Genomic DNA, 144,179 nt, shown 5'->3' on the forward strand with positions numbered 1-144,179 from the left:
GATAATCGGGATTAAAGTTGGTTTACAAAATAAAGTGGATGTACGTCTAAGGTCAGCTGTACCTGCTGTTGTTGGAACATTCAAATTTTTCAATATTTTTGATCATGGGACCACTTCCTTTACAAAAAACAGATGTAATGACAGAAAATCTGATTCACATTAATGAATATGAAATGTACAGACTCACTATATGAGAATATTAAAGCACTAGTCAAAAGTTTGAGTACATATGAACATCCTTGGGAGTACCTGTATGGAACGAACTGGACAGAAGAGTTAAAGGAGTTGAGAAGACATGGTTTAACACCAAATGCACTCAAACGTTTGACTGGCACTGTACGTCTGAAAATGCAGTATCGCTTTCTACAATAATGTCCACTGTCAATTTCGTGTCTGACACTTGCATCTGAATTCATTACAGTTCTCCTTAAAATGGCTAAAGCTGTGATAATACTGAGCACAACATTGTGCTAGACAGGGTCAATCTGGAAAGTGCAAGTGCATCTACTAAATGTCCAATGCCTGGGTGCTTTTTTGCTTCCCTAATTAGACTCTCAAAACTGGTCTGGTGATGCACTCTCTTAAAAATAGAGGAGGAAAAAATGTAAATTATATCTGATGATTTTTGTTCTCCCCTTTTCTTTTACAGCTTTGATAATGGGACTGCGTATGCCAGTGTGCCACCATTAACTCCTCCTGCTACTTTGCGGGTCACTAATTTTTCCTACGATGAGTACATTCTGCCTAGACCGACATGCTGTCTTTTTAATGAGGTTATTTCTGGGTTATTACCTCGCCCATGATACGATACCTGATGCGAGGGGCCTAATTGATGCAAATCAAATACATTTAGCATCGACCAATCAGACTCCTGCTCTTTACTGTAAATTTGCATTGCATCCAACAAAGGCTTGTTTTCCCTTTGTATGAAAAAGGTGATTTTTTTTTTTCCTTCAGAATGTCCTACCTACAGCACAATGAATGGAAGACATTTACAGTATAGCTTTTGAACTAATGCTAGGTTTTTATTGAAGAAGCTGAGGGTATGTGTTAAAGAGTAGGTGAGTTTTAGGTGAAAGGGGGTTGCCATGTAATAGGAATCTCCCAAACCCTGGTGTTCATCGAGGCTCCTGCCAGAGCTTCTTAGCATTCATGTGTCTGCAACATGTGGTAAGCATTTCTCAGGCAGCAGAGGGACAGGGGCAGCCATAAGCCTCCTGGACTTAGGTGAGTGGTAATGAGTGGCTCATTCTCTATGCGACAGATAAACCCAGCTGTACAGAATCTAATCTGTCTCGGTGCCTTTCAGGCTTCCAATATCCACATTCTCATAATCGTATAGCACACACACTCATTTGTATATAAAACACACACACACACACACACACACACACACACACACACACACACACACACACACACACACACACACACACACACACACACATTTTCAGAACCGCTTGTCCCATACAGGGTCACGGGGAACCGGAGCCTACCCAGCAACACAGGGCATAAGGCCAGAGGGGGAAGGGGACACACCCAGGACGGGACGCCAGTCCGTCACAAGGCACCCCAAGCGGGACTCGAACCCCAGACCCACCGGAGAGTAGGACTGCGGCCCAACCCACTGCGCCACCGCACCCCCGTATATAAAACATTCAACAGTAAATTTTTTGACATCATCTGCGATGTGGTGTCCGTAACTTTTACCACATCTCCATCAAAAGAACATTTCCTTCCCCTCAAAATTCATCGTCTCTTTTCCATACATTTGATTCCACATTTCAGGAGTCTCTTGACCATTTTTCCCTGAACACAAAATTCAGCTGTAGGTCTTTGCTGCACAACTGAAGAAACATTGCAAAATAGGGGCTAAACTATTGGAATTGCAACTCATGGATTTAACAAAAAAGGGACCTGCTACTAGTGTACAGTCACAAGGCCTTGACCACCCTAACCACCCTGATCACTGTGCATCCGCAGCACACAAGGGTTATGTGTGTAACCACAAAAAACATTTAGTAATGTTTATCATTTTTTTAAAATAGATATAATAGAGATACTTTTTGATTTACCCTGTTTAGTTTTTAATAAAAATAGTAATTATGTATTGTACATATATGGTACAAAAATGTTCATTATAACGGAAGCAGCAGCACATTGCATTTAGAATGGTTGTCTTTCCCGTACACACTCCGCGTTAAAGTTTTCCATTTCCATGATTTTTTTTCCCCGAAATCTGTAAGAAATTATGTTTTGTCTTGCAAGTGCCACTGCTACTGCAACAGATACGTGCATTACGGAAAACATCTCTGGAAGCAGTAACCCCCCACATGTGAACAGGCGTTGATACATGCAGTAAAGAGCAGCTTTGAGTCATTACTTCACCTGTCTGCCTTTGGATTTGACACTGCGATGTCCGTGATTGGCAACAGCGGCAGATTGCACTTGTGCAAGAGCAGTCGTTTAAGCCGGATCAGAGCACATTTTCCCCTCGTGAAATGTAATCAGGGGGCCCGTGTGCTCGACACCATCCCAATCCCCCATCAAAGACGCCCTGTCTGTCTGTCAGGGGACGCTTATTGCCACTGTAGCAAATGAGTTGCGGCAGAGTGATGCTCTGCGTGCTGGTGGAGAGGGGTGTCAGAGCCGGTGTGGCAGCAGGAGGGGCAGCGCGTCCCTCACTCCAGCAGATCAGGCCCATTGAGCTGCCAGTCCACGCCTCTCCATTCCTAACTGGGTGGCTGCAGTTGATGGGTTCAGATTTACTCTGGCATGTGCAACAAAGGTGTGTAAAAGATAGATAAGCAAAGAGCACTCCAAACTCTCTCCGTCCCACATCTGTTTGGCGTTTGTCTCCTCTTATGGCTGGAACTGTTAAGACATCATAGTTTTTTTAAGAGACACTGGATCATACTTTCATGTTCACCATGTTGTAATATAGACATTACATAATATAAATGGTAATGTAGATATAAAATATTACAGTAGAGAGCAAAAGTGAATCGCAGTGTCTGTAAAACGAATTAACGTGATAAATACTGGGTGTCAAAATTTTCTGCGTTCAAGAAATATTGGTGAAAAAGTAATAGTGTGTGTAAAATTGTTACTTCTTTCGAAAATGAAAATACTTCTGCTAAAGGCTGCATCTTATTATGTGTGAGGCATTGAAATTCATTGAACAAAGGTATTGGACTGATGAGGAGGAAAATCATTTCAAGTTTCACATATCCAGGTTATGAACAGGAAGAAGTACCGCTTGACTCACTCATATTTTGTGCATGTTTACTTTCTTGACTGGATTATTAGATTTTAACAACAATAAATGGATTATGTTCCATTTTATTTTGCAATAGTACATAAAAAAATAATAGTAATTGAACATTTTTAAAGGTATTTTTTAAATTCTACCTTTCTTGCTGCAGACTGTCCAATTGTCTTGATGCTGTTTGCCAATGGTTATTTTGACAGGACCCACCAAATGCTGGATCCCGACCGCCTGGATGAAGGTTTGAGTTCTTTTTCCCAAAGCAAACTCATAGAACACAAAACTACCACTCACAGTGACACAGGGTAATGGGGGGAATCAGGTCAAAGCAAATACAAATGCACATTACAAGTGTGCATGTCCATGTTGATGTCTGCTGACTTGATATACAGTAAAAGTGGATAAGTGGTAAAAGAATTTTAATTGTTACAACTAAACTGAAGGGAATATATATATATATATATATATATATATATATATATATATATATATACACCATATTATATTGTATATGACATATAATATATGACAATATATTATGCAGCTCAGTTTCTAAACACAGTTGAGCTTATGTTCAGATGATTCCCTTAATTGATAGTCACTTGGGACCCTTTAATAAGAATTCTAACCCCTCAACTCTCAGTGCCTCTCATACATGCACTTAAACCATATACCCCGAGCAGTCATGATGTTGTTGTTGAAGTAAATACTCCCAAGTTTATCCAACTTTACTCTTCAGTCATTTTATTAAAATAGTTATTATAATTAGACTTTAACTGGTGTCAGCTCTGCACCCATTTGCAGGCCATTCGGTTCTGCTTGTCTTGATTATCACAATTTGGGAGGAGAAAGTAAATTATAATGAAGGACTATATAGCCCAATTACTGATAAAAGCAGCCAAGTGAACTGCCGTAATTAGATTCCACTACCTCTTCCTCATCCACATGGATGGCACATCCAAGGGATTACTAATAGCCATTTTTTATTATTTTTAAACTGTTGGTCAAATATCTAACCAGAAAGAATGGACAAATCCTTCATCCTGTCAATGATAACTGTACCTGTGAAGTGAAAATAGTTAGATGTGGTTTTGGGAGATGGAAGGGCGGGATAAAAAAGGGAAAAGCTAACTTCTTCATATGGTGGAGGGTGGGGTGGTTAGGAAACACATGCTTTTAATGGGTCTGTATTAGAGAATATGTAGTAATTATTTGGAATAACATGTCTGCCTCTTGTACATGACTTAAAGTGCTTTGCTGAAGCACCTACAAGGCAGTCAGGTAATTAAACCACAGGATCATCCGGGGTTTTCTGCCACTGCTGTCAGGTGCGATACCACGCTTCGAGAACCCCAGAAGAATCCTGATGGCAGAAACAGTAAATTAAGGACTGCGGGATGGGACAAGCAGGGAGAGCAAATCAATTTAGTGATGTTTTAAGGTACATACTCAATAGCTTTGTTGCAGACGTAAGTGTACCATAACATAGAGGTGCAGCTGTGGACAGGCTCTCGGAGCCAGATTTTGGTGTTTGTGTTCCTGGGCACTTTCACTCAGAAATGTGGAAAAAGAGGAAAAACATCAATTGAATTACAATGATAGACATATTGCACTTTGAGCTATTTAAATGCTTAAGCACATGATTTCTTTGGAAAAGTCAAAAAAAAAAAAAATTTAGGAAAAGCCCAGAAATTCTGGAATTGCGTTGTTCAAAATATAATTTTGAAGATTTAGTTCCATTAAATTCCTTAGTCTTTTTTTTTTTTACTTATTTTTCTCCTTATTTTTTCTGCTTTTTCAAATCTTTCCCTTCTTTGTAGGCGCTGAAAATTTCATGGGCCTTTGGCACTGTGACTGAAGCACCCAATGAGAACTGCAGCACAGCATGCTCTGGTAACAAACAAGAGAGAAAGGTAAATGATGGCGAGTGATTAAGGAAATTTCAGTGCATACGCACACAAAGGTAATAATAAAAAAAAAACCAAACAAACAAACTCAAATTGAACACTTGCTTTAAAAGTGCCGTCTTTTTTTGTGGAAGGGAATCAAGTCTTTGCTTGGGCAGAAAGTCAGACACTACAGTGCTACCAATTCTAACTGGACTTTATGGGATTGCAAAAGCTCATGTAGCAGGAGTTACACTGCTATAAATAACTACTGTTTCAAACAGCTACAGGTGCAGTTAAAGTTAAGACTTATTTTTATTGTTGTTTCTGAGGAAAGAATAATGTAATAAATAATTTTAAATAATTTGCCCCAATGTTGTCTATCTTCTGCTTTTACATTTAAGCAATCACAGCACCCAAACATTGTATTCCTCAGTTTTTGGGGATGGCCAATGCATTAAATGATAAATGAATGATTTATTAGCCACTGCTGTCATGCTATTTAGATGAATTGCTACATGAGCCCCGTGACCCCACTTACCAGAGTCTTCGTCGCCATTTGCCTGAGCTGCTCGAGGAAGTAGGGTTGCTGGGATGGGGGGTGCACGAAGTGGAGGAGGGGTCAGACGGTCCGCTGGCCAGCTGTGATCTGGTGACAGCACACCGCTGCTTGATCAATGGCTCAATGAAAAGGCCGCATTATTGGAGGCTGTGCACTCCAAGCAAGGTGCCTGTGATGGCTTTGACTGATGGCACAAGACCTACATTTGGAGACAACAAAAAACAAAATGAAGTTCCAATGGCCAATAATAATAATAATAATAATAATAATAATAATAATAATAATAATAATAATAATTGTCCTCATCAACAACAACAACAACAATAATAATAATAATAATAATAATAATAATAATAGTTTGGGGGAAGTAAATTAATTTCTATAAATTGATTTAAAAAAATCACTATTATGCTGTCTGATTTAATGGCTGGGATTACTTCCAACAGGAATGAATAACAACATATAATATAAGTATGAGACATGAAATTTTTATCATAAAGGTCTATCAAATGAGAACAAAATCTTGACTCAAAACTGAAAGCCATGTGTGAGGATAAAAGTCCGGTGTACACTTGAGAACTGGACATTATGCTGCATCTCTGTGTTATCTGTTGCATGCTTTATTTTCACAATTATGAAAAATAAGTAACTAGTCATTTGAGCTGCATTTGTTTAAGGTGCCCAGGAAAACAAGATGTGAGTCAGGCCTTACTAATGTTACTTTATTTACTATATCTGTGATATACGGTTTAAGCCTCTTATCTTTCTCACACATTATTATTTTTAATTTTTGCATTTCAGAGTGATTTAAAGATTAGGAAAAAAAAAAAAAAAAGCTCTGATCAGAAAAACTGAAGAGGAAACCCCATCAAAACTTGTATAATGTATATTTCCCATTTCATCCGGCTTCTCTATGTCTGTTTACATAAATAATGCCAAAAAATAAAGTGTTTAAAGCAGCAGTCCTCGACTTAAGTCTTTACACCACACAAAGATTGTTTTTTGTCCTGCCAAGTCGCAGTCATTTTATTTTCTTTTTTCAGGGACACATTTTTTAATAAGTGCAATCAAATTACAAAATTGATGACATAGCTATCTTTGTAACATAAGTAAAAGCCTTTAAAAGACTACGTTAATGTCAGGTCAATATCACAAATCATGCTCAACCAAATATAGGCAATCTTCTGTAGTGAATGTAAAAAGAAAAAAGTTATCACAAGGTGGTGTTTTCAAATTAGGTCTGAAACTGTCTTGGCTGTACAAATGAGGCAGCTTTTAAAGCAAGCCAGCTCCCATCAGAAGGTCCCCTTTAGGGAATGGGGGGAAGCTCACCTCAGGCACTACCAGTGAGGAAAAGGCTAATCAGAGCAGCCGCATAATCTAATGCCCCTCTTCCGGGCCCACTGCTGCAGAAGATCGCCACCCTTTCCTGGTTAGTGGTACTGGAACGGTTAATAATATTTGCAGGGACGGCAGTCAAGTGGTGGAGGATGAATATACTCATTTTTTAGTGGTGGCAACAGCAGGAGGGTGTGGAGCAGGGTGGAGGTGGAAATGTCACATGGAAATGTACCTGAGATATTACCACCCGAATTTTTATTCCATGGAGAACATCATCGAAAAACCCAATTACACTAACTACACACACACACACACACACACTGTCTAAAACTGCTGGTCCCAAGCGTTACACTAACTATTTATTATTTATTATTACTGGGTATTATGGGTCTTTACATAAACTACTTGGGGCCAGGGCTGGAAGCGTCTGTGTAGAAGTTGGGTCTGCATGAGGGTAGTGAATGTGGAGGTGTGGGGCGTTGGGACGACGATGACAGAGAGCGAGCCTGCCCCATAGTCGGGGCCCTCGCCATCTCAAACGGATAATTCTGGTGATGCCTATGACAGGGCATGGTTTAGATTTTGATTTATGTTCTTCTAAAGCTAAAATCAAAGATTCCATCTTGTGCTATTTTATGGCAGCTGAGATGATGAATGGCGCAGTCTCCGAGCCAAACGAAGCTGCTGTGTCTTTGCCCTGGATTTTAATTGCTAAAGTAGCCAGTCATTGCTCAGGATTCAACGGGGAGAGAGAAAAAAAAAAGGAAAAAAAAGCTCCCGACTCTTTCTCCAAAGTGCGGAGGAGATGGCGGCTTTGAAAGAAATTGAATTTAGTTTACACTAACTTGCTGTTAAATCATTCATACTGTGGCCACAGGGAGTTTGTATAGCATGTACAGCTAATGAATCGTAATAGGCGGAACTTTGAGATGCAGATCTAACACGTATACTAAATTCGAGGAAAAATAACACATTTTAAGTTAATTGAAAATGACTGCGCCTTGCTGATTTGAAAATTGATTAATGAGTGACAGAATTTTGCACCATGCGTACATGTTAACAGTGTATTTAATCTAGTTAGACTTTGATGTAAATAGGAATGATAAATAATAACAGCATTACAAGAATCATGATCTGAGAGAAGCTCTCCACTCGCTGATAACAAGACAAACATATGTAAATAAAGTCCACTTTCCATTTGTCATATATCTTATAAGACAGCAACCGTGATCCTGCTGCTTACATCCCATAGCACTTTTCCAGACTATAAAAAGAAAAATGTATGATTCAAATTTTTTTAAAAAAAGGCAGATAATAAATTATTTTCAGGTCTGCAGACCCAATGGGAATATGTAACAATTTTTAATAAAGCCTGATTGTAGTTTATATCGATGAATAATTAAATCAAATGGAGATTAGGTGGAAAAAATAATAATGTTTGATATTGCCTGTGTCATATGTGTGTGTGTGTGTGTGTGTGTGTGTGTGTGTGTGTGCGTGTGTGTGTGCGTGTGCGCGTGCGCGCATCTGAGGGCAGGCATGCTTAAAGCAGTCTACACTGTACATCAGGGGTATCATGGTATACAAATTGCCTTGTTAGATCATTCCTGGGGATGATAGTAACATCATCCTATGGAACAAAAAAAAATAAATAAATAAATAAACATATGAAAAAGTGAAAGAAGCTGCCTCAGGTGAAACAAACCACTGGCAGTAATTTATAACAATGACACTAGAGCGACATTTCTCTAAATGAGGCATTCAGATAACCAAACCAGCCATTTATTGTGCTGATTAATACAAATGATATTGGTAATAATAAATATAGTGGCCCAGCGAGGCCTGGTGCTGAGGTGGTTTGATGTAGAAACAACACAATGGAGGCCCTGAGCAGTCATGGTTGGTATCTATGTCTTGCAAACAGTGGAAGACTTTTGGAGATGTTGGAAGGTGACAGCTGAAGACAACAGAGGACGGATGAAGATGGTGGAAGATGATGGTTGAAGACAGCAGAAGATGGCTGAAGATGGTGGAAGATGATGGTTGAAGGCAATAGAAGACAGCCGAAAATGGTTGAAGACACAGGTTGAAGACAGTAGAAGATGGGTGAAGATGATGGAATATGATGATTGAAAACAATGGAAGGCAGCTGAAGATGGTGGAAGATTAATGGAAAAAGAGGACTCTGAGTTCGATAGGAACCCTCTCTTGACCGTTGCGTTTGCAGATGGCATACGACGTGTGTATTTTCCCTTGGTTTTTGCCCTATTATGATAACGCCCTGTGGAGAACTATCGTAATGAGTGCACGTAAAGCAGCGCCATCGCCGCTTTAAACAAATGAAGCTATCACAGAAACATAAAGCTCCAGAGAAAAAATTACCCAGCTAGACATGGCGCTTATGCTTTTTTCTCTTTCTCCCCTCCTTTTTTCCCTTGTTCCTGGCACATAACCACGACACTAATTTGGACAAGCGCTGCTTATTTAATGGTCAGAATTATTTTTTATCACACTATATTCACAGTTGCGCAGTCCTGCAATGAGCACCCCACCACCCCCCTCCTCGCCCCACCCCCCGGTCCCTCTCAGCCCATTCTAACTGTACAGTCACAACGTGATTAAGCTGTGTCCGGGTTCAAACGCCCTCGGTGTTCGTCCACTACAGCCTACCGGCTCAACCCATGACAATGGAGCACTGTTTTTTTCCCCTCTAAATTAAGTATTCCACACCTCCAGCAATTCTCCATAATATACTGCCTCATACACTGATGGGGAAAAAAGGAAGAAATTATACATCTGAGAATCAACATAAAAAGTCACTTTATTTCAGGGGAGAAGTGTGTTGATGTCAGCCTCTGATAAAGTTTATGTCTTCCTGCCATTTTTTAAAAGTAAACATGCTCTACACTACATGACATTACTAAGTAGGTTAAGTATAGCCACGGGCAATCATCCATCATTACAGAATGTAGCATATTCTGCTCTCTGAAAGGTAAAAGTTTTCCACTGTACCGAGATGACATTTAATTTTTCATATCTCCTTCGGAGTGGTGGAATGAATTTTGGCAGACCTGATGCAATTTAGCAGCTTGGCAGTTTAAAATTGGGCAATGAATCACGCGGATTCAATGGGAATGAGTCGCTGCATAATATTTTCTCTGTGTCAGGAGAAAGAGAGAGGTGCTGAGTCTTTGGACAGGGCGTCCCTCCCCTCCCGGCGCCGGCTTCCTCGGATGCAATCCGCCACATGTGCCAGTTGCCTCACTAACCCATAAAAAGGTGTGCGGTTCATTCACGTGCCCGACACAGACGGGCTTGCTGTGCACAGATTCCCCTTGCATTTTTTAACCATCGTTCCTGATTTGTTACATTTATAAATATCTCCCACGTTGGTCTGTGTTATATTATTTCTAATAATGCATCTGGTGGATAAACCGAAGCTTAATAACTGAAAATTCACACATTTATCCCCTGGGCTGTGTTAGAGATGCCTTCCTATTTTTGGTGTTCGTGTCCAAAATTTGTCCCATCATAACTGTTTGCAATGCAACTCTAAAACGCGGATGATCATGTGATGTGTTTTTTTAACACCTTTTTCAAACCAATTTTTTTCCTAGTTGCTATCGCAAGTTCTATACTTCTTTTTGAAATTTATGGTCTCCTGTGCATTTGTGTGTGTGTGTGTGAGTGTGGGTAAACTTCTAAATCTGGCTTTGCTCTTTATTGTAGTCGAACCCATTCATTTCCCACAGCTGCCCAGATGTGACCATAGACACCACAAATATGCGAATTCTGAATATTGGTGCTCGTTAACTTTATGCGTTCAGTCACCTGGCACGGGGGATGTCATGAAGCCTTATGGCAATCAGATGAAAGACACCGTATTTATAACAGATAAAAGTTTCGCTTTGCTCAAATTTGACCGAACAAATCCTGAGGGTTTAACAGATACGTAGAACATAGGCAAATTACGCAGCTGACACTGGAGTATGTCTAAAGCTGTGCATAATCCCAAGTCAAGAAATATGAGGGCAAACCACAAATAATTTGTCAAAAAAAGTGTTGCAGTACATACTTCCAAGCTCAGCTGACTGCAAAGCCACCCAGTAATAATACTGAGGACCAAAGAGCCCCGCACTTCATACGAAGCTCTATTTATTTGCCCTAAAGGGTGACGAGGCCTACCGGGTCCTCACTTTGACTCTTTTTTTTTGACAGAGAGCACAAAGGATAGAAATCAATAACGCTGGTTGGGCCCAGTCGCAGTGCCCGGCGCCACTGAACAAGCTCAGCTCCGTCTCCGCTGCTGCCGAGATGAACCCAAACAAGCAAAGAATGGACTGACAACACTTTTGACATGAGCTGTTTATTAGCTGCGGCACCGTGAGGGAGAGCGCCTTGCCGTCTGGCCGCCCTGCCGTTGACCACACTTTAAGGAGTGCGCCGCGCAGCCATTTTTCAGGGTCACGCTCAGGAAAATTAGTGTTTATTCTTGTAGAAAAGCGAGTGATGAATTGGTTTATTTATATGCTAAAAGATTTGCGCCCTCTCTTTCGCTCACTGCGTACAGTAATTTCTCCCTCATCCAGGTTGTACTGCATGGTCTGAGTACAGTATTTTAAAGGGGGCAATATGTAAACATGACATATTGTAATGCAAGCAATTAACAACAGCAGACACTTTCAGGAAACTTAGGAATAAACCATTTTGTCAGCTATAAAGTACGGTCACCTATTAATATTACTTTTTGAGTTAACATCTTTAAAATAAACATTCAACAAAACCATCTTTGTTTCTTCATAATAATAATCATAATATATATATATATATTTTTTTTTTAACACAGATCACTTAATTTGTTATCTGTATCTGAGCTGTTTTTCGAAGAATTGCTTCCTATAGTTTAAGATTAAAAAATTCTTGAGACAGGTATGAAATTAAAGTGGATGCCAACCTGAACCAGTACAGCTGTTTCAAATCACTACTTCAGACATTGCTCTGGTTTTACTGCGATGTACCATGTACACAGCACACAGAAATAAACTTTGGAGTATTCCACTGTTATTATTAGGGCAACAAAAGCTCCACCCCCACAGAAGGAAGCTCCAGTTGTCAGAAACGTATCCTTTTCAGCAGAGTTAATGGGTAAAACCGGTGTCTCTGCAATCCATGAGGGAACTGATATTATAGAAATCAATACAAATGGATCCCTGCTACACTGTGAGTGTAGCTCACTGTAACTGTTATAAAAAGATACAGTCAGTGAGGAGGATCCATTTTTTGCTAAAGGTTTGATGTTAAAATGTTGAAAAAATGTTAACAGTGCACAAATAGTTGTAAAGGTAAGGACAATAGTGTTAAAATATTAAGACATGATTCCTTTTCTCCTTGTTTTGGTTGATCTCCACATTTTTCAGAGTTTCTCTGTAGGATAGAGTTCTTAATAAAATAGTCATTTAGAAAGGAAGCTGTGAAATGACTGTAACTGTTAGTACGCAAATAGAATGTGCTGAAGTGCAAATGTTTTATTGTCAAATTAACAGTTAATATAAATGAGCAAAATTTATAAAACATACCTCGCTAATTAAGCTGGTGGTTATTCATCCTGACAGTGCATTAAAACTTTAGCAATCCACGTATCTTGAAAATTTAATTAAGTGCTAACAAACAGCTTTCAACAGTTTCAAATATTTTTTCATTTGTTGATAACTTGTTACCAAACTCTATGACTTGATAACACAACAAAATAACAAACAGAACTGCAGAAAGATGAAGGCTCCACTTTAACACGAGTATGATATTGACATATTTGCATATTTAAAAAGCCAAACAAATACACACTCTCAACAACCCATTTAACTGGTCAAAACTATAGGTATAGTTTAATACTTTTTATCCTTTCAGCAGAGGCCACAGAAATCCACTCACTTATTCACCTCTGGCAGCTATGCTCTGTCTTGCATCATTTTCCTACTACAGGTGTGAGTTTAGGGTCAATGAGCAGACTGAGATGGGCATCAAGCACAAGTTGGAGGGAACTCAAGAATGGGTCATTGCCTTGAAGGTTTGAAGGATCACCTCTGGTATTAGTGCCGCCATCTGATTGGTATCTTTCACTTCATAACAAACATAGGTGACAGAAATGAACCATGGAACTCGCAGTGCAGCTTTGTACAAACCCACGGGATCAACGTAGCTTTTTAGTTCTTGCTGCTCTCATATGCTTCAAGGGCCTGCTAATAATATACTTTTTCAATAGAAACATGGTGAGCCAAATACAGGTTACAGAATGGTTACAGAAGTTTTTTCCATTGTTGAGGACTGAAAATATTCATGCAGAAATCATATTTTTCTTTATTCTCTTGAATTAAGAGGCATTTCTCAGTCACTTTAAGAGGGGAGGAAAAGGGGGAGCTGAGTCCTTATTGCAGTGATTCGAGGAGTGTTGTTGATATGCGTGACTCACTTACACTCGGCTAAAGTGCCAATCATGGATCTCACGCAGTGGATGTTGTCAGAGTGCGTTGGATTGTCAGACTGCAATTGAGTTCAGTGATTCTACATTGTGGCGAGTGCCTCCGCGTTCCACTTTGTAAAATCACATTATACTAATGAGAATGCAAATGAAAGGATCGCGCCGTGGAAGGCTATAGATGAGTTGCTTGTCAAAACTGTTTAAGTTTGGGGGAGTTGGGGAGGCGGTGGGGGCTGCTTGCTCAACAGGGCCATACTTGTATATTCCATAGATGGAGTTATCCTTCGTGCTGCGGGCACATGGCCAACGATGATTCCGTTGTGTCCCCATTGATGTGTCATTTAGCTTCTTGTCATAATATTGTCCAATTCCAATTTAAATAAATAAATAAATAAATAAATAAAGATGCAATCCTCTGACAAATACTACATTTGATTCCTTTAAAGCAACTACTGCGCTTTTTGCTTCGTTTCAAAGACAATATTGTTCGGCTGCGGTGCAGACTGTGCATAATTGGCAAAGTGAAATATTTTTGACATTTTTTATGGATGCAATTTGTAGCGCATTATAAACATTGTACCAGGAGAAGCCATCATGGGCATATTCGTAATTAAGATTTTATTAAAGGGAAGATGAGACTTCATGTCAGCATCATTATTTCAATCATTAGGTTCTGGATTGTGTTTTTGTTTATAGTGCAGTTAAAAATATAATTGATTTAACACAAGCACTTGTCAGTTGATAGTGTTATAACATGAAGTTTGTTCTTTTTTTGTCTGCAAAAAAATACAAATAAATAGAAGCAGTTTACTGCTTACAGCTGTCAGCTGTCCCTTATTTAGTCTTCTTTAGGCATTTTGTTTGTATATTGCAACATTTACAAAAAGAAATAAGTCAAAAAAATCACAAGCACTATGAAAATTAAAAACATTTGCAAACATCAAAAATATTTACTTGAAACTAGTAAACATTTAAGCAAGCTTTGCTTTCAGTGCTCTTCTCTTCCCTTCTGAATTGATCTTTAAACTTCTGACATGAATAAAAGAAGTACACAATATGCAGAATTTATTTACATTTCAGAATTATTAAAGGTTGCAGAGAAAAAAGTGGAATCTCACAGGGATGCATGAACAAAAACAGTGTCACTGTATTTAGCTGTCACTCCCTGTGTATATTTTTTTCAAGAACATTTCAGATCAGATACTTCCCTATGTAGCCATATCATAGAGCTTATCTAAATATTCCTCTAGGCCTGCGGGGGTAGGAGGTCATGCCACTTACAGCTACAGACATCAGTCTGGATGAGAAATTTCCACAAACATCATTACTGTAGCCAAAGGGTGTAAAACAGGGAAAACAGAGTTGCTTTATCACCTTGAACAACCTGTTTGTGGAGAAGTGAATTCAGTTATTCAGTACGGATTATTGAGACAAGATGATTTTAATCAAGCAGTGAGTCAACGCTGTACCTGAAGACATGTACCAGGGTGTGTTCACTTTTACTTTGATCCTATTGAATGCATTTCTATACACAGCTGTACGGTCATACCTTACTGATACTGCATAGGATCAGCCACATGCGCACTTTTGAAGGCTTTTGGACCCTCCCCCATAGCTATAGGGACTTCTGCGGTTGTCAGAGTGATGTGAAACAAGCTTGACTTTGTAGAGATCTGGTTTACCACAGGGGCTCTGCAGTGAGAGTCCATCGTGCTTTGCTGAGTGGTTGTCCAGCAGCCCGAGTGCAGCGGCTCATCGCTGGAGACGCTGTATGCGCAAATGCAACGTGATGCATGGGTTGTGCTGGAGGACAATGCAGCATACTACTCATCAGACTTGTGCAGCATACACTTACAGTCGGTTTTAAAAAAATCACACCATCAAAAGTAATAAGCCTTAATTTTCATAACAGGTACAACAAAGGGCGCCCTTCCCACGATTATTGGGAAATGCAGAATATTTGTCAATTATTCATGAAACTCCCATTTATTTTGGCACACGCAGAATTTATAATGGCACCTATGCTGTATGTCTACAATGCACATTGCTTTTAAGAACACTATTAATAAGGCACATAATGTACTATTCATATTGAGGAGCCATCATTACAAATTGTGTAGAACGTTACTCTGGACCCAGGGAGACACAAAGTATATGCTCGGTTGGCTTATTAAGCCTGAGAGAGACAGACTGGACAAATAATAAGGCACTGGCCACAGAAGTAGAAATTTCAGAGCCTGGGGTGAAACGGTGCCGCTAATGCACTGATCGGAATGACTGACTTCCGCGGCACTCGTGCCCGCATTGTCAAAGCCTATCAGCAAGAGCCCCTTGTGCGAATAATCAAATGTACTCACAATCACGGCCTTGTTTTTCACTAAAAGGTCACTCATAAAATATTCTCTGTGCTCCTCGAATACGCCCAAATAGGATGGGTGCATTCAACCTGACAGCTCGCACATTGGTGAACGCGAATGTATGACTGTTCTGAAACAGCTGTACAAAAAAAAAAAAAACTGATGAGTTCATTATGTGCAGTGATAACCATCCATTGGTCGATAGGTATGAGTGCTGTCTTGCAATCGGATTTGGGAACTATATTTTGATATTTTCTAGGGAGGGTTTGGGAACGATATTTTGATATTTTCTGGGGAGGGTTTTTAAGAACTTTGAAGTGTGCTTCAATTATTTATAGCAAGGCTAGCTTTATGCACTGTGGCCTTTTGGTAAAATGCCACAAAGACATTAACCTATATATCTCGATGATGAGATTTGGAGACACCAATTTCTACTAAAATCAAGAGACCTTTATTCTGTTCCGTTGTGAAGCCAAATGTTACCTTTGCATGTAAATGAAAGTCCACTTCACATAGAGGGGGTTGTGAATTATTACTATGAACTTGTTATTGCAAAAGAGAAAGTTCTCATAGATGTAGAAGAAGATTGTTCATCCATTGTGGGTACCTGTAAATTTGGCTGACTTAGCCAGTTGTAGTTAAGGATAACTTGAACCTCCCGTACTTTTCTTTTACATTCTTTCCTCAGGTTTAGTCATTTAATATCGTGACTTCTCTTATCAACTCTATGCAGACCATGCCCAGATCTTCATCTAACTTCCTATCTTCAGTCCTCAGGTCTCAGCTAGATATCAAATTGTCTGTCGGCCATCTTCTCAAGCACAAATGACCATCACCTCAAACTTGACCATTAAAAATCTGATATTCTGTACCTACCCTCTGCCGCACATTTCAGAGATCTTCGTCTGAAAACTCACTCTGGAAAATGTCACTCTCACTCTAACCGTAGGGGGACAAATATGACCCTATATGTCTCATTACAGAGTGACGTGAAACCATGTCTCTCTATCCTGGACTCTAGTACTACCTCTTCATTGACCCACCAATGTCTTTTTCTATAACATTCTTAAAATCCATTCCTTCCTCACAAACTATGCTACTCAACTTCTTGTTCAGGGTCTCATTCTTTTGATGATGTTGGACTTCTGCAGCTCCCTATTGGCCCTCAATTTGTCCAGAATCTGGTGCCTGTCTTTCCAGTGTTATACCTGTACTTCTCCTTCATTGTAGTGTCTCCATTGGTGCTTCATTCCTGTTAGGATGCAGTTCAACACTCCTGTCCTAATCTTCAAGTTCTGGCATGGCTATACCCCACACTACCTCTATATCCATCATCCTTGAAAACCAACCACTTCATACAACTATTTGGGGCTATTTACCCAGGGCTCTATTGTGACATTCAAAGGCATTGACCTACACACCTATAATACTGCTGTTATCTATTCAGCAGTTGCCTGAAATAATAATTTCATCATTAATTTGATTGATTATTGTGTTACACACAATAATGTAAAGATTGTTTTCAATTCTTGAAAATGTGCCAGTGTTCACGCCGTAAACGCTTTCCATTGTCAGAAACTGCTTGCCCCAAGTGCAGTCGTGGCAAGCCAGAGCCTCACCCAACAATAAAGGGCACAAGGCTGAAAGTGGAGGGGACAGCAGTCTGTTGCAAGGCACCCCAAGCAGGGCTTGAAACCTAGACCCACAACACAGCAGACACTGGCTGAACCTGCTGAGCCACCATGTCCACGTTGTAAGTTGCCTTTGACAAAGAAATCAATAATAATAATAATAATAATAATAATAATAATAATAATAATATCTACAAGGAAATTCTGTGTCAATTTGTGCAGAGATGTGGCTCAAGAATGGTTCTGCTAAACATTATTTCTAATATGTTAACATCAACTGTGAGTGAGGAGTGAAAAACTCCTCAGTGACATCTCTGAAAAAAAGGGGGGTTTCTAAGGCCTTAAGCCATAACATGGTGAGAACTCCTAACAGCCAGAAAGAGCAACACAAGCAATTTGCATAATCACACATCAAACAAAGGAATCAATACATTAAAATATATACTAGCTGTATCCTGGTTCCAGAGCAACTTTGATGGCTACTGAGACAAAAGCAGAATGGGTAAAAGAAACCCTACTAAGCACAAAAGCACAATAGCACAATATGAACAATACATTTGTGGTACTATACAAATAATAGATTCAGCATCAGATCACCATGTAGGACCAAGTACTAAAAAAACACACACACACTTTCAGAACCGCTCGTCCCATACAGGGTCACGGGGAACCGGAGCCTACCCGGCAACACAGGGCGTAAGGCCGGAGGGGGAGAGGACACACCCAGGACGGGACGCCAGTCCGTCGCAAGGCACCCCAAGCGGGACTCGAACCCCAGACGCACCGGAGAGCAGGACTGTGGTCCAACCCACTGCGCCACCGCACCCCTTCCTCATACTAAAAACAGTCATCCTCAATTAATTAAAAAACTAATTATTCATATATTTCCTCATATATGTCTTGATTAATATATGTGATCAAGTATTTAAAGCATTGCATCTCTTTATTTAATATTGTTGTGCAACTGAAAGGCATCACTAACTAACAAGACAAATAAAATGCAGTTTGATTCTATTGAAGATAATTGGATGAATTTCATTTTTTTTAAATCAGCCAAACCTCTGTCTAACCTTTTTGTTTTTCAGTGATAAACATTAATAGATTCAGTAAAAAAAACACATCTGCAAGTGACCTTGAGAAAAGTGCTATAAATGAGAAGGGCAGAAAAGGAAGGGAACAGGAAAGACTCATTGCGCTGCAGTCGCTCAGACGACACTGCTTTTAAACAATACATCCATATTGCCTGGAGCCATTGTCACAGATATCGCCTCTCATGGCAAGAGGAATTAGAGCTCTCTTTGTAACTGTAATTGATCCCTCTTTTATATGTTTTCTTTTCCCTTCTTTACTTAAAAAAATGCAGTTGTCTCCTGGCTTACTTACCGTATCTATGGGAAGAGGAGTTATATCGGCTGGGTGGATTGGCTTTTTTAGAAATAATCGAAAACGACTCCCAGGACAAACAGGAGCACGATGTGATAAAAAGAGAACATCCCAAAAAAGATAAAAGAAAAGAGCTGAAAATAAAAGAAGAGTTCATAAAAATGTGTCAGAAGCCAGAAACGGCTAATCATTCAAAGGGAAGATTGACAATTAAATGTGCTCTCTAAATGGCCTCAACATCGACAGTATTAGGGGTTCCTTTGAGTGCCTTTCTGGCAGAGCTTTGAAGCTGATAAGCTCACTATATATATGAACAATTTCCAAATAGGTCAGATTGCAGTACTGTCAGAACATCTGATTTCCTTCTTATTTATACTGAGTGCAATGCACTGAATTATTCTTAGAAATTGTGTCCTTCCATCTAAATGTATGTGCCATAACGTGCCTCAAACTTTTACAGATTTATGTCAGTTTCGAAGCCACAAATAAACATCTCAAAGACAAAGCAGGCACTCATCTTGTACTGTCATACCATCTCACAGTACTTTAGCTTAAACTGAAGCCTATGGCCTGTGCCTTAATCCAATGTTTTGTGGTAGAGATGCAATGTTTTGGATAGCCAGCTGACTGGCATCACTGTCATTAGTATTAGATTTACATTAACTTATTTTTGGATGTTTTCCTGCAAAACAACTTAACGGTTTACACATTTATACTGCAAGGTAATTTCTACTGGAGCAATTTAGAATGAGTACCTTGCTCAAGCGTAATACAGCAGCAGGTGGGATACGAAACCTGGGTCCTTAAGCAGGTTTAACCACTTTGCCACCTGCTACCCACCTCTACTAGGTGTTTAATATGGTCTGATTCATTTAGAGCTGATGCAGGGCTACAGGTCACACCAAGGATAGGCGTCACACCAATAGGTTTGAGCAATTGTCAGTGTTCACCATCACTGTCATGATCAGTTAGCAGTGAGTTTGTTTAGGGCTGTTGTTTTATCCAAAAGGGAAATTGGTGGTCCAAAGGGAAAGAAATAACCCAGAAGTAGAATTAATAAAGAGGATGAGTTTCAGACGTGTCGGACTCAAATTGTGTCCACTCATTGACTGACAGGACAGTAGTTCTCATGCTGATTTTATTTACACTCACACTCCAGTCCTTCTTTCCCCTTTTTCTTTCCCCTCTGGTGTTTAGGGCATCGGTTTATCAGTGTATCACTCACATTCTTAATTTAAAGGGCACCTGGCAGGCTGGGTTCTGGAGACAGACATATGTTAGCAGGGCAGACAAGTGTTGTTGTCCTTAGGACCTGTCCATCTCCCTGATTATGAATCGGAGGCATAGGAGCCAAGCTTATCGGTCCAGCCCTCCGCTGGTGAATTCGCCAGCCTCCTATGCGATAAAGCCGGAGAGCTCCGCAGGGGACGAGGCCGTGACAGTCGGCTGTCTTGCGCTTTGCTGGATGCCAGTCACTCCTACTGGCTAGTGGCAGTCTTTATTTATGCTTCAGTACCACATTTGTCCTCTGGGTCCTTGACAGAAGGGAACTGTCGGTAAGTGTTCTGGTTAAGGTGTTCAGAACAGAGTCTATGTTGGGAAGTAAAGGGGGAGGACAAGCATACTGGGAAGATGTGCATTTTTTAAAATGCTCCTCTGCATTTTTTTTTTTTTTTGGAGCTGTCAGCTTACCGAAGGGAAGGCGCATTTGTGACTTCAAAGTGCTGTTTGAACTACGTCTAAAAAGCCTTTGTTATCTTTGTTATGAACATTGCAATTACTTGTAGCTAATCTCCTCAAAATGGGTTTATTAAATCACTGCACACATTTGTATTCCAAGCATTGTCAACAGAGTTTAAAAACAAATGAATGAAAAGACTTGCTGGTTTAGACACTGACTTACTCGTTCCATATGTCATATTAGCACACTTCTGTATAACAAGACTAATCATCATCTCGCATTGGCATGAAAGTATGCTAATTTTACTTCGAAAAAAGAAATGCAGTTTACTGCTTGAAAGCTTGTGGAAAACTGAACTATACTTTTAAATATCTTTATACATTTATTCATTTGTTGAGATTTTGAATAGCCTGATGGAATATTGGGTTGTAAAAACTTGTTTTGTTTCATTTCTAGCCAAGCTTTTTATTGTTTCAGTACAGTCATACCAGGAGGGACATCACTGTGGTTATGATAATTTGACTTAAACAAGCACTTCATTTAATATCCCTACTTACCAGACATCTCTTTGTATTTAAGAGGAAAGGATTTGGATTCTTCACACTTCACAACAGCAGAGTAGTGTAAGACCAAAGGCATAGTTTGGTTTGTGCTTCATTAAATTCTGAAGCTCCATCAGCTCTTGTTTACTAGTTTCATCTGTTATAATCTCAGTGATCATGGCCCTGGTTGGACTATATAAGCCATGCTAACTTGTTGGTGAATTGAGTGTGAATTTTTAAAAATTGTTTTCATGGATTTCTTTAATCTTTCCTCTGCTTTTTAACATGAAAACTTGAATTAATACATAGAATTTGAGTACCACCTGCATGCATGTTTCGTTTGTGAGGTTTTGTTAAGTTTACAGTTCGTAACAGCTATGAAAAAGCTCAAAGAGGGTAGACAGTCATAAGGTATTAATCATGCAGTATTATTTAGTAACTGAGGAAGGAAAACTACATTGTTACATTGTGTTGTGATAACTAGTGGTAACGATTAAGTAATTGTAGGTAATTGTGTAAATTTTATTTGGATTTTGTGAAATTCCAGTATAAATGAGTATCAGTTTTGGGATTCTGAAAAGCCTAAACATTTTCACCAATAAGACTAATGGTTATTGCATCCTCATTTCTTAAGAATTCACCTTATGAGGGTTTTTGGAGGACTAAATTACCTTCTTAAGGTAGGAGAAAACTGTATATGCTAAAAATGAGAGGAAAAAATAGAAAATCACTGAGTGCAATTCACTGACCACTCTATTACGCCTGTCTACAGTAGCAATCACAGAGCTAGAAAAGAGGGCTGGAACTTCTATTAAGTACCTGCAGCCTCTATTTCCCAAATTTCACTTTTCATCATGAGAGCATCCTGGAGGAGCACATGTGCTCTATCCGAGAGCACACTGCCTTCCTCAGAACCAGAGCTCAGATGGTTTTCCTCCTCCAAATCAGAGCGGAATGAAGTCAGCTTCGATTCTCCAAGACGTCGACGGATTCTTCCGAGTAAATCAGCTCAGTCGGCCTGATGTGCCGCTGTCACCTCGCGGTGACATGATATAATATGAAATGATATTGAACAACACGAGTTTGGCAATAAATTGTTAGCAGTGCTTTAGCTCTGACAGCAGCCAGTTTATCGCTTTAATCCCAAGGTCTTTTAACCCTCCTTGATGTAAATTGAGGTTGGCTTTTTTTTTTTTTTTTTTTTTTGAAGAAAGCGAAAACTGCATTCTGTCTTGCTCCCCTTTTTCTTTACCTAAAACTGCTTTCAACAATTTATGTTTGCACATCAGCTATGCAGTTTGACAGGCACCCACTAAGAAAGGTCTATTACGAGATATTACAGAGGAAAAGAATGGTTAGTGCAAAAGCGCAATATACCTTTATTTATTTATTTTTTGCTGTTGTTTAGGTACAGGTTGTGAATATAGTGCCGTTGTATAAACAAAGAAAGGAGATATTTGTCCTTACTTTCAAGCAGCTCTTCTTAAAACTGCAGAGATTATGATAAATTGTGTTTACCATTGGTTAAAAGCAGGAAAAACACATCTATACACTGTTAATCGGAGATGGCAGCTTATTGGCATCAATTTGATTTATAAATAGGATAAACAACCAAACCATCAGAGGGCTGGATTAATGAAGGGCTATGAACAAGATATCAGAGGAAGGATCGGAGTTTAATCTGTTGGGAGCATCTTGACCTGTTCTGAATCTTAAATTTATTTGATTTGATTAATTTTTGCTGTTTGATTTTCCCACATAGACTTCAGATCCCAAGCACATGTAATTCTCTATAATTAAATAGGCGTGCTCGGCGCTCAGAAATGGTTGGTTTCCAATTATGCAAAACAGGATCTGCATTGAGTTGAATTGCTATTAGTCTGGATGAGTGCTAGCTCCTCCTTGGAAGAGGAGAACAGTCCATCCAATCCTCTGGATTCCCTCAGTAAGTACTTTCCATCAGACATGTTTGCAGTAGGAAGTAAAAAAAGACATACATTGAGTGGTCGACATACTGTATATTTGCCAGTTCAGGTTAGACTGTGCAAGTCGGAGATTTGTCTGTGATTAACTTTAACCAAGAGTCTCTGTAAAATTGGAAAAAGTCACTTCTGCCAAAGGAAGGACTGATTTACTGAGGCGTCTCGGCTTACTGTCATTTTGTACGTTCTGTGATCTGCAGGCACCTATGAGTTCCTGGTTGCCATGAATTAGTGACACGATAGTGTTCAGGTTGAATTGCGGCTCTCGTCCACAGTGCTCTGTAATGCTGAGAAGCACCATACGATTTGTTTAAACATACAGACCTGGGTATATATTTAAATTTAAGTAATCACCTCCTGGTTTCAAAAATGTTACAAAAACAGAATCTGAACTGAGTCACCCAGGGTGAAGTACTCGTTCATTCGCTCTCACTCACTCACTCACTCACTCACTCACTCACTCACTATCATTAAAAGCTTATTGAAATCAGGATCACAGTGGTTCAGAGCCTACCCTGGAATCACAGGTGCAAGGTCAGTCAAAACTACACCCTGGATTGCTGGACTGGATGACAGTCCATTGCAAGAGGAGATGGATGGGCATTAATTTAGAGAGTGGAGATGATACCTAAACACACAAATTCAACAAAAAAAAAAAAAAACCACAGTCATCTTTAACATAATTCAACCAGAAAGGAAACCACAGTTCTCTGCTGAACCACTTTGTGTTGATACATTTTGTGTGAAAGAATTGTTTCTTGCACATGGTCAATAAAAATGATTGATAGCTAGAGAGATTGTGACAAGGGTGGGTGTTCAGTGGAGCACAGATTATTTTATTATTTTCTTCGGTGGGCTTACATGGGAATTAAATTTGCCCAACATGCAGTCCTGACAGAGTCACTTCCAAGAAACTCAAACAAATCTACTATAATACTTGCTGTAATATTTTCACAGTCTACCCCTCTAAGATCAACAACCCCCTTTTCTTCACCCCTCTTTTATTAATTTATACTGCAATTTCATGATATTGTTAGTGCAACTTTGCGTACAAGGGTAAGTGTGTATCGATTCAGATTTGATTAAAGTCAGACTAATTTGGTCTGAATGAGCAGACGTTTAATCAAATGAAAATCAATAGAGGCCCTTGTGCATCCAAGGAGTAAGAGAATACAGTTAATATGTTATAAATTATGGGCTGAGGGAGCTGGTGTGGTAATGCTCCTTGGGAGCAAAGAGGGTGTTATCTAGGATCCTCTACTCCCACACCTCTAGAGAGAGATAAATGTGTGTTGCAGGTGGAACATGTAAACTTCTTCTCAAAATTCTCAGGAATATAATGAAAAACCTTGAATGATCCATTGTTAAGGTTAATGTGGGCACTTTAGGATGTCTGCAAAGTTCACAGTGATGTAGATGGCCATGATTCTCATGGTATTTTACCATTAGCAGGAAATTTTGGGCATATTCATGCCTTTTTGTTAATCAATACATTTGTGTGGACATTTGAACATCTTTGTCTTCATGTCCTTTTTAAAATTCACCCTTCATACAGCATTAGAACCCATATAAATGATTTGCAGGTCTATAACTGAACTGTATTGCTCGCTATAAACAAACTTAAAAATAAGAAACGGCACCAGAGGTGATGGCATTCCTTCCTCATGACCTAAACTGTCCTCTCTGTAAATCCAGCCACGTCTATGACACAGCATCTTTGGAGAGCACCATCTTTAGATTAATGAATAGAAGTAAAAAAAAATAAAGAAATGAACATATACACTTCATTAAAATAAAATCACATAAAAATTATACTTTTTTTTTTTTTCTGTGTACTGTACTTTGCAGTATAGACACAATTATTGGATTTTCATGGCAGTTCCTAGGACAGCTGCTAGCATAGTGGATAGAACAACTGCCTTTAGACCCAAAGGTTGCAGGTTTGAACCTCGTCTCTGGCTATAGTACCCTTAAGCAAGGTACTTACCCTGAATTGCTCTAGTAGAATTACCCACCTGTATAAATGGGTAAATAATTGTAAGTTCCTCTAGCAAAAATGAATAAATATTCATGGTATCTTTTATTTTGGGAATACTTAGCATTGTGACCTCACTCCAAAACATACAGTCATTTTTCCAAAACTTTCAATATATTTTCAACACATTTCAAAATGAAACATATTCTGAAGGACTGAGCTCTGGGACTGGGCTACACCTTGTCTGCATTATATGTGCACACCATAATAAACAAACTGATTGTTCACAAACTGTTAATGTAGAGGTAATGCATCAACACCAGCTGAGCTAATACTCCCTTCTAATGTGATGACCTATTGTCACCTCTGAATCACAGAGTAGGGGACACGTGGTGTATGTCACTTGTATCACTTCATTTGTCTTCATTTCTCTACCTCTGAACTCTGACCCTTAGCCCAGCTGAGACATCTAGTCTTCTCCCCTTATTTTCTGCTTCTTGTGTCTGTTAATGTGGACCGCTGAACATGATAAACATATTATTACATGCCCTTTTTTATACCTATATACACAGAAAACACATATGTTTATTTAATCATTTAGTTGACTTGCAATATTGAAATACGATGATTTACTCATGTAAACAGCTGAGTCATTTTTACTGTAGCAGTTTGGGAAAACATACCTTGATCAAGGGCTTTGCAGCAGGAGGTGGGGTTCAAATCTGGATCCTTCACATGGGAGGCAGTGGATCTAAACACTTTGCCACTTGCTGTCATGATTGTCTCTGGTCTGTCTGTGTAAAGATTTATATTGTTAAACTATACAGCTCAAGACAGCGCAGTCATTAAAACTGCCCTCTTTGAGTACAAGGATTGCGAGTTTAAATCCATCCCATGGCTATAGTACTCTTGACCAAGGAATGTAGCCTGAGTTATATTTACATTTATTCATTTAGCAGACGCTTTTGTCCAAAGCGACATACATCTGAGCAAAAGTACAATTTATGCATTACATACATACATTTATTCATTTAGCTGACATTTTTCTCTAATGCAGCTTACAGTATTAAAGCACCTACAGTTATTACTGGTATTGTAGTGATTAGGGTTGCTGCCTTTGGATCCAAAGGTGGTACGTTTGATCCCCACCTCTGGCTGTGGTACCCTTGAACATACTTATCCTGAATTGCTCCAGTACAAATTACCCAACTGTATGAATGGGTAAAAATAATTGTAAGCCTGTGACTGTAATAACTGTGACCTTAACATTGTAAGTTGCTTTGGAGAAAAACATCAGTGAAAGGAATAAATGCATATACCCATTTATAGAGCTTGGTAATTCTACACAAGCAATTTTAGGGTAAATACTGTCATGTATATAGGGGTGTGGTGGCGCAGTGGGTTGGACCACAGTCCTGCTCTCTGGTGGGTCTGGGGTTTGAGTCCCGCTTGGGGAGCCTTGCGATGGACTGGCGTCCTGTGCTGGGTGTGTCCCCTCCCCCTCCCGCCTTATGCCCTGTGTTACCGGGTTAGGCTCCAGTTCCCTGCAACCCCGTACGGGACAAGTGGTTCAAGAAATGTGTGTGTGTGTGTGTGTGTGTGTGTGTATGTGTATACACACACTGTTGTGTACTGAGTGTTGTATAAACTCAGGGGTAAGTGTTAGTGGGCCACCCTTAAGAGTAATGTGGGTTAGAGTTTAGTTGGCCAGTGGTATGTACCAAAAAGAATGGGAGTTCTTGCTTCCACGTGGTTCAGTAAAAACAAAGAAGAAAACATGATCCATCGTGTCTCATCTTTATTCGTGTTTGTATACATTTGATATACAAGCAAAACACAACAAATACCATGCTCAAGGGTATTACAGATGGAAGGGGGATTCAAAACTGTCACCTTTGGGTCAAAAGGCATCAGCTCTAGCCACTATGCAGTCTTCATTAGGGCATATGAAGCACAGCAAGTTGTTGGTCAAGGTCTGTTGTTTTGACAATGGATGTTTTGCCATCTGTGTGACAGGATTAAGGTGAAATCATTTTTATTTTGCTCAGATCAAAAAGTGGCCAATGCATCTGCTTAGCTGTGACAATGGCAGAATTCATAAAGGTGATGAATAAGCCCACAGGTACTCAGTAAACATTTGAGAATAAACCGAGACAAAAGAAAGAAAAAAATTGCACTAAACATGAAACAAACCAAAATTATTCACAGTTTAAACATTGCAGCTACAACAGACTTATTGAGATCTTATTAAACAGGCAGGTTTAGTGTGGTCCATTCTATTATAATAAAGTAATAATTCCAGTCTTGTGCTTTCTTGGTACAGATCGATGATGCACAAAATTCTTAAGAGTTCCAAATCCATCATATGAAATAACAGAAACAGATAAACAGGCAACAAATTGCAATAAAAGAACATTCGCCCATCTGGCAAAAATGACTTTTTGGACTCCATTCTGCCTAATTGTCTAAAAATAGGATGAAGACAAATGATTATCATTTGCAAAAGCCCATGGCAATAATGATGAATGCACAGTTTTTTTAGTTTGCCCTCGCTGGAGTCATTGCTTTAGGCGGTCTCTGAGGGATCAACAATGTTACACCGGGAAACTCGTCTAGTCCACGCTGGGCTAGGCCTCAGCACCATCTGTGTGAAACCGTCTGAAGACCGCAGTCTCCCCGGCGGGGCTTGATGCTCAATGTCCAACCGGTGACCGCTTTACAGAGAAACATGATGGCTGAAGCTCTACAACAAAGACAGTAGAGTAAAGTTCAGTTAATGAGTTGTAACTTACAAGAAAAGGTAGGGTGTCTCCCTCACTGGGCCAATACCTCTTTTTGATAAATAATGTTCATAATATAGTGTTTTAAGGTCACATTTGCCTGCATAATGCATTACCTTCCCCTCCCCATTTTCTCGACAATATATAACAGTCCCTTGAAGTCAAGACTATGATAAACAAATTACTGATATGATGTGCGGTAGTGTCACTGATGGGAGTCATAGTAATTTTCTTTTGCACATAAGTGCTTACAGATGCAAATGAAGGAAAAATGATGTTTTCTCATGACAAAACACAAAAACTTCAAAACTTGTCATTGGATAACCAGGTCTGTGTTGTTCTTCCTGTGTCCCGTGACATTATCCTCTGTGGGACTCGGGTGTGTGGGTGGACGTGGGGTGAGTGGAGGCGGAGGATGGTTTAGAGCCAATTCAGCACAATAACCTGACAAATTATTTGTGGAATTGTTGCATTCACACTCGCTTAAATGCGAACATGTCAGTGGTGATGAGGGAAGCGAAGAAACTGGTTCTCGCACCCACACCTCCTTCCATACACACACAGAGCTCCTCACATGCTCTCCATCCGCTGTGATGGATCGGTCCTGATGCAAATTTATGGCCAATTCACAAGCGCAGGCCTCCCCTCTTCCTGACCAAACATAGCTCATCACACTTTAAGATGTCTGTCTTGACACACTGTGGAACACGTGCTATCACTGCTTTAACCTCAATTTTGCATTTTCAGATCTCAGCAGAACGAAGAGCAGTGACTAGGCCTGCTCATGTTCTCATGCAATGCACTCCAGTACATATCAAATGAGACACAGGGGATCTAATAGGGCAAACAGTGACCAATACTAGTGTAAAAATGGGTTAGTAATGGAATACCTTAGCATTATAAGTTGTTTTGGAGAAAAATGTCAGTTAAATGTATACATATAAATGTTGTATTTATTCTGAGAATGGAATAGGACACATGCTCACTGAAACAGGGTTCACTGATTCATTCAGACATTTAACAAGAAGTTTGATTTGTAACCCCTCTATTTTTTGTTTAAAAACAGTCCATTTTTTCGTGAAGTTGGGGATTACAGCTCATTTTTCTTCCATACTTGGTAAGAGAATGTATTTTACTGTTATGGTTCACACCTGAAGTTCCCTCTAAATATGAGGATGACCAATGTGTTTCCTCCACTAGAAAAAGAAAAAAAAAACAATGCGTATGACAATTCAAATGTCTGAACACCCTTCTGGAACTTATTAGACAGATATGTGATCATACGTATGAAATACTGTAACCTTTTGAACTTCTGCTCTTTTTTATGTCTGCAGATGTATTTGCACATTCTCAGCGTACTGTCTTGGTCTCTGTGCTACTGTGATCCGATACTGTTCTTAAAACTAATTAAAAAAAAAAAAAAATCTGTGGTTGCATATAACAGATTATAGGTGGGCATGTGCACTCAATAACTGCATAATTACACATTTAAAACATTCCAGAACAAGTCGGAAAAAAAATCAAGAGGTCAAACGTATTTTTTTTTTGCAGTAGTTAAACAGCACCATTAAAGATGAAATTATAATTATATCACTCAGTAACTTGTGAAAAAGTTATATTTTATTTTAGTGGACTGTCTAGGAATCCTTCATAAAACTATATTGGCCCCCTGAAATAAAGGTTGTTTTTCACCCTATCAGTTCGAAAAAAAGGCAATGTTGTGCCCTTGTAATTGAGCTGGTACCTCATCGATCAGCCATGCCAGCTTGGATAATAAATAAAGAGTACAGGGAAGCTCCACTGAGATATGAAGGGGATTAAAAAAAGAAAGAACATGCTCTTCATATAAGGCTGGAGCTTTCTATGGAAAGTGCAAAGAGTGAAATTGAAACATCGAAGGTACCTGTGTATGGATGTGTTACAGAAGACATGCAGGCAAGGAGAGCAGTTCATCAGATTCTCCCACAGTATAGAATGAACAGCATCATCTTTGCAAGGCCAAGATAGGAATTTGTTCTAGATCAGAAAAGGCCAGTTTGTCCCATTTCAGGAAACACAAAGGGCATATTTACACTATTCTACAATTTACAGAAATGTTTCAGTACATTTCAATGCTTAACAAAACAGGTTACATTTACATAGGCACTTGCCCGCACCTATCTTAGAAAGTGTAGGTACCTTTGAATTTTCAGTTAATTTTTCCCCACAGATTATACAAAACATATTGCGCAAATATCTTAATACATGTGGGGTCACATTTTAATAATAACATAAGTAATAACAAAGGATTGACCTCCACAATTTAATACCTGAAATTAGGTGGATTGGGCCTGAGAAGCTCAGCATCCTCATAATCTGGGCAAAATTAGCGAGGAACCATCCTCGAGGATTCTGTTTCTTCCCAGAATGGAAATCTGCATGGCTTTGGGTTCATGCCTTAGTTCTTTAAAGCAGTAGAACTGCAGCAAGATAATCGGCACAGTTACAGGCAGCAGTTTGCTGGAATAATCCCACTTCATCTTCAATGCCAGTCACAGGTGGTACAATGGATGAGTGGTCTTTAGCAGGTTTGCTATGCCATATTTCTATTTATATAGGAAAAAATGTCTTTTTTTAATGGCAAAACAGAGACTTACTGAGGAAACTAGAAAAATGTGGCATAATTGCATCTACTTTTGAATTTGAGACCTTGCACACAATCGGAAGTACTTGAATTAAAGGGAAAAGGAAGCAAAGGCATATGGGTAATAGTAAAACTTAAGTGTTTTTGCTGGTGTTCTCTTTACTGTGGATAGGTTGCTTTGTTTTCTAAAATACCACTGTTTTACATACCGTGCAATCCTCTTTCCTCTGGAAAAGCCCGTATCTCTGTTTCAGCTGAGCCACAGCAGGGCTTCTTCTCTGAGCCCCCCCATGGTTCCACTTACTCCAGGTATCAGGTGAAATTATGGCATCATTGATAGCCTACAGGGTGAGAGCATTTTGCAAATAGAGCTCTAATAGACAAGCTGTTTGATCACATGGCCACACATTAAATACCATCAGAATAAAAACGTTTACAGATCTACTGCAGTCACACCATCTGAGGAAGGTAAAAGAATAGAAGGGTTGAATATGAACATTCCAAAATGTTGTAAGCAATAAACTTCCATGATTCTGGGTAACAGGAACATTCCCCACACATTGCAGCACCATTGTGTGTCATCCCACGCTCGTATCCCACATTAGGCCTAATAGCATGGTTATGAATGGGCATATTTTTCTGCAATATTTTTATAATTCTAAATAACAGAGTACTTCCAGCTTGACTCTCAACTCAGAAAATATGCAAAATATTGAGTAGCATGTGTATGCTGTAGTACATAGTCATACTTGGGGAAAAAAAAATGCAAGCTCTAAAATGAATCAAAAAAATCTTTAAATATAAATGATCTCTCACGGAAACAATGTCATTTAAAATTTTTCACTTGATCTTAAGTGGCCCTGTGAGGCGTAATGATGCCAACAGTAGATGGGTTTGTTAGGGTGTCACATAAATATCTTATTAGCTACTGATCTTATCATCATAGTGCCCATATATGGTTATGGGATTATGCAAAAGTCTTCATTTACACAGTTATGCCTGTTACATTGGCCAACTGCGTGAAGTCCCAACTACATGCAGTATTAAACTCTCAAATACCACCACAGTTCCTTTATCTGAGAATTTTAGATTTGTTTTACATGCCATTTCATTACTGCTCTTACATTTCTTATGAAAGGTATAATAAACACGAATATGCAAAAAAAGAACTGATGACCTGAAAGAATTTTTTTTTTTTTTTATCTCAGTAAAGAAGCACACAGTTCAGTATTATGGATTAGAACTGAGAAAAAAGCTAAAGTATTATGTATATGTGTAAAGGCATGTTGTGTTTGGGTGATTTGGTGCAATTCATCTCAATGTTGTTATTTCCAGCTCTATAATGTTGTGAGAAAGTACTTTCAGTGTTACATTATTACTTATTTTCTTCATCAGAATGAAAATATTTGATTCATACTCTTACAGAAAGGCCGTCAGAGAGGTTCTCCCCTACAGCCCCTGTTGACAAAACAGGAGACGAGATCACAGAAGATGCCAATAAGTATGAATGTCAATTATTATTTTTAAATTGTCTAAAAGTAGAGTGCACTAATTAAAGCTTGAATATCTTGCAATGCCAAAGGCAAAATTAATTATTCATTTTTTTATTAACATTCACAAGTAGCACTGGGAATATATTAAACTGATTTTGTGGTTTTAACTGTGATCTTGCTTGCTTGTATATTTTCACTTTGATTCTGTTTCAGTTAAATTAATCACAACCCAACCCCCCGCTCCACACACACACTCAAACACACACAAACACACACACAGACTCCCTCAAACCACAAACTTCTCTTCGCCCTCCACTTACTGTACTCACTCTCACACACACACACACACACACACACACACACACACAGCACAGAGAGAAATATTCTCTCAAACTGAATAAAAGAGCAGTATCTTCTAAAAAGTTTTATATCTTTCTATCAGTTTTTTGTATCGTTGTTTTGGCTTTTACTGAGCTCCCCATTTTTCTCCACTTGCAGTAGATACGACACATTTATTTATTTGTTTACTCCATAATAACAATTTTGAAAACTTGTGTCTTGGAGTAACTAAAAAAGTCATTTGTCACATGTCTCACAATCCAGAATTATCAGTAAATTGAATATTTATTTACTCAGGCAACACAAAAATCATTAAAATAATTCTTATGCAATTACAGAGGGTTTCCTTCTGAAAGAGTAAGAGGTATTTAGTAATTTTAATAAGAATCTTCAATAGTATTGAGTTGGTTTCTTTGTTCATATCACAAGATTAATTATGCTGTCAGGCACCTCCAAGGCCTGCTTTGCAAAGATCCCGTGATATAATTGTCTGCTTTGCTGTGTTTTATTTTTTCCTTCCTGCACAGCAATCACAATCAGCGTAAGAGAATTCCAAATACCCAAAGAGCTAAGCTCCCTTTTAATTTAAAAACGAATTTTGTCAGATAGACGGGAAGCCATCACTCCTTTAGTTTCTTTTTGCCCGATCCTCGCAGCATCGCCTGCCGCTCAGTGCCGTAATGCGTACTATTTAGCGATGTTCTTCCTTCAAGGGCAGCTGGAACGTGCAAAGATAATCGGACGACGCACGAGGTTTGAACAGTCGTTTCGTTCACGCCTTATTTTTTCTCACACACCGAGACTTCAGCTTCCACACGCTGTCTGAAGAGCAATGCCCTGGATGCCGGAGAATGAATAATATCCATCTATTTCTAAGACGAGGTCTAATTTGATGCCGAGTCCATCTCAAGCAATCTGTTTGTACAAATGTTTTGAAATTAATTGGTACAACACAAGAGAACATTAGGCCTGGCCTTTAAAACACTAATAAAGAAATACAGCTGTTTAAAACAGTAAGTAATATCAGTAATACATTGCCAAATAACTGTCCACTCTTATATTCCTTTTTTCAAGGATTATGTTTTCCTGCAATGCAATGCATAGAAAACACATGCTGGTTGATTTTAAACATATTTCAAGTTCCTCGTGTATTTCCAGTGGTGATTTCAGCTTTGTCTGCAACATAATGGACCTAAAGGTTTGATTGCTCATATATCTTCAGGCAGCTAAGAATAGGAAACTGGTCTACGTGTGTTCACACATGTATGTGCTTTGTGAGAGTGTGTGCTTGCACGGCTGTACGGACGTGTTTCCGGGCTCCTGACAAGAGAGAAAGCTGGGAAGAACGCTGACCCCCCAGGAGACCACCCCGCATACTCGCTGGAGCAGAACCCGTCAGGGAGAATAACAGGGTCAGGTGACAATACTAATGAAGTTATAGCAACTGGGGCCTGAGAGCCAATCAGAAGAGGCGATAATCTGTAAATAGGGTTATAATTAGCAGATGAAGGACGGAAGGGAGACGGATGCTAAGGGTTTGGCTTTGGAGAGCAGAGGCGGTAATGACAGGCATTACTGGACAACTGTGAGGGGAATTAATGCAGACGTCCGGCAGCAGAGATACACGTCTCATTAGCAACAGGCGACTCTGTGCACGCTTTTGTAGGGCGATAAAATGGAGGTATGAGGAGCCAGTCAGAAATGATACAGCTCAAGCATTGAAACTAACTCTTCACTCGTCAACCAAGTCAGTGCCAGAGGTTGGCAGGGAGCTGACTGAGCTGGGAAACACTGTACTATGCTACCCGATTCCGTGAATGTCTTTAACAGCCTCCTGCTCCGCACCACGTGGTAGGCAATACAATAAAAAAGAAACAAAAAACTTAAACTTGAGCTTTTAGTAAGAAATAGCCTGCACTTATTTACAAGATACAAGTACTGTAAATATACTATAAAGGTGGTCTTCCACTTCCAGTGGGGTCCTGTTCCAAAGACCAAGCTGTAAATTGATTTTTTCGTTTGTGGAAAATCCCCTTAAACTGTAAAATATGATCCATAGGAATATAAAAGCAACACATTTTTCATTAATGTTACATTGTGGCATAAGGCTTTGCTATAACTTTATTTAATTTCTCAAATTTTTCTCTGCTTTAACAGTTCAGATTTTTAATGTTAAAATTATACTAATTTGGGGGATAATAATAATAATAATAATAATAATAATAATAATAATAATAAGTACAGTAATCATTTCTGTATACTGTACAGTAATTATTAACAAATAACAAATACTCACTTTTTTGCTTGCTAACCATTTTAAATAAAAAAAATAACTTGGGGAATTGCAAACAAAAAGTTTTCTGAAGAAAACGCAGCAGTGCTAGACACCCAAACACTGACTAAGACCCAAACAGAAGGAAATATGGGTGCTTGGGTTTGAGTAAGCCAGTGTAATCATACAGCAGATGGAGCGGTCATTGTTAGATGTTACGACCAAATATCGGCATTCAAAAATAACATGATAAGGTTAAAGGGCAGCCATACATCTGGGTGGTAGTAAATCACATAAATTGTAAATGAAGGACCATCTGTAAATAATGCATATGAACAGTTTTTTTTTTTTTTGAAAAAACAGTGCATATAATACAAATATATCTAATACATATTGAATCAATTATTTAAATAAGTCATTACTACAGTAAGCCGCCTGTTAACCTCTTATTAAATATTGACAATATGTACAATAAGCATACTTTTTGTGTTTTGTCACCTATGTGCATCTGTGACATGTTTTAAAATCAGTATTTTGACACCATGGAACTTCAGTAAAATCCTTTGAATGTATAAAATCTTAAAACTTGCAAGTAGAAGGTTTTAAAAGGGACCCGGCAGTTCATGGGAAACACGCATCTGTTAAAACATGACGCTCAGGGCAGCACAGCCTCTTGTCTGTTGTCCTTGGCACATGTGCACAATGCTGATCCCCTGAAATCTTTTATCAAATTACAGGGGATAAGACTTTCAGGAATTTTAAACTAAACCAAATGGTTCCCAACTGAATGTTTCACCAAATGGAGTCCAGCGACACTTTTGCAAGTGCTCAATGTACATTCCTGTTTGAATTTAACCTTCTGTAACCCGCAGGTCCTGATTGACTTACAGGTGGTCACAGTGGCTAAAGTATTATTGCAAGCTTATTAACTATATTGCTCTTTTTCTACAATTCTTGTGCTACCGTTGCAGAATACTGTATTTAGCTGCCCGACATTGTTTTTTTTTTTTTTTTAAGATAAAATGTAGTACACGGGGTGCTGTTATGTGCCATTTACACAGCTGGGCATTCTAGTGAAGGTATTTAGAAGAATTATTGTGATGAAAGCCAAAACGTGGGCCTCTTAGTGACAGGCCCTGTCTTGTGTTATGCTAGTTTTAAGATATGCCATCAACAGGTTTAGTGTGATAAGCTTCAGCATTCAAGTCAATCAGCCATGTTAAGTAATAACAACTAAATAACATAACTGGAATAAGCTGAAAATGAAACAGTGAAGTGTTTATAAGTTCAGAACAGTGTCCTAATCAAAGAAAGTAGCATTGATGAACTTGCTATGTGTTCTTCACGATCATGCGTCATGAATGCCAAGACATGCGTCCATGTTTTCCACATGTATTCCGGCTCATGTGCCATTTTCAAAGTCTCAACATGTAAATCAAAAGCAGTTTGCAACTTAATGAGTCTGCTTTGGCACGTAAATCGAGACAGCTCCCTGAATGCCACACCAAACGGCGGGCATGTCCGTGGGATGATGTCTACAATAATGGGGAGAGGCAGTCTAATTTTGCAGAGGCACGGGGGCAAAGCTGCATTTCCAGGCCTGCCGACACTTGCGAGGACAGGTAAAGTAGAAAACAACAATAACTTCACACGCAGGATGCCTTGGAGACGCACCTCAAACACACATCAGGAGCAATTTCACCCGAGTGGACTGCTTGACAAAATCTGGAAACATCCATCCTCTAAGTGTGTTTTTTGTCTAATTATATTTATACCCAGCATGTGTCAGTGCCACAGTGAGACATTAATACCAATTTCAATTTTCTCTTGAATTCTCTATATTTGATTAACTGTACAAACCTGCTTTTCTCTTAATAATTATTTTCTGACTTTTCTCTCCAAGCCAGCTTACAGTGGTACTTTTTCTGTACTAAATTGCTTTACAATTATTTATACAACACAAACATTTCAGACAACAGGGTCATTTATACCACAGTAATTCAAATTAAGTACTTTGGTCAATGACATATTACAGAAAAGGAGATTCAAATTAAAGTGCTTTGAGTGGAAAGCCAGGACTCCAACCACTACGCCTCATGTTGGCTAGGCTTGTGCTTGGTTGGAACCCTGTCTCAGAAGTGTTGTTTTATAGTATTTATCCACGTTGCCATGGTGACTCCATTAGCTCACAAGCTGTTTTGGTTTCTGTCAGACAAAACAATCAGATGGATGTCATAGGAATGACGACTACATAAAAAAAAAAAAAAAAATACAGTTCAGACAAAACAAAATGGATATGAACCATTTCACCTTTTGTTAAATGCACTTTGAAGCAAAGAAGATGTTCTTCGATACTCTGGATTACAGAAAAAGTCAAAGGGAAGGGCTCTCTTTTCCTTCTGTTAGATCAACCCTGTACCCTGGGCCTAATCTTAATATTACCACAGATTTTTACTCCCAAAGGAACCAGATCCCAAAAAGACTAAAAAATGCAGAATGTTATTGGTGGATCTTTTTTAATGTTACATCTGTTTTAATCTCCCTATTCTGCAGGTCTCATCATTGCCACCATCAGTTCCACGCGCAGTTAAAAAGTAGAGAACGGGACTTTTGTTCCACAAAGCTGCACTAAATTCCGCTGACAGGAAAGTTTGAAAAGGTTAATTGGACTGTTATCGGTCTGTAGATTTTGAGGAATTTATGGACATTCGGTGGACATCTTTTTTCCTTGCCTATGAAAAGAAAAAAAAAGAACTCACTCTCTGCATGTGTGACACAGTGGTTGAGGTCTGAAATTCTGGCTTTCAGATAAAAATTGAAAATCAAGGTTTAAGTTTCTAGGTATTTGTTCTCGTTTTATTCTGTCACTTCTCCAGCCCGTGGGCCTCTACCGAAGGTTGCAGAGCTTTATGTTTTTTGCAGTGCTCCTTCAACTCCAGCTGATGTTATGCTTTAACAGTCCTCTCCCTGCTGTACAACCTTTGAAAAAATAAACTTGCTTTAAGAGTAGTAAATCATTGGATATATCTTAGAATAATGCTTTCCTGAAAAAGTTAAAACCCCTTACACACATTACTTCAGTCCAAATAACAAGGCAGATGGTTGAAACAGAGACAGGTGGTAATGTAGTGGTAAGAGCTGCTGCCTTTGGGCCCACAGGTTCAAATCCCACCTCTTGTTACAGTATCCCTAGGTTTGCTTACTTTTTTAATTAATTGTTATTTTTTTGTTTAAATTTCTGGTTAAATTACTTCACAGATTAAAATCAGCTTGGATACACCTAAAAACCAGTGACTTTTTTGATTGAGCAACAAGCGTCAGAAGTCTGCGTAATGCATTGTACTGCATGTAATACTTATTAAGGAACATATTTGCACATTGCCGGGCCATATGAAAAATGGGAATAGGAGCATGCGCAAAAATGCAATGTCTCAAAAATGAGGAAGGGGGAATTCAGACAAAGGTGAGAAGAAGGCACCAAAGTTCACATAAGCAAGCGCAAGGGAAAGAGCGAGTGCTGATTGCGGGCCACTTATTTGTTACACACTCGGGCAAATCAGCAGCAATTCACATGACAAATAAGAGGAAAAAATTAACAGCTGTCACCGCGTGATGTTTTAATTTCCTGACAGTCTCAGCACTGAAACCAATTACTGATTTAAGGGCAAGGAGAAACAGCCCCTCTGCAGCGACTAATTAGGTTCCTTCAAGACTGAAAGGATAAGAAGAAAAACAAGTAAAAGAGGAAGTGGGCAGGTAGTGAAAGGGGCTTCATGAAATAGACCACTTCCCTGTTCTCTGTGTGCCTTTTCTCTCTATACAGGTAAAGGTTAGACATAAAAAGAGTGGATCGGTTTCAGAGTGCAGATAATTTCTGCCACATTGTCTTACTTCCGGGACCAAAGCTGTGCACCATGCAGTGCAGCGGTTACAGTTGCTACCTTAGGACTCGAAAGATCCAGGTTTGACTACCATTTCCTGTTGTAGGGTCCTTGAGCAAGGTACTTACCCTGATTTGACACAGTAAAAATTCACCAGTTGTATAAATGGGTATGCTGAAAGGAACATGTCATTGGAAGTGGCTTTGGAGGGTAGAAAAGTTTTAGCTTACTGAATAACTATTAATGCTTACCATACCCATCGATGTTTAACTCTTTGGTCAGTTGGAATTGCTCGATCGATGAAACCCTCAACCAGTCGGGTCAGCATCGTGCTATTAGAACAAAACTGCAATCAAAATAACAGGCCCGACTTTCTTGTCGAGGTCGAGATGCAAAGAAATGTTGCGAAAACGCTATGAGCATCTCAGACATGTTCTGCATCCCGCAAACTGTTGGACGAATGACAGTGTCATTGAGGAGTCTTGTTTGTACCCTGTGAAGGGTGTTAATTGGACAAAGAACTCTGCACAAATCCCTTACATGACAAACACGCATTATCCTTCCTTGTATAGTCTACGCAGATCAAGCTACTCACGAAAATCAACAAGTACATTCGCTTTTAATTTAGCAGTGGAGGAAAATATAATTTGGTCACTTGTTATTTTGTGGATCTTTAGTGTAATATGTATGATTCCCATTTTTATTGTGAAGTAAATAGTGAAACTAACTTTCCTGATGAATATGAGAATTTTTTGTTTATAAATAGATAATTAGTGTCTATTTCTTAAGATCAAATGCACAGCCTGTCTCAGGAGATGTCCTCAGATGGTTGTTTAAACCTGTTTGTGTAACTGTTTTTACGTACTGTGATGAAGGCTCTGCGTTGCCCTTCTTTAAGGATATGCAAAATCGCTGCTTTGAAGTGTAAAATTATCTTGTGCCCCACTGACGCTTTTGAAAGACAATGATTAAAATATATCCGCTTAAGTTATGTTGCACTGCATTGTATCACATGGATTTTCAGGTAATTCATTCATCTAAATGGCCTTTTTCATGTATCACTTTTATTTATTTCATGCAATGCAAAAATTATTATCCTGTCATCCAGTGTCTAAGCTATGTTCAAATATGGTTTTATTTGAATTGTTTATTATTTAATTGTAGTGTTTTCATTGTTCTCAGAAAATATTTCTTTACGTTTATATACATAATATTTCTAGATACAATAACACAAAGTGCAAACTATCATGGGGAAAATATTACATCTGTTCTCATTAAAAACGCATGACAATATTGTACACTGCTAATCTTTCTATGAGAACAAGTCAAAAAGTGTCAAATTTCATTTGGCAACATTTTTTTCAATGTTATGGATACTTTTTGACTTATGTTGCTATTCATATGTATTGTTTCTGATTGCCAGACTTGCTGGTGTTCAGTGAAAACCAAAAATCCTAAAGATGCACAGTGCAAGAAGTTGCAAAGATGTACACACAAGATAGTTATTACATTAATTTCTTCTTTCCTCTTATATACTCCACCAAACTCACACACACACACACACACACACACACACACATACACACACATGTGCTGATGCTGTTATCAATTCAATCTGATTCTTGTTGACTGGAGAGACACTGAGACGTGCCTCTCATCGTCTGCTAATCAAATCGTCTCAATCACCACTATTCATTCCCACCAGCCCATGACCCAACGATGCTGATCTCAAATCAGTCTTTTTTAACCTTTATGCCGCCAGCTCATTAGCCCAACTCATCTTGTATTCCTCCATGCCTCACACCTGTGTGTTCAGCTGTGGTTGGCCTCCTCTATTTTAATTTGTACTCTCTCGTGGGTGCTGTTGCCTCCTCTTATCAAGAACATGCAGTTAATCTGCTTTTCTGCAGTTGACCCCGTATGTCTGCCATGTGATCAGTCGGATACCCTGTATAACTGACTTCCGAATGCATTTAGTATATGATCTGATGATACACTTCATTATGTCCTTTGGAACTATGCACGTCTGAGCGCTCTATTTTGCAGAGAAATTGGACTATAATTGCAACATTTAAAAATTTTTCAAGAAAATATTTAAACATGACAACAACAACGGCAACAACAAGAACAATAATAATTTTAGCCTCAATACACTATTATTTTGCCTTGCAGGATTCAATAGGCAATAAAGGCAGCAATAACAGGTGGTGTCATATTAGACATGCTGCCTTCTACTCTAAGGACTCAGGTTCAGATGTCATTTGCTGCTGTAGTAGCACTGAAAACTGTACTTGTTTTTCTGAATGGGTCAATTATTGTAAGTCATTTTATTTAATGTAAATGTTCTCAAGGCCTAGTCAATCCTTTAGAAGTTTAGTTTTGTTATTTATATCAATTACATGATTTCTCCACCTCAGAAAGCCTGTAACATATGCAGTGATCACATGTTAAGTATTACCTTTAAATGTTTTAAGTGAAAATGACAAATTATGCAAGAGATTTAGAGCTCTGTGTTCAAAAAATCTGTCATACGACAATGCCAGTTAAAACTGTGGGAAGGGGGTGTGGTGTCCTGTTCTTTTGCATGGGAATTACCAGTACAAGTTTTCCATGGAACGTACAAGGCCTGGGGAAACTAGTTCAGTATTTCATTTACATTTACATTTATTCATTTAGTGCACACTTTTCTAAAATGTGATAAACAGCTCACAGCAAACAAAATTTCATTTCACCAGCTGATGAAGAGTTCTGGGGTTAACAAAGGTGGTTGTGGCAGTTGATGTGATGAAAGTTTATGGAGCAGATAAGAGAAGAAGACAGAAGTGGCTCTGAAAGGGGTATGTTTTGAGACCCCTCTGGAATGCTGAAAGACATCGAACAGCTCTGAGGGACAGAGGGAGCCCAATCCACCACATTGGAATGAAAACCAAAGAAGCTTTGCTTTGAGACTTCTTGTGAGGCGACCACCAAGTGGCCACAGGTGGAGAACTGCAGTGGCTTAGCTGGGGTGTGAGGAGGCATCAGGACATGTAGGTATAGGGGTGGAAATACTTTTACCGTCTTGTTGGTTGTAACCAGAGTCTTGAACTTGAAATGGGTAGCAACATAAAGCTACATTTCACTGTACTTCAATTACCACAAAAGGACATTGGTTTCCAGTTAACAGAAAGGTTTCCATCCACAACAGAGGCACAATGAGATTACTTTAGTGTTATAATATTGACTGTTGTGAGCTAACACCCCTAACAATGTTGGAACTTAAGTTCTGTGGTGGTGCGGGGGGGATTGAAGGAGCACGTAGGAGACTAATTCACTGCCCAGGCAGTTTATCGCGAGTGGCTCTCGTCCCGTTTGGAAAGGGTTCCGGCCGGGCGACTCCTAAAACATGGGTAAAACGTGAAGATTAATTTCATTTTTTTTAACCTTCCCTAATGCATCTGGTCCCCGTGGACCGCAGACAGCCGATCATCGCGTGATTTATAGTACTGACCGCTGCCTGCATCTCTTGGGCTAATGACACATACACTAAAGTCATTGATTTGTATGAGTAGCCTCCTCTCTTCATCTATCACAATTTAATGTAAGAGTTTGCAATGCAGAAAGGGGGGAGGACTCACAGGGGAGGCGGGAAGCAGAGAGCCCCCAATGCCATCCAGTCATGAGTCATTTGCTGCTTCTTTAATGTATAGACTCCTCTTTTTATGTAAATGGCCCACAAAAATGAACACAGACACTCGACAGGGCACATAATAACAATAAAAGTGTGCTCGAGAATTTCCATCGGTGTCTCGACAGAAGCGGCAGGCTTCTGTTTACAACTGGTCACTTTTGGACTTTTTCAGATTGTTTCAGTATTTCTTCTCCATTTAACTCAAATTAAACTGGATTCCATAGGAAGACAAGATGCTTCCTCTAAAAGGAATAGTACCCCACCCTCCACTGTGCCCCCACTGCAAACTTTCTTTTTTCCTGATATCCAGAAATGAAGGCACTGTCTGCTATGTGTACTAAAAGTGCCATGTCTTGAATACTTATGTCTGCAGAATGAAACCTGTAAATAAAGGAAAACTCTTTCTCACACACACACTCTCTCGGAACCACTTGTCCCATACTGGGTCGCAGGGAACCAGAGCCTACCCGGTAACACAGGGCGTAAGGCCGGAGGGGACACACACCCAGGACGGGACACCAGTCCATCACAAGGCACCCCAAGCAGGACTCGAACCCCAGACCCACCGGAGAGCAGGACCCGGTCCAACCCACTGCGCCACCGCACCCCCCTAAAGGAAAACTCAACGTTTCCAAATCGTTAATGCCACTTCCATATTCCGCTGCCTTCAAAAGTGTTTAGATAACTTTCTGTTCCGTCTCCTTTCTCGTTTAATTCCCGAAGCCTCCTGGGTATGGTTCCCCTGTCAGCTCGGCTCTGATTCCCCTCCCGTGACACGTGTAAAGGATGTTCTTGTCTATCTTATCAGATCACAGTCCCAGTGATTTGACTGAAGCATCATGAACTCTCTCTGTCGCTCTGTGTTTCTTCCTGCAAAACGCCGATCCAGGACTTTCTCCCCCTCCCGTCCCTTCGGTACGAATTTCTCTGAACCTCTGCATGTTTACGTAGCTTAAAGGAGGGGGGAAGTAGGAGAGCTGAGGGATTAACACTCGTGGCTTTGGTCATGTCCTCAGACTTTGTTTGAAAAAGAAGTCTTTTAAGCTCCATCAGCAGTCCCCTGTGCTTCACTTTTGTTCAGAGCTGAGCTATCTCTCGGGGCTCATGGGGGGCCCTTTGGTCCCCATCTGTGTTGAACCTCAGCTCCTCTCAGCTCCCCTTGAGCTTCCCTTATTCCAGCTGGGAATGTAAAAATCTACTTTATCACCCTCTCTTTTTTGTCATGCATTTATTCACCCAGCTTGTACCCTGATCCACAGTAACTCAAATAGCGGACAGTCTTGCCACTTTCTGTACCTGTGCATTTAAATTCATTGTGCAAACATCATATATGGTGACCTTAATGATGCAGCCATTTTTGGACAATGTTTGCTAACGTTCACTTTAGCAACCATGTGCATAAGTGTGTGTTTGTGAATGATCAGGTCTGCAGCCAAACCCGCACCACCTGCCATCAGTATTGGCATCTGCTCAGGTAGTACACCAGGTAGTACACCACATGCATTTAAATTGCTTAGATGAGTATAATGAATTAATATTGATATTCATTAATTATTTGCAACTGAAGACATAAAACAGATATTACAATGTTCTTTAGTATACACTGTGTCATCTGACATCATAGACAAAGGAGAAAATTATTGAATAGTGTTAAATGGGCAAAATATTTTAGGTTTTTTAAATGTATTTAGCAGTTCTGGTGGGTATTATTAATGTGTAATGTGTCATTTCAACAAACTTTTGCTGAAATAAAAATATATTGCCATTTACTGGCTGTTTGACTCAAATTATGCCAGTCATAGGATCTCATATGCCCTCCAACACACTTGTTAATGATGAGTGAACAAGTGTGGTTACTGATGAGGTTTTCATCCCTAATTCTGATGATAACCGGGCAATGACTGTACTTATATGTTGAGGAAGGCTGAGCATCTGCTCCAAAGATGAATCAGGCTACTTGGTAGCAGAGAGGGTAAAGAGCTGGACTTATGAACTGAAGGTTCGGAAAGGCTTAGGGATACTTAATCTGAATAGGTTCAGTAATAATAACAATAATAATGATAATAGTACTAGTATTATAACCCCCATCTCCCAGGCCTTGTACTTACAACAGATACAGGTGGTCCCCGATTTATGATGGGGTTACCTTCCGCGAAACCCATTGTAAGTCAAAAATATCAGAAATCAAAAATGCATTTAATACACCTGATGCACACCTCTACATAACAGACTGGGAGATGCGGATCGCTGCCACTGCCCAGCATCATGAGAGAGTATCGCAACCGCATATCGCTTGGCTGGGAAAAAAATCTAAATTCAAAGTTCGAAGTACGGTTTCTGCTGAATATCCATCGCCAGGTCACCATCGTAAAGTCCAAAAAATTGTAAATCGAACCATCGTAAATCGGGGACCACCTGTAGTTACTTAACCACTGAGACTTGTTTCATGCGAGCTCACCATCCTTTCTAGCTTCTATGTCCACACTGTCATCAGTGCCTAAACAACTAATAATGGCAAATACAGAACAAGGCCACTCTCAATAAATCCTGTGGATGGTAATGTCCCTATTTAATGTCCTTCTCCTTCTTCCTCTGCTCACATCATGAGTCGGTAAATTAATGTCCTCCTACAGTTATTACAATAGCACTGCTATTGCAAGTCTCCCTGCCCAGATCCTTGAATATTTATTTCTCCATAAAATGCAACTAGATTTATAGCCACCCCATCTTATTTCCTTTAGGACTGCCTGGATGGACAAAGTAGCAGGCCTACCATCTAACCTGACCTGGATCTGCAGATATAGAGTATACAGAAGGCTTGATGAGCGATGGTCAAAGGGACATGTACTGCACAAAAAGACTAGTCTAATAATCATTAAATAAAGACAGATGACACATCAGCCCCCGCTACCATGGATTTCTATAAATCACATATCATTAAAATGGACAGATATCAAACATTTATATTTAGTATTTCTTCTCAGATTCAGCTACTCCAAATGAACACATGAAACATGTAATTAAGATAGTTTTTCATGCTTCATACTCACTTTATTCATAAACTGTTTTTCATCAGTGGCAAGTCTACTTACAGTATATCAGATTTGATAATTAAATATCCAGAAGTGTACAACACACTGAATATGACACATATAATGTCATATAAAGTTTAAAGACTTTTGCAGAAGTTGGATAAGTGGAGGACACTTTTTCTGTCTTTACACAGTTGTTAAATATTTTCGCATTGTTAAATGCCAGCATGATATGTTTTTTAACACATTTCGTAGCATAAAATACCACATCACTGAAAATTGTCAAAAGATCACATGTAATTAACCAGATCTATAAGGATATTTTGTTTAGTTTTAGTTTTTATTACACTATTTATAATTTATATAATGCTCTTTCTTCAAAGTACATGGCTAATCCTATGACCCAATATCAACTGACACAGACATCCCAAAAACAACTGTATAATTACTCAGTCATTCCAAGCAAAGGTGCAATTTAAACAGCTTGATTGCCAGTGCCTTGAGATAATAATGAGGCATCATATCTTTAACATTCTGCTTTTGAAACCTCCAGCGTTTGTCATTTAACTCGCTCTCGCAAAGTGTCTGTCAGCTGCGAAGCAAATCTTGGCAATGGCACCAATTAGTGCGACTGGACATCACTAACAAGGTGTAAGAAAGGGGAACGGAAGATGAGCGCCAGGGAATAATGAGATCCCCTTGTTTGAGTGTCCATAGATTGAAATTGATTTTGCTGTAAAAATACACGTGGCCTGTTTGTTTGCTGATTTTTTTAAACAATACAGAAGGCATGCAGAGAATATAAAATGTAAAATTATATGTTGCTTTGGAATATACCAGGCTACCTGTGTCCAAGGGGGGAAAAAAAAAAAAAAGTTTTTAAAAGTGAGTTTCCGTTGAGGGCCATTTCTGAGATGGAAATTCTAATAGAATAAATTTGTTATGTAATGATATTTAACATTTATATATACTTCTAACATAAACATATGCTAATGTCTAGTATAAAGTTACAGCAACCTACTCATCCTACCCAGGGCTTGATACAGGTTGTTTAATGGAACCCATGGTCTGTACTTCAGGAGTTCTATCTACATTGATTTTTCTTCCTGTATTCTACCATACTTTTCAAACTCAAAATTCTAAATGAAACAAACAAATTCCATCTTTCTCTTGTTCCAGTTGTGATCAAAAAGTACCTTTTGATCTAAATACCTTATGTGAATGTTCTCCCTTATTGGATAGCTCTGAGATACTAATAATACATATTAATGCAACAATCCATTCTCATACCTCAACTAATAAAAAAAAAAAAAAAAAAACCTCTTCTCTCCACAAAATTTGTGGATTTAGCAGAGAAACTAGAGTAAAAAAGGTGTTGAAGTTGTTGTTGTTGGTAAAAATGATGCATTCTTGGTTACCTGTGATGTACAACAACTTGTTACTTGGAAAATTATGATTTGCAGCAGTCCCATTCCTATCACCTGCACAGCATTGCCTTGGAGGACACTGTGTTGTACTGGGATTCAAAGAAAAAACAAAGGTAGTATTAAAATTCAAGATTTTAATCATTTAAATTAATAAAAATAAATTCCACAGCAATAGATTGCTTTTTGCAATGACAGGACATGCCCCATGTACAGATAGACACATTCTACTTGTGGCACTGGTTCAGAAATTATATTCAAATAATAAGAAGTGATACTTATTTCTTATTACAGTCTGAAAGAAAGGAAAAGAGTGTATGGTAAATAGCAACAAGTTATTGTTTTCTCTTAAAATGAGGATATGGGTTTTTTGCTTCATACCACGTATGTGATGGCATATAAAGGGCAGACTGATCCTCATATGTACCATTATTAATAACATGATAAATATACTGTTCAGTTGCATTATTTAGAAACAGTTTGCTTTGACAGTTTGTACCATATTGTGCTAATAAAGCATTTTGGTTATGTGTCTTTTGCTGTTATAGTGAGCTTAATGGCATTGTTGCGTATGTCCTTCATGTAAGTGCTGCTAACCACTCCTCTGCCTGTAAAACTCTATGCTTAGAAGATCACATAATAAGATGGTTTATTGCTCATTAAGAGACTATTTTACTTATTAGTCAATTCAAACGATGAAACCAAAAATGGAGGTAATTGGCTCTCCTTATCATTATTATAATTAACTGATATGATAGGTGTATCTGGCTTTAGCAAAGAAACACGAATCCTAAGTTAAAAGGGCACAAAGTGTTCTGGATTTCTTTGCAAGTTTTTTTTTTTTTTTTTTTAGAAAAAGTTATCAGAATCAAATAATACACAGGCAAACTGTGTGATATTCATTTACCTCTGAGTGCACAATCCGTGTAATGAATATATTAAATACATTAAAATGAACTTAATAAAATTGTTAAAAGAAAGAATGTAACTTTCAAAATGACACAAAAAAAAAAAGAAGATTTGCAGATTTGCAGCTCCGCAGAACAACATAAATGCAAAAGAAAAGATGGGATTTCATTTATACATAAATGGTTATCCAATGTAAGATTACAACCCAACTAAGCCAAACTAAAAGGTACCAAGAAAGAGCAAAACAGAAATAATAATCAATTTGTCGTAGTTTTAGGGCAGGTCCTGATTAAGCCCTGTTTCGTGTGGTGCTGTGTGTTTGCATTATTCTTATTTGTGGATTAATCAGCATAAGAGCCTGCTCCTCATTGAAGATGGATACTATGTTTTTTCTTTTGGCCCAGAGACACAATGTGCACCCAGGAGATAGCAATGGATAAAATATGTATTAGTTTTCACAATGCCTCCCATTTTTTTAAACAGCTTTGGAATGGGAAACATGGGGGGAGATTGGAATCTACTTACTGCAGCAGTCACAGAACAATATTGTGAAATCTGTAAGCATTACGTTTTCTTTATTGTGCATTCCTTCTTATATTCGTTTTGTATCCAGTTTTTTATTATTTTTTTTTTTTTAAATTTCCCTTCCCCTCCCCTCCTCCCGTCTCATTTCTTTGCCTTTCGACTGACAATCCTCCAGTTTTCAGAGAGGAAAGTCAGCATTAATTAAGACAGCGCCAGCTGTAATTTTCTTGGGAAGTAAATTTCTGCACAACTAAAGGTTACAGGGACCTTTTCACTGTCAGAATTTACTACAGCCCGTGAATGTTAATGTTCCTAATGAAGACATGCTCTCAGTCTCTGAACTTAAAAGTACCACCAGATGAAGAGAGAGGAAAGGGGAGGTGGAAGAGAGGCAGAGGGAAAAAAAAGACAAATATGCTCTAGTCTGCGCACTAAATCAGGTTCCAGTGCTTAGAATAATTACAGTGATTGAATATTTTTGCACTAAAAACAAAAGGAGAGCTGGTGTGATTTCATAAGCCCTGGAGTCTAATAAACATTCTTTAGATATAGCGGTGCCATATAATTTTAAACTTTATGTTGAGTTATTGTTGTTCATTTGATGTCGTTGCAGAGACAGGAATTGGTGCTTTTAAACATCAAGATGGTTTAATTCTGTTCTGAAATCATTTCAGGAAAGTGACAGTCACTTTGACAGTAATCTTGAAAGAGACAGGTAGGAAAGCTGAAACGCAAATGATGTGTAATGTAAAAAACATATAACACTAACAGTACCTCCTAAGAGCGATCAGAAGCGAGCAGAGAGCTAACAGCAGAATTCCAGCATCCAGTGAGGAAAACACAAAACATCTTCTTGCTAAATCCGTTATTTCAACAAAACTGACTTCTGACTTTATATTGCAGTGCAAAGGGTTGCAATGGGTTAGTTGCTGGCTTTTTAAATAGACAAAGAAGATAACAAATTGATAACTCACAACTAATTCACCGCACAAGCACTCCCGTTTGGTAAAATGTGAATAATAGACAATTACAGTAAATCTTCAAAATGGGCCTTGTGGATCAGCTTTAATCGATATTGTGTTAAACACAACCGCAGAAATAAAAACACCCTAAGAGGCCAAATGGTAGAAATGTAGAGAGATTATTTTAATGCAAAGATCAATGATGTGTCTAAAAACTTGATAAGTGAGATCTGAATTCCCAAAGAAAGGAAAAGTAATATTTAACCTGAGGCCAAAGCATAATTTCCCTTTCTCACACCTAAAAAATACCTAATGTCAGATGGAGCAAATTCATCTAACTTAATGATCTTTACTGCAATCAGCTGGGTCAGATTATTAATTGATAAATTGCATATATTAGCAAAATGAGCAAAAGTCATTTTAATGAACTTGCATCTCTATAGCCTATTTAAAACATTCCTTTCATATATGTGTGATATTAATGACCGAATTTGATGAGTGAAACAATGAAACCTAAATGTCAAAAATAATTGCTAGAAGCAGTTAATGTGATGTTGATATGCAGCAAGATCTCTACTTTGTATCAACATTATTTTCTTTTTGTTGTGGGCTTAACTTTGGTTCATTTCGACAGCGCGAGAAAGGATTTTAATTACAAGTCTTTCTGCACAACTGAACACGCTTTAACCTGAAGGAAGGTTATCACATCTGTCTCCTCCTGCGGTCACACACATGACAGACTCATGGATGGACACTTTCACCAGGGAGCAGGTGAAACAAGCTCGGTTCAGGAGGGGAGGGGGTGATCAAGGGCTGAAAATCCATAACCAGAAGATTCCCCCAGAAATTCATAGTTTTCGAGATTTAGTTCCGAATTCAGAATATCAGGTAAGAGCAATAAACAAGATTTAAAAAATATAATTTAAGCCTCTTCAGCAGAGAGTAGTGGGGGGGCATCACCTTACAACCTGAAAGGTGTTGGTTCAAATCTGCCTCCTGCTGTTACTCCTCTTATTAAGGTACTTCCACCCTGTAGTAAGAATACCCTGCTGTGTACATAAGTAAAGTTGCTTAGTGAACATTATAAATTGCCTTGGACAAAGGAGCTAAATAAATGAAACTTAATAAAACGAGTCACTGTTGTGAGCCAGCAGGCAGTGCAGTCACTGGAGTCAGGTTCAAATCTCTGCTCCTGCTCTAGTACCCTTGATGAAGGTACTGTACTTACCCTGAACTGATACAGCTCAAATTACGACCCTGCATAAATGGGTAAATCTCTGTAAGTAGTTTAATGTCATAAGCTACTCTGAAGAACAGCATCAGCTAAATGAATAAATTAAGAAGAAAAAAAGGCAGGGATTCAAAGATTTCGGTAGAGCGAGCTGAGTTTACAATGAAAGGATTTTTATGCAAGGAGTGGATTGTGGGTAGGGACTAATACCTCCAGACCCTTTCTTTACTAAACCTTCTCCATACAGTCACACCAGCAACTTTCCAAATGTTAACAGCCTGATGTGTGTGTTTACCTCCTCCCTTCTCGCCAAGGTGTACAAGCAGTAGGTCTGATGACTGGATAAAATGTCACCCATTGCATTGGGTGAGAAAGTGAGATACATCCTGTATAAGTCTGATGCCCTAAGAGGAATGCCTCTAAGCAGCAGGTACAGCAGACTAAAGCTAAAAAATTAATTCACAGCAATAGTTGACAGTTACTTTGAGTTTGAATCTCTTCGTCCGGCATGGATGCGAGTTGGAGCAGCTCCACTCTTCTGCGTTAAATTAACGTGTATCAGAGGCTGCATGGCCTCTTGTGCTGAAATCATTTCCATCTGAGATGCATCACAATGTTTTAGTAATTATTGCATTTATTAGGTTATGTAATTAAATTTCAAACAACTACATTACACACACCGGCTGAACCACTTGTCCCATACAGGGTTGCGGGGAGCCGGAGCCTAACCCGGCAACACAGGGCAAAAGGGGACGCACCCAGGACGGGAAGCCAGTCCGTCGCACGCAAGGCACCCCAAGTGGGACTTGAACCCCAGACCCACCAGAGAGCATGACCCAGTCCAACCCACCACGCCTCCGCACCCCAACTACATTACAGTTCTGCGAAAAAAAATTAAGACATAGGAAAGCCCCACTTTTGGGTCACTCCTGACACTAATGTTTCTTCCATCTTGATGACAGCACTGTTTTGTGTTTCTGAATTCATCTAGGTTCAAGCTCTCAACAGCTGAGTAAAATGTGCGAGCTGTAGTGCATACGTACATAAAAAAAGAAGCATCTTAGGCTGCACGTTCAAGCCACTAATTATCAGTTTAAGATTAACTTAACTGTTTTCAGACCCAGTGAATTTTATTTCAGATAATTACATGCCAGAAGGCTTATGTGGGGGGAAACATATTTGATATTTTCATTTTACCATATCCAAGGACAGGAAGGCACACTACGAAGAGGGTAAGATGACACACATCCCACTAGATCCAATGTATTACTGGGAATAGAATTATAAACCTGACACATAAAAGAACGTTTTTACACGCATTGTAGTAGCATTAAAGTTGCACACATTTTTCTCCAAGCACAAAAGGGTAGTAAAACTTGTGTCCACTATTCAATAGCATCAAGAAAAAACATCTTGTGTTATCTCTGAACATTCTGAGCTTCCACCCACCTTACGCATTTTAAGTAAGCGATAACCCCATCAGCTAGTGTCCATTTCTGCACACCAATGTGCATGGGCTGCTCTATGCTTAAATATTCATAGGGCTCCAAATCTAAAGATATATGTGAGTCCTATATATAGTCAAATGTAGATGAAGCTGTGTTTGGTGATAGGTGGTAAAGAATCTACTTTAACCTGCAGGTTAGCATGAAATGGATGAGAAGTTATAAATGGGGACAATTTATTAGAAGTACACTGAACACTGTAGCCATTGTCCAGTCTCGTCATCAATGTTTTATGAAGGGATAAGAAAAATTCCCATAAGGTTCATTAAAGCATATTCATAACAGCTAAAGCTGGGTGTTAGAAACAATGCCTTCAATTATTACCTATGTGTAACAAATGTGGAAAAATTTTAATTCCATTTTGCAATGTTATCTCTTGCGTTAATAGAATATCCAGAATATTCCATTTTATTCTGATGATCACATGTAAATTGTTCTAATTCAGTATAATGCCAAGTTTTATGTTCTTCATAGTTACATTTACATTTACATTTAATCATTTAGCTGACACTTTTCTCCAACAAGATGTACATCTTAGAAAACAATACAAAAAGTACAGAACATTTAGTTTTAGTTAGTTAATCTGGTTTATATAAGTGGAAGTTGAATTTGACAGAAACAAAACTCTCAAGTATTTTAAGCTTGTGTATATACATACACATTGAAAACTGTGCAATTCAGATAATTTCCTATGATTTGTACTTTGGGGTTAAATGGCTGCTGTGTTTTTTCCATGCATTTGCATTAATTACCATAGACATGCATGACGGACTATAATAACTAGTCAAAAGGGGGAACCTGTAATTTTATTAGGTCACAAACCAAAAATTTTAACCTTACACGAATGATATTGTACGTACTGCTGCTTTCAAAAAAGTGTCAGGAAGAAAACTGTTCATATCTATCAAAAGAAATAAAAAATTCATCCGGCCTCTTATAGCTCAGGAATGAAAGTAATTTTTTTTGCTTCCATTTTTGCAGCTTTAAAACATGATGCATTACACATTACACATAATTAAGTTGTTTCATGGGTGCCATGTAAAGAGGAAGAAGTTCCATTTTGCAACTAGTGTCAAAAACCAATGTCTATATACATTTTTCTTGGGTAGGCCGCATGGCAAACATAGTGCAGAGGTAATTGCTGCAAGGGATGCTGGGAGTTTCTGCCCTCGAAGCCAACTGCCATCAGGCATTGCTCCCAAGACTGCACCGTAAATTACCCCAGTCGAAGTCAATATTAAAAACAATAGCAATAAAGGGCATCCTTTCGACGGCGCTTAGGACACTCTCGCTGATGTGTTTCATAAATCACTCTAATGTGTAACTAAAAAGTACCCATATTTTAATGAGAAAAAAGGAGGGCACGCAGAAGGTATGCACAGGCAGGCAGAGAACAGTACGTAGAAGAAATCTTTATATATCTTTGCATTTGTAACACAGCATGGCGTCTGCAAGACATTACTGTGTTATGATGCTACAGAGCTCCATACATACAGTAGAGACCCCCACTGGGAATCGCTGTGTTCTTATTGACATAAATTAACGCACAGCAGAGTTGACAAAACAAGCCTATGAGGGTCACACTGCTTTTTTTAAAGAGAGAGAAGAAATGAAGTTGGAACTATTTTAGTTGTTGTGACTGTAAATACATAAATAAATACATCTTCACTAAAAGTTTTTAAGAAGCAATACAAATTCTTCATGGAACAAAACTATGTAAAGGTTCAACTCAGTGTGGAGAAAACACAATTTAAACCTGTGCAGAATTAACTAACAATAAATTTATATATTTTTTTTTTCTGAACATTTTATCAAGATAGGTAATTCATTTTATTCATGTTTTCTGGGAATTGTTGGAAATTATACACTGGGTAGATTGTTTAAGACAAACAAAGAGCAAAAATATGAAAGAAAATAAAATTATGGGGTTTGGTGTTTTTTTTCAGAAAGTTACAAACCATAAGTCATTGCTTAAAAAGAAAAGAAAAAAAAAAAAAAACGCTTGTTAGAAGCAGCTCTTTAATGTGCAACAAGAACAATAACAAACACACAAAACGCCCAAGGAATTTACTTTTGCCTCCGCTCAATATATCTCCTTTGATTAGAAACCGAAATTGCATGTTAGACTAATACACATGCTGTGGCCTCAAAATGACAATGCTGTCATAAACCAAGGAGCTGCTTGCTCCACGGATATAAATCCAGCTTCCAGATACGGAAAGTGCATGATAAATTAAGTGGCATATATAAATTCATAAGAGCTTCCATTTTAATGTTGGTCATTATTCAACAATTTTTTTTTTTTTTGAAGAAATGCCATGAGGCAGGAACACGTAATTAAGGGAGAAAAGTGAAACTGTCATTGCTAATGGTTTACACAACTGCTCCTGAAAAGCACAAATACATCTGAAGTGCACATGCAACGGTCAACGTGACCATGGAGGAGAGGGCTTAAAAAGGACCTGGTCCAGTTGCCCCTGCAGAGAGAAGCGTAAGAAGAGGAAAATCCCTGCCCTTTCCGGTGCCAATTGCTAAAGCCTCAATAAATCTGAAATCACTGGGGATATTGTTAGTGTTCAGCTAGTATTATTAAAATAAAAGGAAATTTATGGATGACACACATTGTAACAATTAATCAGGAAGTGTTGATTAATAAAGTTGGTCCACTACTCTCCTAAAACCTAAGTGGCTATGAGCATTGTCAGATGGATCATTTTATTCATTATTTTTTGATTAATGTGCCAAGACCAGCTCTGGAGAAAAGCAGAAAAAAAGTATCTATCCGCTATGCAAAAATCATAAATAGTGAATGAGTCTGTGTACAGTTAACCTTGGCCGCAGACAAGCTATTTTCTGTTGAGAAATGTGCATATTCAGCAAATAAATGGCATCAGGGATTTAGGAAAAAATAATAATAATGAGTTGGGTGAGTCTGATGAACATCACCTCTCCAGACCTGTCCGTCTTCTGCACACACCAGTGATTAATTAGTTTGTTTAGATACTCAATTAGTCCAGTGAAGCTTAGAAGAGCAGGGTGACTCACACAGTGATAAGAACAAGCGAGGAGCAGAAATACTTACTGTTTTCCCCCTCCTCTTTTCATTTTTTTTCAATTTTCTATGGGATGTCACTTTGACCTCTATTTTCACCTCTGTTTTTGGTCGCTATTTTGCATGGAAAAATGAAGCACTTAAACTTTGTACTCGTTGATGACTTGTACTTCTGGGTCCAGCTGCCAGTTTGACACATTTTGAATGCTTAGCTATGATTCTGTAATAGAAGAATCAATCACCCTTATAAAAGCTGCCCGAAATTAGTTACATTAACCTGATCAGACAAGTTTCTTTGGAATGCAATGCGCTGTAATCATGTAATGAGAATGCTCCGGGCGCAGATCTGTTGTTCTCTGACCAAAAGCTGAAATAGAACAGTATACATTTTAAGAAACATAATCCTTAATCACCCTTGGGAGTTGTCCTTTTCCAATGGCAACAGCACATAAGGTTTTTACTGATATTAGCTTTGTAAATAGCCATCTGTATAAAAAAGAATTCAGAGTAATACACAGCATATAATGAAAATGTCAGCAGGTCTCACAGCCACATCCATTTCTGCACTTTATTAGTTAAAGATGTCCAAGACTGGAGTGCAAGAAGGCCTGGCACATAAGGCAGAATTATTTTCTTCTCCTCTTCCCTGTGTATGCCAGTTGCTCTAGATGCAGCAAGGGTATATGTCCCATTACCACCCCCTTCGGTTTGGAAATTACAGACAAAAGATATTAAGGCCAAGGACTTCTCGAGGTCTTGCTCCTACATGAAAGGGGTCTCCAGAATAAGCTAAGGAAAAATCATAATGAAATGAAATGCAGGAATACAGCACTTTTCCCAAACAGAAATTGATGCACAGCTTGCACTTACATTTATTTAGCAGACGCTTTTCTCTAAAGTGACGTCCAATGGACACGACATAATGTTGTCGGCCCACACGCCTTATTCACCAAGGTGACTTACACTGCTAGATACACTACTTACAATGGGTCACTCATCCATACATCAGTGGAACACACTCTCTCTGTCACTCACACGCTGCAGGGGGAAACCTGAACAGCAGGTCTTTGGACGGTGGAAAGAAACCAGAACACCCAGAGAAAACCCACACAGACATGGGGAGAACATGCAAACTCCACACAGCCTGAGCAGGGATCAAACCCACATCCCCTCCCACCACCCGGGAGCTGTGAGACAGCAGTGCTACTTGCTGTGCACCATGCCACCCATTTGACTGATATTTTCATGAAACATCAAATGACAAAGCAGTTATTCTCTTAAAGATGATTTCAACTGTACTACTAAATTTTGGTGGGTAATGAGAGTGGAGAAGTGAGCCTTCTTCAAGATACTTCTGCCAGCAGATCATGCAGTAATTAGAGTTGTTGCTTTTCAACTTAAAGGTTGCAGGTTGGAATTCCACATACTGCTGTAGCACCCTTGATACTGTCCTTACTATGAATTGATACAGGAAAATTTGTTTTTCTGTATAAATAGGTAAAAACATGATAATTTGCTCTGTAAAAACTGTCTGCTAAATAAATGTCATTTTCAAAATAACATTCAAAGCACAAGATTATAATACAATTCTTTTTTCCCATATTCAGAATACACAAAATTGTGGATAATTCCTCATTTATGCTATGAGAAAAACTGTAGAAAATTCTTGATTATACAGTATCTCATTCAAATTTGCTTACAGAAGTGATCAAGTAAACATCTGACCTCAAGACACAGGGTGGGGGTTGGAGGGGATCCACATCTTGTGTCAATTTATGTTGTGATCAGGATTCACAAGAGATTAAAAATCATGTGTTCAGTTAAGTTCACTTTGTTCATTCAAGAGAAGTAAAGGTGTTGTTAAATGGCGGCCCGTGTTCCCTCCATTAACGGCTAAGAGGTGTCTCAGCTTGAATGACGCCCAGTGCCAAGACATGCTGCCGTTGTCTAGTGAGGGCTGCATCACATCAGCATGAGGCTTAAAGTCAGGAATTAATTATAGATATGTGCCTTCCTCTTTTATGACTGCGAGGTGTGTCCCCCCCTCCATCACGCACATGCATGGGGAACGGTGCACATTATGGCGGCCCCCGTTTTCACATTGTCAGGTCACATTCATTGAAACAGAAGTGAAAATGTAACTGTTCCCTGCTTTCGGCTTCTGTCCCAGCTCGGCTCCTCTTTACAAATGGTGGAATTTAAATGCGGACAACAGCCGTTTTCTAACTGTACCCTCAGGGTTGGAATCAAGGACAGGTTGTACAGCCCAACTCGCCCTGTCTTTACAGCCCTCAGCTCCATGTTCCAATCCATCCCATATTGTAATCATTTATATATCCCTATAGGCTATCATATTATGTAATACTGACATACAGTAATCCGCATCCAACTACAGTACCAGTTTACAGTTTTTATGTTGTCATACACCTGCTGGAAGCCAGCTTTTGTTCATTTACTTAAGCTTGATGTGGACATGTCCATGTCTTTTCAGCACTTTCCGGAGATGTTCACTTGTATGTTGCCTTGCTTTTACTCCTCTGTCCAGTTCATCCCATTCAGGTGTTGACCAGATTGCCCAGTTTTACTCAAACTTTTGACTGAAGCTATATTTGAACAATTAACAGACAGCATCATTCTTAAGACAATGCTTCTTTAAACAGCATGCCTTTCAGCATATTCATTTGGTCTTAGCCTTGTCTTATACTGGAAAGGTGGACATAAACATGCATTTGCAAGTGTGGCCCCTACTACAGACAACATGACAGGTGACACTTGAAACAGCAACATATATTTTTGAAATGTTGAAATTTGAAGCAGCCACAAAAACGTGCCGCATAACTCGCAGATGTTCATTTTATCCTCTGTATCAATGGATCATGATTGTTGTAATCCATTTCCTTAATAAATGTGCAAACCCATTCGAACAAGTGATGCTGAGTCAGGTTGAATTTGGCAGTTTAAATATGGTCGGAAAAAAAAAAAACTTCTTGGATCAGTGTACACAGGGAACAGACAAGTCTCTTTCCCCCAAGGCCCACGTCTCTTTGCTTTGACATAATTCCACACAAATCACTCTGTCACTGTAATGGAGACTGTCCAAACTCCCCGTGGACTGTGGCCCTCGTAATGGCACTGTCTCCTTGCGAATGCAGCTGGGCCCTCAGAGGAACCTGAGTGGAGAGGACTGGCTTCTCCTGCCACCCCCGCTGCACTCCCCTCCATGAGTGGACTGAATTATTGATTCTTCCCTCATAAGCATTCGTTAAGCATCACCGGTTGGGCTGGTTGAGGGCAGCATGGGAACGCAGCTAGGAAAGCAGGGCTCCTGAGACCTCCCCGTCTTCGTGGCCCCTGCTGAGCTTCAGTCTGGGGCTCCTGGGAGGCCACATTAACAAACAAACCATTAGTTACACTGAGGAGCTCACAGCACTGGGTTACAGACCCCTTCAAAGGACGGCCAAAAAAGACATGGAGAAGGAGGGAGCATCAATGAAAGTTTACAGGGAAGGACTTTCTACAATGAACTTTAGTTTTGCTATATTTATTTATCTAGCTGAGACTGCAGTCCAAGCTAACATCCTTTGTAAAGCTACTTTTGCTTACCCATTGAATCATCGGGGTAATTTTTACTGTATCATTTCAGGGTAAGTAGCTTAATCAAAGGTACTATACCAAGAGGTGGGAAATGAACTTGGATCTTTGAATCACTGTGTACCTGCTGCCAATATTATTGCAATACATCTCTTCAAATCATTACAAAGAACTATAAAGCATGAATGTATCAAGGTTATGGGAGTGTACAAAATTTGTGCAGTTGTTGTCGATGTGTCATGTGACTTTTTTAGATTCCTTCATTAATTTTCATATTAGACTTTTTTCTTTTTTTAATGTATGTTTCCATCATCATGCTCCAAATGCAAACTTATTGGCTGGATGGGTGATGCGGCGACTGACGCGTTCACTGGAGGCAGACTGCTCGGAATCTGCTCACATTCAGAGGGGCTCGGCATATCTTCATGCAGAGAATGTCACGGAATATTAACAAGCACTTGACACAATAGTGGACTCTAGAAGGTAAACAGACTGATTATGAGACATTTCATATCAGGTAACGTGACTGTGAAAGAATCCGAAAGTCTTTCAAAATCTGTTTGTGACTAAAAACTTGAATCAGAGGGACTGAAAAATGTTCTTTGTCTGTACATGATAAATGTAGCACACTTTTCCTGCACATAATTCTCTCACACACACACACGGTGCAAGGCCGGAGGGGTAGGGGACACACCGAGGACAGGACACCAGTCCGTCACAAGGCACCCCAAGCAGGACTCAAACCCCAGACCCACCAGAGAGCAGGCACCAGCCAAACACACTGCCCCACCACACCCCCCTGCACATAATTATTTATATCAATATAATACAATTAATATAACTGTTATATAAATGGAAATATTTTAAGTTATATATATATATATATATATATAAAACTTGAAATGTGTTTCCACTTACCTATTCACATTTACATTTATTTAATTTAGTAGATGCTTTTCACTAAAGTGATGTATAGCTCAAAGTGTAAGAGTAAAAAGGTGCATTTATTCATGAACTGACCAAGGGTTATAGATACAAGCCACCCAGTTGTTTTAGCACAGTCAGTTTGTCCAATAATCACATTTTTTGTGATACACATTACATGAGCAGCAGCCTATAAAATTAGTTGAATATATACAGGCGAGTTAATAGAACAAGAAGGAGATGTTGAAAGGGATTCAGTAGCTCGAGGGACAGAGGCAGTTCATTCTAGCACCTTGGAGCCAAAACTAAAATCTTTTGGCTTTTGATTTTGGACCACTTACACTGATTTAACCATTTATTCATCTGGATAATTTTTACTGTTTCAGTTCAAGGTATTTACCTTGTTCAGGGCTACTATAGTAGGAGTGGGAGTCAAACCTGGCACCTTAAGGTCCATAGGTGGCTGTAAACACTGTACTGCAGTACCTGCTGCCCCAATATGAGGATGCACATCTTCAAATCATTATGAAAATACCTGAATGCATTAGGGTTTTGGCAGTGCAAACACCACGAGGACCTGACTACCAGCTGCCCCTTTTGCACTCTGCCCTCTTATGTGCCGTGACTGAAGCGACAGAACCGGCCGGGGGGCCCTGCGAAGTGTCTGCTCCTTGATTTGTGGCACCAGCGGTTTAATGAAGTGGTGTTCCACCCTTCTTCTTTGCAAGATAAGGCATGTAAAGGCGCATTTTATGAATGATGGAAACCTCTTTGGGCCATTTATATACCTGATCCACGACACTCCTGCATCCTGCAATATTTCTTGTTGCCAGTGCAGTACATTATGCCCCGCCAAGTGGTTCTGCGACAGCAGAGCTAACGGACGAGAGACTTAAAAAGTTATCGTTTTTGTGGTCTACCATTAAACAACTAATAAATGAGTAAATGGGATTTCTGTCAATTATGATCACATGGAAAAAAGAAAATTCATACAGTTTTGAAACCACATTCTGGGGGCTGGCTTGCCGGGACAGCAGATGGTGTCATGGTTGAAGCTCCTAGCTCTGGACTTAGAGGACTTAGAGGATGCAGATTCGAATCTCAGCTCTTGCTTTAGTACCCATAATTGAGGTCCTTACCCTGATCCAATGCTGGAAATAATTACCCACCTATATACATATGTGCGTAACTACAAGCTACTTTGGGATAAACACCAACTAATGCACAATGTAAAGTGCAGAATTTATCTCTGAATTTTTTGTATACTGCTTTACTCTGCTCTATGCAATGTTCTGTGTAACACTTTGCATAAATAACATGCTTCGGCATGGTGTAACGACAGCAGCTGTTGGAAAGCCAATGAAAAATGAAATGTGTTCTTTTCATTAACTGCTTAGCTTTTTTTTTGACATTCTTTAAAAAGTAATCAGAAAATGTGCTCATACACAAAGAATTTAGTGGAAATTTCTAAATTACTGGGGAAGTATTTTGGAGTAAAGCAAGGAGTGTTTTTTTTGCTGAGAGACGATATGCTCTTTGGTATTTCAAAGTGGCTTTTTAGTCAAGTGCATGTCAATATGAAAAATCTGATACAAGTGTTTTTGTATTCAGAGATCATAGAGCAGTGTTCATTTGAAGGTTCTATGGCATTTGGAGTCAGAGCATCATATATAAAGATGTCATGAGCGGAACCTCCTGAGGAGAGGTTGGAAAGAAAAAAAGAGGAGCAGAATGAAAACTTGCCGGAGTTTCAAGAGGCTGGGAGATTTTAGAGCTTCTATATTTTCACTTAGATTAAAATAAAAAAGGAGAATCTTATACTTTTAATCTGAACTTTGAGATTGATCGGCTCAAGCTGTCTGTAAATCACCTGAGCCCTAGACAGGTTGCCTACTTTTATGATAATCCTGATGTCAAAACAAGTAGGATGAGTAACAGTGAGACACGTGCCTACCAATCACACTCCGAGGCGCCGGAGCCGGGGCCATTCTGCACGATATCAAGTGCAAGTGTTTTATTTCTGTTCTCTTGTCACTGCAAGATGAACACACAATAGCTGAATGAATACAAAAAATATGTTTAAGGAAGCTGAGTGTGTAGCTGATGTACCAAAGGTGCTGTTATGGAGCAGTAGATGATTTTATATCACCTTTTAGTTGCCAATTCCAGTATTTTAAAATGCATTTTTTACCTGTATATTATTACAAGGGCAAACCTCATTTAAAGTCACCTAAGCAAGTTAATACTGTACTTTATACTGTACTTACTTAAGGTAATGTATTTTACTGTTATGATCGACACCTGAAGTTCCCTTTGAAAATAGGTGTGTGACCAAAGGGTTTAATTTCCAGAGTTTCTGTGACCCATTAATAATAATAATAATAATAATAAGAAGAAGAAGAAGAAGAATACCCGTCTGAAAGGCTTCTGCTGAAGATGTCTACATTTAGGATTTACCTGCTTTTATCCACACTACTGGTGCTTTAGTACCACGTTGTACTACCACTGTTCCTAAACTGCTGTACATCGCCTTCATGCTCCAATCCACAACAGCCTCCTGAACTCTCTTTTACCAGTCATTTCCTGTCAACCGCCTGTCAAAATGATGCCCTCTAATCATTTTCCATACTAACTTGCCTGGCCCTGTCATCACACCTAGAGTATCCACCAACTCACACATATGAGCTCACTATGTCTTTTAACCCCGATTTGCCTTCTGCTCTTTTATCTCATTATCTCTTTGACATATACTTATTTACATTACGATCTCGAAATTGTGCTTGCAGTGTCTGTTGCTGCTGTCATTTATTTATTTATTTATTTATTTATTTATACTTGCAGTAATGATGAAATGATTCATCCATTTTCTTCAAATGCAGATTTGGGAGAATGGCCATCAAACATGCTGAGAGTTCAGCTCAGCATGTCTTTCATTACAGCAGGAAAGCATAGGCTGGCTATCGTTATATTGCTTTTATGCTTTGCCATATTCATAGCTGAAACCTGCTTTTCTTTTCAACTCAAAATTGACAGGAGAGGTCATTTTGTTTCTTTATTGGACACTTGCAATAGGTGTGTGGCTCATTAAAGCTGTGAATCCCAGACATATGGGATTCTTATTTTTAGAAACAACGATAACTAAAGAAACAAACTTTTCTGAGCCGTGCTGTTTCTCTCGTTAATTGTTAAGCAAGTCGCGGTTTACTTCCGTGTTTCGCTGTCTATCCTGTAACATATAAAGGCCACTCCTTTTATGGAAAATCCACTCTGAGTTCCACACGGCCACGTGAATCAATATTCTTGAGAAATGACACCATGTTATTACATGTTATGTTGCTGGTTAGCTAATTTAGGAATAGAGAATTTTTTTCCCTATGTCTCAGAGACAGACATAGTATAACTTTGCAGTAAAAATGTCAATCAAGCATACGGCTGTTAGGCCGTGGGAGGCCGGAACGAGGGAGAATTTATTGATGGAAATGTATCCATATACTCTTGGAGACACTTTTAACCCGAAACGTCTATTTGGTTATAATTTTATGTTGTTAAAGTGACACTGAGAGGAGATCGCCTCTCCGCTTGAGAGGCGTGGGGCCGGGCCGGGTAATTTGGGAGCTGTATTTCATGCCCCTCTCATATGGTGAGGAACACAGATGGACAGAGGCTGGGCCAAGGAGCTGTAGGAAGCCACGTGGGACACACACTAACTCTGGGCTCTGCTGCTGGCTTTTGCCATGGCATTTACACTGCCTAGAGAGAGGAAACCGAGAGACATCGCAGTACGTAGAATATGTGCTGTGGAGTACTGCAAGACGCACTTTAAATACCATTCCTTAAGGCTCTACTATGTAAAGAATAGTTAACAATTATTACAAACTAACAACTTGTAATAATTGACTATTATTTAAATAGTATTTAAATCGTTGTTATTTAAAAAGCATTTAGAAAATTTGATATTTACATTTACATTTCGCCATTTAACAGATGCTTTTCTGCAAAGCAACGTACATCTCACAGAACAAATCCAATGAGTGCATCATATCACCAGAAGGAGAGCTTGGGATGCAGACACATGATTCTAAAGCACAGCCAATTGGTCACATCCCACCATATGTACCAATGTACATCACGGGATATGAATAAAGAGATATTTATAAAAACAGACAGAAATAAGATACATAACAAATAACTGTAGTAAAAAAATAATAGCTAAATAATAGTTACTAATTTATAATTATTGCCCATTTAAAATAGTTTTATATATATATACTGTGTATGTGCATGTTTACTTATATGAAGAGAAAGAATATTGCACACATAATCACACACACATTTTCAGAACCGCTTATCCCATACGGGGTCGCGGGGAACCGTAGCCTACCCGGTAACACAGGGCATAAGGCCGGAGGGGGAGGGGACACACCCAGGACGGGACGCCAGTCCGTCGCAAGGCACCCCAAGCGGGACTCGAACCCCAAACCCACCAGAGAGCAGGACTGTGGTCCAACCCACTGCGCCACCGCGCCCCCTACACACATAATCAATAACTGCTTTTTAGTTGTTACTTAAATTAAAGATACATTTTGAAAGCCTGGATATTCAGTGTTTTCTGTTCCCCTTGCTTTCCTCATAATAATAACAAGGATAATCGACAGATCTTTAAAGCAGACTAAAATGGGGTAGTAACATTGTTATTTTCTAGTCTCTAGCAAAACAGTCTTTTGCTGTTCTAAGATGTAATTGTATAGATTAATCTAATTTATTTTCATATTCTTTGCCATAATCTTTCTTTGGGGCATAAAGGTTCCTAATAGTAACAAGAAAAACCTAATATGTGTCACTAGAAATATAGCAAATAATTTTCGTAATACACTGCCGTTGGCTTTTTGATATTGCTACTGTTTGTCTTTGCTCAGTTCTGAGGGTATAGTTAATATTTTGGGGTGCATTTTGTTGTTCGTAGCCCTATGCTGTAGCTTCAGCCTGCGCTGTACTACAGTGAAGTGGAGTGTTTATGAAATGAGAAGCCACTCTGATCTGTGAAGAGCACATTTAATATGCGATGTCTAGTCAAGTGAGCTCCCTGGATAAAGAGCACCGTGTGACACTGAGCATCCTGTCGAAAATGTGTGGAATCCTTCCTTGTAAGATACCTCAGTTAATAGCCCACGGTGACCTTTAGAACAATTTCTCTTTGCCAAACTCACGTTATCAGCAGGGTGTCGCAGGGCTCAGGCCATTTCAGTTTTTTCTCTTAGTCCTTTTATAAACCGCAATCTGTAAAGAAGAGAAAGGGGACAATCAAATGCTAATATAGCGTGGCGCTAAGCACCAATGCAAACACGTTGCTTTGGCCTTGTTGGTGTGCGGGTGTGTTTGTGGGGCTTCATTTTTCTGTAACTGATGAAACGAAATGAATTCAGCAGACGTCTACAAAAAAAAAAAAAAAAATCAATAAAGAATTAATGTAAGGGAAGAGTGAGTCATTAGGGGCGATAAAAAGTCTCGTTATGAGCGACAGACTGGAGTCAGGGGGTATGGAGTGGATGGTAGCAGACAGACACAGAGGGCTGTGTCACAGCACTATTCCCAAAGAGAGAGTCACAGCCGACTATAAAATTATGAAAAAACTGACCGCAAGCTCCTTGTTACATTGTCTGGTGATGATAAAGGCTTCTTAAAACCCAAGAAGAATATTGACTCAGATTTCTCAGTTGTTTAAATTTTTCACAGGAGTGTGGCAAAACGTGTGCAGTCAGCTTCTGTTTATTAACTGACAGGCTGGGGGCAGCGTGTGATGTTTCGAAAAAAGACATACTGGGATCATAGGTTTTACCCATGCTCTGTGTTCGAAACAGCTTTTAGATTTTTGTGTAATGTCCTCTTATAACTATTTATAAAGCAGTTATAAAACATGGATGATCACGTAAAGGTGTGCCACACCTTAAGAAACTTCATTGCTAGTCATTACCAAGTTCTACGCGTCTTTTTGGAGTTTATGATCTATACACCTTTGTGTGTGTGTGTTTGTGTGCGTGTGTGTAACTGTTGATAAATAATTTCATGTGCTCAGGTGCTTGGTGTAGAGGATGTCATGAAGCTTTAAGACAATGACATGAAAGAAACCATATTTATGATGGATAAAAGTTGAAAGTGGTTTCCGTTTCACTGGGATACAACCTGAGGGCTAAATATTTAGAAAGAGACTGTAGAACCATGTGAACTGGGTTCCTTCTTTTTTTTTTTTTTGAGTGGGGGAAAACAATGTTTAAATATATAAATGGATTTCCGTAAGGATGATAGAATCATCTGAAGTTTTTATAATCTGATATTATGACCTAATCTGAATTAACACTAGAATAAATCATCGACTATATTCAGACATGGCTTTGTGTTTAATTCAGACCTGTGTGCAATACATCCTCAAATGACTTTCAGGGGTTTGTTCCGTTACTATAAACCTGCCACACTTGACAATACAGTTCATGTCAGGCTCTGTGGGTTAATGGAAAATGGGATATTATGTCTGTAATATTGTAGAATAAATTTTTATTGATTGAATAAAGGTTGAATTCATTATTAGGCTCCATCCGTTTTTACCAACTGCTGCTGACCTTTCTGCTTCTTGTGGAGGGGATCAAATCAGATTTTCCCAATTCTGATTTGATCATCTCTCACACATCTGCGAGTGGAAGCCACAGAGGGGCGGACTGCGGTTATATTGAGTCTTACTTTCCAGGGGTGGTGTTCCCTTCCTGGAGTAATGTCTCTTTGGCTAAGACTGCCATTCATGCAGGGATAGAAAGCCACTGCGGTTTCACACTGGGGTCAGCGCCTTTCCCAGAGAATCCAGGATGGCCATGTATATCACATTTATGTTAAGTGCCACCTTCTGTCTGAATCTTGTGTTTGTGTGTGTGTGTCGGTGTGTGTGCTTGTGTATGAGTGTGACAATGTTAGAGCACAGTATGTGCCTGGGATGTGCATTTCTTGGCTGCCTCTAGACACAAAACCATCATTTCATTGCCCAAATCCAGCAGTAAGTGCATAAAGTTTGTACTGGGCTTTGACCCAAGTACCAAGACACACAACAAAGCTGCAGCTTTTACAATAAACACAACTGTATCGTGCACGTCCTTCTTCCATAAAAAGGCACTTCACGTTACAAAGACTTACTTTATGCCAGCAAATATGTCAGTGATCAGTGTAATCTAAAATGGACTCTAACCATTTGCAGTGAATTGTTTCACGTTGATTTGATGACACCGTTGACCAACCCATGCAGCATTCAGTTAAATTAAAAGTTTTTAAATGTAGTATGAATCTTTGAAGCAGTGACATAAAAATTAATCTCTTTGTACTATTACTAAATATTAGTAACGGTATTTTAAAAAAAGACACACCTCCTTGGGAGAGTATTAGGCTGGCCTTGACACTGGGGGTGTAAATGCCCCTACCTCATTGCACTACCTCGTTGCACGTATGTGATGAAGTGTAAATTACCTGAAAAATGAAAAAAAAAAAAAAAAGAAATCTTCTGTCTCTGAAATGAAACAATGAAATGGCTTTTTGAATGCATTGAATTGTACTCGATTTTCCTCATACTGCACATTTAATAAATTCCAGATTGAGCTGCACATCTGTCTGGCATTAAGAGACAAACCCAGCACTTCTGGACTGTTTCTGGCTGTATTTATGCAAAGACCAGCACCGGAATGTAACATTTTACACAAAGATCTCCAGGAGGTGACCTACTGTGTAGGAAGCAGAATAAGTTACAACTAGCTCGAATATGGCATTTATATTAATGGATATGTATTTTACATCACCTCCACACCCAAAAAAAAAAAAAAAAAAAAAAGAATCAGAGACAAATGCTCCAGAATGTGCCCTCTGGTCTGTCTGAGAGTACTAACTGGAACGTCAATGTTACACAGGTTGTAAAGTAACTGGCCTGATTTTCGGCTCTTGACTAATTTCACCTATCATTCGCCCACCAGGGAAGATCCTACCTGCGGTCTCCAAGCAGAGAACAATATAAGTCACCATCAACCTGTTTACAGTGGGGAGACAAACACGGTCACACAGCTGTGTCGGCGCTGCTGTGCGGAGTTGGCTGCCGCCAAGACAAGCCCATTCTCTGGGCAGGAATGGAGGGCGAGCAAAATCAAATCTCCTCTGATGCAACCTCTCTGTGTAGGGTCTACTTCTTTGCAAACCAGCCTGGGGGATAAATATACTGTAAGGTATAAAATGTAGAAACAACCAAAAAGCAAATAAATTAAGATAGATAGATAGATAGATAGATAGATAGATAGATAGATAGATAGATAGATAGATAGATAGAATTAGAATTAGAATTAGAATAAAGAAGTCTGCAAAATGCCAGGCAACCAGTTTTGACTTGTGCTTCAGTATCTCCGAGAAACTTTGATTTGTGTACAATTTTCTGCGGCGACGTGACATCATGCACACACAAGGAAAGAATGCGTGACAAAACACTATTTTTAATCAGCGAGACACAATGCACTGTTGTGTGACTGTTGCGAAACATGTTTGCAGCTTCTTTTATCCACAAGCTATAGAGCTCTGATCAGATCTGACATCGTCTTGGGCTGTAAAGGTCCACGTTCTGATGAATTAATGCATTTTTTTATTCTGTTCTAGTTCAGAATATTTGCAGTGAAAATATAGCGAGTATTGACAAGTTGTTGAAAACGTCAATCGGAACCCTGCCATTTCAAAATCTGCATGTTTGGCTGATTGCGGAAGACGTGTTAACAGTCATTCAGAGAGCAAGGATGCAACTTTTTTGAAAAAGTATGATTTGCCCTCTTACATATTATAGACAGTGTTTATCTGAGATTGCAGAACGGCACCAAGTAAAATTTTACATGGTGTTATTTTAAAAAATGCTGAAAATCCAGTATTTTACAGATTAAACAACTACTTTGGAGCTTCTTACACTTACTATGTATTTTCATATGAAAAACAAAAACTTCTTATAACAGATCTGCATGACACCATTACACAAGAAATGCCAGAAATTGGGCTTTGTACTGTATTTTTAATTAATTACGGAAAGAATTGACAACGGTAAAACAGTAATCACATAAGGCAAGGCACATTCATAATTCTAAATGTCAGAATGTTGAATAAAATTCATAGGAAGGCAGCTAAAACCCTTGGTTGTCAGCCAGCAACTGCTTTAGCTTTGTACAACATTTTTTATGATGATAAAAACCATATGTGTGTCAGTTATACAGTTTAAATAAGCATTTGCACAACTAGCAGGCAAGTTTTGCACACATGGCTGAGTTCAACAGAAAATAATTAGTGTAAGTGCTGAGACTAGATTTTGTGGCAAGGCCTGCATACTGATACTCTATCCAGAGCTACTGTTCTTTAACCCTCTTCCGCCTGCATGTGGATTTTTAACATGAGAAAAATTATTCTGATTACTGAGCTACACATCATTAAGCTGCAAAAGTTTCTGTTCATTGTAGTTCCATTATTGTTACACATCATATACCACACACACACACACACACACACACACACACAGGGGGCCCAGATCCTTGAGTTACAACACATCCAACTTACAATGAAATAGACTTACAATTGCCCTTTCTTTTTAACCTTACATTATTGAGTCCCAGCTATTATTATTTTACATTTATATATTTTTAACATAAATAGCATATGAAATCAGATAAATTAGAAGAAAATATAACAACCCCTTAATATACAAGAGCATTGATAGAGTATATATACATATATAAAAATATACCCATAAATAGTGTTATTTACTGTAGTGCATATATGTACATGTAGAGTATAGTATGTGAACCCCTTGTGTCTCTTAGTTTTACCACAAAATTGTGATTTAATGAGAAGCAGTCTTCTCTTCTAATATAAAAGGTGTGTAATTATCAATAACATATGCTGGTTTAGATTAAATCATGCTTCCAATCATACTTGTACCGTTGCAAAAATGAGTGAACCTCAAGTTGCATAAGATAGACCAAGTAGGTAAATAACATCATGTATGTTAATCATAATCCTTTTTCATTTTAAAGGTTTAAGATTTACATTTTATAAGTTAAATTTACATACATTCAGCATATGTTTTTCTCGAAAGCAACGTACACACACACACACACACACACACACACACACACATTTTCAGAACCGCTTGTCCCCTACGGGGTCATGGGGAACCGGAGCCTACCTGGTAACACAGGGCGTAAGGCCGGAGGGGGAGGGGACACACCCAGGATGGGATGCCAGTCTGTCGCAAAGCACCCCAAGCGGGACTTGAACCCCAGACCCACCGGAGAGCAGGACTGTGGTCCAACCCACTGCGCCACTGCACCCCCTTGAAGCGACGTACATCTCAGAGAAAATACAATTTGTGCATTACATTAGTAGAAAGTTCATTTTGATATTTTGTAGAAGACTAATTACCATCCCTATAGGGTTTACAAACATACATACTGTACATACACACACAGTTTCTGAACCGCTTGTCCCATACGGGGTCACGGAGCCTACCCGGCAACACACAGGGCGTAGGGCCAGAGAGGGAGGGGACACACCCAGGACGGGATGCCAGTCCGCCGCAGGGCACCCCAAGCGGGACTCGAACCCTAGACCCACCGGAGAAGAGGACCCGGTCCAACCCGCTGCGCCACTGCACCACCACGCCCCCCTGCATACATACATATATATGTATGTAAATATATATCTATATATAAACTGCAGTACTGTGTATCTATATTCAGAATCTTGAATATACTCTCAAGTACAATGCAGTATATTGCATACTCATGAAATAATTCTGGCCTGTCTGTACATGTACATATGTTACCCAAGGGCTGCCCTTATGAAAAGCTGCATGCCACAAAACCAAGCCAGCTAAATGCTTCCATGGGATAATTTCATAAATAAAATAAAAATATTTGATTAGTACTAAAACATTCTCTGAAACCCGAAAGCAGTTTAAAACAAGAAAGTGAACAGTTAACAGGAACAGCCGATGACACCGTAAACACATTATCATTCTTTCCTCCCTAGTTTTCGTTGAATTTTTCATTCAGGTGTTGGCACTTACACATGATGTGAAGGGTCAGGCAGGTCTGAGGCCTGTTTTAAACTGGAGCGCAGCACTCGGTAATGGTGAGGAGGCCACTGAGAGCAGCTCCATCCTGATGGTATCTGAAAGGACAGAGACAACAAAGACTGATACCTAATGTACTTCCTGTGTACATCCTCCTCAACTGTCATGTATTGCCCTTAAAATAACTAACAGCCTGGTGAGTCTGTGAGGTTTGGTCACACTGTTTTAGGGCATAAGGTGAGAGGAATTTCTTTTCGTCACTTTCATCCATTGCAGAATCCACTGAGAGAAAAAAAAAAGAAAAAGTGGGATCAGTCTTGTTTTCCTTATTTGTGGATCATGTTTTATATTACTGCTCGTATAAAAATCTGTATCTATTATGTATGTCTCTTATTATTACTGTTGTTACAAATTATTAAAGGTGTTTGTTAAAATAAAGTAACCTTTGACCGGTTCCTTGCCTTTTGGTGGGTATGGGGTTTAAGCCCTGCTCGGGGTCTGCGGCGGTTCCATGTTTCTCCCTGTGTGTGCCTCTCCAACATACAGAAGAAGGCACTGGCAACCCACTTCTGTTCCTCCCTTGCCATGAAAATGACACGGTGGACACTATGGGTCAGGTTCAACTCAATGGCAACAACAACAGATGTTTAGATACTGATGGAGGGACGTGTTCTCTCTGTGTTTATATGCGTCTCCTCCTGCTTCTGTGCTTCCTCCCAAAGTCCAAAGATGTACAAACTGTATGTTTAAGGTAGATTGGTGACTCTAAATAGCCCTTTCTGCATGAATGTGTGAGCACATACATGTGTATAACTGAGTAAATGTGTGATTGTCCTGTGATGGGCTAGCACTCCATCTAGGGAGTACCATGCCTCATATCCAGTGGTTCTGCAATAGGCTCTGGACCAACATGACCCTAACTTGGATGAAGAGTTACTGAAAGTGTGTGAGTGAGCACTTTCATATCTGGACTTGAAACCTACAGTTTGTTGGTTTAAATCCCACTCCCACCACCGCTGTAGTATTCTTGAGCAAGGTATGCTCAATTGCTCCAGTGAAACAACCAGCTGTTGTCAACTGCTGTAAATTGCTTTGGATATCAGCATTATAAAGGTAACGCATTTTTATATTTTTTGTGAAAATACAGTAATGTTAAAGTCAGGGCTGGACTTTTGTATTTGTAACCCTCGATGCTTCTCCTCTGAAATATGTAAAAATACAGGTAAATGGCAAATGAATTCCATTAACTGACTTGATGCACTTTATTCTAATACTAAATCATGTGACTGGAGAAGCCAAAGAAATAACCATTTTTAGGAAATGTCTACAAATTCTGCAATTATGTAAGTTTTAATTGCATAAAATTTCACAATTTTCCCCTTTTTTATATTTCAATATTTTCTGCTTTTCCTTTTTTCTTCCTAGGCCCCTAAAACTTTTATATACCTTATAGGTATTGTACCTATAGTTTCTTGTAGGAAATCCAGAACTGGTTAAAGTAAAATACATTACAGTAAAAACTGTAATGTTTTCATATTTTGTGCATTATATTCCAACATGTAGCACACATTTTTTTAGAGTGACAGTGTTCAAGTTGCACTATTCTTTTTTTGGGAAAGTAACTGCTCCTTGTCATGCCCATGCAAATGCAAACGGCCCCCTTGGAGCCTCTTTGCTCCTCTCCACGTGTGGCCATTGTTCAGCTCGCCAGCCAGCCCATTGACCCCCCAGCACGTCTTTTTGACCTGTAACCTCTCCACTTCCCGTGCCCAAATCAAGGCCATCTGGCTGACTTGCACCCCAGTAGATGGCGAGACCACAGGGATCCTCATGAAAAGAAGGGATTTACTCCGACTTACGCCAGCTGTGATGCCCATCAGTGAGCAACAAACTGAAAAGGGTTTTACAATAATAGTTATTAATAATTATAACGAGAAACAGTATACACAATTACGATGACTTATGAGGCAATAGTTCCAGTAGAGAGACCTTTTCAAAACAAGTTCTATTAAACATTAAAAGGTACTGATGTTAAACTGATACTTTTTTTGACAGTTTTGCTTAGGCAGTCATCACCATATCTAAATCAAAAATAAACTATTACAAGGGTTTAATAAGAAGAAAAGAAAAATGATCCAGTAGGTATTTTTATGGTTTTTGTTGGGTTTTAATATTCTCACAATACGTCTGCTTATTTTAAATTTGGAATGAAACAGATTTTCAGGGACATTAAATAACATATGGGCCGATATGGAATATTGGTAATACAGACAGACAGAAAACATACAGACCACGGTGAAATATTGTCAGCTTTCATAACATCTCTGCCTCGCTCTGTGCAGTAATCACTGAGTTGTACAGGAGACTGAGGAGCCTTCTGGCATACACTTTTGTATCCATACTGAAATATGTATTTTTTTTTGAGCCTGCAAAGGGTCAACTTAATGCTATGTGATGGGCCTGAGCAATGGGCAGATTTCTGCATGAATGCGTGGTAATAGAGAACTCATGCATCGCGATCACTGGAGTGCCGTACATCCTAGGGTTTCAACTGAACCCTGAACCTTCTGATTCGCATCCCATCACTAAGCGTATACCTACAGATGACCGTAAGAGGACATACATGTTTAAAATTCCATATTTGCTTTTTAAAACCTAAATTGTTTTCCTTCCATAAGTAGACGGAAAACCAGACTGCACACACAAGTTCAGCAATCTCTTCCGTAAACATCACTGTTTATTGTAATTATTCAAAATTACAACCAAGAAGCAATAATGCTGAATATATGTTATGAAATTCATGGTCTTTACTTCTTTGATTTAACATGTAACAGTAGAAATTGATGTTTTTTTTATGGCCTCTGTGCCTGCTCCATATTTGCAGCCTCTTAACATTGACTCTAATGGTGGGTTGTTTGTTGAATAAACAAAGAGCAGCACAAAATACAGCATTAACAACACAACACACCTAATTAATGAGGTTGCTATGACACATGTCATCATAGTTAGCACCGCACCTTTGACTTTGTGCCATGGTTCCATACACAATCCCAGTAAACCTGGAAAGCAGAAAAAGCTAAAAAGGGGTGTTTAGTTTCCAGATAATACAAGTTAGCACCGAAAAAGTGTGAATTTCTTGAAACAGCAGTGCCTTTTCAGCTGTCATAATTTTTTAAGAGAAGGAAGCTTCATTAGAATGGGGAGAAGCAAGATTTTAACAATTAACAAACACATATGTCTTTTGTTATGTCCTCAAAATATTACTCTAAAATTTGAAGGCAAAGTAATTTGTCAATAGAGACCAAAGTTAAGAGAATTTTATTAAAAGAGATACTACATAAATTACAGATTCATTACCTACTTTTTCGTTGCCTCCTTACGACGAATTTTATATACTTTATATAGGAAATACATCTCATTTCAAGATAACGGAGGATCCCTCTGAAAGGAAAGTCTGTTGATGGCTGTGTTTGTGCTGTTAATTCCGTTAATCTGTCAAAGGTCAGAGTTGAGCTGTAAATCCACCTCAGAACAAGTAGCTTTGCCCTGCCATTGCAACAGGCCCATTAGATCTCAAGTGCTTGAGGGAAAAATAAACAGAAAAGCCCACTGTGTCAAAACACATTGTCGTTTGTTTGCTTGTGATAATATTATTTTGAGAACAGTTGACTTTTTTGCTCAGTAAAAATGGAGCTCTGATGCCGAATAGCAAGCAGTTATAATTACAGGCTTCCACTTGGCAGTCTATCCCATAATCAGTTAAATTATTGTTATATCGCTCTTAAGGCAGGAGGTTGATGGGAAAAAGTTGCCCTACCTGCCTTGTATAAGACACTTTTCTCCCGCACTTCCAACGAACACCTGGGCCCACCCAGGAGGATGACAGAGTCTGCGGCCGCACACAATACAGTATCTATATGTCTCCCAGCGACAGAAGGAATGTTCTTGCAAAAGAGCTGCATCTTTCACTAGCGGCTCCCTTTACCGTTTCAGTCTTTTCACCTCTCGCACTGAACTTATGCAGATCTTTGCCAGTACAGGTGGTCCTCGATATACGGCGGGGTTCGTTCGTCCTTATCATAAATCAACTCCGTCATCAGTAGAAAATCCCTGTATATATATTTTCATGCCACACTATTATTTACGCTTTCATTTCTAAATCCGTTGCCCCGCTTTTTCTTTAAAGCACCACCAGAACACTGATTTTTCACTTCCTAGCCATTTTAAATAAAAGGAACTTGAAGGGAATCACAAGCACAAAGTTCTGTAAATGAAGCAAAATCACTTTTAGACACCCAAACACTCACCAAGTCAATAAGAGATATTGTGCCTCGCAGCAGGTCAGCCCGTGTTATGTAGAGCAGATGGAGCGATCGACGTTAGTCATAACAAGCAAATAGCAGGACTGGAAAATAATATAACAAGGTTGATAAGACGGCCATTATGAATACAGGTGGATTGTAAAAGCCACAAATGTTGCAATTTATAGACAACCTGTATTGCAAGAGTTTTGGCCCACAAAGAGAAGAGACCTTCATCAAACACCATAACCAAACTACCTGGCCTCAGAGGGTGTTTCAGTGCAAAAGATGGAAAAGGGGTTCGAGTCACAGCCTTTGGACTTGACTATTTGAGGCTCTACGTTTCGGTTTCACTTCTTGCTGTAGTACCCTTGATCAAGATCTTTACTCTGAATTGATTGGCAATATAAATTTCCTTGTTGTAAAAATGGATAAATCAGTTTAAATAGCTTGATGCAGTAAGCAGCTTCAGAGAAAAGGCTGAGTTAAGTGATTACAGTCTCAAAAATCAGTTTGCATTACGGTGATAAGTTGTCGCCATAGCACTTCACAGTAGCAAACACAAGGCCAGTAAAGGAGTGAACATAAGTTCTGTTCAAACATCAAACAGCACAGCATCTGCATAAACTGTTATAAAGGGATCAGGATGTAAGCTTGTTTAATTCTCCAGGAGGCTGACACAAGAATCTTAACACTGAATCAAAGTTGACGACTGATTATGAACTTATGCCTATGACTTGAAGCTCTGCAATAGCTCACACGGTGACGAGCATCTCTCGGGCGGCTGATCAGCACCATCTGTGTGGGTGAAAATGCTGTTTATTGAGATGCAGAAAATTCTGGAAGGTTCTCTCGTTCTCCCTGTTTCTTGTCGGAGTAAACATTTGCTCCATTTCTGATCCCTGTGCCTGGAACATGAAAGATATACAAGAACTCATAAACCGCAGACACAGCTGCTGCTCATTAGTGGTCATATAACTGATATGAGTTGCTGCTGCTGATGTTGTAGAAGAAGAAGAAGAAGAAGAAGAAGAAGAAGAAGAAGAAGAAGAAGAAGAAGAGTGCGTCGACTTCCAAGGCAGGGCATATCCTTTTCAGAGATAGATAGGTAAATTCATGCAAGAATTCAGCAAGATTTTACAATAATAAAGGCAACTTAAAATATGGATTAATAAATCTATGATTCAGCCAAGTGTAAACACATAATAACAACCATGATATTTTACAATTAAAATTAATTCCTAATCTTCTGGTTTGTTTAAAAGTTTAAACATCCCTCTTTTGTTATTATATCACATATAATGAGAGGAAAAATGTTACGTGGGCAACTGGTAGCACAGTGGTTTGAGCTGCTGTTGTTGATGTAATGCAGTCTTTTTTTTTTGCTCACTGACATTTATGTTGCTTTGGAGAAAAGTAGGTGTTAAATGAACAAATGTAAACGCAAATGTTATGCTGCCTTCGGATCTAAAGGTTGCAGGTTCATATCCCACCTCCAACTGCAGTACCCCTGAATAACATGGTACTTAACCTAAAAAATTGTTCCAGTAAAATACCCAGCTGGATAAATGGGTGAATAATTGTACGTAGCTGAGCATTATGAGTTGCTTTGGAGAAAAGCGTCAGCTAATTCAAAAAAGGTAAATGTAAAGAAACATCTGAACTGCCGCACGCTGATGTCTAAAATCATTCAAACAAATGCAGCAGAAATTTAAATCAAAAGTAGAGAAAGACCGCTGTAGATTCTGACGAGTTGAGCGTTCCGAGATCTCTACCTTTTTAGGTTTAATTCTGCAGGACAAACTTTAATTTTTGAACCATGACTGGTGAACAGGGATGTATCAAGAGCAACAAGGGGAAGTTAAATTACACCCACCTCAGTGGCTATAGGCTAAGGAGCTCTGTGACCCAGTAACAGGCACTGAAAGAGCGCTGGTCAGTACTTGTCTTCTTAGCCCTGCAGTTAAGACACATGGCAAAGAGAATAGAGCACAGGGGCAAATAGGCTATGCCCGGCTCACTGGTTCTCCCTCCCGATGCTCCATCCTGCACTCTTGGAAGTAAGAGCTAGACTTGCACTCCTGATGAGTGTCAACCCATGGGTTTATTGTTACTCTGCGGTGACAAAACTATCCTTCCAAGACCAGGAAATCAAGAAAATCCCTAAGTCTCTTTACGTCTCCATTTAACCACCAGTGACCATAGTTTAAACATCTAGAAAAAAAAAAAAAAAAAGTAGCTGGATTTTGGTGCTCATAGGCCCTGGGCACTTTCACTCTGAAATGTGCAAAAAAAGGGGGAGAGGCCAACTGAAATACGTAGATTAATATGATGAACTTCATTGTAATGTTAAACCGCACGACTGATGGAGAAGCTGGAGATTGGAACTTTCTTAAAAAATGCCCAAAAATTCTGGAATTATGCTTTTAAAATGTAATTTTAAAGCTGTAGTAGCATTAGGTCTCTGTCTTTATGTTTCCTGTTTTCCTCATTTTTTTCTGTGTCCGAGACCCTAGAAATTTTACAAGCCCTAAGCATGTCCTTACAGTGTCTAATGGGAAACCTGAAGCTGCGGTGACCACTAGTACTAGTCTCATGCTAGATCCTGTCCCATCTTTCGAAAAAGCCACACACCGTCCTCCTGCTAGAGCAACTGGATAGACTGGCAATTTGCAGATTAAGCCATATCGAAGGGCACTGAAGCCCTTTGTCTTTTATTACTTTCCCAAACTCATTATCTATCGATGGCAAGTGTTTACATCATATCTGGGCTTTTTTGCACAGTATAAACATCTGTACAATGCACTCTGGAAAACCCTTTCGGTGCATGTGGACTGCCAGCTCATCTTCATCTTCTCACTTCTCGTGTCTAAAAGGCTCTCCATCATCTGCACCTTATTCTCAAAGCACTGTTGTCCAGGGTTTGAAGTACCTCCAGAGGGAGAGACCTGACACACACACACACACACACACACACACAGACACACACACACACACACAGAGCTGTTGCAGATATGTACTGTATAAGGAGTTATCTTTAAAGGTTCAAAGTATCAGAGAAGTGTGCATTTGTTGAGTACTTGGCCTCTGAACAAACCTCTTCAGTCACGTGTGTTTCTAAGCTTCAGTTCACTTGTTAGGACTGCCTGAGTTTTTTTTTTTTTTTCTTATGAAGACAGGATCCAAACAATGTACTGCAAACAAGGAAGGAGAACGATAACAATGGAATAAATACCGATACATAAGTCAAATGATTTATATCTTTCATTTTTGTCACTACACTGACGTTTATGAAAATTACCATGCTGATTTTAATCGCCATTATTATTATGGAAACTGAAAAAAAAAAAAAAAAACAGGAAGTTGTCAAAATCATTTATTACGTTATATAATATGTGCATCGATTTCTGTGAAAAATTCCTGTTCAAACTAATATACAGAAGCATAAACTGATGTAGTTGATATAAATGATGTTCTTCTGTTTTATATTGTTAAATAAAAGTTTTTACTATTTTATACGAAACTGCGCGAGAAAAATGACATTCCATGCAAACAACCGTGCATTTGCTACATAATATCACTACTTTATATGACAAAAGTTGCATTTTAAGTTAATTCATTTTTATTTCTCAGTGTATGTACTTTTAATAAAAGTGCATAAAAATAAGACTACAGGGGAATAGAACCGTAATTTGTTTCTATTTGTGCAGTAATAACTGCTAATATGAAGAAGAAGAGGGGAAAAAATAAAAAATAATGAAGGGAATAAAAGGCTCTTGGAGTCCAGTTTTGATTTGCGCTTTATTTTTTATTCAAAGTGAAAAAAGCTCATGCAGTCACATCGTATTCTGATTGAAACAATGCAAATAAATGAGCCAATAAACTTAAGTGAAGACTGTATCGTGCAGAATTGGGTCCCTGTGAAATAAACGGAATTATTGTTTTTTTTTCATTCTTATTCAAAAATAATAATAATAAGAAGAAAAATAATAATAATAACAAAAATAATAATAATAATACACTGCACGACACACAAGTTTTCTATCTCTGTGACATTACAGACTTTATTACGAGGCCAAGTCAAAAAGAGTCCGCAATAATAAAAAAGTTCTGTACTTACCTTGGTATATTTACGTGTTTTGTGAAATACATTAAATTAAATGTATTATCCGGTATTCACGACAGTATTGAAATAATTTAGGCTATAGATGTGTTTTAGACAAATACTGGAACAATTTTTCCACGAATAAAGTTGAAGAAACCCGTGACTGGCAGAAGAAGAAGAAGAGCTGCTTTCTGCCACACAATATCATGATATTATATGGAATAGTGAACAAAAAGGAGAGCCAAATGAGAGAAAAGCGGATACCACGCGTGACAATGAATGACCCAACTCCAAAGTACGATTAACTCGCCTTGCAAACCTGTAGGTTTCCCACTTCGGGAAAAACTGATACTACGGTCTTTAATTTATTTCTTTATTTTTTAATGCTGCTCTCATAGTTGGAAGTACGACATTTGCAACAATTTTGGATACGTGAAAATCTCACAAAGTCATTTCTGCATTATATTTCCCAAAGGACCTGTAAGTTTGAACCACTCACCAAGTACAAAACGGGGGGGGGGGGGGATTTTAATATTCATGTTTCATAACTCCCTTAACGTCCTTACAGAATTTCTATTGAAAATATTTTAACAACCACTCCAGAATGGCTAATAATACCTATTATTAATCGTAATTTAACACTGCGTGAATCCTCCCTTTTTTATTCACATAAGTCGAATAAAAAGTTGCAGTTTTGGAACAAATTAAGTTTTTGAAGAAGCGGTATATTGTAGCCATCGGATAGTTTAAGTGTCAAATGTGGACAGGGGACTTCAGCAGTTCCGAAATCATATCGCACCTTCTTTAATTTTCTCCACAAAACCTCCCTCTTTTCCCTCACACACACACACACACACACACGCACGCACGCGCACGCACGCACGCACACACACGCACGTGCGCAAGTGATTAGAGTGAGTAACCTCATTAACAGCGATCCTCCTTCTTCCTTAAAGTATTAACTTATATTGCCAGTACCACTGCAGATGTGTATCAGTGTGCTCACCCAACACCACTGTACATGATGTGTATGCACACATAATTTGCGAAGCGCACGGAGTTGCAAACCACGTGACCAGTCAGGCCGTGGAAAAAATACTTGCTTTGTGGAATTGTTTCTACTCCTCCAGTCAGTATATCTACTCAATTTAAAAACATGATATGTGGAAAGTAAGAAGACCACAACAGAAAGAAATACACAAATGAGAAATGAACTCACGTCTAAAAGAAAGCACATCTTCCATTATCAATTTCTTCGGTCTTCTCAGTCAGTAAAATATAGATTACATTCCAATGTATAGCAGAGAAACGTTATTTCATGTTTCGTAGTTTTGCTTTGGAACATATTTCCACCTGTACAGAGCAGAGAAGGTAACCCGAACATTGCATTTTCACATACGCTCGTGGACCGCGCAAGTAAATGAATCTGTACCTTATGTGACGGGCCTAACGTTATAAAGTAGGCTAGCACTTCATGTCATTATTATAACCACAGAGTAAAAAATAAAACAAAAGAACGTCTTAAAGTTACTGACTACTCACAATGCGTAAATCTTCCATTTAATCACTGCTACAATGCGTCAATAATAACTGGAAATGTTTCCAGGCAAACGGTATAAGGCAATTAATACTAATAAATCAGTATGATTACCGTTTTTCTTGTTTCTTTTATAACTCCAAGACAATAAAAACGTCAGGGAAAAAGATTAACAGAAACTCATTGTTATCATTTACATGCAATACAGCAATACAATTAATTGTATAGCAAGAAAACATGAACACTAGATATATGAAAATAGTGTGTTCAGATAAATTCGTTATAGCTGAATAAGACGTTTTTTGCCTGTGGCTTCGCAGAAAATATAATAATTCCTTCTCACGCCTCTTCATATGAGGTGGACATGAAGGAAGAAGACTGACAAGAGAACTTCCACATGAGAGGCAGGTAGCGCTTGGTGACAATACAGTAAGTAAAAACACAGTGCAGCACTGTACTTTGGAGAATAGACTGAATGAGTCTGATCACATGTGCAATGCGAAATAACATTCTGTGTGTTGCTGTTAAAGACTGATCTGTCCAGAATTGACGTGTCATTCACAGGCCATGATCAATCAACATTTTGCCACACCCTTATTTAAAGACTACACATTAAATGATCCAACTCAATGAAGCATGAAACTATGGATGAACCATGACATGGGCGCCGGTTCCGTATGTTTCTCCTCTGTGTGTGCGCGCGTGTGTGTGTGTGTGTGTGTGTGTGTGTGTAAAAACCAACCAGTGCAAAGGAAGGTAAAACTAGAAATATTTCTTTTGTAAGAAAATTCCCAAACCTGGTTATAGTCTGAAAACCTGTAAGTGCGCAACAATTAAAAAAAAAAAAAAAAAAAAAATCCAAGGATGTTCCACAAAGCTTACAGTTCTATTCAGGTTAAATCCTACACATGCTATACATATATGGTGGAACAGCAGGCGGCGTAGTGGTTTGGAGTGGTGAGGCTTCAAGGTTCGAATCCACCTCGTACTGTAGTAGTCCTGATGAAGGTACTTACCCTGTATTCGTACAGCACGAATACCCTCTGTATGAAAGCATTGTAAAGTTGCTCATCTGTACGTCACCTTGGACAAAGGTACCAACAAAATGAGGGTTATTAACAACAATACTACTACTTCTAATAATAATAATAATAATAATAATAATAATAATAATATCCACGAGGTGGAGGGTAAGGCTTTCCACCGAAAAGGTGTGGAGCCTGTATGTGTGCGTGTGTCTGCGTGTGTGTGTGTGTGTGTGTGTGTGCGAGGTGTTGTCCTTGTAATGAGCAGCTGCTGTGACACTGATGGATGCCCTAATGGTTAGACGGACAGATGTTTGGGCGGATCTAACGGAATGCGATGCTGCGGCGACGAGGTCGGATTTAAAGCAAAAAAGAGAGAAAGAAACCCGATTCAGCGACACAGTCAGATGCTCCGTTCCCACGCGAGCGCGAGACGTGGATCGGCCGCTCCGCGCGGCTCCCTTTATCACTGTCCCCCCCGCGATCCGGCTCCCTTTCGTGGGCCATTTAAAACGAGCGGAGGAAGACGAGCTATGTATGGATGGCAGCTGACTGACATGGATCTGAACACATGATCATGTGGCAGCAGAAGCAGACCGCGACAACTCACCGATTCTCCTCTTTTCGCGTGGGCTAATTATTCTTTTTTCATGACGATCTGAAAAAGTGCGGACAGTGCATCCACTTTTGCTTTTTAAAAGGCAGCTATTTTGATTTTCCTGTAAAAGGGGAAAAGACAGAGAAGGAAGGAAGGACGAAACAAAACGAACGACAAGATAAAATTATTGATATCTATATTATTATATATAAATATGTGTGTAATAGAAGTGAAGCATCTCCATCATTCTGGGAATGGGACATTGTCAAGAATTGTGATCTTACCTTAATAAAGTGAAGACGATCCCCCCCCACCCCCGAGAAAAAAAGGGGGGAAAAAGAAATACAAATTGTGCTACATCATTTGTGCTTTACTCTTTTCAAGTGAAGGAGGCATCTTTGTGCAAAGGGAAGGAGTCTTTGATTTGCTGTTGCTTAAATACCAACTCTGAAGCACACAAAGAATAGGGGAGGAAGAGAGAGGGGGGAAAAAAATGAAAAGTGTGATTAGCAAGCCAAAGGAAAGTGTTTGGCAATAGCAGCTCATCCATGTTCAAAGAGCAGCTGGGACACAGTGAGAGTCCATCCCCTCCTTCTGATGAGCGCTAGTGTAGCCAGGGACACTCAATCGAGCGCATATCTCATCGATTCGGACCCCTCCGTGGATTTTCCACGCACCCTCCCGGACCAAAATAACTAGCCAAAGTGTGAGCGCGTGAGGGACAGTTTCGTCCGATTCCTCCGACATTTCTGAAAATCTTGTCTTCACTTCTTCTGAAAAAGGGACTTTGAACAAAATATTAAAAAAATGAAAAGACCATCGCCGGTGACGAGCGCAGAGGACATGTGAAGTTTTACACTGTGATACGCGCAAGATGATATCAGAAGCGCACACATTCTTTCCGGCATTCTTTTTTTTGAAATGCGTATGCTAATTTTGGGAAACATTTTTTAAACGGATACAGCAGATAAGTAAGAACTAAATTCTTCATCATTTGTTTATTTTATTGAATAAAATGTAATTTTAATTCTGTATTATTTGCAGTGTTCTTAAACTACTATGGCTTAATAATAATAATAATAATTACAATAATAATAATCATGGTAAGTGGGCTGGGGGAAAGACACCAGCTCACTGCTAAGTGTTTATACTGATAGATCATGGTTTTGTTGTAAGTCTCCAGTGTGTGGAGAGGATTATATTCTTCCGTGTCAATCAGGATTTCAGTCACGACACGAGCAGTTTGTAATACAAAGGAAAATAAAAGAAGAAATAAAAGAAAAATCATTTGAGCGCACGCGGCCGTGGAGGGAGCGGGTGATGTGGGGGGACGTTATCCTGCGGTAGAAGGACACGCACGCGCTGCCCGCACCCGCACCCGCACCACGCGGCGCGAGCCAGAGCCAGCCAGGCGGCCCGCCTGCCCACGGTTCGAGGGGAAGGAGTTAACGTGACAGCACTTGATGTCCTCGCCCCCTGCTCGCGGACTTTGAGTGACGCGATCGTCTCGCGCTCCTCTAAGCTTGCCTGTTGCGGCTCCCCTCGAGGAGTGAGGATCGCGCGGAGGCTCGAGGTGTTTTTTTTTTTCTTTTTCTTTTTTGTCCTCCTTATTCTTCTTCCCTTTTTTCTTTGCAGTGTTACTGCTCGTCTGCCCACCGTGATATCGGAGTGGAGAAGGCGGTGGAGGTGGTGGAGGGGGGGTTGTGGTGAACAAGAAGAACAAGAAGAAGAACAAGCGGGAGGAACAAGAAGAAAAAGAAGAAGAAATCCCTCCTTCCCTAGATCTGTTCTTTTTCAGTTTTTCCTTCTTGTTGTTTGAAAAGTGTCGATCTATTTGAAGCCCCCCGAAGCGCCCCCGGGTTCCGCGTGTGAGCGCCGCGCACCGAGCGCTGGGGGAGCGGAGCGCAGCGGATCGACATCTGCGGGACTGAAGGAGAAACTCTCCGGAAAAACACACACACACACACACACGCACACGCACACACACTCACACGCAACACAGAGAAGACGAGCGATGCCGCGGAGGAAACAACAGGCGCCCAGGCGCGCAGCAGGTATGTCCTCAAGCATCTACACACACACCGTGTCCCTTGTCTTCTCCGCACCTCTGCTCTGGACGAACATCTCTCTGCATGCATTTGCGGCCATCAGCGCATCTTTATACACCTCGAAATCTCCCTGCACACTTGACTTCCAAACAGCTCTGCACACTTCCAGATCTCTCTAATCATCATCTCCACACACAACTCCCCCACATCAACGCATGTATACACGCTTCAGCAATATGCCCTCATCTCCTGACGTCTCCGAACGTTAACTCCGCACCTCTGAACATCTCCTCATCTGCAGACATGTCCACACAACATCTCAAACCGTCTCCACACACCCGCCAGACACCTCCAAACATCTCCAAACACACCGCACGACCCCGTCTACTCCGGATCCCCCACAGTGCGCTAATTGCGGCTCTTTTAATTGTGCTGCTGTGTTTGCCACTTATTGGATCGGGTGTTTGCTGCGGGTTTTAAGTTCAGTTTCTACACTTCTCCTGCTCAGGACACCCATCCCGGTATCGCGGTACCCCACTGCTCTCTCTCTCTCTCTCTCTCTCTCTCTCTCTCTCTCTCACACACACACACTGAGCTCGAGCTGTTGCTGTCGCCCGTCCGCCTGTCCCTAGAAGTGCGCGGTGAACACCCCCCGCCCCCCCAGTCCAGGGACGCGACGCGACGCGACGCAACGCGCTTCCCGGACCAGCAGCACATGCTCTACTTTACGGTGTATATTTCTTTAAACTCCTCTTGTGTTCAGTCGGAGTTTAAAGTGTAAAAGGGTGGAGGTTTGCGGAGAGTAGTGGCCTGGTGCCGGATTCGAGTGTCAGCTGACTGTCAGAGCGCTGCGATGGCTCCCCGTCGTTCCTTTGTCCTCCGCAAATATGAACTTTCGCCGAGTTTCTCGCTTTATTTTTCATAATTTTCCCGGGGGGCAGTGTAAGGGGCCGCGCCCCGCACGCGGCGAGAGTAACTGGCCTGGAAGGGCCTTTAATGGACAATTGCCATGTTTGATTTGACGGCTGATTGATCGCCTGTCATCTGGCTCCCCTTTGATCTATTCATTCCCGATAAACGTCAATAAATCCGTCTCCATGGCAACGCCGGTCCCGTTACGTCACGTCTGGCCTGAACTGCCCCATTAAAAAAACAACTTTAATTGCATCTTTTATACTTCGTGTTCCCATCGCAAACAGCAGACTAAACGCGCAGAATGTTGTCCTTTATACTCGCATATCCGCTGTGTCTGCTGAGAAAACTTTTTTTCAGCACAAGAAAAAATGACACAGGTTTCTTGGAATAAATAATTATTTTTCGCTCCGTTTCTTTTTTCGCGATTTTGGCTCAAAGTTTTTAATCATGTGAAAATAATAAGTAACCTGATCGGGTTTGAAGTGATAGAATTAAACTGTCTGACTAATTCAGTTAGTAAACATTAAAAGTACAACGCTTTGGATGTTTAAATATAAGAAAAACAGTCCTAAACCTATTTACTAACACACCGGGCCAGGAGAACTGTTCTAGGGGAGAGCAATTATTTTGGTTAAAATACCAGTAATAATAACATTAATAAGTTTCATATATCTCCTGTCTTGATGTTGAGTTCAAAATTTAATGTTTGAAAAGTACCTGATTTAGAGATTTCAGTCTGAGTGTATTTAATCAGTCATTTCAACATGAATTCCCATTTAAGGCAGGGGCATGTTTTACATTTTGAGTTACAAAACAGTTGCGAAGAACGTCAGTAGGGTTTCCGTTAACAGTTTAAGACTCACACATATACACACACAAATACAAACAGTTTTAATTTCAGCATGCTAGAAATCATGAGGGATGCATGTAAACAAAGTAAAACAAAAGCAGTAAACTGTATAACAATAATAAGCAGTAAAAACAGTCCAGTCAGAGGTGAAATAATGGTTTGCGCCATCAGAAAGGCCAGTGAGAAAGTTTTGTGTATTGTTTTATTTCTTCTGGCAGACACATTCATCAATAGCTTGGATGAGCAATCAGAAGCTGGCGAAGTGAGCGCTTTCATTCCTCTTTCTATATGTTGGCCTGGACATAACTTTATCGTTATGTGCTTAGTTAATGGACACTCATGGGGCGAGTGTGGGGAAGGGCCAAGAATGATCAAAAAGCTTCTTATCACAAGAGTGAAAGAAGCATTTATTGTGTTGATGAGCAAATGAGGAGAAAAAAAAAAAAAAAAAAAAAAACTAGAGAGTGGTGAGAGAGGTTTTTTTAAATGTTGAGACTCAGCAACTTCCTGTATTTTTTTCCTTCTCCACCCCCCTTCCAGGCCTCACAGCTGCAAGTTATAAGGTCCGTGACTGCTTTGTGGCACACAAAGAGTGATGACAAATTGATTGCTTTGTAGTGATGGAAAGAGCAAGGAAAGATGTCAGATGATGGGCCTTGATTAGGAACTTTGGGAAATCCAGTCCCCAGCAACCTTGAGAATTTCATGAGAAAATCTCCCTAGCTCCCTCCCTTGCCCCCCCCATCTCTCTCTCTCTCTCTCTCTCTCTCTCTCTCTCTCTCTCTCTCTTTCTCTCTCTCTCTCTCTCTCACCCCCTCTCTCACACACACTCTCTTCTCCCTCTCCCCCAATCTGAAAGGTCCACTCAGCCGTATAAAAAGAAAAGTTGTTTTGCCAGCTTCATTAGTGTTCACCTAATTAGCTGTAAACCTGATGGATTCCTGACAGCTCTAATGATTGGAGATGACAAGCTTCGCGCCCTGTCATGCCGCCGAATTAGGTTTGCAGCTAGTTTGATGTAATCAAGTTGATATTACACAGTCCTGCTTGCCTTTAGTTGTGCATTAACTCAATTTTCTGCTGCAGGTGACAAATGGGCTTTGGTACCTGGGTAATCATGTTTACAGGAATTAGGGTGCTTTTTAATGGCTGGGAGTGGAATAACAACAGAGAAGGCCTGGCGGCGGTGGCCATGGGATGGGAACGGAATGGGCGGATGCAGAAACTCGGTCCATGCTTTGGATCGAGCCCTCACCCTACTCGGTATTTCAGACACATCACCCTGTGTGCCGGCTGTAAAATCAGCATTGATTTGTTGCGGATGATGCTAGAACGGTTCATGACTGTTTATTTGTTTATTTTTAATATAGATATCCCTGTTGGCATGCTGCTGCTGCTGTGCCACAGGGGCAGATCGTGTTACACACGAGTGGTAGGGACGTGTTCGGCTCAGTCTGAGCAACTGCACTCAACTTTCGTTTGCGGAGAGTGCATCTGTGCAAGGACGATAAGATAGATGGTGTTGACGTTAGTCATTATGATTCTCTTTGTGGCACAGTCAAAGTTGCAGGATCACTTGGGATAAAATCAAATGTGTGTATCAGCTACATTGTGAATAAGTGCCTAAAAATGATTTATAGAAATACTCAGTTTGTGACAGATCCGGTTATGGTTAACATAAAATAAATTAACTGTGAACCAAGTATAACAAACTGGATTTTGTTTTGTTTGTTTGATTGATTGCGGACGGTACGAGAGCATGTATCACCGATGACACAGTAGTACAGCTGAGTACAGCTTTTACACTGGTAATTTACCATCAGTATGTAGAATCAGCAGTGAGCTGGTGTATAACGCTTCAGCGGAAACTTGCATAAGCTACAAGGATATATTTGCCAGGAAGATAGATAGATAGATAGATAGATAGATAGATAGATAGATAGATTTCCAACAGTTGTAAGAATGCAATGTAAGCAAAGAAACAAACAGATAGAATGACAAGCAAATAATTTGTGAAGCTAAACCAAAAAAAAAAAAAAATAGTATGGTATTGATTTTTTTTCTATAAAATTGTTATACTCTCAGAAATGGTAAGAATTCAGTGAAGGCAAAGAAGTAGAAAACAAACACATAGACAGACTGATTCACAGATAAACAAACAATTCTGTACCAACCCACAATAAAAAACTAAGAACAAAAAGTCAACAGTGTGCAGTGGGTTGTTACATGAGACACTTAAACTTTAGAGAACTGTAAGAATTCAGTGTAAATATCTAAATCAACGGCAGTAAGAACTAAAAACAAACCCAAAAGGTGCCGGGGAGAGAGTGCTGTATACGCTTAGGATGTGAACCCACAAAGAAAAGGCGTGGGCAAGGGGCTTCAGTGGGACCGTCGTGTCCCGTGTGCGGACTGGCCATGTGGAACGAGTGCGTGTGGTGTCTGTGGCCCATGGTGTGGCAGTCAGTAGCCAACAGGCCAGTGGTCTCTCTTTTTCTGTGCCCCCCCCCCCCCATGAGCAGAGTGGCTCTTCGGGAGCGAGGGATGGGGAGTGGGGGTAGGGGGGAGGCGTTGCCTTTGGAAGACTGCCCCGCGGAACCTGCCCCGCATTACTCTTCCCGGCCGAGACTCTCCCTAGCAGCCAACTGACAGTATGATTAGTTATGGACGTCCTTTGCTTTTTTCACCGCAAGAAGTGAACAACAATGAAGGGAGCCGAGAGAGCAGGGGAGAAAAATGAAAGAAGCGAGAAAAGAGGAAACTAAGGAGGGAGGGTTAAAAAAGGAAGGGGGGCAGAAGAAAAAGACTTGAATAACCTAACAGCCCAAGAGGGAGAAAAGTTTCAGCTCTCACGGATGGTTGTTCGGTTGATAAACAGATTTTCGCTTTTTTTTTGCTTCCCGGAATCTTCCGTCGTGGCTCCCATTAGCTTGACAGCTGTCAATTAGAGCTTTCCCACTCTCCGGGGCCAGAGTTTATTGCAGGCAGTTGATGCTGTCATTTTGTTCACAGTTTTGCCTTGAGCGTTATCACGAGCGGTGAAATAGTCAATAGCTGATGTATCAGCAGTTATTTCTTAAATTGGCTCACAAGGCGACATCCTCCCTCAGCTTCCCCTCCCTGTCCTGCGCTTCTCGAGTTTGTTTTGTGAAGAGAAAGCGGTGCCGAGGGATTGTCCCAGGGTTGGGGGCAATCGCCGCGCAGGTAACCCTTCGTATAATGGACAACTTTGACCAACTGGGGCAGAAGGCGGCGTAGTGACTATTACTGCACCCTTTGGACACAAAGGTCACAGATTGAAATCCCACCTCCTGTTATAGTCCCCTTTATCAAAGTAATTACCCTGAATTTCTCCATTAAGATTTATCCTGCTCAACACTCTATAAGTCACTTCGAAGAAAGGTGTCACGTAAATGCTAAAAAAAAAGAAAAAAAAAATGCATTCTGCGTTTGGGAGCTGCATATAATGAGCAAAATATGTCGTAATCGTTCAGCTGAACTTGTCATAAAACATGAATTGAAGTTAATTTCACAGCATTTTGTTTCTGTCGGTGTTATTTTCCGGTAAAAGAAACATAATTTGCGTTCACGCGTTTTCGTTTATCAGAAACTTTTTCTGAAGCGGTGGACGGCAGTGCAAACAGAAGAGCGTCGACAGCCTCAGAGCTTTGGACACAGACACGCAATTGTCTAAGCGCATTCGTTCTCTCCAGTAGCACCACGTTACACAGGTAGCTGCATATAGACCTGATAGGGAATTTAGGAGGAATTTAGTGTAATTTTTTTCAGTAAAAACATGCCACCATTTGTGTGGAAACGTGACCTTTTTGCTGCAAACACACAAGATGGACTGGGGGATTTAGAGAATTGCGGTCCAGTTGGAAGCTTACCTCTAAGTTTATTCTTGAGGATTTGAGCCCCCCATCCCGCCGCCCCCTCCTTGCCCTTCTCCTTCCCCGTTACCGCGGGCCGAGTGTGTGATGTGTGTGTCAGGGCGGTTTTCAAAGTCTGGCAGTTTGCGCGAGGATCGCATCTCCCAGTAGCCCCGCAAAGTGAAATACGGCTCCCCAGAATAATCCCTGTCTGCGCTGTTGTCATGTCGGGGCAGCAGGGGGGCTAGCCGGTCGGTGGTGGGGGTTGAGGGGGTTACATGTGTGTACGTGCGAGTGTGCGTTTGGAGCGGGGCCTGCGCTTGGGTTTCCTCCTCCTGTGGGATGACGCCTGGCAGCGAGACGAGGACTGGCAGCCATCAGTCATCCATGTGCCCCACACACACACACACACACACACACCCTCACACACACACATTTCGATGGCAGCTGCGATGAAAGGTTCGGGAACCGTATAGCCCCCCGTAATCAGGGCCAGCGCTGACATCCTTCTCAACTCTGACAGCCTCTTCCTTTTCTCTCCTCACCGCCAAGACTGTCTCAACTGGATCTTTTTTTTTTTTTTTTTAGCATTTTTTTTTCTTGTTTCATGTACTTGATCAGTCTCAGATGCCGGGAATTATTTTCCTCCCCTTTTTGTTTGAAATGAGAGGGAGGAAAGAGGAAGTCAGGAGAATCAGGCGGAGGTGGTGTTGGTGGTTATTCATCTATGTGTGTATAAATGTGTTTAGGTGTGTGTGTGTGTGTGTGTGTGTGTGTGTGTGTGCAGGCTGTTTGTTGTTGATGGGGGACAGTATTTAAAAAATATATACATTTTTTTAATTTTTCCCCCTCTTCCCCAGTGGGGGCAGGCAGGTGCGAGAGGAAGTCTGTTTTTGTTCAGCAGGCCTGTTGCTAATTAATGTTCCTTGGTACGAGTCTGTCGGAGTTGAGTAATGTTTTTGATCTTTATGCCTGATAACTGCATACTTAATGAGATTTCAAAGCTTCTTGAGATGGGAGCGCAGCTCCCCGCAATTATTGACAGATGCCTTTTCTTTGCCATCGGGTTCAGCTTCATAAATCCTGGCTCTGTAATGAGGTTGAGAAGTGCCACCCTGCCAGTGAGCTAATGAAAAGGGGGAGGGGGGCGATCACGCTTGCCTGACACATTTTTTCTTTAAATGTACTCTGCAGATGTCAACCCGTGGGTTGTGCATTAAAAAAAAAAGGGAGGGAAGGGAGATAGAAAAAAAAAAGGCCTGTATCCTTCTGCACTGTATATATTTTCGGCTATCGGATTTCGGTCCCCCGCTTTAGCACCATTTGTCAAAGTTACATACTTTAGGTGAAATAGTGGTATCATTGTTGTCGAAGCGGACTTTGATAGATACTGCCGCCCTCTCGCCTCGCTCGGCCAGCTGTACTTCTTTCTCCGTTTCCTTTTTTCCTCTTCTTCCTTTTTTTAACTGGGGAATGGAGGGAAAGGGAGGAGCGGCCCCGGGGTCAGCCGTCAGACACCCGGAGCCCAGTCCGCGCATGGGAAAAAAAGGCTGCGCATTTTCATTTTCAGGCCTCCTGAAACCGAATCCTGGTGGAGAGTGGCCGCGCCGTGCCAAACAGTCGATTTCCCATTCAGCAGAGTCATATATCACTGACCCGCCCTTCCCTCCTGACAGAATGACACGTGTCATTTATCAAACGGGCCCTGCCAGACAGCGAGGGGGAGAGCGCCGGGCACTCCTCTCCTCCCCGCCAGGGCCCGTGACACAGCTGATTGGGGGACGGCTCGCCCGGCAGGGGCGCCACAGGGTGCAGGGGCGAGGGAAGCATTCGGTGTTGTGCGGACGAAGGTGGAGTGTGAGACTGGCCTTGGAAAAGTGCTGCTTAGAAACATCCTGACGCTAGACAATGGGAACGTTGTGGACCGGACAGTAATGTGTGCTTCTCTTGTGACTCTTTGTGTTGTCTTTGTAACATTTATTCCTTTACCTGGTGCTTTTTTCCAAAGTGGGGTTACGGTGTTGAATTTTACCCAGATTTTCCCATTAATACAGATGGATAATTTGTAATGAATCAGTTCAGGGCAAGTACCTTCAACAGACGTAGTACGGCAGGAGGCGCGATTCAAACCTACAACCCGAGTCCAAACGCAGCAGCTTTGGCCGCCAGGCTACCTGCTGACCTTTCTTCCGAAAGGGTTAGATTTAGCAGGAGGCGTATTATTTAAAGCTACAGTCAAAGGTCGCAGGTGTGAATCGCATCTCTTGCTGTAGTATCTTTGATTAAGGTACTTACCCGGAATTAATAACAGTAAATATTACTCAGCCGTATTAATGGGCAAATCACAGTAAGTGACTAAACATTGCACGTCATTTTGGGAGGAAAGCTTCAGATAAATGGATAAATATAAATGAAAAAATCTAGACTTATCAGTGTGGTGGTTCTCATTGCATCTTATGAGTGACCTTGTCAGAAAGTATTAAAGAGAATATACTAGGGGAAGTTTTATTATGTGTCATTGTCCATGTGTGTCTGAGTCAGAATGTTTGTTTCTGGGTATGGTTCAGCGTGTGTGTGTGTGTGTGTGTGTGTGTGTGTGTGTGTGTGTGTGTGTGTGTGTGTGCGTGCGCTTAGTCCAGGCTGACAGGTGTCACTCAAGGCCGTGGCTGCTTGCTGGGGGTTGCGTAAACAGAGCCAGGTCTCTCCTGGTTTCCCATGATTCAAACATGCATTACCGAAGACGGATGTTTCTTAAAAAAAGATTGATGACAGATACGGGGCTTACAGGGCCATTTATCATTTTTGAATATTATTTAGACCCGCCATGTAAAGCTGTAACTCGAGAGTTGGAGGAGTGGGGCTGGAGTAGAAGGCCTCGATGTTAGCTGTTTGATGGATGGCTCTGCTTCCTGCTTGTTTGTTACCAGATACCAGCAGACCAGCACTGCGATGCTGTGGCATCAGCCTACCATCTTTTTATTCTTTCCTGAAACAGTAAAAAATTAGAGAAAGAAAACCTAGGCCGTGAAGAAACAAAATATTTGATGTGAACGTTATCCCACTTGCGGCTGATAACTCACATTCTTTCGGCTCATTTGGTTACAAAGTTTGGAATAAGAGGGAAGGGAAACATAGCATCAAAGCAGGAAAAGGAAGTGAACACAGCTGGGGTTAATTTGGACTTTTTTATTTATTTATTTTTTTTTTAATTTTAGTTAAATCCCTGTTGGCTGTCACACTTACACATGAACTTCAAACATAAAATCAAAGCATTTCAATGTACTGTATTAAACTACAAAAGAGTGTATCACTGGGAGTCATGAACCTTCCTCACTTAAAAATTTGTTGGGTATGCTTTGTGGGATGACTGCATAATATCTGAAATGGTCCGAAACAGGACATTTATTTTAAAAACAATTGTAAAACTCAAGTTTGTTGTTTGGCGTAAAGTTAGTTTTTTGCATGTATCACTTGTTAAATAAAACAAATTGTGTTTCCCTTATATTTCATTTTAATCTTTTAATGTAAACTTGTAATTTACTTTTAATTTTTTAAAATTTATACAGAAAAAAATAGTCATAATAGTCAACACTTCTGTGAATTTTACAATTAATCATGGAATGTGCTACCTAGTGGACAAAATAATAATTTATTACTAACATCAAAGACATGAGGTGAAGGATGCAGGATTGCAGCTTGCATATTGTACCGAGTAAAACCTGTGCTTTGAGTAACTTAGTGTGATGAGAGTACAGATCTGCATTTACATGTCTGTTTGGTACAGTATAGGTTGAGCTGTGCATCTGCACATGACAACTTTATATATATGTTTTTTTTTTTTTAAACTTTATGGCTTTTCAGTGGGTTTAACAGCAGTGTTTAAATCCTACATTCCACTTAGCAGATCTCGGCAGATACAGCAAACCCCTTGTGACAATCTCATTTAAAAAAAAAAAAAAACTTTCTGGTTTTGACAGCGCACTTTGTGCTTCATATTCAGCGAATCTAAATCCCCTTTTTTAAAGTTTCTGCTGCCACGTGAATTATAAAATACCGGAAGAGAAGTGTACAGTGAGAGACGGGGAGTGAAGTTCTGCTCAGCTTCCTTAATAGGAAAAAGGTTGTTTTGCTTTTGTGTAATCCCCCCATTCACAGTTTTATAGAAGGAGACATGATTTATTGTAGCCATCCATCTTTGGGACTCATCCATCACCTCCTGGTTGCTAGGCAATCATGGCAGCAGCTGTTTACTTTGAATCAGACAGAAAGCCTGTCAATCAGCGGCGGCAGGTGAATAGCATTAGCAACACGCTATTGTCACACGGCCTAATTAATCAAAGGGGATAAAAGGTAATTAAAAAGATACGACCCCTTGAAACACCCACCCCAGGTTGGCCGGGGTAAGAAGCGGCCTGGTTTTGCCTCGTCTCGAGTTTCTGAACAGAAGACCGCAACGATGATAGCTCAGAGTCTGAGTTTAAGAAAAGGTGAGCAAAGGTAAATGAGCAATTTTTTAGCGTTTGAGGAAACTAAATGACACGTCGGGATTTTTTTTAAACATCCAGCACCCCGGCCCATTTAAATATAATGCTGTAAACCTGCTTATACTCCGTAATCCGGCCTGTTGGGCGTATATTTCTGCAGATCGGTGGATTGCAGTAGCAGTTGGCTCGTATTAACAGTTCGGCACGGAATAGCTTATTTTACTGGGCAAATGTTTCACTTTACAGCCTTATTGGATTTCTTTGCTTTTAGTGCGGCTGCACGCTGCGTCTGGTGAGCTGGAGAGACGCGCTGGCTGTGATCCTTTATGTCCGTCCCGCAGCGAGGGAGACGGGGAGAGAGGGCACTGCCTTTTTATCCGCGAGCTCCCCTCCTGCTTGTCTCCTCGAGCCTGCTCCCCCCCACCCCCCTTATCCCCCATACCCCCCATCCCCTCCCAGCATGCCTTGGGCTCTTTCTGAAAGCAGTTTGGACGCCCCATGTAGGGGGTTTCCCTGGGAGTACTGACACCCCCCCCAAGCCCCCACCGTGGATATGAGAGCGTGGTGTGTAAACACACGTATTCCAGCAACACCTCATGAAGCCGAGGCCTTGTGCAAACGACACTAAAGGCCGTGAAAAGGGAGGGGCTACAGCGCGGGCGGGAGCTGCTGTATCAGAGAGATAACCCTTCCTCCAGCATCCAGCCTCCAATGTCTTCCTCCGCTGCGCTGGAAGTCGGCGCTTGCCGAGCATCTTCTCGCCTCTGCACCTGTGTAGGCCGTAAGACGGATGTGGGATGCGGCAAGTTTGTTGAACACGCAGCAGACTTATAGTATAAGATGTTTAAAAATAGAAGGAAAGCACTGGAGCACTGGGGGGGAGGGGGGGAATTCCATAGATGATTAATTTCTATTTTATTTACTGTGCCTGAAAGCAGTTAACCACCTTGAATCTCCCCAAACCTGAGAATAATATAAATCTTCAGTATTCTTATAGTTCAGGGCTCTGTATATATCCACTCGTTGTAGTTAACATAAGGTCAGATCTCTTTTGAACCCCTCTTATTTTCTCTTATTGATTCATTTTCCTGTGGTTCTTTTTCTCTGCATGGTTGTCGTCTAAAGTATGTGAAATATGCTAAAATTATTATCTATTGTACATAAAATTAAAACATCAAAGAATCCATACAGTAGATTTTTTTCCTTCTTTTTTTTTTGGCTTTTTTGTGGAGAACAAAAGGTTTATTTCTGGTTCAGTACCATAGTTAAGTTACCTGTAATAACTTTGGGCCTGAAAGTGACACTGGCTGCTGAGTTAGGTCTTTTAATTAAAACTTTTTTTTGTATTTAATTCTGTGCAAAAGTACAAAATTATCATAATGACTCATTTATAGGTAAAGAAAAAAGTTAATTACTCATTCACAATGTAATAAAAACCGTTGAATGCAGTATAATTGTAAACTGATGTGGGCTGACATATGGGGGGAGATTTAAGTGAGTGGTCATGTGCAAAGCAATTTTCTGTAACGTTGTGTCTTAGCATGTGCATGTGCATTCTGCTGGGTTCCTTCAGTGCACAATGGTGCAGTACTTCAAACCTCTATGCCACCCTCCTTCCTACACCCCACATGGAGAAGGGTGTGAGTCCAGCTCTAGCCTGCACTTCTTGACTGAGGCCTGCATTGATTTATAGATGTTCATAAGGGGGACAATCTGAGCTCTTACTGCAGAGCCTTCTGAAAATAAAACAGCACAGTACAAATCTGAGTGTTTTCACCCCACTGCTGCTCTCATCAGCTGTGCATTATTACAACTGCCCTATACACTTCGCTATGGGTAATGAGTGCTATCGTCCTCGTTCTCCATAAACCGTCATTGTTTCTACAGATTACCACACGTTCCGTTGCCTCTCTTGTTGCGCACATTTTATTTGATAGCGGATTAAGCGTCGGTATGATCTGAAGTTCCCTCTACAGCTGCAGCAGGGAACTAGTCATAAGACAGTACAGTAATGTGATGGGAGTACAGGCAGTGCGGCGTAGCCTCGCACCTTGCTTTGCTTAAAACGATTTAGCCTAAAGCTTCGCCCAGGGCAAGAAACATTTCCCAGTTACGCGTAGCTCTCTCCCTGCTGTCTCCCATTCTGCTGTACAGCACCTCACAACACCGCATATGAAATATTAAGCGTCGTTCAGTTTCAACCAGAAGAGCGGGGGGTGGAGGGGTGGGAAGAGACAATAAAAATCTGTTCCTTGAATCAGAGCGCTTTAAGTTTGACATTAAAAACCACAATCATACGCAATATACTAAAATGCATGCAGCGTTATGTTTTGACATTTGTGCGAACAAGCAAATAGGTGCGTGTTACATTAAAGCACAATTGCAATGAGAAGCAGAATGATAACGCCAAGCTTGCAGTTTGTGTTTTTACAATTAGAGAGAAAACACAAGTTGCCTTCATTTAAACTGCTAAATAAATAGCAGGAGCAGTTGTGGTGTCATACTTGGAACAGTGCTCTTGTAACGGTGTCAACAATGTTAGAGATGTAGTACAAGCTCAGCAATGTAATACATTTCTGAGTTATGCTAATTTATTCTGTTTTAGTATTTTTACTTCCAGTGTGTGCTCCTGTCCTGCTAGAACCAAAACGCCAACCGTGAGGAATATACAGTTATATATACCTTGTGCAGCCATATGGCACCCAGTTACATTTCAAAGTGATATAAATGTTTCATGTCAGCAATAAGTTCGGTTTTGTGCACATCAAAGCCATTCATTTTTCAAGCATTCATTATATATATGCCATTTTTTTTTTGCTGTTCTTGTTTCTTTTTAGAAGAAAAATAGCCTTGTGCTTATAGCATTTTGGTAATTTGAAGTAAAAAACCCATGGTGAAAAAAAGTATATATATATATATATATATATATATATATATATGTGTGTATTGTCCTGTTCTAAATGCATTGGCATTGTCCACCTTTGCTCAAGGTGAAGACATGCTCAGCCTACGGTGTCCACCGTGAGAGTGGGGTCCTGTAAGGTCACAATCTCTTGTCGAGACAGTCCATCATGTCCGTTACAGCCAAACTCACGGAGGCTGCACCCCTCCCCGATCGCCCCTGGTGCATCTTTTACGTCGCTGTTCCTACCATGTGTGAGGATGGGATGTTACAGGCAGCTCTAACAAGGGTTACAGTGTTTACAAATTCCTGAGGCTCTGTACAGCCAGGGCTGTGGAATTTTCTGTGGGGAGAAAAAAAAAAAATGTAAAATGAAGTGTGTGGGAGGGCTGTAAATCACTTTAATCAATTACGTGATATGTCATGGAATTCCAGACGAACGGACACGGCTCACACAGGGGCCAGCTGTATCGCAACACACCCCGTCACATGGCGTCCTGGACGTGACCGCTAAACTCTGAATTCAAGGAAAGGAGAAAAAGTGAAAAGCCCATTAATCACATCCTTTTGTGCAAATTCGTTTTTATTTTTATAGAAGTGCTCCGAGCTTTATCTGTTTGCTTCCCAGATATAACATATGGGACATAACGATGGGAAATTCATTACAGTGTAGGTAGAGCTGATTGTTTTTATTATTGTTATTCATTATAATTACTGTATTCGTTCTGTCTGTGTTTTTCCCATCCCCTTAGGCTCAGCACTTCTCTCATATACATTCCTCTGTCTTGCATGACCATTTCTTTGATACGCATCTTCTGCCGAAGGTGGAAGTAGGTCTAAGAGTCCTCTGTAGCTCCTCCAAAGAACCTTTGTCATCACTGTGTATAAAACAGGAAGCTCCAACGACGATCTGGGAAAGGAAGCTCCCGCTAGGCGTTCGCAAGGCCGGCGCTGGCACTCCTATCATCGCATCGCCATACGGACACCTGCAGTACATTAATATATATGATAGGGGCTGCCTGCCGCACGCCACACTACAGTGCAGATACGCTTCTTTATTCACACGAGATACCAGTGACTGGATTATCTCCTACACTTGCCGTTTATTCTTCATTTATTGTTTCAAGGTGCTGCACGTCTGTTGCAGAAAGGTGGAAGACTGAAGGTCTACGTATAAATACTGTATAGTAAGCAAAATATTTAAGCATAAAATAAAATTATTTCAGGAGTACATTTTTTAATATGTTTGACAAAATGGCACAATTTAGTATATATTCGGTTTATTTTACAATCGGGTTTTCATGTGTTTTTAAGTAGTCTCTGGCTGATTTGGTGGTTTATTAATGAGAAAAAAATGACTGCATGCCAGTACTCAGGGCAGTATTCATTTAGACCTTTCTGTCCTGTATTCCTCAGGAAAATGTTTTGTCTTTTGACTTCGTTACAGAGTGCCAAATCCTAAGGATTTATTCATTTTTTGGAAGCATTATTTTCTTTTTTCCATTTTAATTAGTCATATACTTTGCGTGGGCAGTGTATAGGTTGCACAATGTTTCAATATTTAGCACCACAATATTATTATTTTTGTTTGAGAAACATGGTATACTTGCTATTATTAGTATATTCTTGCAGTTTTGTAAGTCTTGTGGAGTTGTGAGCGACTGCAGGAAACACGACTACGTCTTAGCTCGGAAAGCAGATGTCTGCACACATACACTAATTGGGGTTGTGGGGGTTAATTGCCTCCCCACTCTTACGGCCACTGTGGTCCCTGTAAAAGTGTGAAGCAAAAGGCTGTCAGAGCATCTAAACATAGTCTTTCATTTGCTGCTGCTTTAATACCATTTTAAGCCCGCATCTCTCCCCTTCTCAGGCCATTTTGACATCCAAAAGCAGAATCTTGTTGGAAAGCAGCTTGACTTAACCACTAATACAGCTTTTTAAAAACTGCAGTGTGACCTTGTGTTGTATCTCCTCTTCAGGTCTTCAGAGCTTATAGTCAAATCCAGGCTGTGAGACCCATAGCCATTTCTCTTCTAAATTATATCCATATACTTCACAAGCCAGTTCCAGCTGAATAATAAAAGACATGCATTTCTGTTTAAGACCACTTGACCTGCTTTACAACAGACCCCCCTCCCCTTTTACAAGATGCCTTTGTTCTTTAACAAGAAACTATGGAAAAACAAGGGCAGTAACCATTAACTACACCTATGGTGTATTATTACTGCTGTCGCTGGTACACCCTCATGGATTTTTGGGAATCAAAATGGGAATCAAATTAGATTAAGGACAAACAATGGAACACACTATCAAGTTGTCTCTTGTCATGTATTTGCCCATCTTTTTATTTGAGATCCAGATTTATGGGGCAATTTTTTTAAGGTGCAACAAAAGGAAGGGAAACATGAGTATGGATTCTGGGGCTCAATAGAAGCTAAACAACATGCCCTCTGACTGAAAAAGAACATACAAGATTCAGACATTATTCACAACACCCTCAGTACTTCTGACCAAAAGATTTTCTAACTTCTGTGTTGTATGTCACCAGATCTGATAATCTTTTTTAATCTTTCGGAGTCGTTAACATGTTAACAGTCAGTGAAATACATCTGTTTGTCCAGCTTAGTGCTAGCTATGTAGCTATGTGTGTGTATATATATATATATATATATATATACACACACGTATATATTCAATAACTGATTCCATATCAACTGTACCAAAACTATATACACTATATTTTTTGTATGGCTCACAGGAAACCTTTCTTTTTTTTTCTTTTTTTTTCTTTTTACCCCATTAGACTTTATTGTAGCTCTTACATTTTTCCTGTAAAGAGGGGTGTGATAATGCTTCTCCAGCTTGAATGACTGTCAGTTTGTGCACACATGTCATGCATTTGGCATTTGTGAGCTGCTTGATGACTGACAGAGAGCACCTGTGGTTGCTGGAGTGAGCTCCTCGGTCAGCACGTTGCTCTGTTTTCAGCCTGTTAAGAACAGCGCAGCCAGATAATACCCGTAAGCTAAAACAAATGGAGTGGTGCACTTACAAGATCCCCAGCCTTTTCTATCCCTCAGCCTTCTTTGTGCAGGCAAAATACAAGTCTTCGCACGGTGCTTTTACAGCAGATGAAGCGGTTCCGTGAATCAGAACTGCATAATTGTTTTGGCCGAAATGATTTGCTTATTTTCTTTTACTTTAGGAAAGCCTCGGTTTCGAAGGGGAGCACGTTACACGTCGTGATACGTGCTCTTTTTTCTCACTTCTCTTTGACAAAGTGGAATAATTCTTCCGTCGGAGCAACGTGTCGTTAGCAGGAAAGAGGGAGGAGCTCTGCTGTGTCAAAAGCCCATTCTGCAGTTCTCCATCTTGTCTCCTCCACAGCACCCCCCGCCCCCCCCCCCCAAAGAGGCACACGCCCTCCCGGTTCTCTTTTCCCGTCCCTTCCACACAGCTCCGCTCGGCTCGTGTTCGTGTTATGTCATGCAGTAGTCATGTTGTCTGGCTCAGTGGTGTCTTAATTACGCATCCTGTTTACATCCTTTTGTGTTTAATTTCGGCACGTAGCGGCCTCCCCTGCCCCCACCCTCAGGTCCGCCTTGCAGAGGGGCCTGGTTAAAGGGTCAGAAGCAAGCGGTAGTAAGCCAGGGTTGAGATAAAGAGGACGCGCTGAGCTAACCTCTGCCGGGGTCCCTGTTGGAAGCCCCCCTTTCGTAGTGCTTTCACAGAGCTTGTTGTGTAGCAAAAGGAGCAGAAAAGTAACATCTGCAAAAAAAATGCCCCGTTCTATAAGCGGCCCTTTATAAACCAAGTAACGTAACCAGAATGATATTAGGAGAGGGACGGTCGAGGAAAAAGTTGCTGCTGAAGACATGCTGAGAAGACAGCTGAGTGACCGTTGAAGTAATCTTGTAAAATTCAAACGATCATGATGAAGTTATCTTGTAAGACGTATTGCAGGTCACCGTTGTTGAACCGTAACATTTTTGTTTTGGTGTTTTTTTTTTTTTTTTTAATTCACAGAGATGTGTTTTGTATGTGTTTACGTGCATGGCAGCCTGTCAATTTGCGTATCTCATGTTTAGCACCTCAGATGTGTTCTTCCAGCCATGTAAGAATCAGCTTCCCAGTTTATGTAAGCCAGGTGTATCTGCAGCATCTTTGATGAGCTGTGAAAAAGCATCTTCTCACATGCGTACGCTTAGGCCAGCGCTAAAAATGCACATTTATAGTTACATCTGTATCGGAAACAAAATTACACGACCCCGACATTGATACTGTTATCAGTTTGCTTAGTTTGCTGTTTTCCCGGACACTTTAACTGGTCTATAGAGCTAAGCATTTACTGGAAAAAAGAAAAGAAAAAACTATACACTTTTTGAGGGTAAAATGGCATGTGTCTCCTGTAACCTTTTGGTCATATCATATGACTATATCCATCGGTACTTGTCTGACATGCGGTAACCATGCAGTTAAGTTTTATTTTAAAGCTCATATCAAGTCAGCAGCTAATTTCTGGTTGTGAATGCTGGTTGTAAAGTGCAAAAATAATAATAATAATAACAAGAAGAAGTTGGTCGGCGTTCAAATTGGAATAAAGTGGATTATATGCACCAATACATTTAAGGAATCATTATTTTCACTCTGCAAAAAGCTCGACACAGTTATAATATGTATTTTTTTCTAAAATTTTATCAATAATGCAATATCTATGACCGAGATAGTGAAAGATTGACGCTTGTATTTTTATGCGTTGCATGCTACACACTTGAATGTCATTTTAAAACAAATAACTGTGAATACGTACATTACTGTAATGGATCATTGCTCAGTTACTGTCCCTGCAAGATGAAAAATGTTTGCTTGCAATACTTTCTATGATTTCGTGGTGTATCTACTGCTGTGCTGGTTTTGGCCTGTGTGGATTCTAGAGATGTCCCCCTTCTAGTAAGTGTCGGTATAAGGGTTTCTGATGGTGCGGTCCCTGATTGCATCATTAACTGTGGAGTGCCATGCTTACTGCAACAGCTCCATATCTCGGACATTAAAGCACCATCTTGTTGAGTATTAGGAGAGGGTGTTATATTTACCACTTCATCACACTGAAACCCTGACTTTTTTCCCCCGCCACACACCCACACACCCACACACACCCACACACACCCACACACACACACACACACACACACTCCCTGAGGGCTGCTTCTGCAGTAGCTGAACAATTAAACAATTATGCCAGATGACTGCAGATCTGCAGCGTTCCATCCTTATGTTTCATCTTGTGAGAAGTGAGCTTCTTCTCTTTAGCTTGATGCATGTTTCATGTACGGTGTGTGACATTTTTGTGTAACTATGTGTGTGTGTGTGTGTGTGTGTGTGTGTGTGTGTGTGTGTGTGTGTGAGCGAGAGAGAGACAGAGAGGGGGGAGGGCAGGACTCTCCTGGATAAATACAGTGCTTTACCCTATTATTCTGAAAGAGACAGTCACTGCAGGTCAGTCATACCAAAGCAAACCTGGTTGACACATTAGAGACACAAAAAGCCTTCTAACATTTCTCGACAGACTTAAAACCTATTTATCTTTAGCCCTCGAGCAAAAACATTCGAAGGCACTGAATGGATCTCAATTTCTGTGAGATTGCAATTCCCCACCGCATCAGGAAGTGATTTGTGTGCACATTTGGTAAATATTGTGCATCCTCCAGCAAGAGGACTTTTATAGAATTAGGAAAGGACATCTGTTAAATTCTGGGGGATGAATCCTCATTAGCTGGGCATACATGTTTGCTGCTGTAAACAGTTTAATATTTCCTAATGTCGTCCCTGAAAATGTATTAATAAGTGGGTGAACTTATGGCCTCCGGGTTCTGCTTTTCATTAATAACGAATGATTGAGCGGAACATTAACAGATAACGCACCAAATGAGTGGACACATATACCAGGGAGGCTGGAATTAAAGCATCGTCTAATCACTCACCATTGCACTCTGCCGCAGCCATAAGACGTACGACGTTTTGATTTCCAGTATTTTATCACGTAGCAAGCCAATGCGCTGAATCGTTCTGTTTTTAAGTAGGGAGTCATGAAGCGATTGCTGGGTAGCTGCCTCCTCCCTTGGAAGTCTGATTGATTTAATTTGCACCCAGGAAGTGGCATAAACACAGCGGTTATAAAAAGGGACGGGTGTCTCTTTAAAGACTCCGTCCAGCTGGTTATTTTCAGTGTGAGCTGAGTGCATATCACTTTTTATTAGCTTAATAAATCACCTTTGTTGTCAATCAAGCCACTGAGAATAATTGGATATGGTTGAAGCCTTGCGTGATGAATTATAAGTCATTCAAGATTAAATTAAAAGATAATGCTCAAACGTAATGGTTTGTGTTTTGCAGTCAAAATTGCCTTGGAGCAATGCTATTTTCAAGCTTTATTGCAAGCCGTTTTTCTCTCCTCCCAACCCTACAGATTTCTTATGTTTTATCGCTCCCCCGACTTAAGTTTCCCGAGCCATTTGGGATGTTTTCCCATGTATCGTTTTTTGTCTATTCTGTCTTTGGCTGACCTAGAGCTCATAACCACCCACAGAAAAATTGAAAACCGTAGGGGACCTGGTGTTCTCAGTCTATCGTAATGGGGGGGGGGGGGGGCGCGATGACGATGTGATAAATAAATAAATAAAAAAATATATAAAATAATGATACCTGGACCCAGCTGGGTTGGACACAATGGAATTAGATACATTTGGCCTCATTCCCTGTTCCCAAATAAAGGGTGAATGGGTAAATATCTGATCCAATACCAAAAAAGGCACAAGTGAAAGATGGGTACCCTATACATTTGTGCGAGAGCTACCAATTTGCTTTTCTGTCCGTGACAGACCCTGCATTATCATAATTGTCTCTTCCACATGATGGGACAGTAAAATAATAATGTCATTTTATTTATAGCCAGGTTGGCCTCCTTTATGAGTCTGGGATAAGTTTCTGCCAAGTGGAGTAGGTCAGATGACATCTTCTGATCAGGCCTGTCCAAAGAGATCAAAGGAGAATGGCAGGTAATGGATACCCAATGACAAACCAAATCTAGAGCAGGAATAAGACTGCCACTGCCTGCCAGTTACCCATTAAGGGCTTCCCTTTGCGAAGAAAGTGCGCTTGACACGTCCGCCGACCATCTGAATCAAGCTAGCATCTCTCTCGAAATTGTGTATTATCGTTTGAAATGGCTATTATTTCCCCTGTTACGTTTCTGTTAGGGCTGTGTGTTTGCGTGGGACTGACCTGCAGTCAGGCTGAGTCGGATCCCAGAGCGGAGTGAGCCCCGGGGCTCCCAGCAGGCCAGATCTGTTCGTTTCCATTACCCAGCTCCTCTCTAATGGGGGATTGACAGCCTCCCATGATTCTGTGGAAAGAGCGAGCAAGGGAGAGGGAGAGCGGGAGACCTCTTTTATGTGAAATGTGTAGCAAAGCTGGAACCAACACCTCCGTGAAGACAGAGAGGGTAGGATGATCCTTCCTCTCCTCCCCGAATTTCCACTTATCCCCCTTCCCCACTGCCCCCGCCCCACTCCCCATCCCTCTTGGGAACAATGTCCGTGACCTCCCGGCGCCCTCGTGGTTCAGGAATGCAAGTGCTCCAAGTGGCGCATCAAAATAACAAAGGCAGCTGCCAGATAATTTGCTGGAGATCATCATCCACGCTGTTTGATAGTGACGCATTGTCTGCCTTCCAAGACAACACTGTGAGCAAAGGCCGAGCGACACACCCACCTCCATCAGTTTGAAAAGGCAAACTTGTGGCCTCGTTTTACAGCAGAGAGCAACCATTCTCATAAAAAAAAGCTGAATGCTGATATGAAGCATTATTATCCATGTGCACATTTTAATTGGTAGATAATGATATGAAACAGTGGCTAAACTTGAATTTTTATTAGGCGACTGACGGAATTCAAATAGATTAATGTTTCCGGGAGAAGCATTCTTAGCCTGAGACAGCATCTTTGACACTGACCAAACTGAAGAAGTACAAAATAAAAGTCTCATTCGGTAGCTCTTTTTATGCATTTTAGGGATGTAAATACTAGTATGATTAAAGTAATAAGTAATAGATTAAATTTTTAATGATAGCCTTTCATTGTTGAGATCATAGTTGGTTTTGGGATCATTTGAGATCTTGGTCGGAACATGCAGGCATGATAAATAGAGATAAGGAACTTGAATGGAAAATGGAAGGTTGGAGATATTCAAAGATGTGGAGGAGGAAGCAAAAAGAGAGAAATGAGTAATGCGGCGCAAGCTGATGTGGTTTTCGGGGGGAAATATTTGTGCCAGCCAGTCACATTCGGCTGACAGGGTCCAACGGGACTAGATGGAAATGTCACATCGTGGAGAAGTGCGGGAGAAGTGCTGATTGGCAGCGAGGGCAGCTGGATGAAGAGGGGTGGCCGAATCCCTTCAGATCCATCACACGGCATCGGGGGCCCCGGTGTTTGTGGGGCCCATCCGCCCTGCATCACCTGTCTAGGTGAGTCATTGGCGGGGGGCGGGGGGATACACAAAGTGACAGGCTGCTTATGCGTGACCACCTCCACCCTCCGCTTTCTCGGCGACCGCCTTTCCGTCACAGGGTGGGGAGAAGGAGTGCTACACGCCCTTAGCATGCGTTTCCTGACGTGCGGTTGTCAGAGCCATCCGCCGGGCCTGGTGCAGCAGCAAGACAGGCCTCCCTTTGGCTGTTTTCAAGCTTTGCAGGGCTTACAGGGCCTCGCACCCAGGCTCAGGCACTACTGCTCTGTAAATAAACCGGAGTCTGCCTATCGGTGTGTTCAGAACACAGGGAAACCACCTCATCATTCTCCCTGCCTGTCAAACACGGGAACATGCTAAAAGTCTCAAGCACAAGTCAAATCCAAAGGTGTAACACACACCGCAAGTTGACTTGAGATGTATAGTCTTGATTTCATTCCTCTTTTCAGAGTTAATGAAAGAGGAAGGATTTTCCTTATCAGGAAGGCAAAGTCTGAGCTAACCCTGGGCTACATTTCTTTGCAGAGCTCAAGGTGTAGAAATCTCACCAGCCAGAGCCTAGCATGCGATGCAGAAACGTGTAACATGTCAGTGCTGTGCTACAAGTGCACTCTGATAACAGGATGCTCTTCAGTACGTGTTTGTCGGTCTGTATGTGTAGTGGAAGGAGGGGTGCTTTTTTAAATCTCTTTGTTAAAGGACAAGACTAACCGTGTCCCGGTTCTTGTTTTAAATTGGTGCCTTAACAAATCATTTTCCAGAAATCTTAATTACTGCAAGTGCCTGACTGATACAAAGGTGAAATGTTTCAGCTGTAGGTAGCATAATGGTTAGTGCTGCTGCTTTTGGCCTTGAAGGTTGCAGGTTTGGATCCCAGTTCTTGTTGTAGTACCCTTAACCAAGGTTCTTACACCAAATTCATCTAATAAAGCTATTTCAATGGGTAAACCACTATAAGCAGCTTAAGTTGCTTTAGAGAGAAGCATAAGCTAATGAATAAATGGAGTTGACAGGCTATACTCTGGTGCCCAAAAAATAAAATATTCTTCCACCATCATATCATATGAATCTCAACATGCCAACTGGTCTAAACTTTTATAGGAGACCCACTGATAATTTAGTGCCAGCATTGTGACACAGTGACAAAAATGACAGTTTTGTCTTTTTTGTCTGTTTTTTTACTGCCATTGCAGAGACAGTTGTATTGTGAGTGTACATCTGATCACAGTTATTAAAAGACTGACTGTGCAGAAGATGCAATCAACCCCCTTATTATGGTGGCTCTTAGAGAATTGTAAATGTCAAGGAGTTAGCTATGCTCTGCAGGGAAGCTTGCTCCAGATAAGGAAGCAGAAAAATATCCTGCACTCTCTGTTCTAAAGCCTTGTTTGTTTTGGCCAATTTATATTTAAGTTATTGATGTCAATTTTACAGTATGTCCTTTGAGGTATTATGTCCAGTATTAATGTTTTAATACTGCCATACACCTGAAACAGTTAGTGTCTCAAAACTTTAAGCAGAAGTCTACAGTTAGGGCATGTTAATGTGTTCAGTGTGCTGCACTAAGTACATGGCTTCATTATTTTGCATGTTATAGCTGCTAAAATTCATGTAGGGCACAGAATTCTATACTTGGAAGCATCCATATTGACAAGATGGAAAATAACAAATGGTGGCTTGAGGGCATTTTGAGAGTTCCTCTATTACCTGTCAGCCTGTAGAGCTTCTTGTTGGGCCTACAGATGCTTGTATTTGTGAAATCTTGTTTTTGTGTCGCAACGTAGATTTTGTTGGTACTGAACTGCTCCGTGCAAACTCACAAGCACACAGGCAGGCAGCTTCGCTCTTTTTAATCATTGCTGGGTAAGTCTCATTTTTGATCCTCAGCAAAAGTCATGTTTCCCTCCGATTAAAATTGACGGCCAGAAGAGTTGCACAGCACAATTGCAACTCCAGCTTCTCCTCTTCGCTACACATTGCTTTCCTATAAGTCCCTAGATAGTCTTAATTATCCTTTTTCATCTTGTAAATTTAATTTCAATTTGTGCATAACATATATTTATTAACCGGTGCAGCAAAAAAGATCAGGTCAAGTGGAAGTCAAATGTTTGTGAGGTGTAAGTAGTACTTCAATGCTAAGACCATCAAATGGTGATCTTTAAAAAAAAGCCATTGTACATCTCCATCACCATCATTCAAGCTTTATTTTATGTTACTTGATCACTGAGACACAGTATGGAACAAATGCCTAGTTCTTCTCACTGGAAGGCACAGAAACATGATCCCACGCAATAAAAAAAAAAAAAAAAAAAGTTTTCTGTTGTATATTTAAGTTTGCACAGACAAACTTGCTGAAGTTTACTGGTGGCGTGTACGTTCAAGCCTGCGAATACAACACATGCGTTTACAGCGAGCAATTGCCTCCCCTTTGGTGAATTCACATGGATGTAGTGACATTGGTTCCAACTGTTTGTTGATGTTTTAGGTAAAAGAGTTGTACTGAAAAAGCTGGGCTGCCCCAGGGGTTATTCTGTGCTCTCATAATTGTAGTGAATCCCGCCAGCAAAGCAGTTGATGTTTTGCCATCGTCTATCCCCCATCACTCTTCTACAGCTGCAATCTGCTCATTCTGCCTGCGAGCAAAAAAAAAAAAAAAAAAAGATATTCAGCCATTTTGCTGTCTTCAGTGAATGAGAGAGGTAGTTGTCATAGTTGCCCTTTTTGCTGTGTGAAGCCTGTGAAGATCTGTGTAGAGTGTTTATTCCAAAAAGTGTGCTTTGCACAGTCCGCTGCATCTGAACAATTCAAGGCATGTACATTACAGTATCTGTGGGGTAAGGTTCTAAAAAGGGAATATTCCAGGTCAATTTAAACATTTCCTTCGTAAAATTGAAGTGATACAACACAGAATTTTATGAACATTAAAAATACTGAAATGTGAAAATGCTAATTATTTGAAATTATTTGTATGGAAAGCGAGGGGGTGCGGTGGCGCAGTGGGTTGGACCGCAGTCCTGCTCTCCGGTGGGTCTGGGGTTCAAGTCCCGCTTGGGGTGCCTTGCGGCGGACTGGCGTCCCGTCCTGGGTGTGTCCCCTTCCCCCTCCGGCCTTACGCCCTGTGTTACCGGGTAGGCTCCGGTTCCCCGTGACCCCGTAAGGGACAAGCGGTTCTGAAAATGTGTGTGTGTGTGTGTATGGAAAGCAAACTTCATGAGAGGGGTGACCAACCTTTTTCTGGCTAAGGGCAACAATCATTACTGTGAATTGGTCGCAAGTGTAAAAATCATCGTAAGTGATGTACTGAACCTTAAATGTCTAAGTTGAAAAAAATATGTATTTACTGTAGGTGTGGTGTGCATTCAGCTGTATGTCTAATTATAACTGCATCATCATGCCATTCAGAATTCACTCTGTTTATATTAGGTAGAGCATCTATTAATAACTTTATAATTGTTTTTGCCGGCCACATTATGTGAAATAGTGGGCCACATACACCCCTCGTGCCACACACTGGATATCCTGACATATGATAATATACAATACTTATTCAGTTAAAAGTAATGATATTTTTGATCATACATTTTTACAAGGTATTCTGAGCTACATGCACAAATGTCACTACATAGCTAATCCAGCATGGTAGTTGCCTAATTTCATAAGGCTGGGATTTTGTCTTAATCTTTTTAATTCATAGGAGAGACCCCAGCCACATTCAGTTTATATAGATCAAATTGTGACAGGCTACTAGTTACCCTGACACCACACATTCTCTCCCTACCTTTGTAAGAGCTGGATATGTGCATGTCTCATCATCACATGAATTTGTCTAGTTAACTATCTAGCTAACTAATGAACAAACAAACCTCTTCTTACATACATTCGATTTAAGTAAATCTAGATTTATATAAAAAAATCCCCGGCATGCACATTATTTACAGGCAGACCTTTATTTTACGCAAAACATCTGAAATACGTTACACGGAAGCTGACGTAACCAGACAAGGCAGGAAGCTGCATCTTTACAGTTCTTGCGTGTTTTGAGCCGTGAATGCATTTCCTCTCGTTAGTGTAGTGCTTTTTTTTTTTTGTATATTTTCTACCCTTTTCATTATTTACAATACCTGCTGATAAACGTGCACTTGAAATAAAACGAGAACCATCTCGCAAGCGTACAGCCATTGACTTGGAGATGGAATTGTAAATAAGAAGTATGAAGGTGGACAGGATTATCGTCCATAGCATGGGAACCAGATTTAGCTGTATCGCCTATAAATACGATAGAGAAGGATGCTGCACGCATAAAGGAGCATGTGAAACGAACAGCTAGCGTGAAAACAACAATAATAATATAGAACCATCAAGGTGCAATAACTGATATGAAAAAATTATAAATTATGCAACAACAGCACCTTCTTGTGTCCCAGCAAACTACTAGATAAGCATGCACAATACAATACCGTACACGTACCACATGCAGTACTCTATCTTTTTTTTTCTTAAATTTATTCTTTATAGAAATGTAAAGACTTATTTCATTGACTAGGCCTATGCCTTATTACACTATTTAATATGTTTGAATTATATTGTGTAATTTTTTTCTACTTGTGTTACAACACCTGCGAAGGAAATGAGAAGGCTTGGCTCTGCAACGGGGGGGAATCCGACATACGTAAATTTTGACTTACGTAAGGGGTTGAAGAATGGTCTATTTGTGTAAGTCGTAGAGTGTCTGTACTACAAGAATCTGCCATCGAAAAGCTGCAGTGACGGGATACAGAAAGTTGTGCAACAGGCAGAGTAAAGACACAGTTCAAAAATTGTTAGTGAAAAGAACCAATAATATACAGTCTAGTTCTTTTTAAATAGATCTATCTATCTATCTATTGGTCTGTATCAGTGCACAGATGTATAAAGATTTTAAAAAAGTCTCACATATAATAGGTTAAACATACCTATATTCTCCAGAATTTTGCTGTTCTGCTTACAGAACTCCTTTAAAATTTGTAACTAAGCATGAATTTATATTTCATAAACTAGTGTTAATATTTTTTTAGTTTTCTGTGTTCTGAAACTAGCTATTGAAATAAAACTAGCTATCTGAAGTCAGCATTTATGCTTTGTACAGTAAATATTAATTTTTCATATGATTGTTTTTCACCTGCCTGATAATATCCAGCTATTGTAAGGATAGTGTTGCTTTTTATTTGCAATTGCTATATTTTTCCTTTCTTCACTCAAAATATTTCAACATTTTATCATAATGCAAAAGTTACGTTAAATGCCTGTATGAACAGAGTAATTTTGAATCTTCTGCTTTCTCCACTGTCCACTACTGTGAAATTTGAACTCGTGTGTTACATACCTCTGTCTGAAACACCACACCACATTTTCCTTTATTGAATAAGAAGACGGAAGATAGTCTTGCAGCACACCCAGCACCCAAGTCGACAGCTCACAATATAAATACGCTGTCAAATGCTCTTCAAGTGAATGGCATAAGGAGGTGATTAGCGTTGTTCTCTATGGTGTTTATGCATAATCTTACAGTTGGACGGTGCTCCACTGCTTCCTTGCTGCTGACAGCATTGTGGTAAAAATTCTCTCAGAAATTGTGGTGTACCTTAATCCAGAGCCGCCTCTGTGTTTTCCCAGTTTTACTAAGTGGCCTGCAATTTCAATGTACAGTATATGCATATTTATTTAAATATTGTTCAGTATGCACTGTAAATTTACTACTATATGATATACTGTATTTTTTTTTAGTTTCTCATTAGGGTTTAGTGATACTTTAAACTACAAATGTGTGCACCTACTTTCAGTAGCAGGAAAAAATGTACAAAAACTTTTAATGTGACATAACATTTTGGCACTGGTACACTGAAGCATTTAACCTTTTTTCCTGTTTGGAGTATCTTTGTGTGTGTGTCTGTGTGGGTTTGTTTGATTTGTGAACATTGGTTCAATATTATAAACATATGTATATGTTTTGGCCTTTTTGAACTATTTACTTGTTGAAGTATAATCCTGGAACTGTAGATGTGAGTTTTCTGTGAAAGACATTTTTACTGTATATTCATTCACACTAAAATGGACAATGCTTTAGTAAACAGCAGATGGACACTATTAAACAAGATCCTGCTTCTTCTTTCACGTTATCCTAAAGGAAAAAAAAAAAAAAAAAAAAAAACAAATCCAAAATTTATAATAAAGCAAACAAGACCATCTGAATGTCCAGTGAGAGCAATTACAAGTTTGGCAGTCAGAAAGAAAGTGAAAATTTTATTTTTTTAAGCTCAGTAGCCAAGTGAGAATATCTTTTTACTGCAATGCATTAAAAAAAAAAATAATTAAAAAATAAATAAAAAGTAATAATTTTTCCGGGGATATCCTATATACTTTTAGGTTGACATATTGGTTTGTCTTTTTCTGATGAACCATCCTGCTTATGTTAATGCTCATTATCCTTCCATGGGCCCTGCCTCAATGGACATAGTTAGAGACAATGGGCAGCCTAGTCCCACAGAATGTTTACTCATTGGTCCTGAGAGCGGGCCCCATTTATCAGGTGTCCTGGTCGATGTCTTAGATCGCTCAGATCGATGGGTTGCCCAGACAATCGCTCTCTGCCACCCACAGCGGTCTCACTTTCAAGTGAGTGGACCACGTGTTCTCTCTTAAACACACGTTTCCCGCTTCCCGGCCAATTGCTCCATGCATGTCTGTTAATTAAGTATTACTGACCTTAAATTAGATTAACTTAACACAGGTTACTGTGGTCACTTTAAAAGATGGAAACTCTGACTTTTGATGATGGTAGTGGATGGGTCCCCCCCACCCCCATAGTGCCTGGGTACTTAAGAGATTGTCATCATAAAGCATCAAACCATTTTCTCTTCAATAATATCACACCACCGCTACTGACACAGTAGTGAGAGGTATCTTAAATTATAAATGTGGGGTTTGGTTTGATGCTATATATAGCAAGTTTAATTATGTTCTGCCCCACCCCCACAACTATTCCCATTTTTTCATAGATACCCAGAAGTACTTATGAAGCACATAAAAATTCTGAACACCTGTTTCCCACAGGTGTGGGAACACAAGCTGAAAAATCTCTGAATGTAAAAACATAACCGTGCTGTAACTGTGACATCTGGTGTCACTATTTTCCAGCATGTACACATTGGCTAATATAAACACAAGATGACTAATATAAACATTGTCAAGTCACGAAATTCTGGTTATGTTTTCTGTTCAGTGAAAAAATGGTTGTTTTCAGGTTTGAGAAGAGAAATAAGAAGATATATGAAAAAAATAGCCCCTCTCCAGGACATATATTTGAATATTATGTTTAACTACTTTTAAGTTATCGGCCTGCTTATAAAACTGGTATAATCATTTAAAGGGGATACATGCACAGATTTATGGTAACTTTGTTCTTACCAGTTACCATAGTCATGCAGAGATTTTAGTATGTGTGTCTGTGTCTGTCTTGTAGTTGAAATCCGTGACTTTCAGATGCTATAGTTAGTCCAAGGTTTTTGTTAATTAATGCATTTTTATACTTGTATCTCAAATACTATACTGTGTATTAGTGCATTAATTTAATCAATTTGGCATTGCCTGTATATTGATTCTGAGAAAACAGCATGTGAAAAACAATCATGAGGAAAAAAAGATGTTTTCTACTCACTCATGATCTTGTTCTGCTTGTCTTGTCATGACTGTGAAAAGGTACTTTACAACCCAACTGAGAGTTCACCTCTTTGTATTTATCAAGTCTGGCATAGGATTTTACACACACACACACACACACACACACACACACACACACACACACACACACACACACACACACACACAGAGGCTGAAACCACTTGTCCCGAGCGGGGTTGTGGTGAACCTGAGCCTAGCCCGGCAACACAAAGCGCAAGGCTGGAGGGGGAGGGGACACACCCAGGATGGGACGCCAGTCCATCACAAGGCACCCCAAGTAGACTCGACCTCAGACCCACCAGAGAGCAGGACCTGGCCATATATCCATATATATATATATATATATAAAAGCAGAAATATATACACTATGGGGGGGCGCGGTGGCGCAGTGGGTTGGACCGGGTCCTGCTCTCTGGTGGGTCTGGGGTTCAAGTCCCGCTTGGGGTGCCTTGCGACGGACTGGCGTCCCATCCTGGGTGTGTCCCCTCCCCCTCCGGCCCTACGCCCTGTGTTGCCGGGTAGACTCCGGCTCCCCGTATGGGACGAGCGGTTCAGAAAATGTGTGTGTGTGTGTTTATATACACTATATACTGTAAATAGTATATACATACATATATAGAAATTCTGTTCATGGGCTGTGATAATACCTGTTCATGTGTTTTTCCTTTGGCTCTGCAAACTCAACTTTGATAGGCAGCCACGATTTCCCGAGTAACTCAGCAAAAGTTGACTGAAGTCAATGGGGTTGTACAGAATCCATAAAGCAGCCAGCTGAAATGCATGCCTGTTTTTTATTTTTGTTTGTTATTTGCTGTTTCTATTTACTTCTGTGTAGTGGGGGTGTGGTGGTGGAGAGGGTTAGACCAGGTCCTGCTCTCGGGTGGGTCTAGGGTTCGAGTCCTGCTTGAGGTGCTTTGTGACAGACTGCGTCCTGTCTTGGGTGTGTCCCCTCCCCCTACAGCCTTTTGCCCTGTGTTGCCAGGTTAGGCTCCAGCTCCCCACAACCCCGTTTGGGGCGAGTGGTTAAAACGGTGTGTGTGTGTGTGTGTGTAACTGGGGGTATTAAACAGCATTCCTATGGTTGTGCTCTGTTCCATCTAGTTCACCAGTATTTTCTGGCACCATTTTTCCAATGCCCATCGACCTCCTTCACTTTTAGGGAGTGTGTTCTAATAAGGCTTCAAGTTTGGAGGACATTTACAGCAGTAGTTGGCCTTAATGTAAGCCCTGTTTGAATCTGACTGCTTTGTCAGCAGGATCATTGTTCTTTTAAACAGCTGTCGTTCTGGCTGATTTGAAGCAGATGGCAGTTACTGTGTGTGTGTGTGTGTGTGTGTGTGTGTGTGTGTGTGTGTGTGTGTACAAGGGCTACCATGTGATCGGTAGAGATGTGTGTGCCATTGGGCATAAGTAATTATATATACCCTTCCTGTTAGAAAAAAAACATGGCAGGTCATGTGCAAAGGAGAATGGCTGCAGTCACACTTTGTGTTTGTTGTTGCTCTTGGCAGTGTTATACACTGCATGTTTTTGGAAAGTTATTACTGCTTAAATCCTTCACAGAGCAGTATATTTTGCATTTACGTAAAATGACAGATCTGGCTGCAGCAGTTATTTTTTTTTAATGAGAAGATATTGTCCTTCAGTGTTGTGTTGCTCGAGTGCTACCTTGTTATTGTTATTTCAGTTGAATATCTGTTGAACAGTGTAAGCACAAGTTTCTATGAAATTCTTAATGAAGTGTATAACAGAAATGCATTTATTATTATTATTATTATTATTATTATTATTATTATTATTATTATTATTATAAGAAGAAGAAGAAGAATGTTTGTGATTTTAGAAAAAATATAAAACATCTTCTGCTTTCTATTTCTTGTGCATTTATTATGGTGTTTATCTTGTCATTGTATTTTCTCTTAATTCACCATTGCAACATTAGTTACAAAATTATAAGTGACTTTCTGTAAATGTCAGCGTGTGGAATATGGTAATGAGAATATATATATATTTTTACTATGTGCCTTATATCACTGTCCTGTTTCCTAGGCATTTCTTTTGTCTAGTGAACCTGGTCCAATGTCAATTTAACATATGCTGTGAAGACCAAAGAGTAATTAATTGCTTTCTTTTTACTGAATCCTTCAGTAACTTCCTAGCCATAAAATAAAAGAAGTTTAATGCATTCTCAGAATTTCCTAATGTAGTATAATTGGCATAAATGTGTGTTGTTTAGAGGGGTTTGTTGTTCAGATTTCATATATGCTCATTTATTTACAAAGAGGCAAGCCTTGGACTAGTAATGAGTGAAAATGCAAGCTTAATTTAAATCGCGACTTTGTCTTTTAGAAGATGCATTAGAGTCAGAAGAATGGTAAGACATATTAATTGACAGACAGGAACTGCTGTCTCTGAGGTTGATACAAGTAATTTATTACTTTAGAAATGAATGCCACCTCCAGAATGTGCTTCATTAATTTCAAATTTAGTTTTAATTTCAAGCTGTTGCCCCTTGAGAAGAATAAGTTGGCAAATTATGTTTGACGAGAGAGATTTTTTTCACTCTTTCTGCAGGAAGGAATCAGAAGCAAAGAATCAAAACTATTCCAAATGGCAAAGGTTATAAATATGACAAAGAATTAAACAAAAATATATGATTTGAAATTGGGTGGTTGTGATTGTTTCATCTGTCATCATTTGAACAAAAGAAGAAGATTGATATTTATATCTTTTTACGAGCTGGACATTGCACATTGCAGAATGAGTGCATCATCTTTCTGGTTTACACTAATTTATTCTTTTTTTCCAGCCTATGTGCCTGAGGAACTGAAGGAAGCTGCAGTGTTGGATGAGGATTTGGATGGGGAACGCTTGGCTGTGGAGGAGGAGCCCCCTGTGAAATACACATGCCCAGACAAGGATTCCTCTATCAAAGAACGTCCATGTTTTCAGGACTCCCCTGGTGCAGAGTTTTCTGGCCATGAAATGGACAGTGAGTCGCATCTGAGTGAGTCAAGTGACCGTATGTCAGACTTTGAGAGTGCCTCCATGAAAAATGAGGAGGAGATGGTCAAAGAACCCTTGGCGGCAACCAGTGAGGATGCCCCAGTAGGCCCGGACAGCCTGGAGCAGATGAAGGCCATCTACACTAGCTTCCTGACCAACTCTTACTGGTCGTCGCTGAACCTGAATCTCAACCATCCAGCTCCTGATAAACAGCAGAGGAGCAGCAGCAGCAGCAGCAGTAGCAGTAGCAGCAGCTGCGGTAGTGGAAGCTATGACTGGCACCAGTCTGCTGTGGCCAAGACTCTTCAGCAGGTGTCCCAAAACCGGCTCCAGCCAGAACCCAACCTCCTCAGCACTGTACAGCTCTATCGCCAGAGCACCAAGCTCTATGGCTCCATCTTCACTGGTGCCAGCAAGTTTCGCTGCAAGGACTGCAGTGCTGCCTACGACACCCTGGTGGAACTGACTGTGCACATGAATGAAACTGGGCACTACCGCGATGACAACCATGAGACCGACAGCAATGGCACCAAGCGCTGGTCCAAACCACGCAAGCGATCCCTCCTGGAAATGGAAGGAAAGGAAGATGCCCAGAAGGTTCTAAAGTGTATGTACTGTGGCCATTCTTTTGAGTCTTTGCAGGATCTCAGTGTTCACATGATTAAGACAAAACACTACCAGAAAGTGCCTCTCAAAGAGCCTGTGGCCCCTGTGGCAGCTAAAATAATTTCCAATACCAGAAAGAGGGCTCCTATTGAGCTGGACATCCCCAGTTCCCCAGAATCTTCAGGTGGGACACCCAAACCCACTTTGGTGGATAATAATGATGTCCTGCAGAAGGCCTCCAACCCCTATATCACGCCAAACAATCGCTATGGGCACCAGAATGGTGCCAGCTACGCATGGCAGTTTGAGTCACGGAAGTCTCAGATACTCAAATGTATGGAATGTGGTAGCTCCCATGACACACTGCAGGAGCTCACTGCCCACATGATGGTCACTGGGCACTTCATCAAGGTAACCAACTCGGCTATTAAGAAAGGCAAGCCTATTATGGAGTCCCCACCTACTCCGGTTCCAGTCACCTCTGCTAAGGAGAAGGTTCAGTCCGTACCTCTGGCTGCAACCACTTTCTCCCCTCCACCTGTGGCGCCCCCTGTCAGCACCTCCCCTAACCCATCTGTGGAGATCAAGAAGGAAGAGAAGGAGGTGGAGTGCACTAAAGAGGTTGACAATAAAGATAAAACAGTGGTCGAGGAAGAGGAAGAAAAATTTGACATTTCCTCCAAATATCATTATTTGACTGAAGAAGATCTTGAGGAGACGCCAAATGGGGGATTTGACATCCTGAAGTCACTGGAAAACACTGTAACGTCCGCAATAAACAAAGCACAGAACGGTGCACCAAGCTGGGGGGGTTACCCCAGCATCCATGCAGCCTACCAGCTACCCAACATCATGAAGCTATCCCTGGGTGCCTCAGGGAAAAACTCTCCTCTGAAATACATGTTTACTGGAGGAGAGATTCTTCCTCCCAGCAAAAGCCAGCCGCTGATCTCTCCTCCCAGCAGACAGACCTCTCCACTCCCCAAAAACAATTTTCATGCCATGGAAGAACTTGTCAAGAAGGTCACAGAGAAAGTGGCTAAAGTGGAAGAAAAGATGAAGGATCGCAAGGTGAAAGCATCCCCCCTAAGGCAAACAACACCCTCGCCATGTAGCAGTGATGGTGGCGAGTCTGAAAGAGGGGACTCACCAAAAGAGAAAAGAGTCAAGACTCCAGAAAGCAATGGAGGTAGCCACAAGGATTTGAGCAACGATGTCCTTGGAAAGGTGTCACTGGAGAATGGGACAGACTCGCTGAAACGACCAGCCTCTGCTCTGTCCAATAGCACTGCCATCATAACCGATCACCCCCCAGAACAGCCTTTTGTCAACCCTTTAAGTGCGCTTCAGTCTGTAATGAATGTCCACTTGGGCAAGGCTGCTAAACCCGCCTTGCCAGCCCTGGACCCTATGAGTATGCTGTTCAAAATGAGCAACAGCTTGGCAGAAAAGGCTGCCATTGCCACGCCACCCGTGCAAACCAAAAAAACTGAGCCCTTGGACCGCTGTTTCTACCATGTCAACAACGACCAGCCGATAGATTTGACGAAAGGCAAGAGTGACAAAAGCTGCTCTTTGGGTTCAGCTCTCCTGTCATCCAGTTCGACATCATCGTCTGCTTCTCCCTCATCCACTGTGACAACGGCTAAGACATCTGCAGTCGTGTCATTCATGTCAAGCTCTCCGCTGCGCGAGAACGCCCTGTCTGACATATCCGACATGCTGAGGAACCTGACAGAGAGCCACACGTCAAAGTCCTCCACACCTACCAGTCTGTCTGAGAGGTCGGATGTGGAGGGCGTGACCCTTGATGAGCCTGAGGAGATTTCCCCGGCCCAGAAGCGCAAGGGCCGGCAGTCCAACTGGAACCCTCAACACCTCCTTATCTTGCAGGCCCAGTTTGCTGCTAGCTTGCAGCAGACGTCTGACGGCAAGTACATTATGACAGACCTCAGCCCCCAGGAACGGATGCACATCTCCCGCTTCACAGGCCTCTCTATGACCACCATCAGCCATTGGCTGGCCAATGTCAAGTATCAGCTAAGAAGGACAGGTGGAACCAAGTTCTTGAAGAATCTGGACTCTGGACACCCGCTGTTCTTCTGCAACGATTGTGCCTCCCAGATCCGGACTCCTTCAACATACATTAGCCACCTGGAGTCGCACCTGGGCTTCAGGCTGAGGGACCTGGCCAAACTGTCAGGCGAGCAGATTGGCAGCCAGATCGCACGGCACACCAAGGGCATGTCCGACAAACTGTTCTCCTCCCCCTCTCCTTCTTCCGAGGAGGAGGGCACGGGCACTTTTTACCGGTGCAAGCTCTGCAACCGGACCTTTGCGAGCAAGCATGCTGTTAAACTTCACCTCAGCAAGACCCATGGGAAGTCTCCTGAAGATCACCTTCTGTATGTGTGTGAACTTGAGAAGCAGTAGAGCTGGACTAACACTCTGCGAACTTCCTGTAGACTTTCAAATATCTTTTTTTAAAGGAGAACAAAATACACTAAGATAAAACTGCACAAAGATGCCATATAACTACTGTTTTAGTTTAGGCACACAGTCTCTATTTATCTCCAAGGGAGACTCTGGCCCCCTCTTTTTTTTCCTGCCCCTCTTTTTTACCATTTATTTTCTAATTGTACAGCGTTTAATATGGAGGTGCTGTATAATCAGCATATCGATAATGTAAAAAAAGAAAGAAAAAAGCTATGAAGGTTAAAAGAGAACATCTGAAATGAAGTGCTATGTGTTAGCGTTTGTGTAAATCCGGTTTAGTTTTCTATATTTTTTGCATCCTTGAGATGTATCAAGCTGCATGCGTTATTGGACAATTTAATTACACATTTTTAACTAAATCTAGTGCACTTTTTTGTTAATGTGACGGAAGTGCGCTGGTACCAGCATCTAACATTTAACCCTCTGAGTACGGCTCACAGCTTCTACTCCAAGTTAAAAACCAAGATAAAGGGGGATTTTGTACGATAATTGGCAAAAGCTTGAATGTTACACCCATACATACAGACATGAGACACACAAACATACAAGCAGTATATAGTTTTCCTCCAAGTTTCGTAAAGCATATTAAATCCAATCTGCAGTCTCTTTTTCTTTAAATCAGGGGCCTTTATGGATTCAGGTCTGTGTAAAAAATGTATATAAAAGTATATATATACCAGTTCCAATTGAAATTATGCATTGTTTTATATTTTTAATTTAAGAGGACAATAATTATCTACTGGTGCACAGTATATGAAGACATTAATGAAATTGTTTTGCACAATAATTTTTTTAAATGTTGTTTGAATGACAGAAAACACATAAAACGTATTTCTGCCTCGTGCTCAAAGGGTTAAACCTCTAGTACAAACTGTACTGTATTCCTTGCAAAACATTTGTACAAAATGTTACTTTATTAAGCTTAAGGCATTCCACAAAGTAACTTCTTATTTATAAGCACTCTTGGTTGTTTCATACTGTAAAATGTCTTTTTGATTGTTAACGACTTCTGTTCTAACTATTCTCCCATAATTCCATTATGCAGCTTTATCTTGTAGAGATATGAAAGGTAACCATGGTTACCAGCACATTGATTGACAGTTTCGCAACATTTCTGGAAGTTAATTTGCCGTTAGTAACTGACAGCTGACAGCATATAAAACTATGTGTAAAATATTGGCATGTAAACAGCACAGACACTGTTATGCACTCTGTGCCATGTTTTTGTTGTTGACAATGAAGCACCATTATATGAATTCATATAACCTTTTTTCTACTGCAGCATTAAAAATGTTTTTTGCTTTTATTTTTTTGCAGTAATTGTGTTTGTGTCAGGCTCACCATTATGTTCGTGGTGTGTTGTGTCTAATGAGCACATTAAGCTGAAAGCGTGCCGAGTATCTGTCAAGCGATGAGATCCTGACGATTTTATGGCATCAGGAAAGCCCTCCAACCACAGTGTCCAAAGATACAAGTCACGGTACCTGGGTTACATCCACCATAATTATACTGTAACACTTTCAGAATGAAAGAGGTCATTCATTCATTCATTCATTCATTCTTCTATTATTATTATTATTGCTTAACAGTTTCTGTAAATTTATAGAGCTGAATGTTGTTCTGCTATTCAGGTAAAGTATCTTGGTCAGCTGTACTGCAGCTGTACTTCTCATGTGACTACTAGCTGCCCTATATTCTGCATTTCTTAGGTTCCCAACTTTATTAAATTTAGAGCAGTGCATAGTTGGGTGAGAGGAGTCACAAATCTGAACAGCTTGCCTTCCTGCACACTCAAAAAACCATTGACTGCTGAAGGAAAAGATCTCTCTTCTGAACTTTGAACCAGGCAGCAGAACCTCAAACCCATAATTCACCCATTTATCCTAAATCTCAAGTCCAGTGGCTCATCGTTCAGTTTCTCTCATGATTTATTTCTTTGTGGTGGTATTGCTGAGGACTGTAAACGAATAATTTGTAAATGTGCGTGTAATAAAATGTACATTTCCCGCAGCATACGCCGAAACAGAAGTATTACAGCAGAAACTAGCAGCAATTGTGCCTAAACCCAAACTATAAGTGCCTAATTTTTGTGATTTTATTCATAATGCCACAATTAGCCTTGACGTTTATGTTGTGCTTAAAAAAAAAGGTTTGTGCTTCATTGAAAGTGACAACTATGTTCCATTTAAGAACACACCACTTTGAAGTTCTGTTTTACATGGATAAACAATTAAAACATTTTCCGATCTACAGAATCGCTTACGGCCCTCAGCAGCGTTTGGCAGCTGGGAAGAGTGGAATCGCATCGGGACTCTGACAACTATAACAGAGGGAGAGGTTTTTCTTTTTCTTTCTTTCTTTCTTTCTTTCTTTCTTTCTTTCTTTATTTATTTATTTATTTATTGCAGGTGGGTGCTCTTCATTCTAAATGACAAGGTGCTGTTGTGTCTGAAAATGTCAGCAGCGCAACCCCCGGGTCTGGCACCGTATTTAAGGTTCTCATTAGTTACAAAGGAAATATGCGTGAAATTGAAGTGTAAGAATGCCATTTTCTCTTCCCTTCACATCTCGGGAGATGAGCATCGGCTGTGCTTATTAAGGTTCAAAACAACCTTGTAGGAGACAAAATGTGACCATCGCCTGCCTGTGCCCCCCCCCCCCCCCCCCGACATCACCCCCATCCTTATCATTCTCTGTGCAGCCTTAGACTGCTGCACACGGTGAGAATATTCTTTACCGTCACATTCTCCAAATTTAAATGTGAAATTTAGATGGGGTTTCTAAAGCGCTGGCACAAAAAGCCTATCTGAGCTGTCAAATGTGCTTGCACAAATTCACACACACAAACACACTGCATACATGGAATCAGGATTTGTGTTCGGCATGTACAGATTGACTGATACTAATTCACTGTTGGAATTCACGGTTTTTATGTTAAAAAAAAGTGTAATATCAGGCATTGTATAATTCTGACACAAAAAAAAATTCTTTACTAGGCCCATTTATGCATTTCCATCAAATAATTAAATGATAATACTACAATGTGCCGTATTACGTTTGTACGCATTTCCACATCTGCGTAGAACAGTAGTATAAGTGTAAAATGTTACTAGTGGATTTTGGAAATGCAAAATACACCAAAAACACTTTTTAGTTTAGTTTATCCCAGCAGGCTATATGGCATTGCTGGGTGTAATGCCTCAACAACAGACATGAATTCAATCCCAGAAGCCCATGCGATGTTGTTTATTGACAGGGAGCGCTATTGATGATTCTCATCCCTATTATTATTATTATTATTATTATGTTAATCACAATGACAGATATTACTGAACATTCACTAAAAGTAAAATCTCAGTGGTGAGCGTATCTCAGTGATCCAGCCATCACCCCTTTGACAAAACCTAAGCTCGGCAGGACTAAATCTGTGGACCTGTCTGCCATCTTTATCCTAAAGTAACATAAAATAATGCATGAGAGAAATGTGCCATTTCTTTAATTTATGGAGCTCTTGTGACCTCAGGGATACATGGAGATGAACATCTTATGCAGGAATTCAAAATATACTGTTCCTCTTCAGAAGAAACTTTTATTCCACTTAGCTTTGATAACTGTACTCGGTAAATAACAGTTTTAGCTCAGCCATTACTATACTTGCTAAACTAATTTGTAAGCACAAAATATGCTTGTGTACGTGTCTGCAGTTGTTGCATATGTTTTTTTTATACATCTCTGGACATACATGAAAAGCATTCTGAAAGCCAGTTGCAGTCCACATGTTGCTGCTGTATATTTTTTATAGCTATAACCTATGGAAATAGCTTGGAAAGCCTTATTTCCACATCCATAAACACCCACAAGCATATGCTAACATATTCATGCGCACAAAATGTTTTGAGGCTAAAAGCATTACAATCTACAGTGATAACTGCATAATTACAGTGTCTTCACAGTGCATCATACAAGTACATTAAAACAGAGACCCATGAGAGCGATGTCATGCAATTCATCCAATGCCCAGAATGTAAATGTAGATTAACACCTACTCAGTAGAGTTCTGCCCATTTTGAAAATAAAGTGTCATTCCCACAGCTTCCATGACTGTTCACCATAGCGAAGGCATCGCCACCCTGATGGGCCTTCTTCTGTTGCACATATACACACATTTAGCAACTGAAACAGCTTCCAACTGCTCAATCCCCCTGATTTTACGACTACACTAAATTATCTATCCTGATAAAAGCAAACTGTCATCTCCCAGGAGGCACTGATGCACTAGTCCTGCTCTGACCTCCCAATGTTGAACAGTAGCCCCCCCTTCTCTTTTCCCACCCCCCCACCCTTACCCGGACACACCGCTCATTTTGTCCCATCCTCAGATCTAAATCCACCCTCTTGTCATCACCATCATGAAGTGCCGTGCCCTTGCCGCCCGCTCGTGAGACCTTCCGTCTCGTTGAACAAACACGCTACGTTAGCTGCCTTATGTTGCCTTTTTGCCCTGCCATTCACCCTTGTGACCTGGAAACAAGACTCTACAAGGGCTGGGAGTCACTTTTCCCTACAGCACCATGCAACAGAAGGAACCCTCAAAGTTAGCACTGTGTACTCTATCTATCTATCTATCTATCTATCTATCTATCTATCTATCTATCTATCTATCTATCTGTCTGTCAGTCTTTCTGTCTTTCTGTCTACATATATAAACTCTTCGTTTATTGCTAGCTTGCTTGTGTATTTCTCCACATAAACAGTAAAGACTGTATTTGTTATTGTATTGTTTCTTTCAGAATACAAATCAGCCAGAATTATAATCAAACACTAACCTTCATTTTCAGGCTAAAAGACGGACAGTCTATTTCGAATAACAAAAATGCCAAATTATTTTCTTGTGGGCAAAACACATGGAAACTCCTTGTACTTTAAAATTCACAGACCCCACTGAAAAAAACATAAAGTGCCTTGGGCCCTAAATATCAACGTCTCTGTCTATAGATACTGCTAACAAAATTACATTCATTCACCGAAATGAAATTCACATTAACATGAAATGAATTATATTCATAATTATAAACTGTCACATTGCATATCATTAACATGTTACATTTTGCATTCCATGGCCATTCCATTCCAGAAGACAATAAGTCCAAGGGCTGCCCCAGTTGTTTTGTCAGGCTGTTTTTGTTGTCATCAATTAAAACGATCCTGCAGGGTCAACTCAAGTTCAGGTTATTCAGTAAAAAAGACATGCTATGTGGGAAAACTCTGATCTCCCTGACGGGATGAGGTAATATGTCACAAGGTCATACAGCAAAAGCAAGGCTGATAAGGGAAATTACTGAGCAGTGTCTAAAGACCCCCTTCAACTTTTGGAAGTCCAAGTTAGACCAGTGCTGTGAAGTTGAACTGAAATCTCTTCAGCTGTTGTTGGGGAACACTTTGAAAAGGTCAATTCTGTGACCTTGATGAGAAAAAAAATCATTCCTTTAGCAGAGATGGGCCCTGAGGGTATCTTTCTTTCATTGTCAACACATCAGATCTGTTTCCTCTGCTCTTCCTAAAAACATGTTAAGCTGTTTTACTGCATCCTCACTCAAATTCATCAAATTCTTCAGCACGTACCTTCTGTAGATACCGTCTTTACACACAGGAAGGCTTTATGCAAAGGACAAAGGGAACTGTGAGAGACATAAAATATGTGCTGTATCATTATAAGGACCTCAGTGTTCTGGAAGGTAAAATAAGGCAACGGATTTCATAAATGTTCAAGTAAAAGAATAATAACAGTGATGGTGACAACCAAGGAAGGCCTTTGAAACCATTTTTTCATTTACAATAGTCACTTGTCCAGTGCAAGGTTGTCATGATCAAAAGTCTATCCTGGTAGAACAGGGTACAAGGCAGGGTACATGAAACCATTTCAGGGTCCTTTGAAAACACAATTCTTTGTCAATTATAAGCATGGTAATAGCTAAAAGCTAGATATGTGTGTGTAAATTTCTATATCCAAGACTTTACCATCACTAAGTATTGTACGTATTTTAAAGCCGTTCAATAATATGTATACAGATAAAATGCTGAGCCTCTAAATCTAATTCTCCAGTCAACATGAATAAGGCCTCATTGTTAGAGCTTAAGGAATAAATCTGTCAGGAAACATTGTAACTTCTCTGACACTGAGAAGACTGAAAAGAACTTCTGATATTGTGGTCTTGGAAGGATACACGTCCACAAGCCACACTTAAGCTTATTATGGAGACACGATTCTTCCTGTACTGCAGAACAATGGATATGTGTTATTGTGCTCTAATGTTTCTTCCTTTACAGCAATCTGAAAATACAGACCTTAGGTTTTAGAGGAAAAGGCCAAGTAATAATTAAAATACATGTAGATACACTCCCAAGTGGGGTTGCGGCGAGTTGGAGCCTAACCTGGCAACACAGGGCATAGAGCTGGAAGAGAAGGGAACACACCCAGGACGGGACACCAGTCTGTCACAAGGCACCCCCACCAGGACTCGAACCCCAGACCCACCAGAGAGCAGGACCCGGCCAAGCCCGCTGCACCACAGCACCCCCTTAAAAAAGAAGAAGAAGTAGAAAATGTATTATTATTATTATTATTGTGTTTATTTTTATTTTTATTATATAACAATAATATAGTAATTTCAATGCCAATATCAGTTGGTTTCCCCATAAAAAGGAGAATGGGGAAAAACAAAAAAATGTGGTGAGACTGGTTTTGTACAACAGCACAACCTGGAAAACGTCAAAATGCAAAAGCACAGAACAATTAAGTTATGTGGGGGAGAACTGTAACCCTGAGTTTTTTTTTCCTTTTAAGTTTTTTATAAGAACGTACAATGGTGCTTGTCAAGGCTCAGTGGTTGTGGAACAGAGTTGGCATAAGGTGTAGGACCCCTCTCTGAATGGTTCATCAGGACATGTCATCACTGTAATGAATATCATTTAAATTGCTGTGTGTATCAGCGGAGTTTGGATGTCGATTTAATTTGCTCACGTGCTTGAACCCTAACGCTTGGCTAGGCGACGCAAGCGTGCAAGGCTGCAAGAAAGCGAGATGGAAGGTGGCAGTGTGATGAGGCTTGACCCGATCACATGGCTCAGAAAGGGGATCCTGACAAGGAATGAAAAGAACAACATACAGAAGCTCTCTCTGTTTCTCTCTCTTTCGCGCACACACACACACACACACACACACACACACACAGACACAGACACACACACCCACATAAGCTTTTTAGGAAGTGCCTGCAAAGCAGTACACATTGTCATCAAAATGAACTGTGGGTGGAGCGCTACGACTTGTCATTTTATGATACCCCGTTGAAAAGTGGGCTAATGACTTCCAACAAGGACTTCAATACAAATCATGCAGAATGAAGGAAAAGGCATAAAGTCTTATGTATATCACCCGTTTAGACATAACCTCACTATAATGGAATTACAATATGCTGATGCAGTATTTCAAACATACTCGCATCTACATGCATTGCACTTTTGCAAGCTGCAAGTAGTGAAATATTACTCCCCTTTATGAAAGCAAATGAGATAAATTCCAGTTGAGGAAAGTGCAAAAACAGCAAAATGTTTTTTTTTTTTACCAACTATATTTTAGAGAACGTTTATGGTTTAGAAATTCAGAATGGATATGTGTAAAACACAACTGCTGAAAAAATAACCGTTTTACAATTAGACATGCATCATTTGCAATTAGTTGCAATTTCTGTGGATGTTTTAAGTGAGAGTGATCTAATTACACAGTGCAATTAGTATAATCAATTGCACTTCAATTACCCTTCATTTCATACTTTGTGACTTCAAAATTTGGTACATATGGCGATGCACATCTGCGTATTGTCAGTTCCCATACAAACATTAAGAAGGCAGAAATAGGGGGTCAGGTGAACAGCATCTTCCTGGGTTTTGCCTCACATCATTTTAACTTGAATGCAATTGCTGTAAGGGGAGAACGTTCCTTTGTTTTACTACATACAAGTAGAGTTTGAGTAGTTTTTAACCACATAAATTTACAGCATACGATTTAAGTATTCAGAGTGTGCTATTGTTTTCTCGCATCTTTATTTGTGTTTCTTTCCTTCATTTTCTTTACAGTACCACTGTAAAGGGTCTGTGCAGACCCAGGGATTTTCAAGGCAGTGAACCCAAGCTATTACAACAGTGCTGCCCGTTTTCAGCTCTCAGTGACTGGCATCCTGAAGATTTTAAAGACATCATTTTAATCGTTGTCTAACTGACACCTGAAATGTCAGGTAAGAGTACTCAAAAAAGAATTTTACCAGTTTAGTCATAAAGAGTTTAAAATGCAGCATGTGATGGGACCCTTGGGGAACAGACTTGTGCATGTGTATGAGACTACCAAGGTTAATATTAACAATGGACACAGTTTGTGCAGCTAATAATATTCTTAAAAGACATCATCTCCAGTATAAATTGGAAGATAAATAGCCACAGCTGTAAACCTGGCATTGTGTCTAATTATGTTTGTGTCATTCATTGAATGTAACACGCGGTTCATAAAGTTCAACAACAGAGTAGAGTGTATCGTTTTAATCTCATAGGATCCGATCACGCTGCAAGTAATTTAACTTGTTTATGAGCAGCATAGATTCATTCATTGCTTGAGAAGAGAATTATTTTTGTTGGCTGAAGCAGTCTGGGTGACCTGGACTAACCTCTTTTTCAGTATGTCACAGTTGGCTACTCTAAGTTTGGAAAGATCACATAACAGGAAAATGTCAGAAACTCTTAAGTGGCTGTATTACAGTGGGATCCACTGCCTTCCTGTCAAAGCTAGACATCAGTAAACATTGTCCAAGTTAAAGGACAGTTAGGCTTACCAGGTAAAACAAGTTCTGCACAATGGGATGTTAAACTCACACACACACATTGACTGAAACCGTTTGTCCCAAGCAGGGTCGCAGTGAGCTGGAGCCTAACCCGGCAACACGGCACAAGGCTGGAGGGGGTGGGGACACATCCAGGACGGGACACCGGTTCGTCACAAGGCACAAGATTTTAATAACTGCCAGATTTTTGCTGCCTTCTATTGTACTATTGAACATTCTTATATCTTAATCGCAAATATTTAGAAATTTCTATTCTCTTTATCTTCTTGTTTATATTTATATAGAGAGAGGGTGGGGTGCAGTGACGCAGCAGGTTTGGCCTGTGCCTGCTCTCTGGTAGGTCTGGGGTTCTAGTCCTGCTTGGGGTCCCTTGCGACAGACTGGCATCCCATCCTGGTTGTGTCCCCTCCCCTTCCAGCCTTACACCCTGTGTTGGCGCATTAGGCTCCGGCTCGCCGCGACCCCGCTTGGGACAAGCAATTTCAGTCAACGTGTGTATATATGTATATGGTTCAACGTCCAATTTTATAATTCAATGAACATCAATGCCCAGTGGCTGGTGGACCCGAGAACAGACCACATCAACTTCCCAGAGCAAGAACCAGTCTTCATCACAAAGGCAGACATCCAACAACGAGTCTCAAGTATGAAGAGCTGGGCAGCACCGGGGCCTGACATGGTCCACACCTACTGGCTGAAGAAGCTAACTGCACTCCGTGAACTCCTGGCAGCACAAATGAATGAGCTGCAAACATCAAGGTCTCACCCAGACTGGCTAACACAGGGCAGGACAATCCTGATCATGAGAGATCCCCACAAGGGTAAAACACCTTCCAACTAGTGACCGAAAACCTGCCTTTCCACAGCATGGAAGCTCCTCTCAGGCATCATAGCTGCTAAGTTGAACAGGCACATACAGTAAGTCAGTACATAAGCGTTGCTCAGAAGGGCGTTGAAAACAACAGCAAAGGGTCAAAGTACCAGCTACTAGTTGATAGCGCAATCACCGAAGACTCTAAGACCAGACAGATCTACCTGAGCATTGCCTGGATTGATTACAAGAAAGTCTACAACTCAGTGTCCCACACATGGATTCTGGAGTGCTTGACATTATACGAGACCAATAGGACACTGACAGCCTTCCTCAAGAACTCAATGAGGCTCTGGAAAACACCACTAGAAGCCAACTCCAAAGCCATCGCACAAGTGACCATCAAGTGCAGCATATACCAAGGTGATGCCTTGCCCCCCAGCTGTTCTGCATTGCCCTGAACTATCTCAGTCAGATCATTGCAAAGAGTGGATATGGATATAAGTTCAGAAGTGGAGTAACCATAAGCCACCTCCTCTACATGGATGACATCAAGCTCTATGCCAGGAGTGAATGAGACGTTGATTCACTGATCCACCTCACCAGGATAGACAACAGTGATGACATCGGGATATCATTCAGACTGGATAAGTGTGGTTGAATGGTAGCAAGAAAAGGAAAGGTGATCAGGACTGAAGGAGTGGAGTTACCAAACGGTTTCAGTCAAGGTGTGTGAAACAATGAAACAAGGAGCATCCAAGAGTACATCAGGACGATATCAACCCCAGGACATACCGCTGACTGAATACCTCAAGCAGCAGAAGACAGAGGGTGATGAGGAAAAAGTGGAGACATCATGGAAGACCAAGCCCCTCCACAGGATCTAACATTGACAAATAGAGGGAGTGGCTGACATCAAGAAATCCTGCAAGATGCCTCTGAAACAGTCCAGCACATAGTACCAGGGCGTAAGATGCAAGCTGGGACAGCATACACTGAGAGGCATAACCAAGTGGCTGAGATAGTGTACAGGAACATCTGTGCAGAATACGGACTGGAAGTCCACAAATCCAAATCGAAGACACTACCAAAGGGGTTTGAAAACAGCAGATCTAAGGTCCTGTGGGACTTCAAGTTCCAGATTGACAAGCAGCTGCTGGCCAACCAACCAGACATAGTGGTGGTCTACAGGAAGGAGAAGAGGGCAATTGTGATATATGTAGCTATCCCAAGTGAAAGCAATACCAGAAAGAAGGAGCATGAAAAGATTAAGAAGTACCAAGGGCTGAAGGAAGAATTGGAACGGATGTGGAAAGTGAAGTCCAGGTTGATCCCAGTGGTAATAGGAGCACTTGAGGCTGTGAGCCCCAAACAAGGAGAGTGGCTCCAGCAGATTCCAGGAACAACATCTGAAGTTGCTTTCTACAGTTACAACCGAGGTATGCAGAAGAGCATCTCTGAATGCACAACACGTCGAACCTTCAAGCAAACGGGCTACAACAGCAGAAGACCACACCGGGTGCCACTCCTGTCAGCTAAGAACAGGAAACTGAGGCTACAATTCGCACGAGCTCACCAAAATGGAACAATAAAAGATTGGAAAAATGTTGCTTGGTCTGATGAGTCTCGATTTCTGTTGCGACATTCAGATGGGAGGGTCAGAATTTGGTGTAAACAACATGAAAGCATGGATCCATCCTGCCTTGTATCAATGGTTCAGAATGGTGGTGGTGTAATGGTGTGGGGGTATTTTCTTGGCACACTTTGGGCCCCTTAGTACCAATTGAGCATTGTTTAAACGCCACAGCCTACTTGAGTATTGTTGCTGACCATGTCCATCCCTTTATGACCACAGCGTACCCATCATCTGATGGCTATTTCCAGCAGGATAACGCGCCATGTCTCAAAGCTCAAATCACCTCAAACTGGTTTCTTGAACATGACAATGAGTTCACCACATACATTCAAATGGCCTCCACTGTCACTATATCTCAATCCAATAGAGCACCTTCGGGATGTGGTGGAAAGGGAGATTCCCATTAGGGATGTGCAGCCGACAAATCTGCAGCAACTGCGTGATGCTATCAAGTCAATACAGACCAAAATCTCTGAGGAATGTTTCCAGCACCTTGTTGAATCTATGGCGTGAAGAATTAAGGCAGTTCTGAAGGTAAAAGGTGGTCCAACCCGCTACTAGCAAGGTGTACCTAATAAAGTGGCCTGTGAGTATGTATGGCTACACTAAAATCACAATTTGAAAATTTTGGTAAATAAAAGTCTGCTTTCTCCAAAGACTAAAGCAGTCTAAATTGTTGAAAGATTAATCCCATAAACATACGCACTGCTCACAAACACTCAAAAACTTAAGACCAGTCTCACCCTTCTACTTTTTTGGGCAAGGAATTGCAGGTAGCTTTTGTTCTCCAACATGCAGAAATTTTAGAAAATATATGTGTAAAATTACAGTAAAACAAAAATGTTTTCTTTCTTTCAAAAGCCTGGTGCAAAAAACCACAGGTGTAAAAATGAGGATTGTGGGTACACTAGGAATGTCATATTTTCTTGATTTGACTATTCTAATTTTCATATTTGATGCAAGCCACCTATTTGCAGTTTGGCCTTGTCCATGCAATGAAAACTACATCAACCAAAGCATACCAAAATTTGTGTTGTAGTGCAGTGCATTTCACCATGATTGCTGTCGTGTATGAGATCAGTTTACTTCCCTGTGTTTTTTCACTCAGATTTTAAATAGTCCCTTGGGACATCTCAGCCAGTGGCCTCTCCTTGTTAGATACCCTTGCAGCTCACTGGGCTTGGTAGCACACTGCCTTGTGATGCTAATAAGGGGATCCATCTTGCTGCCGTGAACCGGTGACAATTCCAGCAATGCCATGTAATTGTCCCTTGAATGAGCACCTATCATTTAATTATGCTCCAGGAAGCTTACTTAGGGTTTGAAGCTCAAGGTTAGTTAAGTGCAGAAGATCTCACCACCTATATCGAGGCAGGACTGAACCTTATTCTGACAGCTCCTCAGCTTGTCAGATTCAAAAGTTCTTACTGTTCCAGAGGCGGCTTGACATTTAAACTCCTCTTAAATTACACATTTTTGTGTAAAGATTGTTTTCTTTATATAGTAGCTTCATGGTTTCAGACAGAGTTTAATAATAATAATAATAATAACTGCCTACAGGGCAGCTGTCATTAATCCATCCATTGTTTGTCCATATTTTGTGATGGCATTAATGGACTGTCCAAAAATTCTATGAAAGCTGCCTGTTGAATTTAATTAACGGTCACCATTTTAAGTTAATAACATAGCATGCGTGGTGCTTTCCAAACTGACACAGGTCATTATGACATCTGGAAGGTTCTGGAAGCTCAAAAATTTGACATTGCAGGAATTGATGCTTTGGACCATTTTTTCACAGATTAATAGAGGAGACATTATTATGTATTTATTGCATACATATTACACAACACTAGATACAAACACACACGCTGTCTGAAACCACTTGTCCCGAGCAGGGTGGTGGTGAACCAGAGCCTGACCCAGCAACACAGGGCATAAGGCTGGAGGGGGAGGGGACACACCCAGGACAGGATGCCAGCCCGTCACAAGGCACCCCAAGCAGGACTCTAACCCCAGACTCACCACCGCGCCCCCTCTCAAAACACTATATATATATATATATGAATTTACCCACACACACTTACATTTACATTTATTCATTTAGCAGACGTACATCTCAGCTAAGGTACAATTTATGCATTACATTAAGAAGAGACATAGCTGCAGACATGAAAGTCTCAAGCATACCTAATTTGTTACTTATCACTTGCTGCACCGAGGTTCATCGTTCGAGTAGGTGCATAAGACACAGGATAGACAAATCCCAATACCCTTCCACAATTTTTTTTTTTTTTTTTTTTTTTTTTTAGATATTATAAAATACACAAATGAGCAAGTACAATGCCAGAGTAGTGGCTGAATAAAGGTTGTATCTGGGGATGCTTATGGAGCGACGATGCGTGAACAGTTACACCGTAAATGAGCTGGAGAGATCTTGGGCGAAGTGGATCTGGAAAAGGAGAGTTTTCAGACCCTTCTTGAAAATAGACAGAGTTTCCGCAGTTCTGAGTGACAGGAGAAGGTCATTCCACCACAACGGACCCAGAACCGAGAACCTCTGAGCTTTACCTTTCGTGCGCGGGACCACCAAGTGAGCAGAAGTAGACAAGGCAAAGGGGCCTGGCTGGGGTGTAGCGGTTGACTGGGGTGGGCTGGGGTGTAGTGGTTGACACCTTGACTGAAACCGTTTGGTAACTCCACTCCTTCAGTCCTGATCACCTTTCCTTTTCTTGCTACCATTCAACCACACTTATCCAGTCTGAATGATATCCCGATGTCATCACTGTTGTCTATCCTGGTGAGGTGGATCAGTGAATCAACGTCTCATTCACTCCTGGCATAGAGCTTGATGTCATCCATGTAGAGGAGGTGGCTTATGGTTACTCCACTTCTGAACTTATATCCATATCCACTCTTTGCAATGATCTGACTGAGATAGTTCAGGGCAATGCAGAACAGCTGGGGGGCAAGGCATCACCTTGGTATATGCTGCACTTGATGGTCACTTGTGCGATGGCTTTGGAGTTGGCTTCTAGTGGTGTTTTCCAGAGCCTCATTGAGTTCTTGAGGAAGGCTGTCAGTGTCCTATTGGTCTCGTATAATGTCAAGCACTCCAGAATCCATGTGTGGGACACTGAGTTGTAGACTTTCTTGTAATCAATCCAGGCAATGCTCAGGTAGATCTGTCTGGTCTTAGAGTCTTCGGTGATTGCGCTATCAACTAGTAGCTGGTACTTTGACCCTTTGCTGTTGTTTTCAACGCCCTTCTGAGCAACGCTTATGTACTGACTTACTGTATGTGCCTGTTCAACTTAGCAGCTATGATGCCTGAGAGGAGCTTCCATGCTGTGGAAAGGCAGGTTTTCGGTCACTAGTTGGAAGGTGTTTTACCCTTGTGGGGATCTCTCATGATCAGGATTGTCCTGCCCTGTGTTAGCCAGTCTGGGTGAGACCTTGATGTTTGCAGCTCATTCATTTGTGCTGCCAGGAGTTCACGGAGTGCAGTTAGCTTCTTCAGCCAGTAGGTGTGGACCATGTCAGGCCCCGGTGCTGCCCAGCTCTTCATACTTGAGACTCGTTGTTGGATGTCTGCCTTTGTGATGAAGACTGGTTCTTGCTCTGGGAAGTTGATGTGGTCTGTTCTCGGGTCCACCAGCCACTGGGCATTGATGTTCATTGAATTATAAAATTGGACGTTGAACCATATACATATATACACACGTTGACTGAAATTGCTTGTCCCAAGCGGGGTCGCGGCGAGCCGGAGCCTAATGCGCCAACACAGGGTGTAAGGCTGGAAGGGGAGGGGACACAACCAGGATGGGACGCCAGTCTGTCGCAAGGGACCCCAAGCAGGACTAGAACCCCAGACCTACCAGAGAGCAGGCACAGGCCAAACCTGCTGTGTCACTGCACCCCACCCTCTCTCTATATAAATATAAACAAGAAGATAAAGAGAATAGAAATTTCTAAATATTTGCGATTAAGATATTGGAATGTGCAACAGCACAATAAAAGGCAGCAAAAATCTGGCAATTATCATAACCTCAGTTTTATCATTGCACTGCTTGAAGAGATGATTTTATCTGTAGTCTTAACATCTGTTATGTTTTGTCACTTCTTGCCTGTGATGACATTACCATTATAATCCATTGTTATTTTGTGTGAAGCATAATGTTCTGTAAACAGTTTTAGTGTCTCTGTTTTCTTGTCAGTTCTTTTCCCAGAATAGAGTTGCTTGTTTTGATGGATACTTCCCTATCACCGTGCTTTAGACAAATGATCCATCTCAGTTCACTGGGCGTGTATGTCTCCAGAAAGAGGAGGCAGTGTTTAGTCCATATATCCTCTTTGATGCCAGGGATTCTGCTACATCAAAGGTGGAAAAAATAGTGCTACATAAACATAAACTGCACAGAATAAACATATTTAAAGGGTATTTTTCCATCATAAGAATTTTCAAATGTATTAAGCACCACTTCAGGCTTCTAGGAATTGACAGTGACTCTGTTTAAAGAAGGGCTGAACTTTAAGGACAAACTGCACTCTTTCTTCTCAAATACAGAAAGAATGCTATGTTTTAATTGTGTTCCAAAACTACAGCTACTACTAGTTGTGTCATACTATATATGTCACCATAAGTATCCAATAATTCTAAATCAATGAAACAATTATGTAAAACCTATAATTACAAAAAACATAAGCATATGATCAGGATGCTTTTGAAACAATAGCAGCATTTGATAATGAATGGCCACTTTAACTGCTGACCTGTATCAGGTTAGTGGCTGTGGCAGGACACAGGGTGACTCAGCTGCGTGCATAAGAGTTAGACGTGCCAGGTCTTTGTAGGTCGCGTCCACCACCGGGCCTGAATGGAAAACAGCTGTCTCCTTGTCTGGTTGGGGGATGAGAGCCTCATCAGCACTGTTACACAGACTGAGCCAACCGGACTGGTGAGAGCTATGTGGCAGAGTGGGCTTTCATTAGCTTTGGTTTATGGTTCCTTTAGTAACAGCTGCTAAAAGGACTTGTTGCATGGCAGACCACAGGCACATTGGTCGATTTAATGTGACTTTTGGCATGCAGACTGATGCAGATCCCTTTCCCTAAGACCTGCAGTTAAATTAAATTCACTGAAATGAATTCTGCATGTGTAGGCCTATATGTGTTGGCTGGGCTGCCCATTGGGAAGAGTACAGGCAGTGTGTCACTGAAAATACATGTCTCAGACAGATTTCAAATATATCCATTCCGAAGATAAGCTGCCTCACAGCACCTTAGTTTTTTGGGAGTCGGTTGGAATCCAGCTCAGTCTGTGTGGAGTTGTGCATGTTCTCCCCGTGCCTGTGTGGGTGTCTTCCGGGTGCTCTGGTTACCCTGCAAATGACTGGCATCCCATCCAGGGTGTAACCGCCTCTGCCATGTGCTCAGTGCTTCCAGGATAAGCACTGGACATCCACCACCCTGATTAGGACAAATTGTTAAGGAAAAGAGATAGATGGATGTTGAATTAATACATAAACATTGAGTGTCATATGTACATTTTATTTGTGAGCATTTATTAAGTGTAAGGTGTGTAATAACTGCTAAGAGTGAAATAAGCACAGTCACACAGCTGTTTAGTATTACAGAGTAATTAATGAAGAGAAACTGCCTTGTTATGCTGTGTTATGATGACTAATGTTAACTATTGTAGGAGCTGCATCTATTTCAGTAGGATCTGGTTACATTTTAGCAGAAATGGTGAAAATTTTGGTGCTCAGGAAAGCATAAAACTACTTGCTATTGAAACAAAATGTAATTAGAACTTTGATTTATGAGTATTCACCTCATGACAGGATGTTCAGGAATTCATTACCAGCGTAAGGTGGGCAAGACTTTACTGAAAAGGGGAAGAAATCTTGGAGGAAACAGAAAGATTGTATTACCATTTTGCTTCTCCTTCTCCAGATAGCCCTCACGAACAGTTTGGCCTGACATCTGACGGATCAGCTGATGACACTTGTTTCAGGGCACTTCTCTATATATTGTTAGTTTAATGCATGGTGACATGACCAATTACAGTGAGCTACATGCTCAAATAGCATGTCAAAACCTGTGTATCAATCTATTAGATCCCATCTCCCGACACATTAGCTGGCACCTAAAGCCATATCTCCATGAGAGCTACTTCTGACCTGATGGAGACTTTGCCACAGATTGTGCAATTGACTTATATCACCAGACCTTAATAACTTAGCCTTGTGTACTCTTTGTTCCTCCCCCAGGTAACCAGGTCAGATGAAAATTTCCTCTATTAGATTTTATAGTCTTTTCTCTGAATTTAAATTAAAATATAAAATTTCCATCCTAAGAAATATTGGACATCCTTTCAGACCATTTCTCAGTCAAATACATAAATACAGTTGTTTTGAGCACCTTTGTATCTGAAGGATGTTGTTTGAGAAGTGTGTGGCAGGTTACCACGACTGAAAAAACACTTTACTGATTTCACATGTCTCCCATTTGGAATCACTTGGTTCAGTCAAGCCCAGATTTAATGCTGAGCACTTCTAATTACTCACGTGTCCTTGGAAAAAGGGCACACCCTTCGGGGTGCTGGCACGGCTGTGTGCCCTCGATTGCCTGGCACCTCGCCGGCCCCCACACTCACCAATAGACAGGAACTCACACATCGATCCCCCGTGATCCTCCCATGTCACTTTGATGAAACTTTTTAATAAGTCAAGGATTTTTTTTTTTTTTGGATGAAACGCTGTTGACTGAGGATAAGCCCGCAGGCAAAGGTGAAACGTCACTTGTGTGATTGCCATGGCTGCTCATTCAGCATGAAGCAGTGGACAGGGAGGGTACACGTGTTTTGGAAAGAAGCAAATAAAACAGACCTAAATAAAGTAAAATAAAAAATGTAGCAATTCCCTTAAATAAATCAAGCAGATTATCATAGAAACATTTAAAATACAGCTTCCCTGCCTTCGAAATACACCTTGAAAAACATTTTTTTCTGCTGAGAGTTAAACTTGAATACAGTGGCTAGAGTGAAACATCAGATTATAATCTTATTTCTAGGTTGCCTGTCTCCTAGTGAAAGGTACTTGCTGTGCTGAGATGCTGATTGTACACAATCTATTGGAAGCGTATATTTAAATATGTGTTTTCTTTTTGCCCTTGATAGTGCAGATATGAAAATGAATGGCATGATGTAGCTGGGACTTCTGCTTCCAAGCTTTCTAAAGGTGCACCTTCTCAAAGAGGACTGATTACAGAAGTGACATAATTAATCTTTCCCATTATTTTACCATGTCATGCTTTAGACGAATTCTGATCAGCACACATTAAAATAAGCACTTTAAATGATTTGGAGTAAAATCAGAATCAATTTGTGCAGCCTTCTATTTGGTTTGGGCCTGCTGGCACTGGGCTGTCATATTCTGTCACTGCAAATTGACATTCTGACTTGTAAAACTCAACCGTGATGCAAAAGATGGTGCACCGACATATTACATGTAAGGGGAAACAGTTATTTTCTTGTCATTTCATTTCAGCTACTGAAACAGCACACGACACAGAATTCATTCTTGTTTTCAGTTGCTTCATGTTCCACTTTCATGTATAAATCCTGAGTATATTTCTAATGTTTTAGACAGGACAGCAATGATACTGAGTCAACGTGCCCCTTACATTGGGAGAGACAGACATTTTTTGTAGAAGTAGAGATTTGATGTCTGATGAGAGCAGCAAGTATGAAATTAAACTGGACACCTGGTCAACATTATTGTAGAACTCTTTTTATGCAAAGTACAAGGATTTCCATCTACTTGGAATCAAACATCCACTGTTATCTGTCCTCACAAAACATTGAAGGAGTTCTGTGACTTTGACAGTTCGTTGGACTCAATATATTTCAGAGCCTGACAGTAAGAATTTAGCAGAAAAATTCTTGCTGGACACCTTTGTCTTGCGTTACATACTCACTTCTTCTTTTTACATAACAAATTCATTTCGACACCATCATAGTGAATTACTCTCAGGGCCTTTCCAGTCATCTTTGCAATTTTCCCAGAACTTTAGATAAAAAGCATAAAATGTTATAAAGCTACTTAAGGAAGGAACGAGTTGGTGAAAAATCTTGTCTCGTGGATGAGTACATTACTTGTGGCAGGTGACTATGTTGTCTTAAATCAGGCCTGTATTGTGTTATTTGCCTGACAAGAATACATTTTTTGAGCTTACTCCAGTTTTGACAGGCATCTGAACTTCACTTCACATTTTCAAATGTCTCGGGATTGTGTTGGCAGTCCACTGGCTCTGAACTAACAAACATCTGCAAAATCCACTATGAACAATGAGTATGTCTAGGTGCATATCTTATAGTATGGAAACTGACAGGTCAAACATCAAGATTCCAGAAAGAATTGGCAATGCTGGATTATTTCTGAGGGTTACAAAGACCAAAATGACACTGGGTTTGCCATGGATTGTTTTGGCATAAATGTATTGTTGCGTTCTTCTCAAAGCAGCTGTGAAGCATAAACTCAATATTTAAATGTTTATTGTGCATCATTTCATTAAATATTTCTTTTTAAATGTTGTGCAATTTTAAAGTAGTTCTTGAAGTGCAAAATATTATTGTTTAGAGTAGGCCACATTGTACCACATTATGTGCTGTTGTGTAAGTGTTTTATCTTAATTCATTTTTTCGAGAAGTTTATGATAATCACCATCTTTGTTTAATAATGAACGCAGCAGGGTCTTCTGTAACAGAAACAGAATTTTTGCACAATGAATACTCAGCCGGTGCTTTAATTAGGAATTCAGATACCGCCGTTGAGGCACTCGCCAACCGACTTTTACATTAAACTTTTCTGTGTAGATTTAATCACAAGAATTGTTTCCTTTCATGTCCTTCTTGTTTTAAATTTTAAAACAATTTCATATTCTGAGCTTCACGACACACAGATTTTCTCATTTTCTGTAGATTTTGCAAAAAATATATGTATTTATACATGCATACTAGACTCTAGACTCTACACTCAGAGGTGTCCAACTTTACTTGATCAAGGGCTAGTTGGTATTGCGAATTAGCCTGAGGGTCACACATGTAAAAAACTTTGTAAGTTACATACTGAGTCTTAAATGTTTAAATTGAAAAATTAGTATTTCTTTTATTCTATGTTATTTAGATGTGGGGGGGCGCAGTGGGTTGGACCGGGTCCTCCTCTCTGGTGGGTCTGGGGTTCGAGTCCCGCTTGGGGTGCCTTGCGGCAGACTGGCGTCCCCTCCTGGGTGTGTCCCCTCCCCCTCTGGCCTCACGCCCTGAGCTGCCGGGTAGGCTCCGGTTCCCCGCAACTCCGCATGGGACAAGCAGTTCAGAAAATGTGTGTGTGTGTATTTAGATGTAATGTGTGTTAGAATATTTGTGCGTTATTATTTACCATGTGATTCGAAGATATACTTTTTATGGCATGTAACATCTGTATTAATAATTAAAAAAATGTTCTTGTGGACTGCATTATGTGAAATGGTGGGCCATGTGGTCACATGTTGAGCACCTCTGGTACAGATGTTTAAATGTTTGCAGTGCTGTGGTTTGCAGGTACTTGCTTTTGGTTGTGGCATGTAAGAAGCACACTTTGCATGCCACATGTTCAGAGAAGCCAAGGGAGGTTTAACGCATTTTACTAGACCTGACTGTGATAGCCGATATACAAACACAGGGAGTGAAAGCATTCTAACATGACAACTCTTCTGTATCTTGTCAAGACCTAAATAGCTGCCTTGCTCTTTGACAGAGTCTGGATTGAAGGGTACAGAACAGGCAAGACGGACACAATCTCCCACTCCCGTGTGTAATTTCAGTTTGTTTATTCTGCTAAGGCATTATTTAGCTGTCTATTTCAGTGAACATGTTAGACACAGAAGAGCAGAAACTGTACTTATAATACCAGTGATAACAGACTAAAGCAATGTGTACCACACTGCTATACTTTTCAGCATGTACTGGAAAACTGATTAAATGGTGCCTGAAAGAATAATGTAAAGCTACAGATATAAGATTAATCACATGGCTTTCCTAAAACATAAAAAAACCATATATTCTTGAACAAAGGTTAAAAATCCTGTGTATTCCATGCATTTGAGAAAGATGGCTTCTTTATATAAAAAGGCTTCCTAACATATTGTGGCGCGCAGTGCCGTGGGTCTGGACAGGGCAAAGAAGGACAGGGAGACAGCGTTCATAATGAACAATTTATTGGAACACCAACACAAGGAAAATAATGCTCTTAGGCCAAGAACCCCTTTTTCCTCCAGGACCTGTGCTTATAGCCAGCCTTCCTAGACTGCCTTAGCACCCCTAGGCTTTTCTCAACACACTGGGAGACACGGTCACCCTACAATTTTCCCCTTAAGTTCCCCCAGTGGTTACATACACATTTAACATTATTTCCCATAATGCAACTATTTACATTTAAACACACACTCCCTCCTAAAACAGTAACGCGGGGTCGTTACAATATGTTTATATGTATCTCAAACAGGAGACGTGGTGGTACAGTGGGCTGGACCGGGTCCTGCTCTCCAGTGGGTCTGGGTTTCGAGTCCCGCTTGGGGTGCCTTGCGATGGATTGGCATCACATCCTGGGTGTGTGTCCCCCCTCCAGCCTTTCACCCTGTGTTGCTAGATTAGGCTCTGGCTCCCTGTGACCCCATATGGGGCAAGCAGTTCAGACGGTGTGTGTCTGTGTATGTGTCTCAAAAAAAATTGACAATATTCCGGTAAAGTTTTATGCAGCTACTTGTGTGATGAATGCCGGTGCATAAGGTGAAGGAAACAAACTTACTGTACTTAATCACTCATCTGCAGCTATGTGTCTTTCTCCTAAGGTAATGCACAACCTGTCTTTTCTATGAGATGTATGTTGCTTTGGAGAAAGCGTCTGCTAAATGAATAAATGTAAATGTAAATGTAAAATCAGATCTTGTATACATATAATAATGCACTACAAAATGTCCAGGCAGCAAAAGACAAAAAGACATTTTAACTAATTATTATTTCAGGCAAGATAAATATTTATGAACTCCAAAACTGGGATTTCATCTGCTGTAGATTATAATTAAACAAAAAATTAAACAGAAAACTCTTCATGGCTTTCAAGAATGTAACAAGGGGTGGGTGCAGAAAGTGCTATGTCAGCATATCTTCTTCACTATATGAGTATTTAGAGATATTGTTCAACAGTCCATATTCAAAAAGTTAAGGTTATAAATTGTTATAAAAAAGTTATAACTGTTACCTTCTTCATACACTTACATTTACATTTATTCATTTAGTACATTTCTTTCCCCAAAGAGACGTACATCTCATAGAAAATACAATATGTACATTACATTAGCAGAAAGAGAGACTTAGATGCAGACAAGTGATTGAGTGATGAATCAATGTACATCACGAGAGTAGCTGCATAAAACTTTATCCGAATATTGATGATTCCTTCCTAGTAATTTTTTTTAATATATACTGTATATAAATATTTATGTTATGTTATAGGAATAGTTTGGTGAAGGTTTCTCCAATGATTAATTGGCATGATCTCAGAGGTATAGTGCATGAACACTATTTTTCCTCTTCTTCTTCTTACAATAATAAAAATAATAATAATAATAATTATTATTATTTTTATAAAATTTGCAGGCCTACTCTGAAAAAGCTGTTGTTTATCGAGACCACATAATGTAACACACAACTATTAGTCGGGCAGCCACTTGATGACAAGCCTGCTATAGATCTGTCACCTCTTAATGTTGAAATGAAGAGTAAATGACATTCAGTCAACTGGAAGTGCTGCACAATGAACCATCACGGCCATGGGTAGACCACAAGCACTCAATGACACAAAGGCTGGACGTCGGGCAACAAATGTTGAGGAAGCCAACGGTGAGTTTCAGTAGAGCCACTTCCTGAATTGAGAAGCAATATAAACATGGCTGAGTGCTGTTGTCATGAAATGAAGCAAATCCACAAAATTTCCAGCTGTACTGTTATGAGATGTTTTGCCACATTGTTAAGAAACAAAGTTTTAAGAAAAGAGGGTAATATATGTATCCTTCAAGGTAAAAACTGGTGCTATGGCCAAACTGCAGCAATTGGCACCTCTGAAATCTCGCCAAGGGGAAACAACACCATCTGCTAAAAAGTTTATAACCTGAGTATTTCGGGCAGACTGTGGGTGTTGTGTTTGTTGAAGGGTGCACATAAATTCTCAGAAATTGCTGTTGATGCTGGCAATAATGACATTTTACGACAATGATCACGCATGTGCATGCGCTGTGAAATGGACTAGTGAAATGTCAATATTGCCAACCTGAAAAGCAGTTTCTGAGGATTTACATTACCCCTTGAACAAGCTACTCTGGGTCAAAAATTGTCCAATTATAATGGCACTCAGAGGGTAGCAGTCAAGGCCAACTGCATCACAATTTTTCAGCACAAGCAGCCCTAAAGGGACTAAGCAGAACCAAACTCAGTTGAGTTCTACTATGACCATTCACAATTTTTGGAATTTACTCAAAGGTCAGCAAAGAATTTTGAATGCCAATTCAAACCCTTGAAACATGGCCAGGTTAGTGAAACATCCTGTTTACGAGTTGCAGGATTTCAGTTACATCAGCGTAGCTTTGCTGAGGAAGATGTGCAATATTTTTCTGTGGACTGCAAGTGAAGAAGCTCAGACAGACATCATAAATCCATAGCAAGCAATCAATACTGAGTGCACAATACCCAAATGTTGATTTCCAACGTGTTCATTAGAACATAACGTAGGGTGCATATATTCATTAGTCACAGAACAGTGCATGTCAGCTAATCAGAAGAATATTGCCTACGTTCAAAGTCCAACAGATAAATTCTATTTCTTATGCTGGTTATTTCTCACGATATTGTTTTATTAGCATCTCAGTGCCAGGTGTTGTTTAAGGAATACGGAAGTTTTATTTTAATTATCATTAGCATTTTACTCATATATTTATTTGTAACTTCAGACTCAGTATTAAACTTTTTTACCATATTTTGAAGACATACATTCATATACTGCTCTCCAGGAGAGAACATTAATTTGAAGGTTTATTAAAAATAATTACTTAGTTAATTCCAAGTCATGTTTTTATACATATTGTAGTTGAAAAAGTCATGAATGATATGCATTTTTTTTATATATGTAAAATTATGTGTTGCTGAGGGAGGACAGCATTGCTTTCTTTTTATTGTAATAAACAGAAACTCCTCTTGGCAATTACTGTGTTAGCATACAAAAATTTATGAGGGTTCAAATGCTCACAGGTTCAACTAAAGAGACAGATGCTGAAATGTCTGTGAGGCTTCAACTGCAAACTATTATGCCAAACCCTCTTTTGCTCCCAGTGGTGTGTATCATCCA

The 144,179-nt window shown here is 40.3% G+C and overlaps 1 protein-coding gene and 1 long non-coding RNA gene across 4 annotated transcripts; one reads left to right on the plus strand and one right to left on the minus strand.

Annotated features, from left to right (window-relative positions):
* Positions 1 to 27,570: 27,570 nt before the first annotated feature.
* Positions 27,571 to 82,942, minus strand: LOC108926216 (uncharacterized). 3 transcript variants are annotated; one of them, XR_001965460.2, is made up of 7 exons: positions 82,266 to 82,942; positions 81,994 to 82,102; positions 81,375 to 81,441; positions 70,410 to 70,513; positions 64,504 to 64,573; positions 30,696 to 30,827; positions 27,571 to 27,826 (listed from the first exon to the last, which is right to left on the minus strand). It is a non-coding gene; the product is annotated as an uncharacterized LOC108926216 (long non-coding RNA). The 3 variants fall into 3 exon arrangements; XR_001965462.2 differs by lacking the exon at positions 81,375 to 81,441; XR_001965461.1 differs by lacking the exons at positions 27,571 to 27,826; positions 30,696 to 30,827; positions 64,504 to 64,573; positions 70,410 to 70,513 and adding exons at positions 78,518 to 78,634; positions 80,041 to 80,174.
* A 783-nt stretch (positions 82,943 to 83,725) lies between these two features.
* On the plus strand, positions 83,726 to 120,681 carry LOC108926318 (teashirt homolog 3-like). The gene is made up of 2 exons (XM_018738937.2): positions 83,726 to 84,035; positions 116,107 to 120,681. The coding sequence occupies exons 1-2, from the start codon at positions 83,996 to 83,998 to the stop codon at positions 119,340 to 119,342; spliced, it is 3,276 nt and encodes a 1,091-aa protein (XP_018594453.1). The 5' UTR covers positions 83,726 to 83,995; the 3' UTR covers positions 119,343 to 120,681.
* Positions 120,682 to 144,179: the final 23,498 nt, after the last annotated feature.

This window comes from Scleropages formosus, chromosome 7 (assembly GCF_900964775.1).
Source record: "Scleropages formosus chromosome 7, fSclFor1.1, whole genome shotgun sequence".
Classification (NCBI taxonomy): domain Eukaryota; kingdom Metazoa; phylum Chordata; class Actinopteri; order Osteoglossiformes; family Osteoglossidae; genus Scleropages; species Scleropages formosus.

Bases quoted from the DNA above. Each gene is read 5' to 3' on its own strand.
- LOC108926318 (XM_018738937.2), top strand. From the start codon at position 83,996: ATGCCGCGGAGGAAACAACAGGCGCCCAGGCGCGCAGCAG. The intron at 84,036-116,106 runs GTATGTCCTCAA...CTTTTTTTCCAG, and splicing joins GGCGCCCAGGCGCGCAGCAG to CCTATGTGCCTGAGGAACTG.